Source organism: Thamnophis sirtalis, unplaced genomic scaffold (assembly GCF_051295495.1).
Source record: "Thamnophis sirtalis isolate CommonGarterSnake01/CBP01778 unplaced genomic scaffold, rThaSir2_p1.2 scaffold_16, whole genome shotgun sequence".
Taxonomy (NCBI): Eukaryota; Metazoa; Chordata; class Lepidosauria; order Squamata; family Natricidae; genus Thamnophis; species Thamnophis sirtalis.
This window is the reverse complement of record NW_028261396.1, coordinates 1,628,991-1,741,560: the sequence shown is the minus strand read 5'-3', so window position 1 is coordinate 1,741,560 and position 112,570 is coordinate 1,628,991. Positions and strand designations below refer to the sequence as shown.

Here is a 112,570-nt window from a genome sequence, read left to right as displayed (position 1 = left end):
AGCGGAAGAGAGATCCCTGTTTGGACAAAAGAGGTCCTCACCTTCGCTCTCCAAGACTGCCCCGGGCAGCCGCCTGCCCATCACCAATGCTCCCTTCCCTGGAGGAGGGGAACCCAGAGGCAGCCCAGGCTGCCAGGGGCTTTCTCAGGATGGGACAAAGGTGCCGCTCCCCTTCCCTGATTGGAGTGATCAGCTTCGTGGATGTCACTTTGGCCCTTCCTGCAGCCCCTTCAACCTTCACTGGGCAGGGAAAGATCCTTCCAAGCTGACCGGGCAGGGGACCCTCCCCCCCCCACTGCTTGGGTCCTCCTTTCTGTCTTCTAGGCCCTAGAATTACTTTATATATAGTCAATATAGGCACAGAGTTAATTTTTTTTAACATTTTCTAATGGTGGTGTGCCTCATGATTTTTTTCATGAAAAAAGTGTGCCTTTGCACAAAAAAGGTTGAAAAACACTGCTCTATGACTATCATTAAGTGTTGCAAACTTACGATTTGTGACAAGTGCATCTTTTCTTTTATGTACTCTGAGAGCATCTGCACCAAAGAAAAATTCCTTGTGTGTCCAATCACCACTTGGCCAATAAAGAATTCTATTAGCAATAGCAATAGCAGTTAGACTTATATACCGCTTCATAGGGCTTTCAGCCCTCTCTAAGCGGTTTACAGAGTCAGCATATTGCTCCCAACAACAATCCGGGTCCTCATTTTACCCACTTCAGAAGGATGGAAGGCTGAGTCAACCTTTGAGCCGGTGAGATTTGAACAGCCGAACTGCAGAACTGCAGTCAGCTGAAGTAGCCTGCAGTGCTGCATTTAACCACTGCGCCACCTCGGCTCTATTCTATTCTATTCTATTCTATTATCTGGAAAGCATCCTTTAGGGAAGACTGTTTTAATTTACCATGCAAGAAACTGAAAACACCATACTATACTTCAGTATCAAAACTCTTACAGTGCTCATTACTAACAGTCACAAAATACTATCACAAGGAAATACTGCCACCTAGTGACAAATAAACTAAATGCAGAATAGCTACCTTTCTACGTATGTGTGTGCGTGTGTGTGTGTGTTCTTTTACATATATTTTTTTTCTGTCCTAAAATTGTATTAAGCTGACTTAAAAAGTTTTCTTCGCAGACTCTGAGAAGTGTAACATTTAAGGAGCGGTTAATGTTTTAGCCTGGGATAAAATTAAGGACTAATTTGTTATTTTGTTGTTATTTTCTGAAAAAATAGAACCGTACTTTTCAATAGTTCCCAAGTTGAAATAAGTTTGTACAGGAAGGGAAAGAGGGAGGAATACATTTTAGCAGCATTGGTTTCCCTTGTATTTCCAAAGGCAATCTGAGGGACTGGGCCATGTTTCTTTTCCCAACCTTATACAGTTGTGGGAAGTTATCATCCAGTCCTCTCCCAGAAAAAAATGAAATATCCTAGGAAATATTGAAAAGGCAGAATATTTCTCTGGATGTGAAAAGAAAGAAACATGCTTTAAAAGAATAGTTGCCTGTAGCTTCCTGCCCATCCACACTTTGTCAATAGGCCATTGAGAAGGCCAGGCTAGCCCACTTTACATAATAAAGATTTCCCCACTGCAGCTGCAGGGGGAAGGGATATTACTCAACTCTCTACATGGCATCTGAGAACTCATCTATACCTGGATTCAAAACACAGTCTAGAGAGTAGCCCCCTGCGTGGCACCATGGGAGTCTGACAACCAATCAGAATACATTTCTTACACAGGAACAGGAAACAGAGAGGTGGGACTAAACAGGGTATAAAAAGCCTAGCAAGCCCCTCCCTCAGCCCTTATTTTCTTCTCCACCAACATTGAAGCATGTGATCACCTTTTCTGTTCAGGGCTCAAGCCATGTGGTCCTGTCCACCAATAAACCATCTTTCCAAGCAGCCTCCATGTCTCCAGTGTCTTCTTCTCCACTTGGAGCTAAACCCAGAAGGACATTTCTTTCAACACAGTTTCAAGACTAAGATATCTCAGGAATGGGTGTGCTGTAAAATTTAGTCCATATTCTTTAGGCTCTCAGTTTTGAGGTGATCCTAAGATGACCTGAAATCTGTGGTCTGGATAGTCATGGAAAACGCACTTTCCCTAGAATAGCATTCCCATTTTGGTATCCCTTCCCTTCTTCAAGAAAAAAACTTTTGATCTTCCTGTTATACCTTTTGAGGTCTTAGAAAAAGATCTTTTTCTCTAGAATGAATACTGTAAAATTGTATTAAGCTGACTTAACACGTTTCCTTCGCAGACTCTGAGAAGTGTAACATTTAAGGAGCAGTTAATGTTTTAGCCTGTGATAAAATTAAGGATTAACCTGAACTCATAGTACAATGGCCTTTTTTTTTCTCTCTAGAAGAAGAAAAAAATTGGCTGCTGTGCTATGACTTTGCAGTTTTCAGTGCTGGGTGAAATTATATTTTTAAGTCTCATGCATATACATATACATTTTTAATCTGGTTGTGTATATCTTTATGTGTACACTGTGTATATTAGCATATCCTCCTCCTCCTCCTCCTCCTCCTAACCATTGTCTATCCACTGCAAAATGAAGGCCTCTTCAACATGTATCCAACCCAGGGGTGGGTTTCAACCGGTTCGCGGCGGTCCCTGCGAACCGGTTGGTCGGCGAACCCGGAAGTAAGTAACTTCCGGGAACGGCGAAGGGCGTGCCCGCCCGCCCGCGGTCCTTACCCGGTTTTGACGAGTTCTCAGCTTCTACGCATGCGCAGGACGCATACAGCGCCTGCGCGATCCTCCAGGAGCAGCTGGAGCGTCGCGCAGATGCTAGTACGCATGCGTGCACCGCGCGCGTGCACAAGGACGCCACCGGCCCCGTTCCAACCGAACCGGTTGGAACGGAGCGAGAAACCCACCCCTGATCCAACCAATACAGTCCTGAGCTGCGTTTCTTTTGCCAGTTGGGCCCGCTGATGTTGTCGATCCATCTTATTTTAGATCTCTTTCTGGTTGCTTTTTATTAAGTGGAAATCATTCTATGACTGCCTTAGTCCAGCTGCCATCAGTTCTTCTTGCTGTATGACCAGCCCTTTTTCCATTTCAATTCTTTTACTCTGTTGATATATGTATATGAAATCCTCTCTGAAACAGCTGGAAAAGGTATGTGAGTGCGTCGGAGGGAGGGGGAGGAATTCAAACTTCATCCTCAAGGGTAGATCCCTCCCCAAGTGTAGTTTGATTGCATGCAGAACCACGTTGCCTTTTCAAACACACACACACACACCTGGATAAAAGTATATAAGCCCAGCTTCACTGATTGCAAGTTTGAAAAGGCAACGTGGCTCCACATGCAATCAAAGGCTCGGATCGGAAGGCAGCAGGGGAATGAGGGGCGTGGGTATGGAAAATATATCCAATCCAACTTCTGTGTTTGTGTTTGTTTGAGGTTGAGTGAGTGAGAGAGGGATCCAACTTCTCTCTCTGTGTGTGTCTGTTTGAGAGAGGGGGAGGGAGGGAGGGAGAGAGGGAGGAAGGAGGGGGAGGGGAAAAAAAGAATGAAGGAAAACTTCTTCGCAAAGGAGAAAAACAAATGCTGTCACTTTAAATTGGAACTGAGCATGCCTGGCTGTGGAATTCTGGGAGTTGAAGTCCACAAGTCTAAAAAAATTTGAAACCCCTGTGTCAGTGCCTCACCAGCCATAAACCTCACCGCACGTCACTGGTATATATACACACACATATTGATACACACACAGAGAGACACACACACACAAGCATTTTGTTGCATTTCTTCTTTTTGTAAGCTTCTTCTTATATTAGAAGAGGCAAATTATAGAGGCAAATTTTAAGCGAATGGGGTAGTTAAATGCCCTTGGAAACTCATCAGTTTCCGAGCAAGCTGAGTCCCTTCTATCATTACTCAGACATAACAGTTGCAGAACAAAACTATCTCCGGCCTATTGAGCTTTTAAATAATTCAGCATTCAGAATTCTTGAAACAAAGCCTAAATGGACTGTGTTTGTACAATATTAGGCTAAGGTATGTTTTAGTTTATGTAGCCATTTAATGAGCTATTTGGATTAGAAAATTTGTTCACAAAGTGAAAGGGACCATGAGAAAGTCAGGGCTAGGGAACATCCAATAGGAAAAAATAACAGAAAGTGAAGATGGGGAAAACTGGATTTAACAGAAGTACAAATAACATTGGGTCAAACTAAGGACGTTTTAAGACAGCCAGAGGGAGAGAGAAAAGGGAGTAGCACAATAGCAATAGCAGTTAGACTTATATACCGCTTCATAGGGCTTTCAGCCCTCTCTAAGGGGTTTACAGAGTCAGCATATCGCCCCCAACAACAATCCGGGTCCTTATTTCACCCACCTCGGAAGGATGGAAGGCTGAGTCAGCCTTGAGACGGTGAGATTTGAACCGCTGAACTACAGATAACAGTCAGCTGAAGTGGCCTGCAGTGCTGCATTTAACCACTGCACCATCTCAGCACAAGGGGAAGAAAAATTAATTGCCAGCAATGTGGCTTTTCTCCTTGACATTTTCGGTCGGATATAATTTTGGGAGTTGGTGAGGAATAATTGGAGCGGGTGGATCCTGCATAAGACGGTTTGGAAAAGAAAAGATGATTCTGCATGAAAACTTAGAGCCAAGGTGGCGCAGTGGTTAAATGCAGCACTGCAGGCTACTGCTAGATCAGCAGTTCAGCGGTTCAAATCTCACCGGCTCAGGGTTGACTCAGCCTTCCATCCTTCCGAGGTGGGTAAAATGAGGACCCAGATTGTTGGGGGCAATATGCTGACTCTCTGTAAACCGCTTAGAGAGGGCTGAAAGGCCTATGAAGCGGTATATAAGTCTACTGCTATTGCTAAAACTAAAGAAGAAGAGAGTTTATATATAGGTTTTCAGGATCTATCTCTGTCTTGATGCCAAGTTATAACATAGGTCTCAGCATGGCCAAGGCATTTTGCTGAAAAAGGGACAGAGGATGAATCAGAAAATTGCTGTGTCAAAAGATATAAATTATCTTCATACAAGAAGCATCGGCCAGTTTGCCCCGATGTGAAACTAGTGATTATGACTGGCCATCAGGGCCGGATTTAGATGAAAAGAGGCCCTAGGCTATTCCACTTATGAGGCCCTTTCACCTCCCATTTTTAAGTTTGTAAATTACACGAGAGACAATAAAATACATCATTGCTGTGATATATATCAATATATATATCAATATATATAGCTGGCCTCCCGACGGAGGGCGGCTCTGCTCTGCGGCAAAGGCAGCGAGGCCAGCCGCCTCCCCTGCTGCGCTCAGCTGCCCGGCTCGGCCCCCTCGCCCTCATCTGCCTGGCCGCTGGTGGGCTCCGCGTCGACGGGGCGGCTACTGGGAGCGGCCGCACCTCTCGCCCGACCGCCGGTGCCGGGAACGTGGGCGGGCTCCCCAACTGCCGCGGCGTTGGAACGATCTTAACCAATACATTTTTATGTTTGTTTATTAGTCATCTGCGTAGAATTTCTCCTTATTTTCGGTTCAGTGTTTTAGTGTTCACTGTTTTTAGAATAGTGTGATTTTAATTTTGCTAACAATTTGAATGTAGGCCCCTCTTGACCTTGAGGCCCTAGGCTGAAGCCTAGTTAGCCTAGAGGAAAATCCGGCCCTGCTGGCCATATGTACCATGGCAGCCATTTTGTGAGGAAACACAACCTTGGCAACTTGAAGATGTCTGGACTTCCACATTCCCATGGTTTATCTGTGTTTATTGCTGCCCAAGCTTGTCTGTGCCGGTTTGCTGCCAAGGACCTGTCTGTCTGTTAATTAAATGCCGTAACTTATCTTTGGCTCGGAGTGTGTGTTGGTGTGGGATGAAGGGGGTCAGAACACCCTCTAAATTGGAACACCCATACATTAGAACTTAAGGCTTATCCCTGTTGTCAAAGCAGGTTATGCTAAGAAATATAGGGTCGCTAGTAATCCTTGCCGGGAGTAATCTCGGAAATAATTTTGAGATGCCAATTAGTTGTTTCTGCATAATTATTAGATTGGAACTCCGTCCCTTTTTTAGAAACTGATGAAGTGGATGGAATGTCCATGGATCTGGGCTGCCAAGCTCCCGATAACCACTAGACACACAAAGTGGTTTTCCACTGCCACACACTGGTCATTTAGAATTTTTGCATTCCAAACCCAATAGTTTTAGTGAGCACAAGATTCATAAATATTAATCATTCGATGTTAATAAACGTATTAGTTATATTGTCCCAGGTTTTGCACACACAAGCACACTCTTCACACAGCAAGCTTAATCCAGTTTAATTAACTTAATCAACTGGAACACGAAAATGTGCTGAACTCTGATGAGGCGGGGCTGACGTGGCTACAACACGACATGCAATCTTGGGGCTCCAGGATGCTGTCGATATCTCTGTTGCTGGACGGTCCTTTTGGACATAAACCATCCCGAAGAGACGGTGATAGAGAAGGGCACATCCTGCTGATCTCAGGGAGTATATAGTAAATACTGTGGAAAGGAAGGATCACTTACAATCAAAATATGCCACTGTGCCTCCAGTTTCCACATTTTTGACAAGGGGGAAAAAGGATAATGACAGAAAAGGAACACACACACACACACACACACACACACACACACACACACATATATATATACCCGCAATTCTGATTATTCTTTTCATGGCCAACTAATGCTTTTAGTGGCATTGGGGGTCTTGGGTGGAGAGCTTCTGTGGGTCGAATTTATAGAATGACATCTATAACAGCTGCAACTACAAGGATAGGTTGGAAGTTCCTCATGCTCAGAGCCATTGTAACTTCAATGTGACTTCAAAGTTGCTGAACATGTGATATTGAACTACCTGTAGCAACATGAAGACGTCATTGAAAGAAAGCAGACTGGGTTTTTTTAAAAGGTGGGGATGTGAATTGAAGGCTTCTAGGAAAGGAATTTGTTTTTGCTCTTCAAATTCTACCCTGCCCAACACATCTGATTACACACATTGGTTAGATGATCAGTGTTAAGTAATATTACCCTTGAGATTACTTTCAAAAGCAATTTAAAAAAAAAAAAAGTTCCCAATGAGTATTATTTTTTTTGAAGTGTTAATATGTTGGACGGTTTTGTTATGGTTATTTTTAACTTGAAAAGTGAAATAAGTAGGACTGTCCTTCTAAGCCAGTTCTAATTGCCTTGCTCAATTCCTGGAAATTGCCTTTTTAAAGAATGCAGATGAGATTAGTAGAAACAGGAGAGGCCTTGTGGGGTCTCTTCTTAGTTGGAGATGATAGGCGTGGTAATTAACTCACGATCTGAGACTTTTGCAAACTCATTACTCCATGAAGGAATCCTTGGTGCTAAGAGCCGAGGTGGCGCAGTGGTTAGGGTGCAGTACTGCAGGCCACTTCAGCTGACTGTTATCTGCAGTTCAGCGGTTCAAATCTCACCGGCTCAAGGTCGACTCAGCCTTCCATCCTTCCGAGGTGGGTGAAATGAGGACCTAGACTGTGGGGGCAAGTTGCTGACTCAATTTGCTAAAAAAATCTGTAAACTGCTTAGAGAGGGCTGAAAGCCCTATGAAGCGGTATATAAGTCTAATAAATAAATAAATAAAAATAAATAAGCTTGAGTTGGTTTCTTGCAGAAGGTTCATTACCCAAACTAGGTAACATCATCAGTGCTAATCCATTAGTCATTAGCCCATAGGATAAAAATGCTTCTAATTCAGTGAAAGCACTTGGTTGTTAGTCCTCTAGCCCAGTGGTTCCCAAACTTGGCAACTTTAAGACTTGTGGACTTCAACTCCCAGAAGCAGAGCTGGCTGGAGAATTCTGGGGAGTCGAAGTCCACAAGTCTTAAAGTTGCCAAGTTTGGGAACCACTGCTCTAGCCCTTGAAAAATCTGAGCTTTGCTACAGTCCAAAGAGATTGAGATTTATTAGATTTATATGCCACCCTTCTCCCAAGGACTCAGGGCGGCGTACAACAATTAAAAGAAACACATAATATAAAAGTTAAAAAAAAATTACATGGAAAGGTGGAAGATGCAAGCCACGCACCTGTGATAATCACTATTTCAGCTAACAAGCATTTTTAAAAATATAATTAACCAAAGGATGTCTTGGGTACAAGGAGAAAAAAAACTTATCTGCCCTACAATAGCTTTGTGAAAGATAAGACAATTAAATTGCAAACAAAATTTTGTAAACTAGAGGTACTGCAGTTAAGAGCCTCTCAGATAAATATAAGTCCAAAAGAGGAAGATATACAGAAAAATGTTAATTTCTTTGTAAATAAATCCAAGTATTTTTCTAGTAGTGTGACATTTTGTGCCATTTTAGCATTTCTACAGCAATCAAAATTGTGAAAGCAAATGTTAAATCTTTGTGTGCTCAACCGTCCCTAATTTAGTAGAACAGTTAAAAACGGCAAAAGTAGTTTAGCCATAACTAATGGAGGGTATTTAAGAATTTTTCTATTCTACACCATGAGGATAGAACCACCTGTGATCCTCTAAATCAGTGGTAGTCAACCTGGTCCCTACCGCCCACTAGTGGGCATTCCAGCTTTCATGGTGGGCCAGAGGGGTTTGCTGTAATTCTGCTTTATAAATTTTATAAAGTAAAGTTACTTCCCTACTTTAGAAATCACCGTTACTGTGGAACTGGTGGGAGGTTAGAAAATGTCCCTACTAACAGAGATACAAAAGTGGGTGGTAGGTATAAAAAGGTTGACTACCCCTGCTCTAAATGTTACATCAGAACAAATCTTGTTGAATTCTGATGTTTAGGAACATTGGTTAGTAAGGGAAAAAAGCTATCTTTCTCACCTTTGTAATTCTTTTCCCTGTTATTTGTCAAAATTCATAAATCACTTCAGATGTAATTAATCACTTTCACTATTGAAAGACAGGCTTTCTATTCATATCAAAGCAAAGAAGAATTGGTGCTGCTGAACATCTCAAAGTTTAACAGAGACTATGAAAGTGCCCAATGATCTTCCTATTATCATTTTCAGGCCTTGAAATACTGTTAAGCCTTGGAATAAGACCTATAATGGAACTGCTATATCACATGAGAGACTCTTTATCTCTAGGATTTCCTGTGCCTTTCTAAAATCTAGAAGAGTTTCGCAAAAGAATAAGATAAAATAAATTACAGTATATGTGTAAGGATGTAATTTTCGGGTAACTGTTCTTGATAACTTAGCAGTTCCAGTTGTAATAGGAAAAGAGGAACTCACTTGGTAAAATTGGCATTAAGTAAACTTACATTAGCGTGAGAATGAAGAAAAGCTTATTTCAGAATCCCGTTATTATGGAGAGTTTATATCTTACCTTGGGAAGAGAAAAATAGCTAGGCCCTAAATTATTGAATTGTCCTAGAGGTAGGGCAGTTTTGAATAGCTAGTTCATAAACTACAGAGCCAATTGTAGTATTTAGATTTCATACAGTATATATAGCTCTTATTTTATACATGCATGGTTCTAAAACACTGAAAAATAAGATTATAAAGTTTTGTGACAAAGTTGCAATGTTTAGTTGTTGTTGCATCAGTGAAATATGAATGGAATTAGTAACCATGGGTAATTTCAATACTGAAGGGCTAGCCGCTAGAGTGTATATTAAATGCAAAGAAATGTAATCGCAAAACTCATAGCGAAGATAAAATATAAACCGTTTCTATATAGGAACTACACAGGGGTTCTTGCTGGATTGCATTCTGACACACATATACTTAGAAATCCTACTATGCTTAACGAAATGGGTTCCTAAGCAGCTGTATGTAGGAATGTACAACTCATCCAGGATATGTTTTGTGAAGATGATGCTTAAGGCAGATGTTCCATACTTTTAAAGCACAACTCCTGAAAAGATGCTGATTTGTGTATATTGTAGTTTTCAGCTTAATGCAACTTTAAAGCCGGCGTGCAGTACTTTCTATATAAATCCAGCAAAGGTGTGACAATTGAGGATCTTGACATCTACTCGGTCCAGTTCACAACCAAAAAGGAATTGCTGTTCTATTATTTTAATAGACTTTATTGAAAAACAATTAGGTCACAATAATATATGCAGACCATTCTGCCAAATATACAAGCTACAAATGCTTGCTTGACAGTCAAAGTTCAGTTTTAGTAGCATACTTGAGAAATGAATAGAAATCCATATAAAACAATATTCAGTTTCCATAGGAACACACAGATAAATGTGACCTCCCCTTCTACTTACCTATCTTGTTACATTTACACATACCCTAAAGCTTTCCAAACATTTAAAAATCCTAGGAAGAATTAAGTTAATGGTCCCCAATGTCCTATAAAAATTCATCCCTAAACTTGCACATTAGCTAACACTATCTATACGTTAATGCTTGCTGAAGTACAAGCTGCCGGATGGTGTTCAATTCCACATTCCCAGGCGCAAGAGAGTGGCAAAGGGACATCCTGGTCCTCTACTTCTGCTTGAAAACCTTGCTTCTTTATCCGCTCCATCAACTGCCTAAGATGGGGGGAGGGGAGGGAGAAAAACAAGAGTTCAGTACAAATCTAAAAAATCAGCATCAAATAAGACACAACAATTTTCTAAATATACAAATTAACCCTCAACAGCTATTTAAAGAATGAAAAAAAGGTGGCACAGATGCCTATTTTGGTAACATCAATCTACTTGCTCCACAAAAATTGAACAGTGAATCTTAAGTTAAGTATTGCTCTGCTCACGACACATTCAACTCTTCCAAGTAATTAGATTCTCTTCAGTTGAAAGGAGCTTTATTTTGCAAATCCTTGGTTTTTAAAAATTTAGTGTATGTGTGTGTTGTACAATTTTGCTACACAGAGGGAGGAAGACTGGTGAGACATCAGTTCTAAACAAAGGCACCATACCTTATAGAAAACCCAAACTATCTGTCCTCTTCAGCATTTTTTCCAAATCAAGTTTAGTCACAGCTCATTCAAATGAAATTAAGAGAGACTCTCATTGCACTTTCTAGAGAATGAAAAGCATAAACGGCAAGGGTACTAACCACGCTGTCCTTGACATTACATAGTGTATTGTTGGCCTCTGAAATCCATTGAAGGTAGAAGCGGCTGCCACAGTATAGGCTCCCATGTTTTCAAACAACATCCAATCCCCAACCTGAAGTTCTGGTAGGCCACAACGCTCAACGATACGATCAAGGCCATCACAAGTTGGTCCCCATATACTACAAGAGTAGACTCTCTCATCCAACTTAGATCTCTGAAAAAAGTTAAACACATAATCAATTTACATAAAGATCAGTGCAAGATAAAATGTTGAAAGAGAGGTACAGAAATCAAGGAATAATCAAATCAATTTATATTCAAATAGAATGTAAATCTCTTTGCAGACTTGCTCAGAAAACATTTTCTAGTCCTCATGGCAGATAACAAGATGGATTATATTAACCTCAATAATCAAGGAATGCCCAAGAACAGCCAGGCTCACTCCTCAAGCTGTCTTCTAAATGGTAAGAAGATTTCAAAGTAAGATTAAGGAAAACCAGCTGGTCAGAACCCAACTTTTTTAGGTTATTAGGCCAGTTGGGGGAAGTGTATAGACCATGCGGCATGCATAACTGTGGGTATATTCTAAAGGCTTCTCCATCCTACAACTAAATAATTGGTTGCCTTTTTCCTGCTATTTCTGTTTTTTCTACCCTAGGAAATATTTTAGGAATCAAGGAACTACAACACAATTTTGAGTAACTGTATTAGTTACTCAAATTTAGACATGAACCTCTTTGCTAACTTTAGTTGGGAATGTCATGTTATTTACTCATGTGTTCCTCTAATTAGTTGTCTTGGACTGTGATTAATGGAACTGGTTCCGGTTTTGATTCAATAAAATTTTCAAATTGTTCTACAGCTTTGTTGATTTCTGTGGTAATTATACTGAGGGATAAAAACCCTGAGGGAAAAAAGACAAAACATTAGTATGGATTTTGAATTTTGCTTTTCTTCCACTGCATCATGCTAAAATAAGAAATGTATACAGCAATTAGTTTTCCTAAGTGATTTCGCATTTTTCCTTTTCTGGAAAGGGGATAGATACATTGCTGAACAGAATCTGGAGTTACTAACACCTGTTGCCCAAAGCTATATTCCTATAGACATGTTATATAAATATGCATTATGTACCTTTTGCAAAACTGGCTTAACGTGTGCATGATCATACAAGATGCAATTAAATGATCCATATACTCCATCATTAACATAATACATAAGAGTTTTGTCGTTCAGTTCTTCTTCATCTATTTGGAGGAAAAAATGAACACTTTTATTACAGATAGAAGTTCCAATTCTGAACATTCTGCCATATTTTCATTTATTAAAAAACCTAAATCAAAGATGGTACTAAATCAATATTGTTAGCCTTTGCATGCAGATAGCCCTTGAATTATGGCCACAATTTAGCTAACAATTTATGTTGTTAAGCAAGACAGTTAAGTGAATTTTGACCCATTTACCACCTTTTTTGCCACAGTAGTTTAAGTTAGTATCAATGGTTCTTAAGTGAATCTGGCTTCCTCACTGATTTTGCTTGTTGGAAGATCACAAATGGTGATCGCATGATTCTGGGACACTGCGACTATCATAAATATGACCTACTTGCCAAGCATATGAATTTTGATCACAAAACTATGGGGACATTGCAAGGATCGTAAGTGTGAAAAATGGGCAAAAGTCACTTTGAATAGCAACTGAATGAATTGTTCTTAAGTCGAGAACTACCTCTACTTTTTTACATATGCAGTTTTATCATTCACACAGGGAAAAAAAGATAGGCCTGCATTAAGGACAATTGCAAAATATCGCAATTATTAAAAATGGAGGGAGGATGTAAGAAAACAAGTTAGGCCAACCCATCCCTCTACTTATCTGAGATATTTAAAAAGGTAGATAGGAAAAGGGTATCTGGATAGGTCATTTCTTGATTCACTCTGCAGGGGTTTTTTTTAAACTAGAAACAAGGAGATCTTTATAGAGGAAGGGGGCAGCAATACCAACATTTTAATGCAGCTATGTTTTCCTACACTTCTAGGGAAAATAATCCTAAATAATAGCAAAGGAAAAAGTTTCTTCAAGTGTGAAAGTTAACTTAGTTTTGTTAATGTGAATTCCACAACAAACGTAATCCAACTACAAACCAGAAATTGTGAAACATGAATTGCGTTGGAATGCACCCGATAGGCTGTAAATGACCCTGATTCCAATGCAGCAAAGAGTGAACTAATACCAGGTCTTTAATATAACGGATTGCTTTTCTCTCCTCCTGACTCCCCAGTTTCCGTGAAGTTTTTATTTCTTTCTGGCTTCTTGGCTATAACATTTCTAATTGTAAAATAAGAAATTTTAACTGGGATTTATTATTCCAGTTATAAAAAAAAATATCCAGGTTATTATTACATACCATCAGATCCAGTCTGTTCCTTTATTACACTCTTCTTCGCTATTATGTTAACAGCTAGTGTAAAAGCTGATGCAACATAGTATCTGCCTGGTTCAGCAATAATTTTCACCCCAGAATCAGGAGGAAAATACTTGTCCAAAGCTGGATTAATTACATTAGTTATCTTAAAAGTGAATCAGAGAGAGAAACAAATTATATATAATCAGTTCTAACATAAAAATATTTTTTTTCTGTATCTTTACATTTTAGCTAGCCTTTTCCATTAAACTTTTATTCCAAAAGATTGGAAAATAAGGATCAAATGACAGGATATATGGAAGAGATCTGAAACTTGTATACATTAAAAGAAATTTCCTTTTCTTTTTTAGGGAAAATGTAGACTAGGAAAATACTTCTGCATGTTTAGAACAGAGGTTGAAACAATAATAGTTCACATATCCATTTGTTCATGACTTTGTTTTAAAGCTTTCTCATATTCCGTACATTTCCAGATCCAGTTAGGTTTGTAATATGTTTTTGTGCATCTGTTTCAGCTATACATGTTCTTTCATGTTAGATTGCTCAGATAAACTTAAATGGGCAAATGGTCTTATCATTCTAATTCCTTAGATACACTAAAAGTCAGATTTCCACTCTGGTACATTAAGGGATCTGATTTAATCTATCCAATTCAAGGCTTCCAGTTTGATATTTAATAACAAAAATGTTATTGAACTTCATGTAGAAAATTCCCGAGAACACTTTTTTCATAAATGGCTATGCCATTGTTTTAAAATACAGGAATTCAAGATCATACAATAAAAATCCAGTATTTTATTTTTATCATAAAACAACTTGTTTTAGTTTTAAAGCTATGCTGTTAATACTGGATATGCTTGAAAGGAGAAGCAGAATCAAGATGGCTGCGTAACAGAATTATGAAAGTTTCTGTATGTATCAAAAGTAATAACTATGTGCATGCTACGAGGTTTAAAACAGTCATACCTCTTCAAACTTAAGCTTTACATCTTCAGAGCCAGGAAAGCCACCGCCAATATCAAGCAAATACATGTTGAAACCAAGTTCAGCCTAGAATACAGAAGTATTGATTTAATAACATTCCTACAATATCAATCAATTTTATTACCCTTGTCTATTAATGGTTACATAAATACCAGGACTTGCTAACTAAGCAATAATAATAAAATATTGCCTTAAACAAGAAATTTAGCTAATTCAAGTTATCAATCTAATCGATTCATAAAGAATACTAATTATATTTTAATATTTTGCATTCAACAATTGAGGTAGAAACTTCCCAAGAATTTTGTTAATGATCAAATAAATTAGACATATGCTTAGACTGTACTTACCCCCATATCAAAAACGCATCTTGCATCAGAAATCGCTTGCACAAAAGTCTCGGGATCTGTACAGCCACTTCCAACATGGAAACTTGAAGAAAAAATTGGGTAGAGTTTATTTTTAAAATGAAAGTAACTGAAATAGGTGCATTTTTCAAAAAAAAAATTTACTCACCTGACTCCAATAATATGTAAGTCAAGTTCTTTTGCTCGCTCAAGCAACAACCTGCTGTTTTTTAGTGTGGCTCCAAATTTAACACTCAGACGACAAACTGCTTTTGAGTCATCTGTTGCAATTCGCAAGACCAGCCTAAATAAGTTTAAAATTAATAAAGGAAAAAAAACCTTTTTAAAGAAAAAAATCTCTGAAGCATTTTAATAGCAAAGCCTTTTTGCCAAACAAGTTACACCATGTCTTTTTCTTTTCTCTAAAAACATTGTGTAAAACATTCCCCTCCAATTCACCAACTAGTAATTTTATCTCAGCTCTTTAATTATCTATAAAGACCAACAAACAGAAAACTATTTGCTTGCAAATATATCTTACTTTGCTTTGGGGTGGGCTCTTGCAATTTTCAACAGCTCAACTTCACTATCAAAAGTCATCATCTGTACACCATTATTTGCAGCATGCTTAATTTGAGAGACTTGCTTGCATGGATTTGCATATATTATACGTTCCGGGGGTACTCCAGCACTTTGGACCAGTTGTATTTCAGTCTAGAAGAGAATAAATAATTAATTTCACACACATATACATAAAACTTCAGATTCAATAAACCAAAGATCAACCATTTAAAGTTAGCCACTTACTTTACTGGCACAATCGAATCCTGCCCCAAGACTAGCCAGAGTCTTCACTATAGCAATGCTATCGTTGCATTTGACAGCATAGAATGGGAAAACCCTCGGAAGGGCTTTGTACCACCGCAAGTGTTTTTTCAGCACATCTCCAAGGTCAGCAATATAAAAAGCATCTTTATCATCCTAAGGACAAAGCCAAGATTCATAATCAAACATACAATTGCCAACTGTTGAACATTATGAATAGTTCCAGGCATTTTTAAAAAATGTTAATTAATATACTCACGGAAGAAGAAACTTCATTTATTTTTTGGTCTACAATATCCTTTGCAGTAAAGCCTTCATCAAGGAAACTAAAATTGAATTCTTCACCACTAAAGTTGTTCATCTTGTTCAATATTCAATTACACCACCAAATTTATTTTTAATTGGACAAACTGTAAACAAAAAAGATTATCTGAGTCAGCCAAGTGAAATAAAAACTACGAGAACTTGATGATACATTCTTTATAGTTCAACTAAGATGCAGTTTGACTCAACACCAGAATAATTAGATGTAAAAATAGAATGTCAGTCATAGTCTATTTGTGTTCATTACTCTGAAACACCATGAATATAGTCTAATAAGCACTAAGAGGAAAAGCTTGCTATAATTACTTCTAGTAACATACCAAATTACCAACACACAATAGCCAAAAACAAAATCATAACATGGAATTAATGTGACCAGTTCTGCGAACTAGCTGCATCATGACATTCTAAAACTGTTACAAATGCCTAGTTTTGTCATCTTCAAGCCTTAGCAGGATTGCAGAAGTTCAGATATCAGTGGCATATAAACCACAATCAAAAGTTACAAAATACTACTGAACTTTCTATATATAAATACAAAAATTAAGGTAACAGAGAATGTGGATGTATTTATATCAGTGGTAACCATAGATGGAATGTGATAGTCTGCAAGTTATCTTCATACTTTGAGCCAAATGAGTGCGAACTACTCTGAATATAGATATGTTCTGAACAAAACTCAGGTATTATAAAACTATTTATCAAATGCAGAATTCTTGAAATCCCAAAAGCTTACTGAGAAAATGGTGTTAGAAAATTTTCAAAATGTATTTTTGCTCTTCTTTGCATTGAACTAAAGCAGCTACATTTTTTAAACGCATAGTAATTTTCCAACTCTTCACCTATATCTTGAAACTATTTCTTGGCAATCAACAATATTAAAAGTCATTTTATTTTATTTTTTAAAAAGCAATTTGCAAACACCTCTCTACTGGCTGTATTTAATGTTGTTTTATTACAATGTTTCTTCATAAGTAATAATGTGTCTCCCTTAAATTGTACAACAGTGCAATCCTAAACAATACTGTGAGCAAGTGCACCATTATGGTGTCAAAATCCATACTGTAACAGTAAATTTCCACAACCAAACCCAGAATACACTGAGTGTGTTATTGTTCATCACAGAACCTCATGAACAGCAAATTCAGCTGAGCTTTCATCACAGTACATTAACATAAGAACATATGCTACTCCAATTATTAATAGAAGCACTGTCTTTTTTTATAAGCACATTCCTCTTGTAATCCTAAGGTACATTTATGTACCTAAATAAATTTATAGAATTTATTTAGGATGCCAAATAGTATCTTATATTTATGTGATTTTTTTCCCCCTTTGTGGCATGTTCAGCAAGTGCAGGGTCAACTTGTTTCACATCAACTGAGTGTTAGTCCATTGGTTGAAACAGGAACTGACCAACTTGTTGCTGGAACCTCATGTAGTGGGCTGAAACCAGTCCAAAGTTACCCAAGTCAGCTTTCATTCCTAAGGTGGGACTCACAGCTTTGGTGATGGGCCCCGAAATCACCCAGCTGGATCTCCTGGTTTCTAAACCCAGCAACCTTAAACCACTAGATCAAACTTGCTCTCACTGATAACTAAAGGCTCTAAATAAAAGCACCCCCCTATTTCCTAAACTAACACCTATTATTCAGATATGTCATTATTTTCCAGGAGTAAATACCTTCATAAGGCTGTACTGGGCTTAACCAACCTCATTTATATTTTTTTTTAAAAACATACCCCATCCATTATCTCTTTCCCACCAAGGAACTCAGCCTTGCAGTAAAAAAAAGGGCCAGTCCTCTGCCTTGAGGCCGGTGTCTGCCTAGCACCAACCATATGGTAGTTTCAGAGCCTTAGGATGACCAAGCAATCCCCCAACTCCACCCCAGCTTCTCATTACGTGGCACGACCGGACAACTCCAAAGGGGGAAAAAGGGGAGGATGGATAAGGAGGTCAAGAAAACGGCAGCGCTAAGAGCTGCAACATGCTTTCTTTTCTCTTTTTTTTGAGGAGGGTAAAAATGATAATAAATCGTCAGACAAATCTGGCAGCTGGATTCTAATAAGCGTCTTCTTGGGAGTCCTTCTATATTTGGAAAGCAGAAATCAAACGGTGGTTTTCGTTGCCTTCCCCCCCCCCCCCTTGTCTTTTGTGAGCCGCCCGGAGTCCTCCGGGAGTGGGTGGCATATAAGATAGATAGATTAGATCAGTGTTTCTCAACCTTGGCAACTTGAAGATGTCTGGACTTTAACTCCCAGAATTCCCCAGCCAGCATTCGCTGGCTGGGGAATTCTGGGAGTTGAAGTCCAGACATCTTCAAGTTGCCAAGGTTGAGAAACACTGGATTAGATATAGATAGATAGATAGATAGATAGATAGATAGATAGATAGATAGATAGATAGATAGATATAGATATAGATATAGATAGATATAGATAGATATAGATAGAGATATAGAGATATAGAGATATAGATAGATAGATAGATAGATAGATATAGATATAGATAGATATAGATATAGAGATAGAGATAGATAGAGATAGAGATATAGATAGATAGAGATATAGATAGATATAGATATAGATATAGAGATAGATAGATAGATAGATAGATAGATAGATAGATAGATAGATAGATAGATAGATAGAGATAGATAGAGATAGATAGAGATAGATAGATAGATAGAGATAGATAGATAAATAAATAAATTTCCAAGGCGCCCCTTGAAAAACCCACAACAGCTATGCAGGCAAACCAGCTGTTTTTTAAGTGACGTTTCTCCACGTTTCCTCCTCCCACCATTTCAACACTTTTCCAACCGCTTTACTGCAGTGAAATAGCAAAGGAGCCGCCGCAGTGCTTTTTAATTCTGGGGAGGTTTTTTTCCTTCCCGCCCCTCCAAATCTAGCGGGGAAATTAAGCTCGGGGGTCCCCCAGCCACCTCTCCCCTCCACCCCTCCGAGACCCAGGCACATTTCCCCCCCCCTTGAAACCTCCCTCCCCTTCCCCGGTTAGCCCCACTTGCCAAACCCCCGGCAATGGGGGGTCTTAAAAGAGGGAAAAGGTGGCGTGTTTAAAACAAAAATGGCTCCAATTAAATTAAAAAGCTAGCGGGGAAAAAAAATCCTCGATAACCGGTTATAATTATTTCGCCCTTGGAACCTGAAATGAATCTGCTCGGGGGAGAAATTATGGGGTGGGGGATTAATTCAAGGGCACCATAAGCGGCGAGGCCCACCCGCCTCCCTCCCTCTCTCCCTCCGGCGTGTAAATTATTTCCCCTTCGGATCCTTTCCCGTGCCGTCCGGTCTCCCAACCACTCGGCCATCTCCGCTTTTCCTTTCCGCCACCCCATCCACGTGGCCGCTTCTCCGCCCCGGCCTTCTTCTTTCCCCGCTTACCTCAGCGGTCCCGTTGCGGCGGCGGCAGCAGCCTATTTTTTACCCTGCGCGGCAGCTGGTGGAGGCCGAGCGGCTGAGTCTTCTTCCTTCAACGCCTTCAAAACGCCTCGCGGGGCTTGGGGCCCTGGATAAAGCCGGCGAGAAAGAGAGCCCCCCCCCCCGGTGCTGCTGCTGCCGCGCAGGTGGAGCGGCTGCTGCCGCCGAGAACGCTCCCCCAACGCCCCGCGCCTGACAAAGCCCGAGCAGCGCCGCAGAGCCTGTATTTATAGGCCCCGGCCTCGGTTGCCACGGCAACGCACCAGCTCAAACCAGCCCCGATCGGCTGCGACTGGGGGCCCGCCGCGTTCGCCAACCGCTATTATGACGTCGGGGGCAGAGGTGGCGAATATGGCGCGTGGCCCTGAGGGAGATTTCTTCTCCTCACTCACTCAAACTCAATTCACGCATTCACACGTTGTTGTTTTTATAACCCCAGAGAGAGAGAGAGCGCGCAAAAGAAAAAGGGCGCTCCCGGCCCGGATTAAAATCACCACACGTGCGGCCTTACTGACAGGATGTTTCGCCACGTCAAAAGCTTATCATATAAAAAAAACCCGAGAAAGGCCGTTTTTGGAGCTTCTGGTTTTCTTTCTTTTTTATTATTGAAGCAATCGCGTCCGTCTTTCCTTCAGCGAATTATATTATTTATTCCGACTTATAATATGGGTGACTCTGGGGGCCGCTTCCAATTAAAGCATATATACCCCCCCCCAACATCCCCTCAGACAGCCGTAACAAACCAAGGTTTTCTTTCTTTTTATTGAAGCAATCGCGTACCATCTTTCCCTCAGCGAATTATATTATTTATTCCGACTTATAATATTGGTGACTGGGGGCCGCTTCCAATTAAAGCATATATAACCCCCCCCACACACACATCCCCTCAGACAGCCGTACAAACCAAGGTTTTCTTTCTTTTTATTGAAGCAATCGCGTACCATCTTTCCCTCAGCGAATTATATTATTTATTCCGATTTATAATATTGGTGACTCTGGGGGCCGCTTCGAATTAAAGCATATATATAACCACCCCCCCCCATCCCCTCAGACCAGCCGTACAAACCAAAATGCAACAAGCTTAAAAATGACGGCCGGCTTTTGACACATTTGGTCTTTTAAATTCTTTTTAATATTTTTAAATTGTTTTTTTTTTAATGTAAGCCCCCTCTGAGTCCTTCGGGATTGGGCGGCATACACATTCATTTAACCTTAACGTGGTCAAACCTCGGCTGAAAACTAGGCAGCAAGTCCTCGTGGATGGGGAGCAGTTGCAGGCGTTTTAAGTGGATTCTGGTAAAAAGGCGAACGTTTCACCCCCTTCAAATATAAAGCCGATAGGCCGCTGTCTTTGGAGAGAAAATAAGAGAAAGCGGGCTTTAAATCCCCGCGTTCCCCGCTTCCATTCATATATTTCCCTGCTTTTGCCTCCACGTGGATGTTTCTGTCATTTCCAGTCAGAGAGTCAGAGAGTCAGAGCCAAAAAAAAGATCCTCAAGGCTGGATCTTTTTAAATTAATTCCCTCTCTCCCCCCTTCCCCGCCATTGAATCTTTTTTTTCAGCCACGCATTTCTCAAGTCATCCATTAATTTCAATTTTTTAAAAAGGCAGAGGAGGAAGTAAACGTGCAAATTAATACACAAATGTCCCTAGTTCAGACGAGCAGGGCAGTTCTGGGTTTAAAATCAGGGGCCCATAGGCTTAGAGCAGTGTTTCTCAACCTTGGCAACTTGAAGATGTCTGGACTTCAACTCCCAGAATTCCCCAGCCAGCGAACGCTGGCTGGGGAATTCTGGGAGTTGAAGTCCAGACATCTTCAAGTTGCCAAGGTTGAGAAACACTGGCTGGGGAATTCTGGGAGTTGAAGTCCAGACATCTTCCAAGTTGCCAAGGTTGAGAAACACTGGCTGGGGAATTCTGGGAGTTGAAGTCCAGACATCTTCAAGTTGCCAAGGTTGAGAAACACTGGGCTAGAGCAAATGCCTAAATTTATCAATCTTGAACTCTGTGCTGGTCTTCTTGGACCAAATCAAGGTTTGATTGATGCTTGTTGAATTCTCTTTTGACAGCCGGGAATCATTATTTTGGACTAAGCTTTCTTAAAGAAAAAAAAGAGACTCTGAAGCACACAGGGAAGTCACCTTTAAGGACACAGTTCCCTTGTTTTGCTGGTTGGGTAGTTTATTTATTTTTACTTGCTAAAATTTGTCTGGTGCCTAATGCATTATAGTATGCAATCGGAAGTGAGAGCCAAAAAGATCCTCAAGGCTGGATCTTTCGAAATCAATTTCCTCTCTCCTGCCCCACCCCATTGAATCTTTTTTTCAGCCATACATTTCTCAAGTCATCCATTAATTTCAAATTTTAAAAAGGCAGAGGAGGAAGTAAACATGCAAATTAATACTCAAATGTCCCGAGTTCAGACAAGTTTAAAATCAGGGGCCATAGGCTAGAGCAAATGCCTAAATTTATGGACCTTCATCGATCTTGAACTCTGTGCTGGTCTTGGAGCAAATCAAGGTTTGATTGATGCTTGTTGAATTCTTGTTTGACAGCTATTACACCTGCCCGGAATCATTATTTTGGACTAAGCTTTCTTAAAGAAAAAAAGACTCTGAAGCACACAGGAAGTCACCTTTAAGTACACAGTTCCCCTGTTTTGCTGGTTGGGTAGTTTATTTATTTTTACTTACTAAAATTTGTCTGGTGTCTAATACATTATAGTATGTAATACAGGAATAACAATCATAATTTTGACCGGCAGAAAATATTTTATGGGCAACTAAACTTTGATCACACCTTTCAAGTTGCTCAATGTAAACAAGCACCGGAAACAGCTCTCTAATCTGTTTGATTTTAATGACCTTAAAATATCAATAAAAAGAACCAGAATCTGATTTTTGGAGGTATAATTCTGTTGAAAAATACATTTCTTCTATTTATGTCAAAGCAAAGTAAAATTAGTGTGATTTGCAAGTGAGCCAAAAAAAAAGGTTGTTTCTGTAACATAGACTATCGAGGTGTCTAGGAGGCTTCCTGTTGATATAATTTCCTATGGCCTTGAAATAAGAACCTGTAATAAATTTTCTATGTCACACGGAGAACCTTTATCTTTATCCTCTTAAAGAGGGTAGAAGACTATATCCTAAAACAGAAGAGGTGAGAATCATCTATTTCAGGAGTGTGAAACTTGATTTCATTGAGGACTGGATCAGGATTGTGTTTGACCTTGGGGGGAGCAGGGTGGGGATGACCAGAGTGGGTATGACTAGCTCAACATCACTCATATCACTGGCCACTGTCTGCTGAGTGCTCTGCCAGCGAAAATGGGCTCTCAAGCTGTTTTCGGTTGCAATGGCCTCCTGCAAACCTCTACCAGCGAAAATGGGCTTACTCAAGCTGTTTTCGGTTGCAATGGCCTCCTGCAAACCTCTACCAGCGAAAATGGGCTTCCTCAAGCTGTTTTCGGTTGCAATGGCCTCCTGCAAACCTCTACCAGCGAAAATGGGCTCTCAAGCTGTTTTCGGTTGCAATGGTCTCCTGCAAACCTCTACCAGCGAAAATGGGCTTACTCAAGCTGTTTTCGGTTGCAATGGCCTCCTGCAAACTTCTGCCAGTGAAAATGGAGCTTGGAAGGGCTGTATGCAGGCGGATCCTTCGCTGTTTCCAGGATGGTCCCGCAAGCCAGTTCTAAGCACCCTGCGGGCCGGATCTGGGCTCTGGGTCTTGAGTTTGACACTCCTGATCTATTTGAACCTTCAAGAGGAATTACAGTGTAACTTCCCAACCTCTCTTTAAATTAGGGGTGTCCAGTCTTAGTTACATTAAAAATCTGTGGACTTCAATTCCTAGAATTCCCGAGCCAGCAATTCTGGGATTTTGAACTCAAGTCTTACAGTTGCCAAGTTTGGACACCCCTGATTTAAATAATACAATTCACTGCCTACCCTTTGCATCTTAGGATTCTTGTTCACGAGTTCTTTTTCTGCAGGGGAAAGAAAACTACTGGCGTAAATTGTGCTGCCCTGATTGCTAATCCCTGTATGGCTTCACGCACAAGGCCAACAAATGCTGCTGCTCTTACGGTTTCACAGAGGGACAAGCTAAGAGGAGCAATTGGTAGATTTCCTTGGCTGTGTTTCTACTCCCACCAAAATATGATCAGCTAATGGGAATAACCTCCATCAATTTACCCTCTCTGTTGCAGGATGGAGGCTTAGAGGAGAGGTAAGAAATGTGGTGTAAGGCAAGCAATGCGAAGACAATATCCCATATGGTTTTCCCCCATTACTGTGGAAGCTACGATCTGTGAAAATTTGCTTTATTCTCTCTGGCCATCCTTTCCCCTGCTTGAATGCCTCAACCTAGTACTGCTGTTTGGCCTATAGGAAGTGCTGTCCTGGTGGAGTTCAGACCTTCCAATAACCCCAGCAGGTACCTGGAGATGGTTTAAAATCAAGTAGGTTAGAGGCAGTGTAGATTCTCTCCCCAATCTCATGAATTGCTTCTATTTCTTTCAAGGCAGCATAAGAAAAGATCTGGACCAGGTAATGCTTATAAAGAATTCCACTTACAACTATCACTCTGCAAAACTGGATCTCAAACAGGGCATCCTTCTGGACCTGGGTACTTGAGAGACCGCCTGCTGCCAATTACCTCCTCTAGACCGATTAGATCCTACAGATTAGGCCTCCTCCGAATTCCATCCGCCGGCCAGTGTCGACTGGCGACTACTCGGAGGAGAGCCTTCTCGGTGGCTGCTCCGACCCTCTGGAACGAACTCCCCGTGGAGATCCGGACCCTCACCACCCTCCAGGCCTTCCGCAAAGCCCTTAAAACCTGGCTGTTCCGACAGGCCTGGCGCTAAAGAAATGTTGCCCCCGTCTCGAATGGTATGACTGCTGTGTGTTTTTAAATAATGTATTGTTGCGTGTCGCTTTAATTTTTGTCTGTATCCCCCTCCCTTGGTTGAGTTGTGAGCCGCCCTGAGTCCCCTTCCGGGGGGGGGGGGGGAAGGGCGGCATATAAATAAAATAAACATTCAAACATTCAAACTGTCTTCTCACTATCTATCCCTTGGATTCTTTTCTTTTGATCTGAACATTCCCTGATGTCCTCCCATTGTGTCAGTGATAACTTCAAGATAACTGTAGCCAAGACAGGAAACCCAAACCATGAGCATTAATACAACCTTTATGGCGACAGCAACTTGCAAGCAAAAAGCATTTCCTCCCTCCCTCCGCCTTTACATTCCAGAGAACCCCTTTCTGTGATGCTTTCTCTACTCCCGTTCCTTCTGTGGGACGAGATATCTCTTATCTGACTATTGCTCTGGTTGCGGCTCTTCCTCCTGTCTCTCAAGGTTCTTCTCATCGCCCATTACAATGTGACTGAAATACAGTAGAGATATCCCTGCAGTCAGAAGGACCAGGGTGCTTTCTCCGCTCCCTTGAGTGCAAGCTAATTGTATTTATTTTGCATATGCATTAGGTCACCCATCCCAATCAGGTAATTCTGGGTAGCTAACGAAACACAAACATAGAAATGTATTATTATTTAGTGTATGATGCGAACGCGATGAAGAGAAGAAAACATTTATACTGTACACGGTCCACGTAATTCTAAGTCAAACTTCTATGAGGGTATGGCAGGGGCCTCATAATTGGCTATACAATCCAGCTGTTCAGTTGATATCCAATTCAGCTGTCCTCTGGCATTACTGCATGCAGGTCTTCTAGGGAACCAGAGAACGCACAATGTGAGCAATCTTTACACAATGTGTTTAATACTTTGCATATCAGTCCCACAATCACAGCATGGGGAATCTTTGTATCCTGCGATACAGAGCAGAGCCATTTCTTCTAGTATCATACCTAATTCTGTCCAATTTCCACCAGGCGAAGCAAGGTAGGTCAAACCAGGTGGTTTGGTAGAGGGATCACTAATGGCCAGGCCACAAGAAGGTATCTTGGATGGTTCCACCACAAATCCGCGAAGCCCTTATCCGCGGAGACATAAGCGCGAAGGCTAATTCACGCCGTTCTAAGCGCTAAGGAAAAACGCGACCCTACCGCGATGACATAATCGCGGAGGGCAAATCCGCGCATTCCCAAGCACTCAGTACCCTAAACCTAACCCTAAACCTAACCCTAAACCTAACCCTAAAACAAACCCCTAAACCTAATCCTAACTCTTACCTTAATTGAAATTGGCTTTCTGCCGCGGCGCCGTTTTAAAGCGCCCTTATGTTGCTGCGCTGTTGTCGCGGCGGTGATGACGTGCGGTGATGACGTCGCGGCTTTAGCGACACGCTTATGTCTCCACGGATAAGGGCTTCGCGGTTTTGTCGTGCCACGATCTTGGACCATTCCTCTCTCCAGGCATTCTCAGGATTAAACTGGGTAGATGTTAAATGAATAGCTGTGCCAGAGATGATACGCATTGTCTGCTGGAGTTGGACATCGACCATTTGGGTGTTGGCATTGCCAGCCACACACTGGCACAATATTCAGCTGTGGAATAAACTAAAATCAAGGCAGTTGTTTGTAGAGTGTTAGCATCAGCACCCCAGGATGTTCCAGCCAGTCTATTCAGTAAATTGTTACAGCTTTTCAATTTCTCAGGAGTTGCCGGAAGATTAGTGATATGTCCAGTGTTATCCCCCAGGTATTTTGGAGAGTTATTACATTGTAATATACAGTCCCAGAAGGCTGGTAATTTATGTACCTACTGCGGAGGGGGGAATGTTATGTTTTTGTTAGGCTCGGTTGGAGGCAACAGTTTTTGAAGTAGTCATCCATCTTCCGGAGAGCTTGCGAGAAACATCCTTTTTGCATCACTGAAGCTGGCCCTTTGGACTGCGCGATTGATATCACTGGCATAAAGGAAGGTTCGAGAACGTTTCAAGCAGACCATGGATGCACAAGCTAAAAAGAGCACTGATTCTTGGGGGTAGCCCATTATTCAACTTATGATTACTTACTGCATCTGCTAGTATTGCATTCTGTGAAAACCTGAAATAATAGATTTTTAAAAAAATAATACAAACATTTAAACAGGGAAAATAAGCCGGTAAAAGACGCCAAGTAAAAATAACTTCTCACTAAATCCGTCAACGCAGAAAATAAGGTTCCACCACAAAACCGCGGTAGACTAAAGCGCGCTCGACGAAAGCGCGTACGTGACATCATCACAGCGCGACGAAAACAGCACGCTGTGAGCGGTAAACTTAAAATTAATGCGTAAATCTAAACCTAACCCCCCCAAACCTAACCCTAAACCTAACCCTAAGCCTAACCCTTAACCTAACCCTAAACCTAACCCTATACCTAACCCTTAACCTAACGCTAAACCTAACCCTATACCTAACCCTTAACCTAATGCTAAACCTAACGCTAACCCTTAACCTAACCCTAACCCTAAACCTAACCCTTACCTTTATGTGAATCGGCTTGCTTTAAAAGCGCTTTTTAAAGCGCCCTTTTTTCTCCGCGGTCGTATTTGTCACGCTGCTGATGACGTCACGTACGCGCTTTAATTGGGCGCGCTTTAGTCTACCGCGGTTTTGACGGGTCACGGAAAATAATACTAGCTTCTGTCCTTCGAGTCTGAGGGAAGAGCTAGATTGGTAAGGCCTTCTAGGAAGCCAACAACATGGACTTCAGGGAGGACGGTCTTCCACAGGTCAGGGGACAGAAGTGATATCTCCCACTAGGTCCCACAAGATGACATTATTTTGCAGAATGAGTTTGCCCCACACCCATACTGTTATGAGAAAAAGCAGAAACCGCTAAAAGGAGACAGCCTCTTTAAATATTCTGAGCCCATGCCACGAAGGACTTCGAAGACGATAACCAGGGCCTTGAAATGGACCTAGAAATCTTCTGGAGTCTATCGTGTAGCTCAGATAGCATAGCAGCTGCAGCTTACAAATCCTTTTCAAGGACAACCTCATGCAAATAAAACAGTCAAACAGGGAAGTGACTGAGGCATGAGTAATGAAGAACACGGTTTCTCAACCCAGGAACAAGTGCAACTTGCTCACAGATGGATGGATGCCACCTGTCATCTAAAACAGCCTAGGGTGACCCCAGATTTTGTACCAAGTCAGTACGAGGAGGGAGTGGTATCCTATCCAAAGTTAGCAATGTAAAGTCTCCGGATCTGTGGGGCCCATAAAAACCCATATCCCCTTAGCCTTGCTTGGTTGAGAGACAGAGCCTGTTCTTCCCCCATCCAGATTTGCACAGCCTCCCGGCGCCAGAATACAACCTGGGCAGAAAACAACGCGGTCCGCCCATGGTCAAGTTGTATATATAGAGCAGTGTTTTTCAACCTTGGCAACTTGAAGATGTCCGGACTTCAACTCCCAGAATTCCCCAGCCAGCATTCGCTGGCTGGGGAATTCTGGGAGTTGAAGTCCGGACATCTTCAAGTTGCCAAGGTTGAAAAACACTGATATAGAGTACCGATGACCCTTAACCTCATGCCAAGGCAGACTTTCACGGTGATCTTTGGGAAGGGACATTTTCCATTGCCCAGAAACAATTTGCTTTACCCTATGCAGAACCTGCCTCCCCAGCTTGAAGGCCATGACCCTGAACACTTTGGCAAGTTGATCACATCTTTGGGGCATGCCACTCAGTAGTGGGATTCAGGCGGTTCGCACCTATTCGGGAAAACCGGTTGGTAACTTTCTAAGCAGTTCGGAGAACCGGTTGTTGGAAGAAATCTTATTTTGTTTTCCCCCCCACTTTCCAGGGCTAATCCTGTAAGGAAGGCAGGAAGGAAACATTCTGGTGTTGTTTCTAGCCTCATCTTTATTGCCCTGCTTACAGAAACTGCCCCTCCGGTTAACCCTTAGTACCATTGTAACAGCTAAAGCGAAGTGCCCATCAACGTGAGTGACATTGAGTTGGCCACGCCCACCCAGTCACATGACCACTGAGCCCTGCCTATCCAGCTGGTCATTAGGGCAGAGAACCGGTGGTTAAATTATTTGAATCCCGCCACTGATACCACTACATAACTTGGAGTTATCTCCCAATAAATGGCCCTTCTTCCCCTTCTCTTTTGGATACGTGTGCAAAAACACAGAGCTTAAGCTGCCTCTCTTATACATGCATTTCTTTTATTGATTAAATACATATTTTGATATAATATGCACATGTAGGATTTTCCCACCAGCTTTCATTTTATAACTGCAGATTACGTAGAATTGTCCTTCCACCAAGAAGAAGATAAACTTTTTTTCCCATAACATTTTTTTTTCACAATGTCGTTTAAGTAAAGGTTTACCTCCCAATTAAAAATCTTAAATTTCTTTCCAAAGTGGGATTAACTACAAAGGAAAACCCGTGGCACGACAAAACCGCGCTGGTCAAAATCGCGGCGATAAAATCGCGGCGCTAAAGCCGCGACGTCATCACCACGCGTCATCACCGCCATGACAACAGAGCGGCAACATAAGGGCGCTTTAAAACGGCGCTGCGGCAGAAAGCCGACTTCATTTAAGGTAAGCGTTAGGATTAGGTTTAGGGGTTTGTTTTAGGGTTAGGTTTAGGGTTAGGTTTAGGGTTAGCGTTAGGGTTAGGGTTAGGAAAGCAGGAAAGAAGGAAGAGACACAAAAATAAGAATCAAGAAATTAGAGTAACCCAATGTGGGAAAATTTTTAAAGTTACAATTGAATGTTAGCAAACAACGTAATATTAATGGATGACTGTTAGAGAAGTATCACTTCTCTCCCCCCCCCTCTCTCTCACACACACACAAAACTGTGTTTTGGTTTTTTTTAGTTATAACTTTAAATGAAAATCTAAAATACACTTTTGTAAATATACTTGGGATATGCTTGGGAATGCGCGATTTTGCCCTCCGCGATTATGTCATCGCGATAGGGTCGCGTTTTTCCCTAGCCCTTAGAACAGCGCGATTTAGTCTTCGCGCTTATGTCTCCGCGCAGAAGGGCTTCGCGGATTTGTGGTGGAACCAGGAAAACCTATATTGTATTATTTATTGCCGTTGTTATTACTGAAATGAGCCGGATTTTTTTTTTAAAAAAAAAAGTCTGATTTCTTAAACAATTTAATAAGAACCTACTTTTGAAAGAGCGGTCCCACTTACGTTTAAATTAATTTTTGAATTTAAATTTAAATAATTTAATTACGCGGCTCTTTTCCTGGCTACAAAATAAAAGTAAGTAAAGTTAAAAACGTGCCGGTTACTTCTTTTTTTTATGACCCTAGGAAGTGAGCACAAATATAAATACAGCCCTTGTCTGTATATGTTTCAAATCTCGGTTAAGTACATCCAAGGTGTACAATTTAATTTCCCTCCATCAACATCCACCCAATGCTGACAGGTTAAATTGCTTTAACTTTGAAAAGTAGGTCAGTGGGTCAGCAGTGCAGCACCTGAGCTAAAAAATTAAAGGGAAAGTTGTAAATTAGCACAGGATGTGTTTTTTTCCCTTCCCACAGCAAGTTTCTCTGGAATATGCCCATGTATGTCAGTGCAAATATTCACTCCAGTACAACCTGCTTGGGCTGGGTCACGTGGCTAGAAATTCACTTTATACAGTCTAACCAGAGATCTGGGTTTTGGGTGGAGGTATCAGGCAAGGAGTTTGTGAAACAGGCCGGTCTCTCTTCAGTTAACACATCAAAGTTAGTTTTGTTAAAATGGGGCATTTAAGGGTTTGCTAATTCTGCACTCTTTGACTAAATTTGTATCATCGCATTATTACTGGAGCGTGACTTTCTCCTCGTGATGCGGTGAATTCTTAAGTAGATATAACATTAAAACCATTGGGGTAATTTTCTCCTACTTATGTCAGCAGCTTTAGGCAATTAGAGCATTATATTCCAAAAATTAGTTTTTCATACAACAATGTGGTTTCGGATTTTTGCAAACCCTCCCTTGTCTTGATATGAAACATTAGGGAGTGGTTAAAAGTAGTTATTTAGAAGGAGTTTATAAAAGGATACAAGTACGTTGTATATTTCGGATGATTTGTGTCCCAAGTTATTCATGGATATATATATATATATATATATATATATATATATATATATATATATATATATATATATATATATATATATATATATATATATATAGCTTACCAGGGGTTGTAAAAATCTAATAGATACCTTTCACCCTGGCTTCGCTGATAACGGATAAGAGCCTGTGGCCTAATGGCTAAGATGTCTGCCTAGTATGTAATATAGCCCAGGTTCAAATCCCAGTAAGGGGTATGGCTAGCTGATGAGAGCTAAATAGCTTGAAATAGATCTATACTAGTCTCCCTTCATTTATTTATCAGCACAAATAAAAAAACACAAATATAACAAAGGCAACAGTAAAAATATTGGGTTTCTGTCGTGATGGACTCTTGTGACGAGCCAATTGACAGATGATGGAAGCAGTTAGCTTCCTCCCATAATTGGGGCTTACCAGGGGTTGTAAAAATCTAATAGATACCTTTCACCCTGGCTTCGCTGATAACAGATAAGAGCCTGTGGCCTAATGGCTAAGATGTCTGCCTAGTATGTAATATAGCCCAGGTTCAAATCCCAGTAAGGGTATGGCTAGCTGATGAGAGCTAAATAGCTTGAAATAGATCTATACTAGTCTCCCTTTATTTATATTATTATATATATATCTGGTTGGCCTTATAATATTGTCTTCCAATATAAAGGTCATGAGGGTGCTTTTTTAATCACTTAATACTGTGGGAAGTTATCATCCAGCCCTCTCCCAGAAAAAATGAAATATCCTAGGAAATATTGAAAAGGCAGAATGTTTCTCTGGATGTGAAAAGAAGCATGTTTTAAAAGACAGAATAGTTGCCTGTAGCTTCCTTCCCACCCCCACTTTGTCAATAGGCCCATTAAGACTAGCCAGGCTAGCCCACTTTACATAATAAAGACTTCAGCAGCAGCTACAGCAGAAAGGCAGGATAATATTGGAACTTTATTCAACTGACCACAAGGCATCTGAGAACTCATCACAGCCTAGAGAGTAGCCCCCTGCATGGCCCCATGGGAGTCTGACAACCAATCAGAATACATTTCTTACACAGGAACAGGAAACAGAGAGGTGGGGCTAAACAGGGTATAAAAAGCCTAGCAAGCCCCTCCCTCAGCCCTTCTCTTCTTCTCCACCAACATCAAAGCATGCGATCACCTTTTCTGTCCAGGGCTCAAGCCATGTGGCCCTGTCCACCATTAAAACCATCTTTCCAAGCAGCCTCCATGTCTCCAGTGTCTTCTTCCCCACTTGGAGCTGAACCCAGAAGGACATTTATTTCAACACTACAATACTCCAGAAATGGATTAAATGTGTAGATTATTATGTGAAAAAACATAGTTGCCCTCAAGAGCAAAGGAGTGGATTACCAATTGAGAAGCAATTGTTGAAGGGCTTTCAAAACAGTGTTAAGATAAGAGGCCAACCTCAGAGCTTCTAAATGTCCTAGGACCATGACCTATGGCATGCAGAGCCACATGAGGTGTTGCCCTGTCAGCTCCAACACGCATGATTGAGCTGCCGGCTGATTTCTGCCTTCATTTTCGGCCATTTTTCACCCTCCAGAGCAGTGTTTCTCAACCTCAAGGTTTAGAAAAACGACACTGGGATATTTTCTACACCTTCTTCCAGGAGATATCAGACTTATAAAAATGAAGAGAAAACACCACAGTGGCACATAACATTGGCATAAGAAGGGGCGTCTCCCTTCTGCCCACTCTGAGGCCTCAGAATGATGGGAAATGCCCAACTTCTCCCATCTTATTTTAAACTCTGGAATTTGTTTACCATGAGATGTAGCAATAGCCTTGGCTAGTTTTTGAGGGCAATTAGATAAAGTCGTGGCAATGAGCCACGATGGGTTGCTGCATGTATATGCAGGATGTCTCTCCATAACACTTGCCGGGAAACATGCACAGGAGGGTGCTATTGTACCGGTGTCCTGGATATATGCTCCCCATCGGCATCTGGTTGGCTGCAGAAGGCTGGTTTAATACATCTTTGATCCGATTGACACTCTTACATTCCGTGAAATTGCATGGATTGGTCCTTTTTTTTTACTTTAGAGCAGTGGTTCCAGAGGTGGGTTCTTACCGGTTCACACCGGTTCGGTAGAACCGGTTCGTCAAATCTACCGAACCGGTTAGAAGAGGTTCCACCAGAAAGCAGGCCACACCTACAGAAGAGGTTCCAAAAATTTTTTGAAACCCACCACTCACACACACACACAGAGAGAGACTCACACAGAGAGAAAGAGAAAGAAAGGAAGAAAGAAATAAATAAAAAAAGAAAAAAAGAAAGAAAAAATGAGAGAGAGATGAAAGAAAAAAAGGAAAATGGGACAGAGAGAGAAAAGGAAGGAGAGAGAGAGAGAGAGAGAGAGAGAGAGAGAGAGAGAGAGAGAGAGAGAGAGAGAGCACATGGCCGGCAAGCCACTCCCACCAGGTCACATGGCTGGCAAGCCACTCCCACAAAGGAAGCCACACCCACAGAGTAGGTCCGAAAACCTTTTTTGGGGCCATGTCCCACCTAAGCATCTCTAAAATCCTGATTGCTCCCCCCTCCACTCCCTGTGACATATAATTCTTACTTTACTCAAAAAGTGAACTCTGCTCATGCAGAGGAAGCCGAAAAGGCCATTAGCTTGGTTTAAACAAGGTTCAAATTGCCCTAATTAAAAATCAAATCCCCCCCCCCCGCCCCGGTGGGGCCCACATTGGGAACCACTGCTTTAGAGTAAAATGAATATGAGGAGATAAGTACCAAATTTTCTTGGTTTATCCTGAGGATTTGAACTAGATCTTATCCATTATTTTTTCATCCAATCCAATGACCAACATTGCTAAAAATACTGTACCATTTTGCACCCATTCCTGGAAGCATTGGAATGGAGAGGTGACACCAGTGGTGGGTTTCAAAAAAAATTCGAACCTACTCTGTGGGTGTGGCCTCCTTTGTGGGAGTGGCTTGCCGGCCATGTGACCTGGTGGGAGTGGCTTGCTGGCCATGTGACCTGGTGGGAGTGGCTTGCTGGCCATGTGTTCTCTCCCTCTCTCTCTCTCTCTCTCTCTCTCTCTCTCTCTCTCTCTCTCTCCTTCCTTTTGTCTCTCTGTCCCTTTTTCCTTTTTTTCTTTCATCTCTCTCTCACTTTTTCTTTCTTTCTTTTTTATTTATTTATTTATTTATTTATTCCTTTCTTTCTCTTTCTCTCTCTGTGTGAGTCTGTCTGTCTGTCTGTCTGTGTGAGTGGTGGGTTTCAAATGTCTGTGTGTGTGTGTGTGTGTGTGTGTGTGTGTGTGTGAGAGAGAGAGAGAGAGAGAGAGAGTGGTGGGTTTCAAATGTCTGTCTGTGTGTGTGTGTGTGTGTGTGTGAGTGGTGGGTTTCAAATGTCTGTCTGTGTGTGTGTGTGTGTGTGTGAGAGAGAGAGAGAGAGAGAGAGAGAGTGGTGGGTTTCAAAAAATTTTGGAACCTCTTCTGTAGGTGTGGCCTGCTTTCCGGGTCCACTGGTGGAACCTCTTCTAACCAGTTCGGTAGATTTGACGAACCGGTTCTACTGAACTGGTGCGAACTGGTAGGAACCCACCTCTGGGTGACACTTTCATATAAAGGACTTTTAAAAACTGGAAGGTTAAAACCATTTTTCCCCATGTCCCTTCTAGGGAGCTGCCATTAGGACTAACAACCCTCATCCTTTATTCTTTATTGAGAAAAGCCCTCAGTTATGGAGAATTTGCTGAATGAATGCTGGTCACACTCTGATGGGTATTTTAATGCTGCTGGTCAGTATCATTTAAAGATATTATTTAAAAGTCTTTAAAGGTGCCCAAATTTTTTTTGCCACAGTTTGTCTTGGCTTAAGACCTGTGAATCCCGCAGGAAAAATAGAATAGAACTCTTTGAAATAAACAAAAGAACGAATGGAGAATCATCCAGTACTGGAAAAGCAAGAACACAAATCTTTAGTTAATTATAGTACTGGACATACTTAAGCTTCTTGTGAAAGGAATTAAATTTGGTTGGACTGAATCTGTAAAATACTAAGACTATGTCAGCACCTGATTGATACAGCATCTTTCTTTTTCCCCGGGGAGGAGCGGTAAATCATGGTTGTGACCTAGTTTGAGGCTGAAAACATTTCCATCATTTTGATTGTGACTTACTATGTTGTATAGTTGACCAGGGTAATCACCAGGAGTATATTCTGCCTACATGAGAACATTTAACAACATTATGGGATATTCCACTACTAAAACAACCCTTTCAATTATAGATAAAATGAGATTGTGCTGGTTTCCTAATAAATGTTCTACACCCTGTAATGAAAAATAAGAGATCTTCTCTAAGAGACTAACTTGATTTTGCATTTAATAACTGCAGCAAGACTTTTAGTGGTGCAATACTGGAAGAAGGAAGATTTGCCTACTATTCAAGAATGGACATTAAAAGTCACAAACCTAGCAGAGATGCCTAAAATATCAGCATATCTCAAGGACCACTCAAATAAGAGATATAAACTGGAGTGGAGAAGATGGGTTGACTATACTCAAAATAAATATGGGACTAAAAAATTCCAGATAGCTTATGACTGAAGAAGCAAGGGATGATATAATCTGTTTAGAGCTAGCCTAGCAAAGAGGAGTTAAAGCTCAAATGAAAGATGATACTTCTTTTTAAAGTTTATCTTAGAATATCTTTGTTAAAGATTTATACCCTGTATTGGTTCTGGGTTCTTCACTTTTTTGTTTAAAAAAAAACAAATGTCTTCTGCATACAGCTGAATATGCACTGATGATAAAGCAAAATTCTGATCCACAGAGGAGGCCAAGAACCTAAAATTATATCCACACATGGGGTTTTGTTCTCCGGCAAATGTGCTTTGAACATTGTTATTGAAGATGGGACTTCTTTGGGAAGGCTAGCATGGTGAAATCTCTGGTTTTTCAGAACATTTAAATGGACTTCTTGCTTTAACACGAACTTAATTCAGTCCTTAATTCCGTGAAAAGTTACGTTCTGCAAGTCATACAGAAAAAATTAAAAGGCGGTAGTGGGGGCTTCTAAGATAAAGTTGGAACATGAACAGAGAGATTACTATAACAACAGAATTTAACAGAATAAAGAAGGCTGACACTGCGGCCTTCTTTGCCAACCTATCCGCTGACATCTCCATAGTTTGGATCATAAAAGTTGCTTTTTTCTGTGTATTCTAGGCTCCTCTTTGATGTGCTGCAATTTATATTGTAAAACGGGCACCAAAAGCCACTAGTCTTATGGCAAACCGAAAACTGAAAATGAAGACTAGCAGCATCAGAATTCTATTTATTATATTCAAGATTTGCCATTTTTCTGCCTTGAAAAATGCAACCAAAAGAAGGAAGCATATATTCTGGGTTTTTTTTAAATTTAGATTCCCCCTTCCTGCTAGAGTTCTAGGCCAAAACTTTAACACATAACCCATAGTGGCTCTTTTACTACCTCTTGAAAGCATGGGTTTCAAGCAGAGAAAGTTAAAAAAACATCAACTGAATGGGATTTTAGCCCAATTGCACATTTCAATAGAGGAAATTTCATACAGATTTCTTTGGATATAGCCAACAAATCTAGTTAGCAATCTATGATTCAATAATTTAAATCAACCAGATCCACCTGTTCCGGGGGGAAAATATGTATGAATGTATACAACTCCTTCTGACGTTCTGTCCCAGGTGAAATAACTGAAATCCATACGCATTTAACAGGAACTGAAGTTATAGAGAGCACCATGTTAGCAAAAGTTATGTTTATAATGTTACACAATCTACTCAAAATATATAATTGAAAGCTTATTGCAGTATCAAACATGGATTGTATATTTAAATCTAGAGAACAAATCCAGTTTGGAAAGTGATCTGACTCATCCATTTATTAATTATAATAACATTTGCCTTACACATTTATGTGTAGCCTGTGCATATGATGAATTGATCTTCACCTTTGTAATGTTACGATGCAGCTGATTTGTTTATAGAATAAACATATGTTCCTTTATTAAAATGTCTAATTAATTTTCCTGATGTCCTTGTAGATTAGGGATTTAAACCAAACTCAGAACAATGGTAAATTTAAAGGTATATATATGCGTGAAAGGGGAAAGCATTTTGTTTTTAGGTTGAACAAAAAATAGTCCTACTTTCTGTGCAGTGGTGGGTTTCAAAAATTGTTCGAACCTACTCTGTGGGTGTGGCCTCCTTTGTGGGAGTGTCTTGCCGCCCATGTGACCGGATGGGAGTGGCTTGCCGCCCATGTGACCGGATCTGAAGATGCCGACGACACTTGTCAGAACCACCTTAAATTATCTCACACACAGCACTGGCATGCATAAGAATATGATGCAAACTTGTTTTTTAAAAGGCAACTTTGGTTTGCGTTAAAACAAGTTCAACACACGCAATGGTCTGATTGCACCACAAACGCAGTAGTCATCCTTACCTTTCACAGAGGCACTGAGTTTTATAAATAGGAGCATGATAGTGTAGAATAATCATATCCAAGGACCAGTGGTGGGTTTCAAAAAATGTTGGAACCTCTTCTGTAGGTGTGGCCTGCTTTCCGGGTCCACTGGTGGAACCTCTTCTAACCGGTTCGGTAGATTTGACGCACCGGTTCTACCGAATAGGTGCGAACTGGTAGGAACCCACCTCTGTTTCTGTGGCAAAGATGCATTCCAATGGAACAAAATTCAGGATACTTCCACGGTTTTCCTTTTGCTTGAACCAGCTCCTAAATGGCTTTTTGGAGAAAAATAAGGATTCAGAACAAGTCCTGCCTCGTTGTATTTTTTCCTTCATTAAATCCACTTATCAGAAAGTCTTTTTTTTACCCAAGGTAGGTAAAACACTTTAAATCAATTTAAATGTCCATGTTGTGATTGGGAAACATGTTTGTGTGTTATTACCCAAAGGGAAAAAAAATACTTTTACCCAATTTTGGACAATTTATCCAGATTTGGGAAACATTGTCTTTGAGGCACAAAAAATAGGGATGTTCCATGATGAATTTTTCTAACTATTCAAACTGCGGTTGGCCACAAAGTTTTTTTTTTCCAATTGAGAACCATAAATTTCAAAGAAAAGTATGAAAGTGAGATAGAAGTATGCTTTTTGCATCGTTAACTGCTGCATGAAGCTGACCAAGGAGAGAGGAACACAGTTGGATTCACCCATGATCAACAATACTTAAATCTAATCTCAAAAGGGGCTTGTTGTTGTTCTAAGGCAGTGTTTCTCAACCTTGGCGACTTTAAGTCCCGTGGACTTCAACTCCCAGAATCCCCCAGCCAGCGCAGCTGCGCTGGCTGGGGGATTCTGGGAGTTGAAGTCCACGGGACTTAAAGTCGCCAAGGTTGAGAAACACTGTTCTAAGGTCAAAATAGTTGAATGGAACTGAATGTTCCATTCTTAGAATATTTGTTGAGGTTAAAAATTAGCAATTGGTCTAGAAAATTGTGAAGCCATATACCAGGCCCAGCGCTATGAAGTATAAGGCTTCACCTCTCTTGGGTTTACAAGACATAGGATGAAAGGAGGTCATTGTCCAATTATGTCCTCCATCCTCCAGTCCTTAAAATCGAATATTGTCCAGCTTTTTAAGTATCTTGCTTGTTTTTAGCTGAACTATTTGTACAACAATAATCATTCAAACCTTTTGTATACTTACTATGACCCAGGCTACCTTTAGATTCTTCAAAATGATTGAGGACTCCAAAGAGTTTTGGTTTATATAACTTTTTATTCAAGAGTTAAAACACAAACTCACTAAAGAGCAAAAGTATTGCTATTGCAATACTTTTGCAACAAATCTTTATTTTCCAGAACATACATTTTCCAGAACATACATACAATCATTTTTAAGAATGTAAAGGTAGCGTGGGTCATAGTATACAAAAGGTTTGTATGATTATTGTTGTACAAAAAACAATTATTGTACAACAATTATTGTTGTACAATAAACTCGACAAGACCGAGTGGCTGTTGTGTTTTCCTCCCAATAATTTGGCCAATGTTCCATCACTCAGGCTGGGGGGTCAAATTTTACACCCCTCAGACAGGGTTCGCAACTTGGGAGTCCTCCTGGACCCACAGCTGACTTTTGACCATCATTTGTCAGCTGTGACCAGGGGGGCATTTGCCCAGATTTGCCTGGTGCGCCAGTTGCGGCCCTACCTGAATCGGGAGGCCCTCACAACAGTCACTCGAGCCCTTGTGATCTCTAGGCTGGAATACTGCAATGTGCTCTACAAGGGGCTGCCCTTGAAGAGCATCCGGCGACTTCAGCTAGTCCAGAATGCGGCCGCGCGAGTGATTGTGGCCGCACCGCGGTTCGCCCACATAACACCTATCCTCCACGAGCTGCGCTGGCTACCTGTTGATCTCCGGGTGCGCTTCAAGGTGCTACTTACCATCCATAAAGCCCTCCATGGTAGTGGATCTGAGTACTTGAGAGACCGCCTTCTGCCGATTACCTCCCTTCGACCCATCAGATTGCACAGATTAGGCCTCCTCCGAATTCCATCCGCCAGTCAGTGCCGACTGGCGACTACGCGGAGGAGAGCCTTCTCAGTAGCAGCTCCGACCCTTTGGAACGATCTCCCCGTGGAGATTCGTACCCTCACCAGCGTCCAGACCTTCCGCATAGCCCTTAAGATCTGGCTATCCCGTCAGGCCTGGGGATAAGATCCTAATCCGCCCCACCCGAATGTTGAATGAATGTTGTGTTTTACTGTTTTATTTTATTTTATTCACATATTTTATCTTTTGTCTTGCACTCCTTCCCACGAATTGTAAGCCGCCCTGAGTCCCCTCAGGGAAAAGGGCGGCCTATAAATGACAAATAAACTAAAACTAAACTAAACTAAACTAAAACTCACTAAAGAGCAAAAGTATTGCTGTTGAAAAATCAGTCCCCAACGAAGACTTTTCCCCTCAAAATGTTTTATTTCTTTTTATTCAAGTGTTAAAATACAAACGCCCTAAAGAGCAACTAAGAAAGAACAAAACTAAGCAAGACAAAAAAGACTAAATGCATTAAAAAGTACATGAAATATTGTCCAGCCTTAAAATCAAATATTGTCCAGCTTTTTAAGTCTCTTGCTTGTTTTTAGCTGAACTATTTGTACAACAATAATCATTCAAACCTTTTGTATACTATGACGCAGGCTACCTTTAATTCTTAAAAATGATTGAGGACTCCAAAGAGTTTTGGTTTATATAACTATTTATTCAAGAGTTAAAATACAAACTCCCTAAAGAGCAACTAAGAAAGAACAAAACTAAGCAAGACAAAAAAAACTAAATGCATTAAAAAGTACATGAAATATTGTCCAGCCTTAAAATCAAATATTGTCCAGATTTTTAAGTATCTTGCTTGTTTTTAACTGAACTATTTGCACAACAATAATCATTCAAACCTTTTGTATACTATGACGCAGGCTACCTTTACACGTGACCCGACAAAAGCGCGAACGTCAAAAGCACGCCGACAAAACCGCGGCGCTAAAACCGTGATGTCAAAAGCGCGCCGACAACAGCGCGCCGACAGAAGCACGATTTAAGTTAAGGTAAGGTTTAGGGTAAGGTTTAGGGTTAGGTTTAGGGTTATTTTTAGGGTTAGGTTACAGCGTGCTTCTGTCAGAACGCTGTTGTCGGCGTGCTTCAGCGCTCATTCATCAGCGCGGTTTTGTCACCGCGGTTTAGTCAGGCGCGCTTTTGTCGTTCGCGCATTTGTGGTGGAACCACCTTTACATTCTTAAAAATGATTGAGGACTCCAAAGAGTTTTGGTTTATATATGGAGTATAAGTATTGATATTTAGAAATTAAAACTGAGACATTTTAAAATATTTATTTATTTATTTATTTATTTATTTATTTATTTATTTATTTATTGACTTTAGCCCCCTTGAAAGGGTTTCAGGAACCCCCCCCCCAGGGATCACAAGACCACAGAATGAGAATATTTACATGGATTTATTTCCTCGTTCTAGCCACTGGCTTCAATCATGCACCATCATAGCTAAGATTACTGGAGTCTGCAGTTCCCAGGAATCATCCTGTGTGTCCTTTGATCAACCTGAATTTTTTCAATGAAGACTTGGAAGAGAGGCTGCTTAGCAGGGGTGGGTTTCTCGCCCCGTTCCAACCGGTTCGGTTGGAATGGGGCCGGCGGTGTCCTCGTGCACGCGCGCAGTGCACGCATGCGTACTAGCGTCTGTGCGATGCTCCAGCTGCTCCTGGAGGATCGCGCAGGTGCTGTATGCGTCCTGCGCCCTGTGTGGAAGCGCAGAACTCGTCAAAACCGGGTAAGAAACGCGGGCGGGTGGACACTTCGGAGTTCCCGGAAGTTACTTACTTCCGGGTTCACCGACCAACCAGTTCGCGAGGACCGCCGCGAACCACCTGAAACCCATCCCTGCTGCTTAGGCAAAGTAACTCTTCCTATTTAGTCTTGCAAGCTGAGAAATAACAAACTTCCAACTCTAATCCCATCCGATATATTAGTTCCCCTCTTTTGTCCTAGCCAGTTCCCAGTGCCTGCTAGGAGTGTAATCCTCATTAATCTTGGAGCTTCCTTTGCTGGTGGTTAGATTAAGCAAATCTGGAGGTGGAGAGGGAAAGAGAGGTTGCAGAGCTATAAAACATGACTAATGAAAGCAAATCCCTTTGTGGGTCAAATTATGGAGATGGAGAGGCCCTTAATGCTGCACGTAATTAATGGGGGAAATTACATGATATTGTTGATTAACTCCTGGCATCTCCTTTAATGTTCTTTGGTATCCATTCTGCCAATTCTGGATTAGCTAGCAAACAAAAATTTCAGAAAACAATGTATTTCTATTTGAAACCGGTCATCTGCCCTAATGACCAGCTGGGTAGGCGTGGCTTGGTGGTCTTGTGACTGGGTGGGTGTGGCCAACTCAATGTCACTCATGTCGATGGGCGCTTCAGCTTAGTTGTTACAATGGTAATAAGGGTTAACCGGAGAGGCAGTTTCTGTAATCAATAAAGATGAGGCTAGAAACAACAGCAGAATGTTTCCTTCCTGCCTTCCTTACAGGATTAGCCCTGTAAAGTGGGGAAAAAACAAAAGGAGATTTCTTCCAACAACCGGTTCTCCCAACTGCTTAGAAAGTTACCAACCGGTTCTCCCGAATAGGTGCGAACTGGCTGAATCCCACCACTGATTTCAACCTTAACCATTGCAGTCATTGTCTCTGTGGTCCATCCAGGATCAAATGTCCTTGAATGATTCTTAATAATAAAACTTTTCCTTAAAATTGTAACTATGCTAAGTCTTTTTTTCCCCAAAGTCACAGATTTCTGTTGTAGGTAACTCCATGGCATTCGCTACCTTCTATCCTTCCAACATTGGTGGCACAATGGTTAGACAGCAGTATTGCAGGCGAGGTATGCGCACATTGCCAAGAATTTGATTCCCTCAATCCTCACCAGGCTCAAGGTTGACTCAGCTTTCCATCCTTCTGAGGTCGGTAAAATGAAGACTCTGATTTTTGAGGGCAAAATGCTGACTTTGTAAACTTCTTGGAGAGGGCTGTAAAGCACTGTGGAACAGTATATAACTCTATGTGCTATTGTTATTGCTATTTCTTGTTCAAAAAGTCAATGCATTTTCTTAAGCAAGTCCAATTCATTGCTCCATTGTAGCATCTCTAATTTTTTTTATTTTTGATTCACAGGTCTTTCAACTTTCTCCACCAAGTAATTTTCCTGCGAAATTCCTTCTCCACCAATTCTGTCATCAGTAAATCAATTTCCAATCCATCTGATTGGAAATCTGATTCTGCTATTGCTGGGAAAATGCTGGGAGATATATAATTCAATTGTTATTGCTTCAATAAGCCCTATAAGCAATTTTTTGAAGAAAACTAATAGGTTAAAAAGCACTTCCCCCCTCCTAAGGGCTTCCAAGAAAGCTTTTAATGTCTTCATTTTCATTTTTAATGTAGTCCAAAAAACTTAGGGTATTCCTCTCAAGGAGAGCCTCTTCCACAGCAACCTGACCACAGGAGCGTTGAGATAATTTTTCCCACAGTAGAAAATGAATAGAGCCAAGGTGGCATAGTGGTTAGGGTGCAGTACTGCAGGCCAGCTGACTGTTATCTGCAGTTCAGCGGTTCTAATCTCACCGGCTCAAGGTTGACTCAGCCTTCCATCCTTCCGAGGTGGGTAAAATGAGGACCCAGACTGTGGGGGTGATATGCTGACTCTGTAAACCACTTAGAGAGGGCTGAAAGCCCTATGAAGCGGTATATAAGTCTAACTGCTATTGCTAATAGAGACAAAGGGAAATGTTCTTGTCTCTTTAAGAGAGAGAGAGAGAGAGAGAGAGAGAGAGAGAGAGAGAGAGAGAGAGAGAGAGAGAGAGAAATATTCAGAAATAAAATATAGTAAAACAGCCGCTTCTTGTAAAAGCAAGTGGAATACAAATTCCTTTCTGTAAACGTCCAGCGTAAATCAAAACACTCTCACTACCAAATAAGAAACCTGAATGCCAGGTATAAATAATTTGGATTAGAAGAGAGGAGACGTGATATAAACTAGCAAACAATTGGGGTTTTTTTCTCTTAACTATAATAACAAGAGCCGAGGTGGCTTAATGGTTAGGGTGCAGTACTGCAGGCCACTTCAGCTGACTGTGATCTGCAGTTCATCGGTTCTAATCTCACCAGCTCAAGGTTGACTCAGCCTTCCATCCTTCCGAGGTGGGTGAAATGAGGACCCAGACTGTGGGAGCAATATGCTGACTCTGTAAACCGCTTAGAGAGGGATGAAAGCCCTATGAAGCGGTATATAAGTCTAATAAATAAATAAATAAATAAATAAATACATACATACATACATACATACAAACATACATACATACATACATACATACATACATACATACATAAATAACAAGAAGGAAATGTTAATGTATATTTTTGGTAACTATTAACTAGAAATGTCAACATTTTTCAGATTGTCTTAGATTTTAAATGGTTATTTTGTTAACACTTATTAATAAATTTCTGTTCAGAGATGGTTATAAAGGTAAATCTCTATTGGGCCTGTGGAGAGGAGAGGTGAGAAAAATAGTAAATAATTTTTAGCTAACTACAATAACAATAAAGAAATGTTAATGGACAATATTTAATGATATATACAGATGTGTTGTACTGGTAAAAGTAAAACGGACAGAAGTGTTAATTTGTGAGTTCGGAGGGGGGAAGGAGAGGGAATGTTAGATATCCTTTTAATTGACTTTTTTTTTTAGAATATGGTATAAAGATGTAAAGCTATGGCAGATTCATTGAGACTGGGGGGGAAAAAATGCCAGTAGGTGGTTGTGTCCTTAAAACCCTAATTAAATGAAAATTGTGGTATAGTGATAGTAAAATATATAAACTCCATAATGTAAAACCCAAACTGAATGAAATATATGTAATGATTGTGGAAGAAACGCACGAAATATACCTGTAACCAATGGATACGCTTTCTACAAGGTGTAATGAAAGATTTTTTTTTCTTTTATGTTTCTCTTTCATAAAAACAATAAAAAAAGAAAACTTCATGCCATCAAGAGCCAAGGTGGCGCAGTGGTTAAATGCAGCACTGCAGGCTACTGCTAGATCAGCAGGTCAGCGGTTCAAATCTCACCGGCTCAGGGTTGACTCAGCCTTCCATCCTTCCGAGGTGGGTAAAATGAGGACCCAGATTGTTGGGGGTGATATGCTGACTCTGTAAACCGCTTAGAGAGGCCTGAAAGGCCTATGAAGCGGTATATAAGTCTACTGCTATTGCTATTGCTATTGCTATCATCTTCCATGAAGTGAAAATGGAAGTATTTCATTAATTCAGAAAAAAACAGTAAAAAAAAATTTTTTTTTAAATTATCATATTATATTGATTTTTACATTACATTGTAATCTAGCAAGGGGTAACAATTTTTTGTATGTCAAAATAATTCTAGTTTACCACCAAATTCTTGTCTAGCCTAATGCATACCCCTCCCTCCCTCCACCCTCCCCCCAACCCCCCTCCTCCTTCCCCCCCCCGACTTCCCAGAACCCGTACACGGTATGGATTTTTAACAAACACAGTCTAAAATCTATTGAGAAAAAAGAAATAAAGAAATTAATGACATTCTACATTGACCTTAGCTTCTTCTTGCTGAACCAACTTTAAACAATTTAAATCATTTCTGATCTTAAGCATAGGCTAACTGGAATTTCTTGGTCCCGTATTTATTTTGTATATAGTCAATCCATTTTTTTCCAGTCTCGTTTATATCTCTCACTTGACCTTGGCACATATTCTGCATGATGATTGGTGGTGAGTTTTCTTTTAGTTGGTGACATTCACATTTCAGCCATGGAAAAATATCACTCAGCACATGTACAGTGCTGTGTAGAAGCGATATGGGTACAGTATCGTTTATTCCAAGATTATTTCCTCCAGCTCCAGTAGCTGGGTGATTGATCCATAGTTCACAAAGGCATATTGGTCAACACTTAGGAGACATCCACAAACCCATTCAGGTCAAGATGACTACCTGCTTCTGACCTCTTGCTTTCATGAGCTTCAAAGGAAAGCCAAGAGAAGAGAAGAGAAAACGATAAATTAAACTCCCCAAAGGAGGAAGAGCCGAGGTGGCGCAGTGGTTAGGGTGCAGTACTGCAGGCCACTTCAGCTGACTGTTATCTGCAGTTCAGCGGTTCTAATCTCACCGGCTCAGGGTTGACTCAGCCTTCCAGGTGGGTGAAATGAGGACCCAGACTGTGGGGGCGATATGCTGACTCTGTAAACCGCTTAGAGAGGGCTGAAAGCCCTATGAAGCGGTATATAAGTCTAACTGCTATGGCTATGGCTAGGAAGAGATCCTAAGATTTGGCTCCGCTCCATTCTGTGCTGGCTTTGCGGTATAGGAAGTTATCACCCAGCCCTCTCCCAGAAAAAATGAAATATTGAAAAAGCAGAATATTTCTCTGGATGTGAAAAGAAAGAAACATGTTTTAAAAGACAGAATAGCTGCCTGCAGCTTCCTGCCCATCCCCACTTTGTCAATGGGCCCTTAAAGCCTGAGCTAGTCCACTTTACATAATAAAGAGTTTTCTCCTTCAGCTCGAGAGTGATGGGATTAAGGCATAACCCAACACGCCACATGGCATCTGAGAACTCAACCAAACTTGGATTCAAAACGCAGCCTAGAGAGTAGCCCCCTGCATGGCCCCATGGGAGTCTGACAACCAATCAGAATACATTTCTTACACAGGAACAGGAAACAGAGAGGTGGGACTGAACAGGTTATAAAAAGCCTAGCAAGCCCCTCCCTCAGCCCTTCTCTTCTTCTCCACCAACATTGAAGCAAGTGATCCCCTTTTCTGTCCAGGGCTCAAGCCATGCGGTCCTGTCCACCATTAAAACCATCTTTCCAAGCAGCCTCCATGTCTCCAGTGTCTTTTCCCCCACTTGGAGCCGAACCCAGAAGGATATTTCTTCCAACAGCAGCATTAATACAACTATCATGATTGCTCATTTCAAGGAAAATATTTTTCTAAGCATGAGATCAAAGGGAGGGGAAAAAAAGCAATTTGGGTCCCAACCGCAAGGAACCTTTGAACAAGTGAGTCGGGATTGTTTATGTTACCTAGAAATGTTGTGACAAAGAAAGTTCTTTTCATGGGGGCTTAGACACAATAGCGTAAATCAAGCATTAATCAGAAGTGGACAGCAAACTACTGTATATTTTTCAAGGGACTTTTACCGAGACTGGATTTTAGGTGAACCCAACGTAATTCTTGTTTTTAGTAGCATGAAGGCAGCCAGACAAAAGGCGCCACTGTATCTTTGTCCTAAAGCATAACCATGTTAAATATAAAAGGATAACTGAAACAATACGAAGCAGCTGATCCAACCCCTTGCAGGAGACACCTAGCGCCTCACAAGTTCGATTGGCTCTTTAGATTCTTGTACAAAGTAGCAATTGTGTTGTTGTTGTTGTTGTTTATAAAAAACCTGTATAAATCTATAGTTGCTTGAGAGATGTCTACAAAGCATGTCGGATGCAAAATTGCTGTATTTCTGTTAGGGCAATTCTTTCACCTCAGTGCCGCCTCTAGAAACAGAAACACTGAATATAAGCACCTGTTCTGACCCCCCTCGGCCCACACCAAAGCACTCCGAGCCAAAGATACTTTACGGAATTTATTAACAGACAGACAGGTCCTTGGCAGCATTAGTTAATGTGTTGACTTCTGCAAAAGGGGCGTGTGCACAAGCAGTCCTTTTATAGTCTGGAGAGGAGCCTAATTACCACCAGCTGAGTGCAATTACCTCCTGTAACTATGTAATTGTTCCTTACGCCTATTAGCTCTCCGGTGCCGGGCATCTAGGAACAACTCCCTTGGCTCCTCCCCACTGTTGACGTCTGGATCACACTCCCTTGTCTCCTCCCCACTGGTCCAAGGCTGAGGCGCCTCCTGGTGGCCAACCAGCCTCTCTGCGCCCTGCTCGGAGTCGGAACCTTGTCCAGGGTCCTCCACATCCTCCAGAGCCGACTCATAAGGCCCCTCGCTGTCGGAGTCTGGTGGCAGCTCCAACGGCTCCTGCTGGGCCACAACAAGCACCTATAAGGGATAGATTATATTGTAGGCATGGGTCCAATCAGGTGTTTCGTAACCTGAGCAATTTTAAGATATGTGGGCTTCAACTTTCCCAGCCAGCCTGCTGGGTGGGAAATTCTGGGAACTAAAGTTTATACATCTTAAAGTGAGTCAGGCTGAGAAAATTGGTATAACCCAAGAGTGTCAAACTCGATTTAATTGAGGGCTGCATTAGGGGGTAGTGTTTGACCTTGGAGGGCCAGGAGGCATGACCAGGGTGGGTGTGGCCAGCTCATCATGTGTCGATGGCACCTGTGGTGGCCTGAGCTGCAACCCTCTGCCAGCAAAAAGGGAGCTTGGGAGGGCCACCTGCAGCCAAGGTGGCGCAGTGGTTAAATGCAGCACTGCAGGCTACTGCTAGATCAGCAGGTCAGCGGTTCAAATCTCACCGGCTCAGGGTTGACTCAGCCTCCCATCCTTCCGAGGTGGGTAAAATGAGGACCCAGATTGTTGGGGGCAATATGCTGACTCTCTGTAAACCGCTTAGAGAGGCCTGAAAGGCCTATGAAGCGGTATATAAGTCTACTGCTATTGCTATTGCTATTGCTGCCAGTTCTAACCTCTTCTATAGAAGAGGTTCCAAAAATCTACAGTGCCATTTAGAACCAGCCCCTTCCCCACTCCCCTGTCTGCACATTATCAAGATGAAGAGCGAGAGGAGGAATTCTGGGAGTTGAAGTCCACAAGTCTTAAAGCTGTCAAGTTTGAACACCCCTGGGGTTTTTTTTTCTAAAGGGTTAGGGGTGCAAGGGTCTTGTAACTTGACAGCTTTAAGACTTGCGTGCTTCAAATGTCAGCATTTCTGAGCCAACATTTTGGTTGCTAAGCAAGAGCGTTGTTAAGTGAGTTTCACCACATTTTACAAGTTGGCCACGCCCACCCAGTCACATTGCCAGCAAGCCACTCCCACAAAGCAGGCGACACCTACAGAAGAGGTTCTAAAATTTTTTGAAACCCACTACTGCAAGGGCACCATTGGCTGCCCCCCTGCTGTTTGTAGGGCGGACTCACGGGCCAGATCAAAGCACCCTGTGGGCTGGATCTGAACCCAGGGCTTGAGTTGAACACCCTCGTATAACCCATCAGATTCTCACTTAACCCAACTCCCACTACTGAGATTGCTGTCCATCTCCCTTTCTTGCTTTCCGTGATACTCCTTATGAATCCAGTATCTCACTCTGTTTTTGGACACATTTCCCGGTTACTTATTACTCTACTTAAAAAATATTTTTTAAACAATATAAAATGCTTTTGGGACTCTTTAAATTTCTCAAAAAAAAAATACTTTGTAAAAGTTATAAAGAGCTTAGTAAACATATCTCTACTGTTTATATCCCAGCCTCAATAAGGCCACATTCAGAATAAAATGGTTTCTGAAAACCAGGGAATGTAAGATTTGCAACAGATAAATGCTTTTAAAAAGACATTGGCCAGAGATAGGTCACATCAGAAGTAGGGAAATATGGCTTTTTCATGACCTGTGGACTTCAATCAGTGGTGGGATTCAGCCAGTTCGCACCTATTCGGGAGAACCGGTTGGTAACCTTCTAAGCAGTTCGGAGAACCGGTTGTTGGAAGAAATATTTTGTTTTTCCCCACTTTACAGGGCCAATCCTGTAAGGAAGGCAGGAAGGAAACATTCTGGTGTTGGAATTTCTTAGTCCCATATTTATTTTGAGTATAGTCAATCCATCTTCAGTTTATATCTCTCGTTTGAGTGGCCCTTGAGATATGCTGACATTTTAGCCATCTCTGCTAGGTTTGTTACTTTTAATGTCCATTCTTGAATAGTAGGCAAATCTTCCTTCTTCCAGTATTGCGCCACCAAGAGTCTTGCTGTGGTTATTAAATGCAAAATCACGTTAGTCTCTATAACTGTACAATCAGTAATTATACCTAACAAAAATAACTGAGGGGGTAAACTTTATCCTTTTTTTAAGAACATTTTGCATAATCCACCATATTTTTATCCAGCAAGTTTATCATTTCCATTGCTCTCAATCAGCAGCTTGGAGAACCCATACACTCGAAAGACTGAAAAGCTGGAACATTTAAACGAGCATCAAATAAATGATAAATAATCCATCAATCAGTTGTATTGTTTGTGCCAATTGTTTTCTTGCCTTGTGTAGTGGCAAGGGTGTTCTGAATATACTGGCGTCTTAGTTTTGAAAATAATGTGATAAAATTGCTCCCTTTCAGTCCCTCTTTAAGCTTCACTGACTAAAGAAATGGTAAGTTTACTTTTCATGGGGCTTACTTGTATTATCTTCTGTTGGCGCATGCTTTTATTTCAGGATGGCTGATCAAAGAGGCCGGTTCTTTCTTTTCGCTGGATTTTGGCAAACAGAAATTAAATAGCCATCTCTCCAAAGCGCTTCGATTTGGATTCCTGCATTGAGCAGGGCTAGAGGGCCCAAGCAAGCCATTCTAACTCTTAAGATTCAGTGATTCAGTATGGGTTAAAAATTTTGGTTATACTATAGAGTTAGATTACTATACTATACTATCAGTGACGTGCAATCAGGGGAGGCAGGGGAGGCAGAGCCAAACCACTGTCATCATGAAAAGAAAAAAAAATGTAAAAGGCAAAAGGCAAGAGCTGAGGTCAGGCTGAGCTAGTTGCTCCCAGAGTCACCGTGGATGACTCTGCTTAGTGCTTAACTGTTTAAAAAAGCCTCTTTAAAGTGCCCTCTACAGGAGGAGGCAGAAGAACGACGTGCCTCATCTAGTCTGACTTTAGGCGTTTTATGATCACTCGAGCAGAGTTAAGCAAGGGTTAAAAGCCGAAAAATTCCTGACGTAGGTGAGGCACGTCGTTCTCCTGACTCCTCCTATAGAGGGCGCTTTTTAAGAGGCTTTTTTAAACAGTTAAGCAGAGTCATCCACGGTGAGGCAGCAACTAGCTCAGCCTAACCTCAGCTCTCGCCTTTTTCCTTTTACATTTTTTTTTCTTTTCATGATGACAGTGGTTTGGCTCTGCCTCCCCTGCCTCCCCTGACTACCTTGAGCCGGTGAGATTTGAACAGCCGAACTGCAGAACTGCAGTCAGCTGAAGTAGCCTGCAGTGCTGCATTTAACCACTGCACCACCTCGGCTCTTAGGAGTTGGGATGCCTAATTTCCGCCTACAGGCTTACAGTTCCTCCAGTGAATGCTACACCTCGGTCCATTTTCATTGACGTAGAAAGAGTCTTCCCTTTGGACCATCTATTTTTCTTTAAAATAAGGCCCAACGTGGGAGGGAAATTGAAGGAGACACATCTGCAGGAAGTATGAATCAGGGAAGACACTTAACATTTGGCACACTTCTCGGAAAGGATGATGGCTATTTGGGGGGGGGAGCGGTGCAAATGCATTTCTTTTCAGCGAGGAGGCTACTTATCAGTTCATCAGGGACTGCACTTCCTGCCCTCTTTCAAGATGTTTGGAAGGGCCCCAGGAAGATAACTCGCTGGCCTGCCATGTTTTGATTCCCATCACTTTGTCACAGACATTTCGTAACCATGGCTAGCTTCATTGAGCTAGAACTGCATTATATCACACACCTGCCAGGGTGGGAATTAGAACAGTGTTTTTCAAACTGGACGACTTTAAGAGGTGTGGACTTCATCTCCCAGAATTCCCCAGCCAAATGACTAGACACCTTAAATGTCTATAGAGATTCTCAGTCATCCAGGTTATCGTTGTCCCAAAGCGTGACCCGACAAAAGCGCGAACGTCATAAGCGCGTCGACAACACCGCGGCGCTAAAACCGCGATGTCAAAAGTGCGCTGACAACAGCGCGCCGACAACAGCGCACCGACAGAAGCGCGATTTAATTTAAGGTAAGGTTTCGGGTTAGGTTTCGGGTTAGATTTATGGTTAGGTTTAGGGTTAGGTTTGGGGTTAGGTTTCGGGTTAAGTTTAGGGTTAGGGTTAGGTTTAGGGTTAGGGTTAGGGTTAGGTTAAGGGTTAGGGTTAGGGTTAGGTTTAGGGTTAGGTTTAGGGTTCCGTTACAGCGCGCTTCTGTCGGTGCGCTTTTGTCGGCGCGCTTTAGGGCTAATTAGTCGCTCATTCGTCACGCGGTTTTGTCACCGCGCTTTAGTCACCGCGGTTTAGTCAGGCGCGCTTTTGTTGTGCGCGCATTTGTGGCGGAACCGTCCCAAAGGTGCTTTTTTCAAAAGGCAACTGGATTTCGGTTTCCCTTGAAGAAGTTTCACTTCTCATCCAAGAAGCTTCTTCAGTTCAGAACTCCTTTCTTTGGAGGAACTGAAAATGCATTATTTATTCTTGTTTTCAGCCAACATGAAGCCAGGGTCTTTCCTGCTTTGCAGGAGACATTTCTACTTTTTATTTTTTTTCCTGAGGAAGGAAATTAAGAAGATGGAAATTCTGGATTCTAAGCTGTGATGTTATGGCAAAACTCTTCTCTTTTTGTTTATGAGCTAACTATGAAGCACACTACTTTGTATGGGTAAATGGCAGCTGTAAACAGTGTGACTTCACTGGAAGGTCACAGCAAGAATTACGGTGACGGTGCACCTGCCTTTTAAATGTGTTTGCTGTGTGTGATTTTTTTCTTCTTGGAAATGAAGGATTTCTTCTCCCAAGGGATGTTGATATGCTGTCTTTGACGTCTGCGACTAAAAAGCTGTTGGATTATTTTCATCTAATTTCCATGTATTTTGGTGTGCTGAAAACAAATAAAATATTGAAAAAACTCCTAGACGTCATGATTTGCCACAACATGCAAAATTGTCTTCAAATGTATCATTTTTTTAAATTTTTTGTTATTTTTTATATTACGGGTTTTTAACCAAATTTAAAATCCAAATTACTATTATTTAATTCACATAAGTGCATTTAAGATATAAAATGCCAAAAAAAAACCTTAAAGGGTTTGTCCGAGTTATGTAAAAAAAAATATAGCACTGTAAATCTGATGGTCAGCAATATATACATAATAGCAATAGCAGTTAGACTTATATACCGCTTCAAAGAGCTTTCAGCCCTCTCTAAGTGGTTTACAGAGTCAGCCTATTGCCCCCAACAACAATCCGGGTCCTCATTTTACCCACCTCGGAAGGATGGAAGGCTGAGTCAACCCTGAGCCAGTGAGATTTGAACAGCCGAACTGCAGAACTGCAGTCAGCTGAAATAGCCTGCAGTGCTGCATTTAACCACTGTGCCACCTCGGCTCTAAGCAAGTTTTAAGTCTGTGCTTCTAGTGATAGAAGGGCTTAATCTTTCCTGAAGAATCCAGTGGGAGGGAGACACAGGGCAGATAGCAGCATCTCCAGTCAGTGCAGGGGCCGTGGGCAGCACTGTGACTTCTCGTATACAGAGACAGACCTGCTCTCTCCTGCATGCCACACTTGTGCACGAATCATCATCAGGTTCTTGGTTCTAGGCTGTTCACACTTTTTCATCGCAATTCATGTTAGCTCATCATTCTTCAACCGTTATGTTATGGCTCTGCGAAAGTATTAATTCGCCAGACAGTTTCTGTTTCATCTGTAGTGAATATACAGTGTTGAAGCAACAGCAGAATATTACAGACTTTGTGTAAAAAGTATACTTTGCATACTTTGGACTAAAAATTGGAGATCAAGATAAAGTTTGGGCGCCTCATAAAGTGTACAAACGATGTGTTGAGGACCTCCGAAACTGGTTTCAAGAGTAAGAAAAAATCTTTCCATTATGGGATTCCTATGGTAGGGCGAGAGCAAAAGAACCATAGTGATGACTGTTACTTTTGTTCATGCGATGTGAAAGGGTTTAATTCCAAATGGAAGCATTCCATTTCATGCCCCAATCTTCACTCAGCAATTCTTCCCATCCCCCATGGCACAGATATACCAGTACCCAAGCCCCCTGCTACCTTGGAAGAGATACCTAGCTCCGATGAAGGTGAAGTCATACCTGAACCAGTTGACGAATCAAGTTCTGACTTTGAAGATGATACAAGACCAAAATTGTTTTCTCAGGAGGAGATGAATGATTTGGTAAGACACTTGAATCTTCCCAAAGATGCCGCTGAGTTACTCGGATCAAGGCTGAAAAGCAGGAATTTATTGTTGCCAGGAGTGTCATCTTCATGGTTTAGACATTGTGAAAAGGAGTTCATTCCTTACTTCGCATAGGAAGACAAGTTGATTTATTGCATCGATGTTGAAGGTCCGATGGGTCAATTTAAAATCCAATATGATTCAGAGCAATGGCGTCTTTTTATAGATTCTTCAAAAAGGAGTCTCAAACCAGTTTTACTCCACAATGGTTTTTACGCTTCCATACTTATAGGTCATTCAATACACTTGAAGGAAACCTACGAGAAATTGGAATTGGTTCTTCGTAAACTTAAATATGAAGACCATGGTTGGCAAGTGTGTGGAGACTTGAAGGTCCTGTGCATGCTGCTGGATATACCAAAAACCCTTGTTTTCTGTGTCTATGGGACAGTCGAGGCCGACAAAATCACTGGACCCAGAAGAGTTGGCAGCTGAGTGTGCTAACAGTCGGTGAAAAAAATGTCCTCTGAGAAACTTGGGTACCTTCCCATAAAGTTTTTCTACCAGCTCTCCACATAAAATTGGGATTGATGAAGCAGTTCGTAAAATCACTTCCAAGAGATGGAGAATCCTTCAAATACTTGGTCACCAAGTTTCCACGCCTGTCGGAGGCAAAATTGAAGGAAGGTGTGTTCGTCGGACCACAAATTAGAAGGCTTATAGTTGATCAAAGGTTTGTCAATACCATGACGGATCTTCAAAAAGAAGGGTGGATTGCATTTAAAGAAGTTGTACAGAAGTCGTTTCTCATCCAGAGAAATATTCTGCCTTTTCAATATTTCCTAGCATATTTCATTTTTCTGGGAGAGGGCTGGGTGATAACTTCCTACAGAACTGAACCCAGAAGGACATTTCTTCCCATAGTGGAAAGCAAGAAAGCACAACAGCACTGTGGCTCCCCTCCAGTTGAGGATTTGACAGTGTTCCTGATTCATCTGGTCATGGAGCCGCTATCCATAGGAAACAAATAGGGCCCAAACTAATGCTCAGTGTGCCCATTGATAGCTGTCTCACATGGTCCTTGAAGCATCACATTCACATGCTAACAGCCCAAAGGTCTTCCTCTGGGTGGCAGAATCTCTGTGACCAATTTGTCAGAACTCAAGATTAAAGCATGTAATAGGTGCAAATCCACGCCATGGGATAATTGGAGAAGGGGGGAAAAAAGTCAGCTTGAGGCAAGTTTGCAAATTACAGGGAAAGCAAAGTTGTGTGTCTCCTCGAATCAAGATCTGAAGCACATGACCTGGGAGTTATGGGGGAGACATGTCTTCATAAAGCACTAAGTATCCATCAACGCGCACAAAACGAGAAACCATAACATTACATAATGACTCCTGTATGATCGGAGTAGAGAGAAAACAAATACTTTGGAAACATAGTGGCTTCAAAAAAAAAATGAAACCCAACTCTATTGCCAGATTTTTGCGGTTATTCGGTGGATATACCCATCCATAAATTTTTAAAAAATGAATAAAAATAGGTTCTCATTACTTTATTTACTTATTTATTTGTCTTGTATGCCGCCCACTCCTGGAGGACTCCGGGCGGCTCACAAAAGACAAGGGAAAGGGGGAAAACAAGACAAAGACAACATATTAAAACAAAACCAACATTCACAATTTCCGTGGAGGTAGATGCTTCTCAGCTCCCCCCAGCCTGGTGGAACAGCCAGGACTTGGTGGCTTTGCGGAAGGCCGGGAGGGTAGTAAGGGTCCGGATCTCAACAGGGAGCTCGTTCCAGAGGGCCGGAGCTGCAACAGAGAAGGCCCTCCCCCGGGGAGTCGCCAGCCGACATTGGCTGGCAGATGGAATCCGGAGGAGACCCAACCTGTGTGATCTAATTGGTCTGAGAGAGGTAATCAGCAGGAGGCGGTCTCTCAGGTACCCAGGTCCGATGCCATGTAGGGCTTTATAGGTAGCGACCAGCACCTTGAAGCGGATTCGGAGACTAATAGGTAGCCAGTGCAGCTCGCGGAGGATAGGTGTTATTTTTAATTTAAACATATGTTTGAATAGAAAAGGAAATATTCTCTAGTTTCCATCACAAGTATAGACATCCGTGTGACTGATTTGAACGAAGCACTGGAAAAATTCCTTGTTCACTATATTGGAATTAATACTATATTAAGCTTCTGCTGCAATGCTTACACAGTTTTGTGAAAAAGGATTTGTCTGGTTTTAGGTTTTTCCAACTCTTTCCATTCTTATTTTTGTTTACCGTATATACTCAAGTATAAGCCGAGTTTTTCAGCCCACTTTTTGGGCTGAAAAAAGCCGCCTCGGCTTATACTCCAGTCAGTGAAAAATTTGCCCGAAATGGAGGAGAAAAAGGGGCGGGGCCATGCCGCTGGGTGACACTCGTGAATGGCCCAGCGCCCCTGTGAGTTTCCCCTCCCTCTGTGTCAGTTTGCCGCGCAGCGCGCACCGCACCATCCCCCCTCCTCACGTTCTAATGTAATGCAGGGCTGTCTTACGATTCCCCTTCCTCCCCCTCCTGCCGCTCTGCAACGATGTCCCACCTCCTCCTTGTTATGGCAAGCAGCCACATAGCGATGTCCCACCTCCTCTGGTACAGTGATCCAATGATAGGAATCACTGTGCCGTGTGTCATAGGAGGCGGGACATCATCATCACAGCGGGACATCAGCATCATGAGGTGAGTGAAGTATTTCATTGAATACACCGGTATTGTGTGATAATAATTTGTTATCCAGAGCAATTTTTTACAATGGCTACTGTATATTTAATGGGCAATGGCAGGCTGTCTAATGTGTTATCCACTTACAGAGCTAGTTTACTGTTTTTCTTTGAAATAAATATTCAAAAACATTATTGGTATCTATTTTTATTTTTGAAATTTACCGGTAGCTGCTGCATTTCCCACCCTAGGCTTATACTCGAGTCAATAACTTTTCCAGTTTTTTGTGGTAAAATTAGGTGCCTCGGCTTATATTCGGGTCGGCCTATACTCGAGTATATACGATATTTTTTTTGCCACTAAGTATTATCAGATCTTCTTGCGGGCTCTAATAATATAGAAAGGAAATCTGGGTGAACGAATATTAGCCACATTTGGTGATTGGTTTGTTTATCTCATCAGCACATTCAAGATGTGATATGTCAGTATGAAAAAAGGGAATGCTCCCTTTCAGTAATTGGTTGCGTGGCCTTCAGATTCAGTAACTGCGGCCAAATTCTTCCTGCAGGAATTTTATAGCCTTTTCCACCCTGGCAGCTGCTTCAGCTTATAGCATAAGTGTCAGCCTCTGCTTTGCTGCTGCTTCGGCTGCCATTGAAACGGGGAGGGGGGGCATGGTATTTGGGAGGGGACTACTAATTGTGCTGGAGGAAGATTCTGGAGTTTCTGCTGCCTGTCTTACTGCGCATGCGGTGGAGGTTTCCCGTCAAGGCCAACGGCACCGACATTCCATCTTGGTGATGCCTTTCGAAGTTATCTCGCACCTGACACTTGGGAGAATTATGATTGTAACTGGGATGCCAAGGGGTGGGGAATGGGTTATTCTATATATCATTTGCTTTCGCGCCTAAATAATCAGTCTTCGCTTTGCTACGCTTCTGATCATTTATAATTAGTAAAAGTACACTTGATTTCTATCAATGGAGTCTTGTGGTTTTCTTTCCCGATTATCCAATGAAGGAGTGCTGACAGTAAGTATGAGCTGCTCATTTCTAGTCCTAGAAGGTAAAGGCAGATTTGGACATTAAGTGTGAAACCTACTGGGTCAGGCTGGACAGCCTCTTAGAGCCCCTTTACTTCTATATTAAAGCCACATAGGCAGAGTTGCAGCTTGCAAAAGAACAGGAAGCCAGTGCCTAACCACAAGATGTCCCTATGTCAAAAGCCTATGTCAAAAGTCCAAGGTTCAATTAAAGTTCGTTAATGACACGTATTCCATAAACAAAAGGAGAAGTAAGACCCCCATCTCCTCCTCGTAACTTATAAAGCCCTTCATGGTATTGGACCTGGGTACTTGAGAGACCGCCTGCTGCCAATTACCTCCCAAAGACCCGTTAGATCACACAGGGTCGGCCTCCTCCGGGTTCCGTCCACCAGCCAATGCCAACCTTGGCCACTTGAAGATGTCCGGACTTCAACTCCCAGAATTCCCCAGCCAGCATTCGCTGGCTGGGGAATTCTGGGAGTTGAAATCCAGACATCTTCAAGTGGCCAAGGTTGAGAAACACTGCTTTAATGGAAGGTTGACAAGAAATTCTGTAAAGGAAATTCTGTAAAAGGAATGGGGTCTCTTGTCCCTGTCAGCCCGATTCATTCTTTTAAAAACTGAACCGTGAAATTTGGTGTGATTAAAGACGGAAAGAGTTCAAAAACGGAACTGCCGACTCCAATGCTTCCCTACAAGAGACTGGTCCATCGATGCAAAATGAGGGTAGAGCATTTATTTTATTTATTTAGCATATGGCGTTGCCCAGATCTTCTCATAGTGATGCGTTTTAAGCCAGGAGATCACATTGATTGTCTGGCTGCCATTGCGGAAGAATTATCCGGCTCTATGTCGTTGTCCAGGAGACGTCCCAGTTTAGGATTCCTACATTCTTCAGGGGGGCATTTTCCTTGTCTCCGGAGTCCGAGAGGAGTGCAGACTCACATAGATACAACTTTCTACTCCAATCTCCTGAATTCAGTACAGATGTCTGTTACGGCCACTGCTGGTAGGGGTGCGGTGGGGTGGGGTGAATCTAGAAGCCATTGTTGTCCACTTTCCCTACCTTGGTGATAAAGCAAAAATAATCAGGCTAGAATTGAGTTTCCACCGGTCCCTACCCTTGAAGAAGAGAATTAAGTGAGATATAAGCATTTGGATTTGGATTTATTTCATTTATATGCTGCCCTTTTCCCCGAAGGGGACTCAGGGCGGCTCACAATTCAAATCAGGGAAAGGGAGTACGGACAGGAAATAAAAAAGACAAAACATAACAATATATAATTTAAAAACACACAACAGTCATACCATTCGAGACGGGGGCAGCAGCTCTTTAGCCCCAGGCCTGTCGGAATAGCCAGGTTTTAAGGGCTTTGCGGAAGGCCTGGAGGGTGGTGAGGGTTCGAATCTCCACGGGGAGCTCGTTCCAGAGGGTCGGAGCAGCCACAGAGAAGGCTCTCCTCCGGGTAGTTGCCAGTCGGCATTGGCCGGCGGATGGGATTCGGAGGAGGCCTAATCTGTGGGATCTAATCGGTCTAGTGGAGGTAATTGGCAGCAGGCGGTCTCTCAAGTACCCAGGTCCAATACCATGAAGGGCTTTATAAGTGACGACTAGCGCCTTGAAGCATATCCAAAGACCAATAGGCAGCCAGTGCAGCTCGCGGAGGATAGGTGTAACGTGGGTGTACCGAGGTGCACCCACAATCGCTCGCGCGGCTGCATTCTGGACAAGCTGAAGTCTCCGAATGCTCTTCAAGGGCTGCCCCATGTAGAGCATGTTGCAGTAGTCATTGCATGTGGCTTATTCACTAAACATTACTAGATGTCTAAAGATTCTCAGTCATCCAGGTCATGGTTGTCCCAAAGGTGCTTTTTCAAGAGGCAATTAAGACTAGAGCCGAGGTGGCGCAGTGGTTAGAGTGCAGCAATGCAGGCTACTTCAGCTGACTGCAGTTCAGCAGTTCGGCTGTTCAAATCTCACCGGCTCAGGGTTGACTCAGCCTTCCATCCTTCCCAGGTGGGTAAAATGAGGACCCGGATTGTTGTTGGGGGCAATATGCTGACTCTGTAAACCGCTTAGAGAGGGCTGAAAGCCCTATGAAGCGGTATATAAGTCTAACTGCTATTGCTATTCAGAAAGGCCTCTTGAAAAAGCACCTTAGGGATAAACATTACTAGAAAAGAAATCCAGTAGGTGGATTTCAGGAAATTCTACTTTTATGCTGCTGTCTCTTTCTAATATGAAGCCACTAACGGGAGATACTAACTTTCTTTAAGTTTATTTTAGAATATATTTGTTAAAGATTTATACCCTGTATTGGTTCTGGGAAGTCGGGGGGGGGGGGGGGAAGGTTGGGGGGTGGGGTTTTTTGGGGGGGGAGGGCAGGGGGGGGAGGTAAACATTTGTAAAAGTTTTTTTTTCTAAAATTTTCAATTAAAAAAAAGAATTAGAGCCATTTGAAGTATCACAATACTATACATATTTATTCATGTTCACATAGAATGTATACCTATCAGCCACCACGCACAAGGGTTATACAATAACCAGCTGCTTTCTCTTCAGAAGCATTTCAGTAATACGTCTGGTGCAAACAGGACATCCATGATGCTTTTCCCACAACATAATTGGGCTTTGGATCATCTTCTTTCTGTCACAGTGGAGAACAATCCACTATTAAAACAAATTTCTGAGTCCCCAAAAGGAAAGAAGCCAAAAGTTCTCCATCAATGGAAGCGCCGCCTGTTTCCCGGTTTGCTTTTGAGATGGCCAGCGGATCGTCGGAGTTTTCTCCTCTCTTCGTGATGGAGTTTCTCTGCTTCTTGCTGCTTTTTATGGTGCTCAGACTGGAAAAAAAAAACAATTACAAAACTCACTTAAAGACAACACGGTAGTTTATATCCAATGGAGTCTATTCTAATAGATATCTTTTAGCGTGACCCGACAAACGCCCGCAGGACAAAAGCGCGCCGATGAAACCGCGGTGAGAAAACCGCGATGTCATAAACACGCCCACAACGCACCGACAAAACCACGCCCACAAAAACGCGATTTAAGTTAAGGTTAGGTTAGGGTTAGGTTTAGGATTATTAGGTTGTTATTAGTTGTTTGTTGAAGGCGCGCTGTTGTCGGCGCGCTTCTGCGCTCATTCGCCGGCGCGATTTCGACCTCGCGGTTTTCTCACCGCGGTTTCGTCGGCACGCTTTTGTCGAGTGCGCATATGTCGGTCAACCATCTTTTAGTGGAAGGAAGAGACAAAATGGTGCCCTTCTCCTTCCACTTGTATCTTTTCTCTTCTCCATCTTCACTTATGTGTTGGGAGACGTATGGAGAAAGGGGAAAGACACCAAAAGCTTTGGGGATGTGAGTTCAATCATTAAATTTGCAAGTAACTTCATTATTCCCAGAAAAGAGATATGAAGAAATAGTATAAAACGTGCCAAAATAAAAACAAATTTAGTGAAAAGTTTATTAAGGAACATAAATAAGTGGCTAACTTTTTTTTTTTAATCTGCTCATAATGCTAAGTTTAGATCAGGTCTGTCAAACTTGCAGCCCATGGGGCGGATCCGTCATGTGCTGGCTACGCCCCTGCCTGGTTCAGCAAAGGGGGGGGGGGAGTCCTAATATGCCACATGACACTGCTGTGATGATGTGAAATTGACACCCCTGGTTTAGATACTAAATGGTTCCCCCCTCCGCCCCCCCCTAATGGTTTGGTCCATTATTGGGGGTGGGGGAGGGGAACAGAGCTGTTCTAGAGGTAGACCAAAGTGCAGTTTGTCCAGGCAGGAATACAGGTGTGGCTGGGGGAGAAAATATGAAAATCTCAAAGAAAAATGTGAAAACCACTTTTGGTTCAACTTCTGCAGCAGCCAGCAGAAGCATAATGTTGTCACAACACAATCAGACCAAGATTTAGTCCCCCTCCCACAGCTAGTGGCAGCAAATTGAAATGTGCAAAGCCAAAGGGGTGTGGCCAAACTGACCCAGCATAGACAATTTGGAAACAGTCGTCCGCCTGCAGTGCGCAAGAGTGAAGCAGTCTCATCCAAAGGACCACTTAGTACTTCTGCTGCGTGACCCGACAAATAAGCGCCCGACAAAAGCGCGCTGACAAAACTGCAGCGCTAAAACCGCGACGTCATCAACGCGCCAACAGCGCACCGACAGAAGCATGATTTAAGTTAAGGTAAGGGTTAGGGTCAGGTTTAGGGTCAGGTTTAGGGTTAGGTTTAGGGTTAGGTTTAGAGCGCACTTCTGTCGGCGCGCTGTTGTCGGCGCGCTTCAGCGCTCATTCGTCACCGCGGTTTGGTCGGGCGCGCTTTTGTCGGGCGCCCTTTTGTCGGTGAACCCTTCTGCTGCACTGATTTTAATAGTTCTAAATTTAGGATTGATGTTTACCTTTTTTAACTTAAAAGTAACTTGTTTACTTCCTACAGTGGTATCCTGTACACTAAGTGCACCAACTCTCTCTTCAAGTTGCAAGCGATCTCCAAGTGACTTTCTGCAAAAAAGAGAGAGAGAAAGAGAGAGAGAGGATAAACTCAGCATCTACTTTCGTGATCAGCATATCATCTTCCACAGAAATTGCTCTGAGAGCAAATGAAACAGAAATGAAGAAGAGATGGAGGGAGGAACCCAATTAGTTAAAAGTATCTTGAGAAAACATCAAATGATCTTTAGATTAGGATAGGCCAGTGGGCTGACTGGCTACTAGACTATGGATCCTATAACATATAAGACCATATCCAGATTGAAGGGTCCAGGAGACTGGCACAATGATGCCAACTTGGCCTTGTGCCTCCCTATGCACAGCCCCTCATTTCTAAAAAGTCAATTGTAGTTGCATCTCCTTTTCTAATTGGTATGCAAACGAATGAATGAATTAAGAGAAACCTCTTCATTATTTATTTTATTTATTTAATTTATTTATTTATTTGTCTTGTATGCCGCCCACTCCCAAAGGACTCTGGGCGGCTCACAATAGACAAGGGAAGGGGAAATATCTAGAAAAAGGCAACACTTTAAAAAAATGCAACATTCACAGTTTCCGTGGGGCTGGATGTTTCACAAGGCCCCCGGCCTGCTGGAGCAGCCAGGACTTGGTGGCTTTGCGGAAGGCCGGGAGGGTAGTAAGGGTCTGGATCTCCACGGGGAGATCGTTCCAGAGGGCTGGAGCTGCAACAGAGAAGGCTCTCCCCCGGGGAGTCGCCAGCCGACATTGGCTGGCGGATGGAATCCGGAGGAGACCTAACCTGTGAGATCTAATCGGTCTATGGGAGGTAATCGGCAGGAGGCGGTCTCTCTCTGCACTATGAAATCAACTGCCTTCAGCAGAAATCCGAAATCATCACATCTTAAATCATGAACAATGGGGAAAAAAAATGAGGACAAATCACTAGAATGGAATAAAATCACGGGTCTTACTTCATTAACTTTTGCTTCTGGGCAGTGTCTTGGAAACTTCTAAATTCTTCCCCAGCTTTAATCTCAAAAAACTTTGGTTCCAGGACTGTTTTCTGATCCTCCTTGAACCTTTCCTGGCGTTTCACTTTTTCCTCTTGGCGTAGAAGGCTGCGCTGTTTCCTGACCTCTTCAACCCATCCTTTTTCATCATCTGAGGACTCCGAACTTTCTGCATCACTTGGCTTTCCTTCTGGCTCTTCCTCTTCTTCCTGAAGACAAAAATAGTCAGTTAAAAAAAGAGGGAAAAGAATTAATGTTCCTTAAATGAACCATTTACCTAATTAGGAGTACGTGACACCTCCCAGATGCACTGTTTGGAAAGGACTTCAACACGAGACTGGGCAAGATATTTTCAAGAGAATGCCTAATTGCCATCGCCAATGATGTACTTCACCTTTTTAATCTACAATTCTCCCTGAATTATTAAAGTCTCCCCCACCCCTCAAAAGGACAAAATGTATCCAGTATCAGTTAAATTTAATATTCCTATTGTTGAAAAAAGACAAAAAGACTGCTAGGAAGCAAAAGCATGTGCTACATGTGTCCTCCAGCGGCTCAATTTAAGAAGCAAACATCTGAAATTAGGACGCAACCTACCAGGGAGCAGAGAAGGGAAAAATGGAAGAGATCCACCCCTTGAATTTATAATAGCAATAGCACTTAGACTTATGTAGGTTGAAGGTTGAAGGCTTATTTTATTTATATGCCGCCCTATTCCCTGAGGGACTCAGGGCGGCTCACAAACCCAATGGGAGGGGGGTAAACATGAAGGAAATACAACAGAGAAGGTACAAGGGAATTTAAAAGACAATCAACAGTCACATGGTTCGAGAGGGGAAGGGAACTCATCAACCCCAGGCCTGCCGGCACAGCCAGGTTTTAACGGCTTTGCGGAAGGCCTGAAGAGAGGTGAGGGTCCGAATCTCTGCGGGGAGCTCGTTCCAAAGGGCCGGAGCAGCCACAGAGAAGGCCCTCCCCCGGGTAGTAGCCAGATGACATTGGCCAGTAGATGGAACCCGGAGGAGGCCTAATCTGTGGGATCTAATGGGCCTATGGGAGGTAATTGGCAGCAGGCGGTCTCTCAAGTACCCAGGTCCAATACCGCTTCACAGTGCTTTACAGCCCTCTCTAAGCAGTTTACAAAGTCAGCCTATTGCCCCTAACAATTTTGGGTCCTCATTTTACCGACCTCAGAAGAAAGGAAGGCTGAGTCAACCTTGAGGCTGGTGGGATTTGAACTGTCAAATTGCAGTCAGCCAGCAGTCAGCAGAACTAGACTGCAGTACTGCCCTCTAACCACTGCGCCACCGTGGCTCATAATAATTCAGCAAAACAACAACTTTTCCAAAGATAAACAGTGGCAAGAGAAGACCAGGATAAAAAGATTGTTCTTAAAAAACACAGAAATTTGCATGAGTTGGGGAATCTGATGTACACGGGAGGGAAAACCATTCCACAGGCATACGTGCTATCAAGTGAGTAACCTTGTCTCCATCACATCTCCCAGGATCAATCTGCAAAATTGTGACGTAGGGAACACGGTCTCATCCAAAGGCTGTAGGTGCCTGATGTATCTGGAGATGCTTTTTAAGATAGCCTGCTACTGAACTTGGTGGCAAAGTGCCAGCCAATTCCAATCTTTTAGCAGAGGGATGATTGCTTCGCGGTGAGGCACTCTAGATCAGTGGTAGTCAACCTGGTCCCTACCGCCCACTAGTGGGCGTTCCAGCTTTCATGGTGGGCGGTAGGGGTTTTGTCCGATACTGAAGCACTTTCCTTTTTTAAAATTTAATTGACTTTTTTTAAAAAAAAATCATAGTATTATTTAAAAAGATCACACAGGTTGGGCCTCCTCCGGGTGCCGTCGACTGGACAATGCCGGTTGGCGGCTCCCCGAGGGAGGGCCTTCTCTGTAGCTGCACCGGCCTTGTGGAACGAACTACCTGCTGAGATCTGGACCCTCACCACCCTCCCGGCCTTCCGTAAAGCAACCAAGACCTGGCTGTTCCGGCAGGCCTGGGGCTGTTGATTATTCCAGGAATCGTATCTCCATTTTTAAAAAAAAAAAACCAAACACCTACTGGAGAACACTAGAAAAATCTCAAATTCTCAGATTTTACCTCTCCCAAAGCTTCTTGGTATTCTAACATCTTTAACTTCTTCTTCCTTTTCTCACTCATTTTGGAAACAAGTGGATTAAGCAGCCTAAATTCTTCGCTCTTCTCGTCCACCTGGAAATCAGGATTCTCAAACATGACTTTGAAGCGGTCATCTCTAAGGATGTTAGGCATTTTCTGGAAGAAAAATGAAAATGGAAGTTGAGAAATGGTTCCCTTGCTTAACGTTTTCCAACTTTTATCTGTTAAAACGCATTTAGATCTCTAGAGACTTTTTGCAGAGCAAGAAGCAGCTTTGTGGGGCAGGGGGGGGAGAAATCTCCAATGAGTTATCTATTTGTACTCTTTATTTAACATCCTGCTAAGCGAACTTTTTTCTGCCTTTTAATAGTTTGCTTGGGGGGGGGAGACTATAATTCCTCTTCATATATTCGCTATCGGATGAGTTTTTGTTTTGTTTTTCTTTTACTGTGAGTTGTCTTGAGGGCCATTTGTGGTGGAAAGGGTGGCTGTAAGTTAAACAAAGCATAACAAATGCAATTTGCAGGTTTGCGGAGAGGAAGAAGGAAGCTGCCAGACAGAATGTTTTATGTGTTTTTTTCCCCAAATTCTTCACCAGTCCTTGAAATGTCCACATTACTTACCTAATATTATGCTGACTTCGGCTTATTTATCTTACTTTGGGTTTATTTTTATTTCATTTGTTTACTTATTTAACTGATTTTAATGTACCTATTTGCACTTGCACATAATTCAAGATAAAAGGTTATTTTAAGATCGCAGTGACAGAAGGGATGGGGGATTGCTGCATTGAATGTTATGAGTGACAGTCCTCAACAGAATCCTTTGGGGGATGGAATATATAGACATTTTCTGTAATAACTCCATTGTTTGGAGAACATCTTTCTGAGGAGATCCACGCATCCTTTACTCAAAATTGCAAAACAGCTGGTGTTTGGTATGTAAGTGTGGTTCTTCTAATATCATAAGGAGTCACACTTTTAATTCCGTATAGAGTGATTTCCTTGATAGTGTGGTTTTATTGCCAGCTTTTGAAAAATAGCATAGGTAAAGATTCCCCTCGCACATATGTGCTAGTCGTTCCCGACTCTGGGGGGCAGGGGGGGGCGGTGCTCATCTCTGTTTCAAAGCCAAAGAACCAGCGCTGTCTGAAGATGTCTCCGTGGTCATGTGGCCAGCAGGACTAAAAACCAAAGGCGCACGGAACGCTATTACCTTCCCACCAAAGGTGGTTCCCCTATTTTTTTACTTGCATTTTTACATGCTTTTGAACTGCTAGGTTGGCAGAAGCTGGGACAAGTCACGGGAGCTCACTCCATTTCACGGCGCTAGGGATTCGAATCGCCGAACTGCCAACCTTTCTGATCGACAAGCTCAGTGTCTTAGCCACTGAGCCACCGCGTCCCTCGAAAATAGCATATATACACATCAATTGTGTCTTGTACTACTCACAACAGCCGCTGCCAGCTTGACCAGGGTTTGAGATTCCCACACCTTTACCTTAAGTCAATTTTGTTAGAAAATCTGAAGCCCAGCCTGTTCGTCAAGGTATTCGGGATTTAAATAGGTTTAAGGTTCAATGTCTCATTTACTAATTAAAAGGCAGTTTCACCTTTAGAGTGAACTATAATTTTAATTAAGATTACAATGTTCTGACAAAGCTATTTAATCACTATTTGCATTTTAGGAGTTAGGAAAAGGTCATTTCAGCCTGGCTGCTGGAAAAATACTAGCACCTGGGAACTAGCCATGTCCAACAACTTGTTTGGACAGCTGGCCAGAAAGGAAAATTCTTTTGAGCCACTAAAATTGCTCTAAAGTATGCATTAAGTGCAACTAACAAGAATATTACTAATACAAATTGCTTTGTGGTCTAACAGGAATCAGAAGTTGCTGGAATGAAATAAAAACAACTTCAACGTAAAGGCCAATTTAAAGAAACTAAGAGGCAGGAGCACAGTATTCTGCTCCAATAATAACATTACTCCCACTCGCTATTTATTGCGTAGATGATTAACTTTTAGTTCAGATCACCTAAAAGACCTTTAGCTTTACTATTTACTAAGCATTAGCCTTACTATTAATATTACTTTACTATTACTACATCACTGCTAATTTCAATGTAACGTTTCTAGACATGGATGTGCCTAGTTCACTCTCATTTATGATCCTAACACAATGTATTTTGATTAACAGAAAAGAAAAAGAGAACCAGGTCATCCTCTGAAGAGGAGAATATGTAAACACAACAACGGTTAGAGTGGATGGAGGGAGGAGTAGAAGGAAAGATAGGAAGGAGAGGAGAAAGGAGAGGAATAGGAGAAAGGGAAAGGCAGAGGAAGAATGGGAGGGAATGTAAGAGTAGGAAAGAGGGGAGGAATGGGAAGAAGAGGGGAAGGGTAAAGGGGAGGAAGGGGAAGGAGAGAAGGGAAAGGAGAGGAGGAAGGAAGGAAGGAGAGAAGAAAGAGAAGAAAGGGGGGTAGGAAGGAGGGAGGGAAGCAAGGAGGGAAGCAAGGAGGGAAGGAAGGAGGGAAGGAAGGAGAGAAGGAGAGAAGAAAGGAGGGAAGGAAGGAGGGAAGGAAGGAGGGAATGTAGGAGAGAAGGAAGGGGGGAAGGAAGGAGGAAAGGAAGGGGGAAAGGAAGGAGAGAAGGAGAAAAGAAAGGAGGGAAGGAAGGAGGGAAGGAGAGAAGGAGGGAGGGAAGGAAGGGGAGTAGGAGAGAAGAAACGAGGGAAGGAAAGAGGGAGGGAGGGAAGAAGTAGGACCGTTGTAAGATAAGATGGATCTATGGGATGATAAAAAAGCAATCTTCAAGTATATTGTCAACAGTAGGGAAAAATTGTTATAAATACATATTATTAATAACAGTTATGAGATCATATAATTGTGAATGTATATATGAAATTGATAAAAAAAAGAATTCAATTTAGCAAGTAAAGCTCTTTTAGTTCAAGTCATCTAAATACCATTTCCTGTCATGTTCCCCAAGGATTTAGGGGTGATATCAGTCTTAATCCTGTCAGCAGAGGGCCAATAACTGGAGATAACAGGGTAAGCCAAAAAGAGGAATTTCAAAGTTTCTGGTCTCCCATTAACTTATACCTCTCCATCACCCCACATATATTCAGATTCTGGCATTTTTGAAAGAACCCTTCTGGTCAATTTCACTTCGCAGAACTAATATAACAGAAACTAAGGAAGGGCAACTGTCAGCCTCTGCTTTGCTGTTGCTTCGGCTGCCATGAAACGGGGAGGGAGGAGGGCATGGTATTTGGGAGGGGTTACTCATTGTGCTGGAGGAAGGTTCTGGAGTTCACCGGCTGATCGGACTACGCATGCGTGGGAGTTTCCCGCCAGGACTAACGGCACCAACATTCCATCTTCGTGATGCCTTTTGAAGTTATCTCGCACCTGACACTTGGGAGAATTATGACTGGACTGGAACTGTGATGCCAAGGGGTGGGGAATGGGCTATTCTATATATCAATCACTTTCGTGCCTAAATAATCAGACTTCGCTTCGCTATGCCTTTAATCATTTTTAATTAGTAAAAGTACACTTGATTTCCACACATGGAGTCTCGTGGTCTTTCTTTCCTAATTATTTAATGGAGAGGTGCTGACAGCAACCTACCTTCTGTTTCTTCTTCCGAGCATTTTGTAGTTCCTCTTCCCCCTCCTCAATCAGCTTCAGTGCAAGTTCTTTATTAACTTTGGGAAGTTTCTAGTGAATAAAAACAAGCATGGAATCTCTTAAGCACGGAACCTGGCACCTTCAATGTATTTGCTGATTTAATACATGAATCACAGTAGACAGACAGTAATTGTGTGGGATATATAGAATGATTTGGAATACGTTAAAATTATATATTTAAGTGAAAAGCCAGCTCTAGTTGCCTCTTCACAGATTTCTTGGATAATTCAAGGAATTCCAAATTGTTCCAGGGGTTTCAATAGAAAACATCAGTGATACAGCAGGGGTTGCACAGGTAAACCCACCAGTGGCTGGCCAGGTTAGGTGGTCTTAATAGAATGGACCTTATAAATTCATTTTAGTTTGGCTTTTCATTCTAGTGCCCTGGAGCCCCAAAGTTGACTTTTAGCTGCAGTGAACTTTTCTCTCCAACTTCCTCATAAGTATTACAAATAGGGCTGAACTGTGTGGCAAGACCCTGTAAAGAGGGGGCACAGGAAGCCAGACGTGGGTGAGAGATAGAACAGAGGTAAAAGCTGCCGACAGCTTAAGACGAAATAGGAACTTCTCTTTTTTTATATTTCTCCTATGTCCTTTGCTGTAACATTCCAAATGAACTTCTGCTTTTCGAAATGTCATGCTTGTCTCGTGTATGGAGACGCCTTGAGAATGCACCGTGTGGAACACGGCATAAAAGTAGGATCCTGGGCAGAGCCCAGGCAGTTCAGATTTGGGTGGGTGAGCACGCTGAACTCGATGCATCCAATAAACCTGTTTCTCTTCCTTCGTGGTCTCAAGTCCTGGTCTTTCGTAAGAAGATTACAAACCTCCATCTGCTGCAACATCAGGAATCGCTTGAGATAGCCAAGGACTTCTGATTTTACCAATAGCTTAAGGAAGAGCAGGCTCACACTTGTTTTCACAACAGAGCAATGCATGATTTGGAAAGAAGTCAAAAAGAAAGACTTCAAACTTTGCTACTGATTTGAGGAATACACTTTTAAAAATTAAGGAGACTCTTAAGGAAACTCAAAAGTGCAGATCGATGGACCACTGGATCTTTTTAGTTTCCTATATCTCTGTTTCATCAAGCAGTGGCATCTTTTTCATATTCATATTACAACCACTGACATTTTGCCGAGCTAGCACAAAGTAAAATTCAGGATGTTGACTTATCACTTGGTTCAAACATCATTTCTCATCGGGAAACCCTCATCTACATAGGGGCTAACTTAATTCCCCCATCAAGAACGGCCTTTTTTCAGAATCCTAAAAAGGGGGAAGAAGAACAGGGATTCCTGCCGATAGTCAAGTCAATGCCAGTTATGCCCTTTGAGGTGTGTTTATGCCTAGCAAAGGGAAGAGCTCTGTAGTAGATGAAGTCGCTCTCCTTTCCTTTCAGATGTAAGAACTCTAAGTAAAGGTAAAGATTCCCACGCACATATGTGCTAGCTGTTCCCGACTCTAGGGGGCAGTGTTTACCTCTGTTTCAAAGCCAAAGAGCCATTGCCATCCGAAGACGTCTCTGTGGTCATGTGGCCAGCATGAATAAATGCCGAAGGCGCATGGAACGGTGTTACCTTCCCACCAAATGTGGTCCCTATTTTTCTACTTGCATTTTTACATGCCTTCGAACTGCTAGGTTGGCAGAAGCTGGGACAAGTAACCGAAGCTCACTCCGTTACCTGGTGCTAGGGATTCGAACCGTTGAACTGCCGACCTTTTGTGATCAACAAGCGCAGCGTCTCCGTGGTCATGTGGCCAGCATGAATAAATGCCGAAGGCGCATGGAACGGTGTTACCTTCCCACCAAATGTGGTCCCTATTTTTCTACTTGCATTTTTACATGCTTTTGAACTGCTAGGTTGGCAGAAGCTGGGACAAATAACTGGAGCCCACTCCGTTACCTGGTGCTAGGGATTCGAACCGTTGAACTGCCGACATTTTCTGATCAACAAGCGCAGTGTCTTAGCCACTGAGCCACCGTGTCCCATAAGAACTCTAAAACACCCCAAATGTACTGCTTATCTCTCTCTCTTTCATTCTGTCTCTTTGATGAGCCTATCCTGAATGAACCAAACTTCACCTTTACCTTTAGCTGCACCCTTTGTGCCCGTGTTTCTTCTATTTTCTGTCTAATTTTCTCCCTTCTGTATTCCTCATAGGCGAAAGGATTTACCATCGTTTTAATCTGCAGGCACAAGGGAGGAGAAAAAAAGGAAGAAATCATAAATCATTGCATAATTTTTCCCCCCCATTTGATTTAACATTCTTATTTGCTGGATTTATAGTCAGGATTGCTACCAAGAATGAGAGTTAAACTAAAAAAAAAAAAAAATCAGGCCATGTACTAATTAAACGTTGCTGAAAGATGGCAACGAAATGAAACTCACGGCAGCCAACTAATTAAAAGTCATCGTGTCCATTCAACGAAAAGCCTGCCTGAAAAATGGTGCTGTATAAGAAAGGGAGCTAGCCCAACTTTTTTGGCCAAGCCCACATACCTTATGATACAATCGTATGTCCATGAAGAAGCCATGCATGTACGCGCGAAGGAGGGGTGATCCTATAAGATGAGCAAGCCCTGAAGACAAAATAGACGTTGTGGGGGGAGGAGAGAGGGAGTTACATATATTGAACATGACCTTAATATAACACAAATTTTAAAAGAAAAAAAATTTCAGGATACTTTACCCAAAAAAAACACAGTTTGCATATATCATTTATATAGAGAAAAAAGTGAAGAGTTGGTCTGGAAACATTACCAGAATGTGTCATCCCCCAAAGAGAATCATATATTTCATTTTTCATTTTCCCTTTATTTGTATGCCGCCCTTGTCCCTGGGGGGACTCAGGGCGGCTCACAGTTCAAAAAAAAGGGGGGGGGGAAGACAAACAATTTCTAACATAAAGATAATACATCATTATTAAAAACACAACAGTCACACAATTCGAGTGGGGTTAGAATCTTAACCCCAGGCCAGCCGGGACAGCCAGATCTTTAGGGCGGCACGGAAGGACTGGAGGGTGGTGAGGGTCCGAATCTCCACGGGGAGTTCGTTCCAGAGGGTCGGAGCAGCCACCGAGAAGGCTCTCCTCCGGGTAGTTGCCAGTCTACACTGGCTGGATGATGGAATATATGTTTTCAAATGACAAATGCATGAAGTATCCATGGCAAAAAAAAGGAATCTTGTGGTGCTAAAATTTCTACAGACCAGGGGTAGTCAACCTTTTTATACCTACCGCCCACTTTTGTATCTCTGTTAGTAGTAAAATTTTCTAACCGCCCACCGGTTCCACAGTAAATGGTGATTTATAAAGTAGGGAAGTAACTTTACTTTATAAAATTTATAAAGCAGAGCTACAGCAAACCCCTACCGCCCACCATGAAAGCTGGAACTCTCGCTAGTAGGCGGAAGGGACCAGGTTGACTACCACTGCTATAGACTTTTGATTCCAAGTCACCATCACAAACTCCCTGTAAAATCTAAGATAACCATTTTATGTCTACCATATTTTTTGGACAATAAGATACACCGGTGTATAAGACCCACCAAGATTTCGAAAAGGTAAGTAAGAAGAAAAAAGTTTTTGTCTTCCATGGCCCCCCAGGAACACTCTGCAGGCTTCAGCAGGGATGGGGAAAGGCAAAAATACCACCATTTTGGTGAAAAACACCCCATTTTTTGGCCATTTTTCACCAAAACGGGGGCATTTTTCCCTTCCCCCAGCTCTGTTAAGCCTTTAGAATGCTCCTGAGGGTGGGGTAAGATAAAAACACCCCCATTTGGTGAAAAACTGCCCTTTTTTTACCCTTTTTGAAATGAGTTCGGGAGGCCAAAAATGGCTGTATTTGGTGTATAAGACGCACCGACATTTCCACGCTCCTTTAGTGGGGGGGAGGTGAATCTTATACTCTGAAAAATACGGTAGCTATAAATCTTAAGAAATGACAATTTTAAGTATTCCTGAAGGAACAAGGAACATGTAGATTTAAAAGAAAAACTTAGGTTTAATGTAAATCAAGGTTGATTTTTTTTTAAAAAAAAAAAGAATTTATATGCTTAACTGGTTTCTCCTAGGTAAAATATATTGATATAGCGTTTTAACAGTTTAAATTAAACAAGTTTAATTTTCCTCAATTACTAATAAGGAATGGAGTCTCAAGCAGCTTTTAAATTAAGGTCTTTAGCAGGAGAATCATTTCTTCAAAAATGCTAATTAAATGTCTATTTTTTTCCCCATAATAATGTAAAGTATTGAAATTGGGGAAATTAGTGGTTTGAATCAACCAATATAGACCATTCTTTAAACTTGGATCAAGGTAGAAATCAACGTTCTCAATTTGGAGTAGGAAAATAAGGAAACCAAAACAGGAATCCTCCACCGTTAGGGACAGGAATGCAAACACATTTTATCTTGGAATACTGTATATTGTAGCCACTAAGGTTCATATAAGTAAAGAGAATATCTGAGGTCATACTCAAAGGAAAGAGGCAAGATAAAATAAATCACGTCTACAGCAGAAGTACTTTACCAAGGTTTTCAAGATCTCTTCTCGTTACAAATTTATAGTCATCATAAACTGTGGTCTCCGGGTTCTCCTCCAGCTCTTCTGTCAGGTTATCAAGAAACGAACACCACTTTGGAGCAGGACCTAAAACCTGCAGATGTAATGAAGTCAGATACAACGGGAAATTGTTTTGTGAAAACCCCGTGACCCATACACACACACACACCCTCCCCAAGAGCTCTCAAAATGATTGGTTCCATTTCCTCCCAAATGTGGGTGGCTCATCCCTTTTCCACTGTTGATATCCATCTCTCTTCTGCTAACGTGAGCACACAGGCACACCTCGTGAACCAAGATTAAGTGAGTAAACTTCAGTATGTACAAAGGATTATTGCACATTGAAAGATCTCTCTCTCTCTCTCTCTCTCCTCCCCAGAGGAACGGAAAAAAGGAAATAAATGGCACCTACAGAATGGAACTTTAGATGCCCCATTTCCTTTTCGAATCTATCTATGACAATTACACAGGGGGGAAAAGTAAACAAGCTATTTCCAAAGAGAACAGCTGCCATCTAAGCCCCTCCGGAGCAAAATATATTCCAGGGATGATGGGCCTACATGCTCTTCACATAATGACTCTTGTCACTGTAACTGACATCATGTCAACCTTATCTACCGCCTACACAACTCTGCTCAAGATGGGAAAAATATTTGTACAGGTCAATAAAAATGATCTTAATACGCGTTCACTAGCAGGATACTCCTAAATCAGTTCCACCACAAAATCGCGGAGGACAAAATCGCGCTCGACGAAAGCGCGCATTTGACGTCATCACAGCGCGACGAAAACATCGCGCTGTGATCGAAAAATGTAAAAATAAAGCTAAAACCTTCCCCTAACCCCCCCAAACCTAACCCTAAACCTAACCCTAAACCTAACCCTTAACCTAACCCTAAATCTAACCCTAAACCTAACCGTTAACGTAACGAAAAACCTAATGCTAACCCTTAACCTAACGCTAAACCTAACGCTAACGCTCTAAACCTGACCCTAACCCTTAACCTAACCCTTACCTTTATGTGAATCGGCTTGCTTTAATTTTAATTTTATTTCAATTTTTAATTTTTTTCGTCGCGCTGTGATGACGTCACATGCGTGCTTTCGTCGAGCGCGATTTTGTCCTCCGCGCTTTTGACGGGTCACGCCTAAATCAGTGTTTCTCAACCTTGGCAACTTAAAGATGTCCGGACTTCAACTCCCAGAATTCCCCAGCCAGCGAATGCTGGCTGGGGAATTCTGGGAGTTGAAGTCCGGACATCTTCAAGTTGCCAAGGTTGAGAAACACTGTCCTAAGTACTTCTTTGGATTTGTTAGTATAAGTTTAATTTGTCAATACACACATGAAAAGTTAAGGCGGGGGGAGGACTCTACAAATTATTAATGATAAGTCTTGAATTTAAAAAAATGCTGTGTACAGAAACATTCAACATTGTGTTATCAAGTGCATAAATGGCCCATGGCAGTTGCTTTGGCAAGAAACCTAGTGAAGCATAATTTTTCCTGATAAAATATTTCTGCGGGATGGAGATTTGGGTTCCAATTTCAGTTTATTAGTTTTGTATGCCGCCCACTCCCGGAGAACTCCGGGCGGCTTACAGTAAAAAGGGAGGGGGGATAAATAAGACAATACAACAGTTTAAAAAATTACACCAACATTCATAATTGAAGTGGGGCCGGATACTTCAACAGCCCCAGGCCTGCCGGAACAGCCAGGTCTTAGTAGCTTTACGGAAGGCCGGGAGGGTAGTAAGGGTCCGGATCTCAGCGGGGAGATCGTTCCGGAGGGCCGGAGCTGCAACAGAGAAGGCCCTCCCACAGGGGGGTCGCCAGCCGACACTGGCTGGCAGATGGAATCCGGAGGAGGCCTAGTCTGTGCGATCGAATCGGTCTTTGGGAGGTAATCGGCAGGAGGCGGTCTCTCAGGTAACCAGGTCCGATGCCATGTAGGGCTTTAAAAGTAACGACTAGCACCTTGAAGCGTGTCCGGAGACCAATGGGCAGCCAGTGCAGCTCGCGGAGGATAGGTCCAACATCCAATAAAGATGTTACTTCGTGTTACTATTAAATGTAGTTTTCCAGCTATTTTTTTTCCCCTCCTGTTCCTCCACATTTCAAGACTCGTGACTTGAAAAGCGTAATTATAATTTCCCTCAAACACCCAGAGAAAACATTCTTTCAGAATGAGCCACTCAATTTTCAACTTGTAGTTGTGATCGTCCAAACTTCTGACAGCTTCCCCATTAACCTACTTTCCAGCTCACTGAGAAGAAGGCTGTTAACTTGTTCACTTTCCTCTCCGTATAATTATGCCATGCTTTGTCACAGAGGCTTTCTGTCCTCCCTCACTAGATACACCCAAGGATGATCATCGCTACCGTTCATTTTAACCCTTTAATCTAGACAAACGGAACCCTAGCGGTCTCTAAGGTTCCCTTCCGCTATTTCTCCCTTGTTGCTCTTGAGCGCTTTCCCTATCGTGTGTGTGTGTGTGTGTGTGTGTGTGTGTGTGTGTGTGTGTGTGTGTGTGTGTGTGTGTCAGAACAAATATATCTGCTCTTGCCACCAACAAGAGCCGAAGTGGCGCAGTGGTTAGGTTGCAGTACTGCAGGCCACTTCAGCTGACTGTTATCTGCAGTTCAGTGGTTCTAATCTCACCTGAGATTAGAGGTTGACTCAGCCTTCCATCCTTCCGAGGTGGGTGAAATGAGGACCCAGATTGTGGGGGCGATATGCTGACTCTGTAAACCGCTTAGAGAGGACTGAAAGCCCTATGAAGTGGTATATAAGTCTAACTGCTATTGCTAAATCTTCCTTAAAAAAAATAACACGAGGACACTTTTCCCCAACAATAGCTACACCATCATCTACTCTTTCTTCATTAAGGCTGGCTAAATATGAGAGAAGAGCTTACGCAGGATCAACCTGAGTGCAGACTGCAGTATTGCCAGGTTAAGTTCACCATCGCATGTTGGCTTTCCACCATTTTATCTGCAAGCAAAGACAGAAAGCGGAGGATGCTATTTTATCTACGCGCACCGAGTCCCTGGAACAGCTTCAGGTAAGCGATATTCTGTTAAAATGGCACCCAGGAAAGAGAGAGTTCCAACTCCTCCTCACCACAACATGCTCTGATCCTTCTGCCTTCCTTCACTTTTTAAAAGCATGCATGTTAAAAGACAAGCCGCACTTGGATAACGTTTACGGTAAGAAGAGCGGTGGCGCAGTGATTGGAGTGCAGTACTGCAGGCTGCTTCAGCTGACTGCTAGCTGCAGTTCAGCAGTTCAAATCTCACTGGCTCCAGGTTGACTCAGCCTTCCATCCTTCCGAAGTGAGGACCCAGATTGTTGGGGGCAATAGGCTGACGCTATAAACCCCCTAGAGAGGGCTGTAAAAGCACTGTGAGGCGGTATATAAGTCCAAGTGCTATTACTGATGACACTGCCAGAGCAACCCCAACCTGGTGCCCAGCCGTCATTCCATGTTTCTCTTCTTCTCCTCTATGAAATCAGAAGCAAAGAAGGGAAGGTGTTGTGACTCAGCAGAAGTTTGCTGTGAGTTGAGTCGGGATGCAAGATTAACAATGCAGCTGGGGCTCGTTAGTGTCGTCTTCTGGTGATAAAAGGACGGATGGTGCCACGCCCTGGTTGCAGGAGTCAACGTTCATCATTCATCGGTCGTAGTTTGTTTGTGAGAGACACTTGGAGAAGTGATTTGCTTTCTGTAACCCTGATTCAAGGAGACACTTGGAGAAGTGAATTGCTTTGTAAGAGTTTTGTTTTGCATTCTGTTATCTTCTTGTCAGAGACTTTATTTATGTTTATTTTGGGCTCGCACTCAGCGTGAGCCGAGGACTGATAAAGTTATTTCCTTTTAAGTCTGTCTGACTGTCGTCTTTGAACGAGCGGAGAAGGGGGGACAGAACAGGAAGGGCTCCTGGATTTTAAACAGCTGAAGAAAAGAGAGTTTTAGCACTGACTAAAATTATCTGTTCTACACAACGATGAAAGGACCTCTATTCTTCTTCATGACTGACCATCCTTTTTGGTCCCTGCTTCTGCATCCTTTTCTTCAAAAAGAAATTCAAAGGAAAGAAGGGAAACAAAAGGAAATAACGCTTTTGCTTTTCTTTTAGGTCAACAGAGCTCTGAAGGTGAATTCCATTGCTGGCTTTTACACCCCACCAAGTGGACTATCGTAGCAGCTTTCTCCAACCACTTGTGGTCACACGCACACCATGCTGAGAGTTGCACTGCAATGCCCTGGGAAGGCTGCACTGCAAAGCCAACAGAAAGCCAGAGGGCCATAATGAAACTCAGTCTAGAATTGCAGTGTGGAGACCATGAGCACAATCTTTAAAATATTGCATCCTACGGATCTTCCCACGGACAAGCAATTTTTCCCCATGGATGTCCTTCTGCAAGGTGTTGCCCGAACGAAGTATGATCTGCATTATTATTATATTTCTGTGCTAATGTTATCTGTTAACCAGCCGAGGGATTTCTTTTTTTTTTAAATGAAAATTTTTTTGGGGAAAAAAAGGCTTTTACAAATTTTACCTCCCCTCCCCCTCCCCTCCCCACCCTAACCCACCCCCCCCCCCACAACCTTCCCCCCCACAACTTCTCAGAACCAATACAGGGTATAAATCTTTAACAAAGATGTTCTAAAATAAACTTAAAGAAAGTTAGTATCATCTTTCATTTGAGCTTTAACTCCTCTTTTGTTAGGCTAACTCTGAACAGATTATATCGTTCCTCGCTTTTTCAGTCATAAACTATCTGGAATTTCTTAGTCCCGTATTTATTTTGAATATAGTCAATCCATCTTCTCCACTCCAGTCTATATCTCTCGTTTGAGTGGTCCTTGAGATATGCTGATATTTTAGCCATCTCTGCTAGGTTTGTGACTTTTAATGTCCATCCTTGAATAGTAGGCAAATCTTCCTTCTTCCAGTATTGCGCCACCAACAGTCTTGCTGCCGTTATTAAATGCAAAGTCAAGTTAGTCTCTATAACAGTTAGCCCAGGGATTTCTAACATCATCAACAATCCAGACCAATTCAGCATTGTGCTCTATGTGTCATCCTTCGACATTCCACAGTCTTGTTTTGATTTCTTTCCTCTCAGGCATTGTTAATCACTACGAGGATTGAGGATATACTTGCTTAATCTTGTGAGCAAGTTGCCCCAAGAGAAAGAACCCACAAGAACTCTAAAACAACATGAAAGCTCTGCCAGAAATAGTTTTCACTTGTTTCCTTCTTGCTGTGCCCCGTTTTTTAATTATTATTATCTCTCTTCCCTTTAGGTGGCCAAAGATAGCTCTGTGACTCCTTGAGTAACCCTGTGGCAAGATCAGGCTTATCCCTTATTCTGAACCTTGTCTCGTTTCTAGGCCAGAAATTTAATACAGTTTGGGTCATCTGCATTGTAAGAGTTTGAGTCATCTGCATTGTAAGAGGGAACAAATGGCCAGGTTGTTCAAACGTACAGTGGGTGAAAGAAATTACGTGGAAATTTAGAACACTCATAACCTGACAATGCTGTGACCTACAACGTGATGTGAGTTTCACCTAAGCCTCCTTAAGAGATCAAGAGTGTCTGGTTAAAATAAACAATGAAAGAAGTTAATGACGTCAAAAGCTTTTAGTGAGCACACTGGGCCAACGTTGTTGGGGGGAAAAAAACACACACCTGGTGCCACCTCTTTTGGCAATGATAGCTTCAATCTAATGTCTCCTACACCTACTGATGATCAATCCTTGGTCTCCGGACACGCTTCAAGGTGCTAGTCGTCACTTATAAAGCCCTTCATGGTATTGGACCTGGGTACTTGAGAGACCGCCTGCTGCCAATTACCTCCTCTAGACCGATTAGATCCCACAGATTAGGCCTCCTCCGAATTCCATCTGCTGGCCAGTGCCGACTGGCGACTACTCGGAGGAGAGCCTTCTCTGTGGCTGCTCCGACCCTCTGGAACGAGCTCCCCGTGGAGATTCGAACCCTCACCACCCTCCAGACCTTCCGCAAAGCCCTCAAAACCTGGCTATTCTGACAGGCCTGGGGCTAAAAAGCTTCTACCCCCTTCTCGAATGGTATGACTCTTGTGTGTTTTAAATTATGTATTGTTGCGCGTTGTTTTAATTTTTGTCTGTATCCCCCTCCCTTAGTTGAGTTGTGAGCCGCCCTGAGTCCCCTTCGGGGGGAAAGGGCGGCATATAAATAAAATAAACAACAAACAACAAACAAACAATCCTTAACATAAGCTTCGAGGTATTTTGGTTCACTCTTCTTTATATAAACTGCTTCAACTCAACCCAACTCAGATTATGACACATTTCAGCTGGGTTCTGGGGCCAGGACTGTGACTTGATCATTCCAAAATGTAGCTCCATTTACTCTCTTAAGAGAGACGATTATCTCAGGGCTTCACATACTTTTCTACTAAGGCAGTAAATATCAGTCGATACAATCAAATAAAGGAGTATATCATTTGGGCTGGTTTGTTTAAGCAGAATTTCTTTTCTATTAATTGGATTTAGAGGAAGTGGGCCAGGGTACTGTTGGATTACAGACAAATCTAAAGATTCGAACACGTTCCAAAATCATCCTGCTGCACATTTCTCCACGATAGCCAGTTATCAGAGAACGGAGGGGAAAGTCAGTAGAATCTAATTATGATAGAGGAGGAGATCAGGATTGTTTCCAGGATGAGAACAGCCAAACAAAACACACATTGCTTCTCCATCTTCTGGTCAAACAAAATCTTGTGTTAAGTAAACTCAAAAGTGATCTTTATTATTTGACGGGCAGACGAGTCCATCAATTTGGGGAAAGCGTCTTCTCCTAGATTTTCCAAGCTTTGGAAGGAGGCATTGTATTAGCAATAGCAATAGCAGTTAGACTTATATACCGCTTCATAGGGCTTTCAGCCCTCTCTAAGCGGTTTACAGAGTTAGCATATTGCCCCCAACAACAATCTGGGTCCTCATTTCACCCACCTCGGAAGGATGGAAGGCTGAGTCAACCCTGAGCCGGTGAGATTTGAACAGTCGAACTGCTGAACTGCAGTCAGCTGAAGTAGCCTGCAGTGCTGCATTTAACCACTGCGCCACCTCGTATTGAAGGAGTACACCAGTTTTTCCTAAAAGTTTGAATGCAAAAGCAGTTGCCTTATAATTTCCAAATATCCTTCCGGTTCCTAAGTCTACAATGACTTTGTAAAATAGCAGAAATGGTCTACTTAAAGGGCCTTCTGGCCAAACAATGATATGTCACTAAATTAGACTTCATATTCGTAAGAGAAAGGAGCTATCATGAAAGCATCCTTTGGTTATACAACAATTAATATCTGCCCTTCTCACTAAGTATAATTACCAGATGCCCTTTATAGCTTCTAAAATATAGAGGTGCAGGTATAATTCCATCAGCTCAAGAACTTTTCATGACACAGTGAGTACTATACTCCTCGTAGTGAGTAGGGTCAGGTTCTCTTTTGTTCTTTCCAACTCTAGGACCATAAAATAGCAAGTCTATTTTTTTTTTTTTTGGCTCCCCTGTTCCAATACAGCTAAGATTTTTCTGACCAGAGGGATTCCATTTAAACCAAACGTGATAGGAATTCCAAAGCTGCATTGCACTTAATAGCATTTAGCAATAATTCAAATTCAAATTAGCAATAGCAGTAGCAGTTAGACTTATATACCGCTTCATAGGGCTTTCAGCCCTCTCTAAGCGGTTTACAGAGTCAGCATATCGCCCCCAACAACAATCCGGGTCCTCATTTTACCCACCTCGGAAGGATGGAAGGCTGAGTCAACCTTGAGCTGGTGAGATTTGAACAGCCGAACTGCAGAACTGCAGTCAGCTGAAGTAGCCTGCAGTGCTGCATTTAACCACTGCGCCACCTCGGCTCATAAATTTAATGAATTTATATGCCGCCCAATCCCGAAGGACTCCGGGCGGCTTACAGAATACAACTCTAAAAAGGATAAAGATTAAAAATAGGGAAAAGAAACAGATTAAAAAAGAAACACGTCATGCACTCAATCTAGGGGGGGGGGGGCTGGACCTCATTCGTGAGGTCAACAGCCCCAGGCCTGCCGGAATAGCCAGGTTTTAGTGGCCTTTCGGAAGGCCGAGAGAGTGGGAAGGGTCCGGATCTCTGGGGGTGGGTCGTTCCATAGGGTCGGAGCAGCTACAGAGAAGGCCCTCCCCCGAGTAGCCGCCAGCCGGCATTGTCCGGTCGACGGCACCCGGAGAAGGCCCATCCTGTGAGATCTTATCGGCCATTGGGAGGTATGTGGCAGAAGACGGTCTCGCAGATATCCGGGTCCTAGGCCTAGCACTTAAGACTTATATACCATTTCACAGTGCTTTTACAGCTGCCTCTAAGCGGTTTACATAGTCAACCTATTGCCCCCAACAATCTGGGTCCTCATTTTACCCACCACGGAAGGATGGAAGGCTGAGTCAACCTTGAGCCTGGTGAGATTTGAACTGCCGAACTGCGGCTAGCAGTCAGCTGAAGGAGCCTGCAGTACTGCACTCTACCCACTGCGCCACCTCTAACTACTAAAGTGGTGTCTGCTTTCACTTCTCCGCAGAGCTCCCTATTCTATTTCAGGATAAAAATTCACATTTAAAATAAGGATGCTACAACAGATGGGGCAGGATGAAGAACTGAAGAATTGAACACATTTTTATTTCAAATGAAATAATAGAAAACACACGTCAAGCCCGGAGTCCTTCGGGAGTGGGCGGCATACAAAACTAACTAATAAACAACAAGCCAAGTTTTGGTGTGAACCTTCTTGTATTACTAATGATGCGGTCTTCTCTCTGCACAGGCAATATTCATCAACTGAAGCTTTATCTAATAATATAAATACCACATCTTCTTCATGCCCAGTTTCCAACCTATTCAAATGGCGTGTCAGATTTGAGAAGTAAATCGTATCACTCCTATTTCTACCCCCCTCCTCAAAATTTTAAAGCGTGCGTGCAAAATCCGAGATCACTGACCAGAAATCCCAAAAGTGGGTGTGGTGCGGTTCATGACTCCCCCACTTCCTTCCCCAAAGCCTTCTCTCCTGGCGTGGTTCTCCTGCCCACACTCTCTATTTTCCCCATAACCGTTTCCCCTATGGGCGGGGTGGGGTCCTGGCACCCATTGTGCTGAAGGCCCACATGCAGCCCTCAATAGCCTTGATACCCATCTCTAGACTCCCTCCCCATCCTGCCAATCAACATTAACTTTCTATGAGTTGGAAGTGGGGAAATTCCTAATTCAACGAAGAATAATCACGTTAACTGGTCAGTATAATTTAGTAAAATAATTCAATTAAATCACACTTATGTTTCCCTCACTGTACTTTTTTAGTCCAGCCTATGTTGTGAAGTACAACCCACAACATGCTACCTAAAGCATTTCCCTTTGCAGAACATTTTATGCTCTCAGAAATGCTCCCCCCCCTCCTATCCAGACCCACCTTGGTCCACAATCTACAACCGTTCTTTAACTGAAGTATCTGACTTTCACATCTGCTTATCCAGCTGCTTATCAGGCCCATGGGGTCTCCCCCCACACCCGACACAGAGATCCAAATGTGTTAAAAGATTCTACAGGATGGCCACAAAATTACTTCCTGAGAGTCGCACATGGGATGGTTTCCGCACCCATGCCCACACACGCGCATTTCCTTTGAGGCAACATGTTATGATGGGAAGTAGAGGATTTCCTTTGTTGTGAATAAGCCCAACGTGCTACTTTTTAGGTTGTAAGTACTTATCCAAAAACAGATAGGAAGCCCACGTTTCCTGTTTTGTGGAGACTCAACAATTGTCTGGCAGATTGTACTTAAAAAAAAAATATTGGCAGATGAATCACAGTATTTCACTACATTATCAAAAGACCATCCAGGAAAGAGAAGATCAGTTTGCTAGGGAAACAGTTAATGCAGGGTGTGTAATCCACAAATAAACCAACAAGTGTGTTCTTTTCGAATCTATTTTTTAAATTTTATTCAGTGCTACTTCTACAGTTATAACACCACATTGGTATCTGATGATCAACTATTTTTCATTTCACTGTGACAGCATAAGAAAGTCTCATCGACAAGCTTTGTCCAGTGTTCCACATATAAGAAGTGGAAATCCAAGGGAAATTACCAGTTAATTTCATGTGATTGTAGCAAGTTTTGCAAATAATCTGTGCTATAAACAAGTCTAAGAAAAGACGCAGAACTAGAATGCAACAGGAGAAAGTTAAAGCACAGAATTCTCTTTTATAGCATCACAAGCTTCTCTGCCCCGTCAAATAAATGCTTTATTTAGTATTCAAGCACAATTCCGTGGCAATTTTTCCCCATATAGCCTGGAGGGGATCTGAGTTATTATCCTAATATCTAAGGATGATATTAGATCCTAGCCACATTCTATTTATGAAAAAGCAATGTATTCAAGCAATGCATTCATGGGAACAGGTTGCTTCTAATGACAGCTTGCTCCCAACACCCTTATCAAAAGTATATGAGGCCCATCTGAACAGAATTTGGAACATGTATTGGGTAGAAGAGATGAGAGTGAAATTCCTTTGATATAAGTGATGGTCCTCTTAGGTAATGCTACACATAATCTAAAATCCACCTGGACCTTTCTTCAGCCTTATTGGCTGTCTTAATTCAAAATGCGGAGGCAAAATCATTTTCTTTTATTTACTTAAATTTATTAAGGCAGCCTGGATTAAAACACAAGAATAAAAATAGGACAACCTATTCATCCCTTATATTAACCCCAGGCCTGGGAACAAAGCGGGTTTTAGTGACTTTCTGGAACTCAGGATAAGGGGCACCTTTTGTAACTCGGGGTTGGGTGGGGAGGATATTATTCCAAAAGGATAGGGGCAGCAACAGAAGAGACACACTTCCTTTGACACTATGACAATCTTTAATGCAGGAGATCTGGAGCACATCAGAGGTGGGTTCCTACCAGTTCGCACCTATTCGGTAGAACCGGTTCGTCAAATCTACCGAACCGGTTAGAAGAGGTTCCACCAGTGGACCCGGAAAGCAGGCCACACCTACAGAAGAGGCTCCAAAGTTTTTTGAAACCCACCCCTGGTCCTTGGATATGATTATTCTACACTATCATGCTCTCATATTTATAAAACTCAGTGCCTCTGTGAAAGTTAAGGAAGACTACTGCGTTTGTGGTGCAATCAGAACATTGCGTGTGTTGAAGTTGTTTTAACGCAAACCAAAGATGCCTTTAAAAAACAAGTTTACATCCTATTCTTATGCACGCCAGTGCTGTGTGTGAGGTGATTTAAGGTGGTTCTGACAAGTGTCGTCGGCATCTTCATATCCGGGCACATGGGCGGCAAGCCACTCCCATCCGGTCACATGGGTAGCAAGCCACTCCCACAAAGGAGGCCACACCCACAGAGTAGGTTCCAACAATTTTTGAAACCCACCACTGGAGCACATCCAGTCTTCTGAAAATATTGGATGACAGAAACAATTTAAGAGAGGTGGTCCCTCAGATAACCAACCCCCAAAATGATTTGATAGTGGTATCACCAGATCACCGTGAAAAGTGGGATGTCAAACAGAAACAAATCAACTATTTCCCCACAGGATCCAATAAGATATCATCAATCTCCCAGTCTAAGTGCAGCTTCGGGATCTTCTAGTGATTTCCCCTTGCAGTACAAACTAAATACCACCTTGCTTAGATGGAGGTATACTGCCATCTTGAAAAGACAACTTCAATGAAATAAAGAAAATTCTGTAACTTCAACGGGACGGGAATAAAAAGCAGGCATGAAAAACTACTGCTGTTTCTTTTTTCAATAGCACTGTAACTCATGCATTGAAATACGTACAGTAACCCTTGTAATTGAATTAAAAACAAAGGTTCCCCTAGCACATATGTGCTAGTTGTTCCCGACTCTAGGGGGCGGTGCTCATCTCCGTTTCAAAGCCAAAGAGCCAGCGCTGTCCGAAGACGTCTCCGTGGTTATGTGGCTGGCATGACTAAACGCCGAAGGTGCACAAAACGCTGTTACCTTCCCACTAAAGATGGTCCCTATTTTTCTACTTGCATTTTTACATGCTTTCGAACTGCTAGGTTGGCAGAAGCTGGGACAAGTAACGGGAGCTCACTCCATTACACAGCGCTAGGGATTTGAATCGCCGAACTGCCAACCTTTCTGATCGACAAGCTCTGTGGCTCTTAGCCACTGAGCCACCGCGTCCCTCGAAAATAACATATATACACATCAATTGTGTCTTGTACTACTCACAACAGCCGCTGCCAGCTTGACCAGGGTTTGAGATTCCCACACCTTTACCTTCAGTCAATTTTGTTAGAAAATCTGAAGCCCAGCCTGTTCGTCAAGGTACTCGGGATTTAAATAGGTTTAGGGTTCAATGTCTCATTTACTAATTAAAAGGCAGTTTCACCTTTAGAGTGAACTATAATTTTAATTAAGATTACAATGTTCTGACAAAGCTAGGGAAGCTGGGACGAGTAACGGGAGCTCACTCCATTACGCAGCGCTAGGATTCAAACCACCGAACTGCCAACCTTTCTGATCAACTTAGCCACTGAACCACCACATCCCTTCTAAATACAAAGAGTACAGGTCTATTCTATCATGCCCCGAGACAAAATCGCAACCATCACTTTAGAAACTCTTGTTACTTACTGGAATGTAGTAGATGTTCATTTTAGGGGCTTCATTGGCTGTGAACAGCATTCCTGTGAATCCAAAAAAAATAATTAAGATTGTTGATTTCAAATGCAGAACTTTTCCTCCATTTTAAAATTTGAGGAGCTTGACCTAAGATTATTGGTGGGAATAAAGCTGAAATATCATACAGTCCAAAGTCATTTTCAAAAAGAAATTAAGAGGTCCACTGATATAGCAGCAACTCTAATTCAGACAGAATAATGTTTAACAAAAAAAGCAACCAGAACTAATTGCCTTTTCTCCCATCTTTCAACATCTACTTTGCACTTAATTAAATACACTTGCAGATTAATTAAGAGAAAAACGTAACTCAGACCAACACTGATATTTGGCAAAGAAGAAATTGTTGTATAATATTGATAGTATTGGAGAAGGAGGCAACATCTTGTTTAACTTTAAGTGTCAGCAATGTCCATTATTTTTTATCTGGGATATTATACCGAGAACCAGATTCTAACAACCAAGAAACTTAGAATAAATCTGGATTTTTGCATTATCCCGTATAAGTTAATTTCTAACAATAGTAAGAGATATGTTCTAATTCATATCTCTAGCTTAATCCTTGAACATGGGGAAGGAAGTGTCATCCTTTAACCAGATGGGATTAAGACAATATTTACAGGAATTAAGGTTTTTGTTTTTTTAAATATCCAACATTTCTTTTCATATTTCTACCCTCCTTACTCCTGGACAAGAAAGTTAATAATATAAAATGAGACCACTAATCGAACTACAGCGATTGCAAAGAATTTTCAAACATGACCATCGACAATAACTGCTATACTTTGCAGCAAAAATCCATAGCTTCCTGTAAACACTCAAATTAAACTCTGCCAATCCCATCAAATGGTATCAACTTCCTGCAGAGTTACAGATTTAGTGTGACAAATCGGCAGGATCCTGGCTCCCGTGAAAATCAACATGTATACAACTGTGTGCAGCTTCCAGCAGGAAGCCAAGATTGTCTGAGTGACTTTGGAGGGGAGGGGGTGAGATGGGGGGGGGCTTAACTAGGAGGACTTTCAGAACATATGAATGGCGCTCAAGGGATACTCTATTTAAAGCAGGCAGGCCTTGTATTTTTGTTTTCCCATTCAAAAGATAACAGGCACCAAATAAAGATGCTTCCCCTCCCCTTTTGACATCAAAAAGAATATAATGGGCTCCTTGATTAATTCAGTAGGAAAAATCGCAATATAAACTTAAATTCAGAACAATTCATTAAGCAGGGATGAATGTGTACTCATGCCGTGAAGGGACCTTTTCTATATGACAGTGGAAGAATACTTCCAGAGAAGCACTATAAAGATATGACATTATAAAAGACTTTTACAGTTAGATACCCATCAAACTGCAAGCTTCAAACTTTTGGTGATACTTGTAATTAATTGGGAAGGCATCGTGCTCAAACAATTAAAAAAAAATCCTGTCTGCTTTGAATAATCACATTAGTAAAAGAGAATCTATGGAGACATTGTTAAGACATCATAGACATTCCACAGTGAAATTCTGTAATGGGGGAATAAAATGACCCAGTTCTAACATGACAATATTTTCAATGAGAGATGAAGATTTTGGAATTTTTTTTTATAGCAGATTTTTTTTACTATTTTTCCCTTCTGCAACACCTTACAGACATTACATCAACATTGTTATGTCATCATACCTGTACATGTATATAATATTTCACTTCTATATCTACACACTTTATACACAGTTCTCTCTCTCTCTCTCTCTTCTCCATATATATATATATATATATATGTATGTATGTATGTATGTATGTATGTATGTATGTATGTTATATTTATGCTGATAAATAAATAAAGGGAGACTAGTATAGATCTATTTCAAGCTATTTAGCTCTCATCAGCTAGTCATACCCATGTTGGGAATCGAACCTGTGCTCTATTGCCTCTTAGGCAGATGTGTTAACTATTGAGCTACAGAGCTGGACTCCTTATCAGCCAGCCAGGGTGAGAGGTATATATTTAAAGTCACAACCCCTGGTATGCCCAAATATGAGAGGAAGGTCACACTTCCACTCTCTGTCATATATATATGACAGAGACAATATATATATATTGTTTTTTGGCTTAATTAATTTTATTCCTGTTCTGCAGCCATTTGTACCAATTGTTCCAAATTTCATAATATTCCGACTCTTCTTTATCTTTTAATTTCAGTCTTAATTTGTCCATCTCTGCACAATGCAAAGTTTTTTTTAATCACTAATTCATCCGAGGGGGTATTATTTTGTTTCCAGCATTGGGCAAATGCTATTCTAGCTGTAGTTAGCAGATGTGTTAATATGTACTTAATTTTCTTTGTATATTTCCCTTTGATTATTCCCAGTAGAAAGATTTCGGGTTTGTATTTTATCTGTTCTCCTGTAATTTCTTGCAGCCATTTCCAAATTTTTGTCCAATATTTTTGTGTTTCCGGGCAGATCCACCATATGTGATAATAAGTCCCTTGTACTTTTTTACACTTCCAGCAGGTCGGCTTCATGTTTGGGTACATTTTAGCCAATCTTGTTGGTGATAAATGCCAATGATAAAACATTTTGTATATATTTTCTTTAAGTGCTGCTGATCGTGTTAGTTTATAATTTGTGTTCCAAATTCTTTCCCAATCCACTAGATCTATGTTGTAACCAAAGTTTTTGGCCCAGGCTATCATGCAGCCTTTAACTTTTTCGTCTTCTAATGTTACTCCTAATAAATATTTGTAAATTTTCGTTATGAAGATTTCGGAATTTTGATTTTTAGGAAATCACAACCTGTTCTCTATCCAATCCTCATGGAGGATTTAATATACAGTAGAGTGCTTCTCTTCCCAGTTCCTGAGTCTCTTTGAGAGTGGGCGGCATACAAATTAAATCAATCAATCAATCAATCTCGCCCTTGGCATCAATAAGGTGGGTGGACTTCAACTCCCAGAATTCTTCAGCCAGCATGCCTGGCTGGGGTATTCTGAGAGTTGAAATTCACATATTTTAAAATGGCTAAGGGGAGAAGCATGATAGCCTGTGAGAGCGAAAGAACTCTATTGCTGTTGAAAACTCTTAAGAATTTTGAAACGGCCAACAGATGATTCAGTTGTTAAATACTGTCAGAGGAAAAGTGAAAAAGGTCACCTCCTTCCAAATTCTGAAGACATGATCTAACATTGGGCTGCCAGGAAAGATGATTTTGTACTTTACCTGAATTGGGGTACAGGCAAACATCATTAATATTATGTTCAGGTTCTATAGAGGTGAATATTTTCCCCTGAAAAATAAAGTCACATAATTCTTAATAAAAGCACACAAAGGAAGTAAGGCATTTCATACTACAGAAAGAGGATTCTTTGGACAGTGAGATAGATGGCATATAAATTCAACAAATAAATTATTCAGACAATAAATCTTATTATCTGCAGAAACACTATTATTGCCTTCATGTTGCTAATATTAATCTGGAAGTGTCTGCAATTAAATAGAACAATTTCGTTCCTATTTCAAGAAGGGATTGGTTCAAAATTTTGAATTCTACTATGTTATGGAGAGCCATATCTCCGTCCGTCCGTTGGTAATTGAACATGCAAAGAACATCTAGCAGCAAATTTCCATGTCCAAATTACGTTTCCTTTTAATAAACAACATGCACCAAATTGTAAGACTAGTCAAATTGTCAAATGGTACAGTCCAGTCCAATTCTAGTGATTTAAATGGCTATCATCAATAGCAATAGCAATAGCAGTTAGACATATACCGCTTTCAGCCCTCTCTAAGCGGTTTAGAGTCAGCATATCGCCCCCAAGAATCCGGGTCCTCATTTCACCCACCTCGGAAGGATGGAAGGCTGAGTCAACCTTGAGCCGGTGAGATTAGAACCGCCGAACTGCAGATAACAGTCAGCTGAAGTGGCCTGCAGTACTGCACCCTAACCACTGCGCCACCTCGGCTCCTTCTTCAGAAAAAGGAAGGATTTCTTAGCTCTGGCTAAACTAGACTCATCTTTATTGATTGCCAACAGGCTCTTCTCTATAGCACATAGCTCTTCACTTCCACAATGTGTCTTCTAGTATTTCCAATTCAGGGGATAATCCATAATTGAGGCACAAAGTCCTCTTTCTTTGTGCTGGTAATCATGATGCTCGTGATTGTAGCAAGCTCCATTTTTTTTCCCTGTATATACTTTTTTATTTTCCATTTTCATAACATACAATCACGTGTATACTATTACATAGCCAATATCCTATTGTATTAAGTAGTAATTACATCAGTTCCTCTTGTCATCAACGCTCAGAAAGATAAAAACCCATTATTGGCTCTTCTGCTCTCCATACACCTCTTTCTTCTACCTCTCTACCTCCTTTCTTCCCTCCATCATCCTTTCCTACTCTACTTCCCCTTCCTTTCTCCTTCTCCTCTCTCTTCATTCCACTCCTCCTTATCCTCCTCATCCCCCTTATCCTCTCTCCTATCCCTCCCTTCCCATCTTTCTTCTCTCCTCTGTTTCCCACTCTTCCTCTCATTGGTGTATTTCCGCTTCTGAGCAAACTCCATTCTATGTTGATGGTATTTATGCTTCCATATCAATATACTTAACATATCTTAGTTTTAAAGAAAAAATAAGAGAAGACAGTCTACATGTGCAATCATATTACATGAAAATCTAACACCCCTCATCAAGCCTAATATACATCCCTCCCTCCCACCCTCCAGCTCCATTTGAAGGCAGATTCTGTAGCCATTTAGGTACTCCACATTCCTTGGCAGCCAATTCCACTTACTTCCAAAGAATTTGGAGGTCAATCAGACAATTGTATTGAAGGTATGAAGAAAGCAAATAATGACTACACAGAAAGGAAATTACTCTCCTGGTATTTTTTCTGGTGATGGATTGCAAAAACAAGAAGCTGGCCAACATTTTGAGGACATGGATGTTGAAGATTTTAACGCGACAAACACACCAGCAAGTCTCATACACTGGAGACATCTTCCTTCCGTAAGTGTTAATTAAGCAAGAGTACTGCAAGCAAACATTTGCCAATCCAGAATTCCCATCTTGCCTGCTGGGAACAGCCATTTCCCTACACTTTTCATCCAGTGTGTATGAACATAGTTCTTCTGGGCCTTCAAAGAAAAGTATTTTTCTCCCTTTCCAGGGGAAGTATGGGGATTTTCCAGTCCACTGTAATATTTTCCGCAACCTATTCCAACATTTTCATGTAGAGGAAAAAGATGTTTGGCCACAACCAGATTTAATTTAGAAGTGAGTGTATGTGTAGAGGTATGAAAGAGGAAAAGAAGGCCCACCGCTTTGAAGAGAGCATTGTATTAATGACCGCAAGTTGTTTGAGGAAGCCTCAGCCCCTTTCCTCTCTACCATAAAAACAACTCCCTCAGCCCCCGAGACAAGTGAAATGTTAAATTCTTTTTGTTCCACCACACGCTGGGATCAGAACACTGGGATAATATTGTGTAAAGTCAGAGCTATGGCAAAAGAGATTTGTGGTATGCCGGGAAAAAGGAGTCCACATTTCTGGTTCTTTCACAGAGGGTCCCTTTATATGGATATATCTTCCTAAGCTGGTAGCCTTCAAATATGGGCTTCCTTGATTACGGGGCACGACAAAACCGCGCTCGTCAAAATCGTGGTGATAAAATCACGGCGCTAAAGCCGCGACGTCATCACCGCCGCGACAACAGCGCGGCAACAGAAGGGCGCTTTAAAACAGCGCCACGCAGAAAGCGGATTTAAATTAAGGTAAGGGTTAGGATTAGGTTTAGGGGTTTGTTTTAGGGTTAGGGTTAGGTTTAGGGCTAGGTTTAGGTTTAGGATTAGGTTTAGGGTTAGGTTTAGGATTAGGTTTAGGGCTAGGTTTAGGGCTAGGTTTAGGTTTAGGATTAGGTTTAGGGTTAGGTTTAGGGTTAGGTTTAGCGTTAAGTTTAGGGTTAGGTTTAGGGTACTGAGTGCTTGGGAATGCGCGAATTTGCCCTCCGCGATTATGTCACCGCGGTAGGGTTGCGTTTTTCCTTAGCGCTTAGAACAGCGCGAATTAGTCTTCATGCTTATGTCTCCGCGGATAAGGGCTTCGCGGATTTGTGGTGGAACCCCTTGATTAATATCAATCAAATTTACCCTGTGCGGTGGAGTCACAGGATTCTTGGCAGCTCACAAAATGTGCGATATAAATGTACGATATAAAAAACATGAAATAATTAAAACTCAGCGACAACATATGGCATCAGACCCTCCAAACGCTTCAAGAAAAACTGGGCCTTCAGCTTTTTTCAGAAGGCAGACAATGTCAGAAATAGAGAAAACTCCAATGAAAGGGCTCCAAGCCAAGGTGGCGCAGTGGTTAAATGCAGCACTGCAGGCTACTGCTAGATCAGCAGGTCAGCGGTTCAAATCTCACCGGCTCAGGGTTGACTCAGCCTTCCATCCTTCCGAGGTGGGTAAAATGAGGACCCAGATTGTTGGGGGCAATATGCTGACTCTCTGTAAACCGCTTAGAGAGGCCTGAAAGGCCTATGAAGCGGTATATAAGTCTACTGCTATTACCGTATTTGTTTGGAGTATAAGATGCACTTTTTCCCCTCAAAAAAGAGGGTGAAAATTTTCAGTGAATACAGCATTTCTGGCCTCTCGAAACCCTGCCCCCTTTGAAAATGGCCATGCCGTAGCCTTTAGGAGGCTTCCAGACTGCTCCTGGGGAGTGCCAAATTTCAAGTCTGTATGCTTTACGGTTCTGGAGATTTCGTGATGAGTGAGTGATATTTGGCTTTGATATATATATATAGATTTGAATACTGGGAAACATGCTTTGGTGTCTCAGCGGTTGATGTTTGTCTATTATTCTGTCAACAGAAGGGTCATTCTGGACATCTGTGACAGCAGAGAGTTGGGGAGGAGAGGTGCCCTATGGTTGGCCAATGAGCAGGAAGACTAGAAGGAGAGATGATCAGTGGTTGTATCATTCCCACACCTGACCTTGTAGAATTAGAAGGGCAATACGAAATATGGCTTATCCCACAAATTAAAGCATTTGGGGATTGTAGCAATACCTATAGGATTCAGTTTTTGCAAAATCCAAGACATGCAAACACTTTTTTTTTTTTTGAAGAACTGAAGCACTTCTACTTAACTAAACAGAGTTACCATAATGATAGCAATAGCAGTTATACTTATATACCGCTTCATAGGGCTTTCAGCCCTCTCTAAGCGGTTTACAGAGTCAGCATATTGCCCCCAACAACAATCCGAGTCCTCATTTTACCCACCTCGGAAGGATGGAAGGCTGAGTCAACCTTGAGCCGGTGAGATTTCAACCGCTGAACGGCTGAACTAGCAGTCAGCTTAAGTGGCCTGCAGTACTGCACTCTACCCACTGCGCCACCTCAGCTCTTGATTAATACAGGTACATGATTTACCCGGCACACTAAATACAAATCAATAAAACTCAATTCTTATCTCGAGTGGGGCACTGACGAAAGTCAACACACTATTTATGGTTTAGCTATAACAGTAGAAAGTAGGTGGTGCTCGGAGAGAAGACATGAATCATTATCCTTACCGTGTCCTGGTTCCATAGCTTTATAATTCGTGAGTCAGCAGAGATAATCAGATCCAATGCATTGTGGAACTGGATTGATTTGATTGGTAGACCGTATTGGTGATCCTTCATTATTAATGGATTACTCGACCGAAGATCATAAAGTAAGACCTGGTATCCAGAAAAGGTAGGTCATTTTTTTAATGGTCAGGTATTGTTTAATACAGGTACAAATCTAAGGTATCATTTATATTTTCAAATTGAGAAAAATAAAAAAAGGTATTTCAGTCGTCACCTCAAGACTGGATTACTGTAACGCGCTCTACATGGGGCTGCCCTTGAAGAGTGTTCGAAGACTTCAGTTAGTCCAGAATGCAGCCGCGCGAGCGATAGTGGGTGTACCCAGGTTACACCTGTCCTCCGCGAGCTGCACTGGCTTCCCATTGGTCTCCGGACTCGCTTCAAGGTGCTAGTCGTTACTTTTAAAGCCCTACATGGTATCGGACCTGGCTACCTGAGAGACCGCCTCCTGCCATTTACCTCCCAGAGACCTATAAGATCACACAGACTAGGCCTCCTCCGGATTCCATCTGCCGGTCAATGTCGGCTGGCAACTCCCCGGGGGAGGGCCTTCTCTGTAGCTGCTCCGGCCCTATGGAACGATCTCCCCGTTGAGATCCGGACCCTTACTACTCTTCCGGCCTTCCGCAAAGCGATTAAGACCTGGCTGTTCCGACAGGCCTGGGGCTGTTGATTTATCCAGCCCCATTCTAATCTATATGAATGTTGTGAAATTTTAATGTCTGTTTTTTAATTTTTATATCTTCCCCCTTCCTGCCTTTATCTGTAAGCCGCCCTGAGTCTCTCGAGAGTGGGCGGCATACAAATCCTAATAAACAGTAAACAGTACTGAGTATTCTAAAAATCCACCCCATGGACTTTTAAGTAACAAAATCTCTTAAAATAATTCATAGTATTGGTCTGCAAATCAAGCAGCATTAAGCATTATTTAATTTAGCATAACATACTTTTATTAAAACGCTATGGAGCAGAACAGCTGCTGCAGACTAGCTCAACCCTCATCCACTGTAGGCTTGACAAATCTCTATTTATACGTTGCAAAACACAGGAATGTGTGGTCCCGGTGTATCATCCAGCCATTCGTTTCGTTGGGCTGCAGTAAACTCATTATATTCAAGAGCAGTGTTTTATTTAAACCTGTAAAACTTTAGAGGTGCTATCACAATAAACATATGCACAATAATCCTATGGCCTATGAATTATACTAATAATTATAATTAGACTACCATTCAGTCTGGTTTTGTTTGATTGCTTGAAGTTGTTTTTACAGGAAAGCATCATAAGAAGCTCTTTATCAATAACCCAACTTAACGTGCAACACATCAACGGATCTTTCTGAAGTACCCACAAGTATCTTGGACTTAAGACTTGAATTAAGCAATCAGAATTAAGATATTTCCCAGCACCACATTCTCTTCACAAGCTCACCTTATCGAATTAACATTCATACATTCATTCGTTTTATATGCCACAGGCCTCTCTCTGCAAAGTGACTGGGTGGCTTAGAATTAAAATCATACATATTAAAATCATTAGGTACAAGGGCTAAACAACAAAAGGCAAGAACGATGAAGGTGGCATCTTCCCTAAGTCCATCAGCCACCCTCCCCATAGAGCAGCCCTGTCAGAACCCCAAACCACCAAAGCCAGATTTCAATGTCCTTCGAGAACAGTGATGGCAAACTTTTTTGGCACTCAGTGCCGAAAAGGGAGCGGGCCTACGGGCAGCACCACGTGCTGAAAAGGGAACTCCTGCTTGTCTGCAGCCAGAAAAAGGAGCTGCCGTAGGAGGCATGCACGCACCGGAAAATGACCTTCCAGTTTCTCAATAGCAATTAGACTTATATACCGCTTCATAGGGCTTTCAGCCCTCTCTAAGTGGTTTACAGAGTCAGCATATCACCCCCACAGTCTGGGTCCTCATTTCACCCACCTCGGAAGGATGGAAGGCTGAGTCAACCCTGAGCTGGTGAGATTTGAACCGCTGAACTGCTGATATCAGTCAGCTGAAGTGGCCTGCAGTACTGCACTCTACCCACTGTGCCACCTTGGCTCTTCTGGCGCACACCTGCGCGCTGGCAAGCAGGTCTTCCAGTTACTGCCATCCATGCGCACACACTGATCAGCTGACGAGCACACCAGAAAAGGGAAGACCAGCTCTTCCAGTTTCCGTCACTGCTACACACATAAAGGCCAGCTGATCGTCACGTGCGCATGCAAACCCGGAAGAGGAATGGGCAATGCCACATTTGCCAGGTGACGTGGCTCCGCGTGTGCCACTTTGGGCACCCGTGCCGTAGGTTCGCCATCACGGTTCTGGAAGGCCAAACAGGTGGGAGAACAGTCAGCAAGAAAGTTTGCATGACAGCCCTTGAGGATTGCAAGAAGGAGGTGTCCAGCATACCTGCCCTGTAGACGTTCCGACAGCCATCTTCAAGCTTCCGTCAAACTTCAGGGCGGAAACAGCAGGCAGGCCCCCTACCCTGGGAAAATCCAAATACATTTCATTCAGATGCAGTAAAGGTCGTCATAATCTTAACCAGTGGTGGGATTCAAATAATTTACCAATCAGTTCACTGCCCTAATGATCAGCAAGGGTAGGCGGGACTCGGTGGTCATGTGATCATGTGGGTGTGGCCAAGTTAATGTCACTCAGGTCGATGGGGAACTTCGCCTTAGTTGTTACAATGGTAATAAGGGTTAATTGGAGAGACAGTTTCTGTAAGCAGGGCTATAAAGATTAGGCTAGAAACAACACCAGAATGTTTCCTTCCTGCCTTCCTTACAGGATTAGCCCTGTAAAAGTGGGAAAAAACAAAATATTTCTTCCAAAAACCGGTTCTCCGAACTGCTTAGAAGGATACCAACCGGTTCTCCCGAATATGTGCAAACTGTTTGAATCCCACCACTGATCTGAACTCAGGCTGATCACCCCAAATCTGCACCTGACAGCATATTATTTTTGTTAGAAATATGACACTGGAGATATATTTAAAAAGAGTTATCAAGAAATGCCCATACTCTTGATCGGCAGTCACGCTGTTTAAAGCACAATCCAGTACTCCAACTCGATTTCTCACTCTAGGATCCCAGCATTCTACCTTTCCCTGAGAAAACACAAAGAAAAATGCCACTCAGTATTCTGCTGTCAGACCTGCAATTATATTCCTTTTAGAATTTTGGCCCGCCACACTTTCTCTTATTTCATTATGCTGTTTCATCAGTATAGTTGATGGGAGGGGGGAGTAGAAAGGAGTAGGATTGTGGAATGTATTGTTGTCATTCTTTCCTAGAAGACCAAGGTCATCTTTTGTCTCCGCACTTTTACACCTGACCGGAAGCAGCTGGGTGGAGACGCCAGCGTAGAAGAAGATTGGACCATGTGATGGATTGTGGGTCTGGGGACAGGATCATGAACTTTTAACTGGGTGGGATTCTGATGTCATTTCCAGAATTGGGATTAACACAGATGTGCTAAGATGTCTGCTTTATTAAATTGGAACTTTAAGGATCGTTTTGCCTTGGACTCTGATTTAATTCTACATGATACTTGGAACGCTGACATCTGCTTTGTACAGAAATCACTGAATTACTATTCAAGGGGTCCTTGGAGTAATGAACATTTATTCCTCCAGTTTAAATATTTTGCTGCATTCAAATTTGACATGATTTCCCCCAATTCTGAACAACTCAGGAGATTCCAAAGGCAGAATAATACAGAGTTTCTGTAGAACCTCAGCCAGTTGAATTATTTGCAGTACCTCAGCTCTATTAGGGAATAAGGGACCATAAAAACCAGTTAGTATAAACTGTGAATTTCTGGTTGGGCATTTAATTGGTGAAATTGTTTGATCACTCCAAGTTGAAGCTGGATAGAACCCCATAAGAGGATAGAGGCAATATCTAGCATCATAAGTATTCTTTGAATTCTAACCACAATTAGGAATATAATTCATTTCTAAGCAAGACAGTTGTTAAATAAGTCTAGCCCTATTTTCTGACCTTTTCTGCCAATCACTGCAGTTGTTAAGTGAATCAGGTGGTCACTAAGCAAATCCAGCTCCCACCCCCAATGTTGCTTGTTGGAAGCCTTCTGGGGAGGTTGCAAATGGTGATCAAATGACACCAACATACTGCAACCATCGTAAATACAATGCTGGTTTGCTAAACACCCAAATTTTGATCACACGGCTGTAAGGAATGCTACAATAGCCATAAGCACAAGAACTGTAGTTGTAAGTCACCTTTTTTCAGTGCCGCTATAAATTTGAGCAGCTGCTACATGAATGGTTGTAAGTAGAGGACTTCTTGTATTACACAGGAGGTATTTTGAGCTTCTGGAAGTGGAAGAGGGTTTTTGATTATGGCAACTGACAAATGCAGACCCTGCCTGGCATGGCTGTTCACAATGGCCGGCTGAATAAGGATAAGCAGCTGAATCTAAGCGGTGGTCAACACTTCCTTGAGGAAAGCCAGATTTTAATGTCCTTCTAGAACAGTGATTTGTATTTGTATTTGTATTTGATTATTTGTATGCCGCCCTTCTCCGGGAGGATTCAGGGCAGCGAACAATTCAAGGGGGGAAAAAAGGGGAACATAAAAAGACAAAATACAAATAATAAAAGTAGACAACAGTCACACAACCATACCAGTCGAGAGGGGAGGGGAACTCATTAACCCCAGGTTTTGACGGCTTTTCGGAAGGCCTGGAGAGAGGTGAGGGTCCGAATCCCTGCGGGGAGTTCATTCCAGAGGGCCGGAGCTGCCACAGAGAAGGCCGTCCCCCGGGTAGTAGCCAGGTGGCATTGGCTGGTAGATGGCATCCAGAGGAGGCCAACCCTGTGAGATCTAATGGGTCTGTGGGAGGTAATTGATGGCAAACCTTTTTGGCACTCAGTGCTGAAAAGGGAGCAGGCCCACGGGCGGCACCAAGTGCTGAAAAGGGAGCTCGTGCTTGTCTGCAGCCAGAAAGAGGCTGCAGACAGGGGGGGCATGCACGCGCCGGAAAGTGATCTTCCAGTTTCTGGCGCACACATGCGCGCTGGCCAGCAAGTCTTCCAGTTACGGCCATGCATGCGCAGACGCTGATCGGCTGGTGAGCACACATGTTCACGACAGAAAATGGAAGACCAGCTCTTCCAGTTTCCGTCACTGCTACACACATAAAGGCCAGCTGATCGTCACGTGCGCATGCGTGCCAAAAACCCGGAAGAGGAATGGGTAAACGCCATGTGTGCCAGGTGACATGGCTCCGCGTGCCACTTTGCTCAAAATACCTCCTATGTAATACAAGAAGTCCTCTACTTACAACCATTCATGTAGCAGAAAGGAAGGTTCCAACAGCCATGAAACGGGCTGGTCTATTGGACTCCTCAAGAGGACCGCCTAGGATCCAACATTAATGGATAACCATTATTCAAACTTGTTCTAGAGAAGAACGTTGTACAAGCAGTTGGTCAATAATTAGAAAGGTCTAGAAGATGCAGATTATCTGGATTCCTGGCAGTGTGGATTCAGGCCTACTCAAGAATAAACCTTCTTGAATTTAATAGAACTATGCCTATCGACTCTTAGATAAAAGAACAGATAAAGGGATATAGAATTAAACTTCAAATAACTGTTAATTATTATTTAACTTTTTTCTAGTCAAGTGCCGCAAGCCAAAACATATCAAACAAAAGAACTGCCAGAAATATCTTTTCCAGGATACATTTTTCCATTTCTCAGTAACCTTTTCTTATTTCCAAAAGCCCATGTCCTCTGTTCAGTATTAAATATCATGTATAGAGATTCCCCTGCTATCATTCTCCATTAAAAATTTAGAGATGATTTTTAAAAACAATATATTTCTAGAAAGTTTATTTTTTCTTTACATCTTCTACTATCTCCCATTTTTGTGTGAATGATGCTGTTCTGACCAAAAATTTTAACCCTGTCCGGAGAATGAGCACACTCTTAACTTTAAACTTGCTTACCTCAATTGTCCCACTGGCAAATAAACCATGTACAGGATTTATGTCGCATACATGATTCTCTCTAGAAAACAAACGAAATAGGTATTTAATACAGACAGGGAATAAAATCTTCAAGGATCGTATTTGTTGGAAACATTAAAACCAATCAAAATATATAGAAAGCCAAAATTGTTAGGACAAATTGAATTCAGTGGCTTGCATTCGAATTACTGTATTTTATTTCTGAGGTAAAATATGAATAGTAATATAAATACAAAACCAGAAATTATCACAGAAGAAACAATCAAAGATTTGCTTTTCCCATAAAGTATCTCAAATAGAAATGTCTTAATTCATAAAAGTCATCCTGGCCCAATCTGCAGGCGATTTAAACGGTTCACCGACAAAACCGCGAAGCCCTTATCCGCGCTGACATAAGCGCGGAGAGCAAATCCACGCCGTCCGAAGCGCTAAGGAAAAAGGCGACCCTAGCGCGACGACATAACCGCGGAGGGCAAATCCGCGCCTTCCGAAGCACTCAGCACCCTAACCCTAACCCTAAACCAAACCCCTAAACCTAATCCTAACCCTTACCTTAATTTAAATCGGCTTTCTGCCACCGCGCTGTTTTATAGAGCCCTTAAACTAAACCCCTAAACCTAATCCTAAGCCTTACCTTAATTTAAATCGGCTTTCTGCCGCCGCGCTGTTTTAAAGAGCCCTTTTGTCGCCACACTGTTGTCGCCGCGGTGATGACGTCGCGGCTTTAGCGATGCGGTTTTATCGCCGCTATTTTGACGAGCGCGGTTTTGTCAGGCCACGGATTTAAACAAATGCTTTATAACCTGGATACAAACCAGGGGGATGTGTATATTTTTAAGGTAATTCCTCTCGGGGAGGAGCAAACCCTCAGCACTCAATTATTATTCCCAGTTCAAATGTAATAAGAAGCTATGTTAGCACAGTGAAACAAGGCTTATTTTACAACCTGTGGCAGGAAAATACCAAAGCTAAAAAGAAAGTGAGGGCTGCAGGCAGAAAGATTCCTTCTGCTTTTGCTGGACTATTCAGCTGATTTTAGAATTAGTATAGTGAGCAAATGCTGATCATGAATAATGTTCAACATTTACATTGTAGATATATAGTGGTAAGTATGCATATGCAGAGACACAAAGACACAAGACACACACAGACACATATAAACACCAACACCAGATTGTTTAGAAATTAGCTTGGGATCCATCTATGGTGTTTTCCCAGACAGATCTTATATAGTTTGGCTCCATCTACTGGAAAAAGTTTATTAGATTAAAAAGCAGAAGATATACTTACGAAGCATCTGTTTGTAGAGAATTCAAATACCTTCCTTGTTCCAGATTTAGCCTGTATATTTGAGAACTGTAATAAGAAAGATAACACACTCACTTCGCTTTTGATTCCTGAGTCTTATAAAGAAAGAGGGGGAAAAATCATGCAGGCAAGAAAGGATGGTTTAAAAACAGCTCTGCTAAAGTTAAAGAAGACGACTACAGTGGAATGAAGAGCCAGTGAGCAGACTCCTCTCACCCAAAGAACCATTAAGACAACTTGCTCATAGCTACTCTGAAATTCTTCCCCAGACTCTCTACAGTAAACAGAGTTACTGGTACAGATGTACAGATCTCTCTGGACAAGAAGAGAACTTGAGATAGCCCTCAAGTGCTCCACACAGCTGTTCATCATAAGAAGACAGCAAGTTTATGGTAGGTTCTTGGAGACAAGGGCTCAACCATCCTGCTCAAACCACAATCCACAACTTTAAGGACACTGGGTCTGCGTACTTCCTTTTCTAGTAATTTTTGGCAGTTGCTTGTGAATTGTTTTTTAGGTGTCAGGAACATCTAGATCAGTGTTTCTCAACCTTGGCAACTTTTAAGTCCTGTGGACTTCAACTCCCAGAATCCCCCAGCCAGCACAGCTGTGATGGCTGGGGGATTCTGGGAGTTGAAGTCCACAGGACTTAAAAGTTGCCAAGGTTGAGAAACACTGATCTAGATTGACAAATCTGAAAACACTGGGTGAGTGACAAAAATCCGCACAAATTACTTATGTAATTTTTTTAAAGAAAAACGACATGGACCTGTTTATGAAGTTAAGGGGAGATTGGTTTGCCTTGAAGGGGAGTTTAAAATAATACATAATAAATATAAATATATAATTGTAAATATAAACATATATAGATATACTGTATAATAAAGGTTTTTAGGCATTGCTATTTGAGAGTCAAAACCTAAATCCTGTCACCCAAAGAACCAGTAGCTCATAGCTACTCTGAAATTCTGCCCCAGACTCTCTACAGTGTGCAGAAGTACTGGTAGATTTACACATTTCTCAGCAAATATCAATGGGGGGAAATGTAACTTCAGTGTGAATTCTGAATATAATTCCACTTTCTCCTTTTTTATAACAAGTCAGGAAAAAATTGATCTATTGTATGGAAAGAATGTAGGCCTGGCCTTGGTAAAAGGGGAGGAGTGAGCACTCTATTAAGGAGGGATTCTCAAGAATGATTACTTAATTTTGAGGAACAAAAAAGCATGAAAAAGTAACTCAAGATTTTCTAATTCTCTCATACAAGAGTAAGAAATATTTCGGCAATCTCAACAGTGCCTGTTTCTTGACCTTGCCAATCTCAAAGACTGACAATTCTTACATTTCTGTGGAAAGGACTGGATTATGTTTCAAAGTTGTTATTAAACATCAAAAAAAGCTTTTTAAAATGTCATTTAATCTTCCAAGATTTTGAGTTATGATTTTTGCCGTTCTTTTACAAAACTTTTAAAAATGAATTTAGATCAGAGGTGGGTTGCTAATTTTTTTACTACTGGTTTGGGCGCGCTCCCTCACGCATGACGCTTCTGGTGGGCGGAGCCCCCCACCGCTGCTACTATTGGTTCGCCCGATCGAGGCCGAACGGGCAGCAACCCACCTCTGATTTAGATTCTCGGTTATTCATGAGATTGAAATGTGCCACAAATATATTTAGAAAACTATTTGATTTCTGAAAAGTACTGCAACAATTGTGCTTGTTGCTTATATAGAAATGCTTATTAAATAATTTCATCACTTTACTCAGGGAGAGAAAGAAAATGAATTTTTAAGAAAAAAAAACACAACTATTTCCCATATTTAAAAATAACAGTAGAATTTAATAATTGAATTGAAACACCAGAAATACCTCGCTCCTACAAAGTATAAGTCACAGGATGGATAATGATAGGAGAAATCTCTTCCAAATTTTGGTATTCTTGTCCTGTAATAACGACCATGTTGGGAATGAAATTCCACATATCTGTCGTTGTGCAAGAAAACGATCTGAAAAACACAAGGCACAAAACTGCATTGGAGAGGAGGATTACGTCTCCCAAGTGATATTCTTACAAAGCATCATTGAAACAAAACAAAGCAGTTGTTTAAAACAAAGAATTTGTCATTCCAAAAACTGTTACTGGGGAGTCAACTGGAAGTTCTCCAGCTGGATAGACGTTTGGGGGGGGGTGAGCTCTCAAGAGCCTCACATGAACCCTGTCTGACAAACCTATTCCGAGATCCTTTTGGATCCGAACCCCCCCTGGAGGAGGGGTGAAGAAGGGACAGCATCTCATCAGACTCAGGAGGAGGCAACAGGTCCCTCGCAACTCAGAGATTTGTCCTCTGAATCGGAGCAATAGCAGTTAGACTTATCTACCGCTTCATAGGGCTTTCAGCCCTCTCTAAGCGGTTTACAGAGTCAGCATATCGCCCCCACAGTCTGGGTCCTCATTTCACCCAACTCGGAAGGATGGAAGGCTGAGTTAACCTTGAGCAGGTGAGATTAGAACCACTGAACTGCAGATAACAGTCAGCTGAAGTGGCCTGCAGTACTGCACCCTAACCACTGCGCCACCTCGGCTCAAGAGACAAGTAGGTGCAGTGATTGGAACCGGAAGCCCTTGAGTTCCAGTCCCACCTTGGGCACAAAGCCAATATGGTTGACTTCGAGCCACTCCCTCTCCCTCAACCCTGGGAAAGGGACAAAGACAAACCACATCTGAAAAACCTTGCTAAGAAAACTGGAGAGACCTCTCCAGGCAGACTCCAAGAATAGGACTAGGACGTAATTGAGCAAAAGAAGAGAAAAGGTTCAAACAACAAACTAAGCCATAATATTTTTTTTTTAACTGTAGTCCCAAGTTTACTATTTACACATATAATTTAAAAATTAAAAGTTGACATACCTTTGAGTAATCATCTGATAAAATATCAAACGTGACCACTGGGGAGATGAAAAGATTACAAATAGCAGTCAATCATATGTAGCAACTATTCCACTTCATGCATTACCCCCCTTTCTCAAAACTTACCGTATTTTTGGGAGTATAAGACGCATCGGAGTATAAGACATACCAAGATTTTGAAGAGGCAAATTTAAAAGAAGTTTTTGCACTCTGCAGACCTCCCCAAAATAGCCCGGGTTTTTTTTTCCAAAAGAAAGGACATGAATAGCCTTTAGGAGGCTTGTAGAGGGCTCCGGGAGGGGGGGGGGATGAACAAAAAATGGCCTGTTTTTTGTGAAAACTGGCCCGTTTTTTTGTCAAAAAAAGGACATGCATAGCCTTTAGGAGGCTTATAGAGTGCTTGGAGGGTGGTGGAATTGAGCAAAATATGTCCCGTTTTTCGCTCATTCCTACCCTCCCAAGAACCCAGGAGCTACCTAAGGCCATGCATGGCCATTTTGGTGAAGGGGTGAGGTTTCAGTGTACAAGACGCACCCAGATTTTCAGCCTCTTTTTTGAGGGAAAAAGGTGTGTCTTATAGTCTGAAAAATACGGTAATTACATTATCTGCCAAACACTCTCTGATCTTACAGCCAGATCTTCAGATGCCAGAGCTGGACCAGGCATGGCCATTATAGCTCTCCACTTGTCTTCTCAACCAAACTTTTCTCCCTTGGGCTTTTGATCCATTGTACTGTTGCATCTTGAACCAAGAACCTCCACAAAGAGAACAGCAACTTGTGTTTCAGTCCAGGCTCTTACAATTGTAAACAGGTTTCAACCCCTCCCCTTAGGATCAAGGGCCCAAGAGAAGCAATGGCAAGATTTATTTACGTATGACACTTGCCTGATTCTCTTTCATCCCTCCAAAGTTACTTTGCCAGCTCTCTATAGGCTGCCTGCTTTAGAATCAGTTTTATGTAAGCCAAGAGGGAGCACCAGTGCACTGATCCTGGATGAGCAATAAATGATTGCAAATCTATATATTGTTTAATATCCTGCCCAGAACAGATCAGTATCAGCTGTTACAGAATGTTCTATCTTCTAAGTGTTATACTAGCAGATAATCCACAAAAAAACCCCAAGAGATCATTCCCTCTAGAGCAGGAGTCTCCAACCTTGGCAACTTTAAGACTTGTGGACTTCAACTCCCAGAATTCAACTCTGAGAGTTGAAGTCCACAAGTCTTAAAAGCTACTGAGATTAGAAACCCCTGCTCTAGAATGAAGAGGAGGATCCATGTTCAGCAAGTTTTCTCTTCCAATGATAATTTGTTTAAAATCAGGAATCGTTCAATGTACTACCCAAAATGGAGTGAAATTTTAAAAGATTCCAGCTTGCCTCAGTCATATATTTTTCAAGAATGAAAACAATTCAATTTTCTTTGATATATTTTCCAAAAGAACAAAAATAGCATACATTGAAACTGTGTTACAACTTCATTCTTGAAGTTCTATTCCCTTGGCATTGTGGCCAAGATGTTAGCTAAGCCTAATTGCTATGAATGTTTAGTTATGTGCTATGGTTAAGTTTTGAAGTTTAATTTATTCTATATTATACTGTATTGTATTGGTCTTATTTTGCTCTATATTGGGTTTTTCATGTATTAGCTTTCCAGAGTATTGTTAGGCTAAAATGGATTATCTTATAAATTGCACATATAAACAGTACAATTATTACATTAATAAGAAAAAATCAGATCACTTAAGGTGCAGCCCAGTGGTGGGTTTCAAAAATTGTTCGAACCTACTCTGTGGGTGTGTCCTCCTTTGTGGGAGTGGCTTGCTGCCCATGTGACCGGATGGGAGTGGCTTGCCGCCTATGTGACCGGATATGAAGATGCCGACGACACTTGTCAGAACCACCTTAAATTACCTCTCACACAGCACTGGCATGCATAAGAATAGGATGTCAACTTGTTTTTTAAAAGGCATCTTTGGTTTGCGTTAAAACAACTTCAACACACGCAATGTTCTGATTGCACCACAAACGCAGTAGTCATCCTTACCTTTCACAGAGGCTCTGAGTTTTATAAATATGAGCATGATAGTGTAGAATAATCATATCCAAGGACCAGTGGTGGGTTTCAATAAATGTTGGAACCTCTTCTGTAGGTGTGGCCTGCTTTCCGGGTCCACTGGTGGAACCTCTTCTAACCGGCTCGGTAGATTTGACGAACCGGTTCTACCGAATAGGTGCAAACTGGTAGGAACCCACCTCTGGTGCAGCCCCTATCTGTTGCCCAATAAAAAATCTTCGCAGACCAGAGGTATACTTATTTTCAAATAAACATGACTGATTTACACTTTGAGATGTTTTTTTTTACTTTGTGCCTAATTTATCTATACTGATTTCCATCATAATTAAGATTACTAACCTTCAGCATCCAAGCATCTTTCAAATTTCATGGACAACTGATAGGTATCAAAACAACGGACCCTTGGCTTGTATGTGCCTGTTAAAAAAAATATTTAAAATCAAAGTGAAAAGAAAGATTCAAAGGTTGCTTTTCTCTAAGAGATTTTGATCTAGAAATTAATGGTTAGGCAAAACAAAAATAGCCTGAAATTTTGTTCTTAGTGAAATTCAATAATGAAAATGGTCCTAGTTTATACGATATAAGTTCATGTTTCATATGCAAATGCATTTTCTTGAAGGCTAAATATGTACATTTATGCATGTGTATAGCTGTTCATAAAAACTGCTACCCATGGTTTCCATAATAGCCATTGTAACAGTGCCCATATTGTCTAAGTGTGTCCTTGAGACCAACAAGTTTGAAAACCTACAGCCCTTTTCTAATTTCAATATTACATCAAAAATGATACTGTAATATTAAAGAATTGAAAGTTTAATGCATTATATAATGATCTCTAATCACATTATCTTTTTAACACTCCCAAATACACTATATTTTACTATCCTAATCTTTGCAAGATTTAGTGCCAGAAGACACTATATTAGATTTGTGTGTCATCCAGAATCCAACCCAGTGTTCCACAGTCACAATTTGACTTTGAAGGTTTATTAACTGGACCTGGTTTTACCCAAACTTACCTGTTGCCATTACGTACTGCCCATCCTGGGACACCTTGATCTTGGTGCTAACAGCAGGCATGTCAAAATCTTGAATGAGTTCAATTCTTCTCTGAATATCTTTAAAATATGAAACAAAATTTGAAGAAAGTATAGTAAACGCATCAGTATCGTAGGACATTAATGGCAACAGCACTAATTAACATTGCCCCCTTGTATACTATGGTATTTTGTGTTCTGCTATTTTGTGTTCTGCTATTTAAAACAATTAACGTTGCTCCTTTTGTGCTCCTAAGCATTTAATCAAACATAGTTAAGTTCAGAATATTCTGTTCTGGACTAACACAACATGCCAACTTCCAAAACAAGACTAACTAGAATTGAAAAAGGAAGAAGTCATAAAGGAAATTAGAATTACATTCCTACCAGCCACTTATGCACTAAGATCTCACTTGCTGACCATGAAAAAAAAAAAACTTTCTAATCTAGATGCTGTATAGCAATAGCAGTAGACTTATCTACCGCTTCATAGGGCTTTCAGCCCTCTCTAAGCGGTTTACAGAGAGTCAGCATATTGCCCCCAACAATCTGGGTCCTCATTTTACCCACCTCGGAAGGATGGAAGGCTGAGTCACCCCTGAGCCGGTGAGATTTGAACCGCTGAACTGCTGATCTAGCAGTAGCCTGCAGTGCTTCATTTAACCACTGCGCCACCTTGGCTCGTATAAATGTTCATAGCAACCATTCAAACAACCAATTAAATTTCTGTGTTGTTGTTTTTTAAAAAAAATACTTTCCCAGTTTAAACTTTAGAGCCAAGGTGGTGCAGTGGTTAAATGCAGCACTGCAGGCTACTGCTAGATCAGCAGTTCAGCAGTTCAAATCTCACCGGCTCAGGGTTGACTCAGCCTTCCATCCTTCCGAGGTGGGTAAAATGAGGACCCAGATTGTTGGGGGTGATATGCTGACTCTCTGTAAACCGCTTAGAGAGGCCTGAAAGGCCTATGAAGCGGTATATAAGTCTACTACTATTGCTAAACACAGACAAGCAAACACAAAGAGACAGAAGGGAATGTTCTTCCTTTGAACATTAATGAAATACAGAAGCTATGGTTGATAGGAACCTGTCTTCAGCTTGGTATCATGAAACAATTTGTGGGAATCAGAAATAATATTAACATGCATGAATGAACATAACAACTCTTTTTAGAATACAATAAGGACAACTCACCAACATTTTTCTTTTGCAGTGCTCTTTTTTTTCTATCAGAAAGCCACTATTAAAAAAAACACACAAACATGTGATTTGTGGAAAAGTCTAAAGAAAGGTTGTTCGAGAAAGCCAGCTAATATTTTTTTTAAACTTTTTATAAACAGTTGAAACAGTGAAATTTTCATTACTACTGTGCAGATGATTTCAACGTAATTCACTGCAATCCCTAAAAGGTAAAGGTTCCCCTCGCATATATGTGCTGGTCGTTCCTGACTCTAGGGGGCAGTGCTCATCTCCGTTTCAAAGCCAAAGAGCCAACGCTGTCCAAAGACGTCTCCGTGGTCATGTGGCCGGCATGACTAAATGCCAAAGGTGCACACAACGCTGTTCCCTTCCCACCAAAGGTGGTTCCTATTTTTCTACTTGCATTTTGCTTGCTTTCAAACTGCTAGGTTGGCAGAAGCTGGGCTGTTTTTCGGAGGTTTGCAGAGTGCAAAAAGGGGTTTTTTTTTCCTTTTGGAAAGCTCTTTAAATGATGAGAATTACATTGATCAAGTGCTGTGCCAGCAGAAACAAAAGTCTTAAGGTTTGTCAGCGATTTCCTTCTCCAGCACATGGATAAATACACCTGGAGACATCTACCTACTTACCTACCCTCTCTCTCTCTCCCTCTAATGCGTTTTTCTCTCTCTCTATCCCTCTATCTACCTATCTATCTACTGTATTTCTCTGTCCCTCTATCTATCTACACACTCTCTCTCCTTACCTATCTACTGTATTTCTTTCTCTCTCTCTCTATTCCTTTATCTACCTACCTACCTACTCTCTTCCTCTCCCTCCCTACCTCTCTACTGTATTTCTCTCTCCGTCTATCTATCTATCTATCTATCTATCTATCTATCTATCTATCTATCTATCTATCTATCTATCTACCTACCTACCTACCTACCCTCTCTCTCTCCCCCTCCCTACTGTATTTCTCCCTCTCTTCGTCTATCTATCTATCTATCTATCTATCTACCTACCTACCTACCTACTCTCCCTCCCTACCTCTCTACTGTATTTCTCTCTCTCTCCGTCCATCCATCCATCCATCCACCCACCCACCCACCCACCCACCTACACTCTCTCTCCCTACCTATCTACTGTATTTCTTTCTCTCTCTCTCTCTCTTCATCTACCTACCTACCTACCTACCCACCCACCCTCTCCCTACCTACCTCTCTACTGTATTTCTCTCTCTCTCCCTCTATCTACCTACCTACCTACTCTCTCTCTCTCTCTACCTACCTACTCTCTCTCTCTCTCTCTCTCTCTACCTACCTACCTACTCTCTCTCTCTCTCTCTCTACCTACCTACCTTCCTTCTCTCTCTCTCTCTCTCTCTCTCTACCTACCTACCTACCTACCTACCTACTCTCTCTCCCTACCTACCTACTGTATTTCTCTCTCTCTCTATTCCTCTATCTCCCTCCCTCCCTACTCACTGTTAGGAAATTTCTCCTTAATTCCATCTGGCTTGTCTCCTTTATTAGATTCCATCCATTCTTTCTTGTCCTGCCACTCTGGTGCTTTGGAGAATAATTTGACACCCTCCCCCTTCCTCCTCTTTGTGGCAGCCCCTCAAATACTGGAATGTCACCCCCCCCCCCAATCCTTCTTCTCTCTAGCCATAGCCATCCTCTTTAATTGCTCTTCTCTGAACCTTTTCCCGAATCTCAGCATCTTCTTTTTTGGTAGTACGGTGACCAAAAGTGGTTGCAGTATTCCAGGTGGGAATCGTTTGCTAGAAGCATTAGCCGGAAATACTCTTTCCCCTGCAGCGACCGGCTTTTTCGACGCGTATTAATAGGGGGAGCGAAGGGGGCGCGCGCTCTGCCAGGCCACGCAGCGCGCGGGGGACAGGGCGAAGGGCGGCGTGGGGTGGGGTGGGTGGGCCGGCGCCCCCGCGTTCTCACCTCCGGAAGGCTCCGGCCGGCGCTGAGGCTGTAGATCTTCACTTCGTTGAGGTTGGAGACCTGCATGTCGCCCTCCTTCCCGAACGAGGCTCCCGGGCTTCACTTCCGGGAGCGGGAGGGAACTCTTCCGGCCATAGAGTGCGCGGAAAGCCGCTCGAAAGGCGGCGGGTGGGGGTGACGTCACGGGCGGCGACGTGACGTCGACGGTCTCCTTCGATTCTGCGCTTCGTCCTTGGGGGGGGGGGGTGGGCTTTTTTTTTCTTTCTTTCTTCCTCTCTTTCTTCCTTTGCCCCAAAAAAGGGGAGGATGGAAAGGAAAGGTTGCCATCAACTCTGAAGTTGGTTATTATGGGTTTATATGTACATGTATACACGTGTATAGATGTTCATAAAAACTGCTATCCATGGTTTCCATAATAGCCATTGTAACAGTGCCCATATTGTCTTAAGTGTGTCCTTGAGACCAACAAGTTTGAAAACCTACAACCCTTTTCTAATTTCAATAAAATGATACTGTAATATTAAACAATTGAAAGTTTAATGCATTATATAATGATCTCTAATCACGTTATCTTTTTAACACTCCCAAATACACTATGTTTTACTATCCTAATCTTTGCGAGATTTAGTGCCAGAAGACACTATATTAGATTTGTGTGTCATCCAGAATCCAACCCAGTGTTCCATAGTCACAATTTGACTTTGAAGGTTTATTAACTGGACCTGGTTTTACCCAAACTTACCTGTTGCCATTACGTACTGCCCATTGTGGGAAGTTATCACCCAGCCCTCTCCCAGAAAAATGAAATATCCTAGGAAATATTGAAAAGGCAGAGTATTTCTCTGGATGTGAAAAGAAACATGTTTCAAAAGACAGAATAGTTGCCTGTAGCTTTCTGCCCATCCCCAGCTAATGGGCCATTAAGATGGCCAGGCTAGCCCACTTTACATAATAAAGACTTCTCCTCACTGCAGCTGCAGGGGGAAGAGATATTACTCAACTCTCCACATGGCATCTGAGAACTCATCTATACCTGGATTCAAAACAGCCTAGAGAGTAGCCCCCTGCATGGCACCATGGGAGTCTGACAACCAATCAGAATATATTTCTTACACAGGAACCGGAAACAGAGAGGAGGGACTAAACAGGGTATAAAAAGCCTAGCAAGCCCCTCCTTCAGCCCTTCTCTTCTTCTCCACCAACATTGAAGCATGTGATCCCCTTTTCTGTTCAGGGCTCAAGCCATGTGGCTCTGTCCAACAATAAACCATCTTTCCAAGCAGCCTCCATGTCTCCAGTGTCTTTTTCCCCACTTGGAGCTGAACCCAGAAGGACATTTCTTTCATCACTAAAAGGCGTGAAAGACCATGTCTGAAAAATAAAGATGGGTGTTTAACTCTGACAGCATTCATCTGTCATTTCGACTAGCCAGCTGCAAATGACAAGATTTGAAGTCTACCTTTACAATCGTAATCAAAGAAACTTCTACAATAAGACCATAACAGCAGCATCTAGGGTAGTTTTGTAATATTTGTAAGTATATAAAGTTAATTCTCGACTTACGACAACAATTGGCCCCAGAATTTCTGTTGCTAAGCAAAGCAGTAGTTAAGTGAATTGTGGCTTTATTTTACAACCTTTTTTGCCACAGTTGCTAAGCGAATCACTACCCTTAAGGGAATCATGTTATCATTAAGTGAATCTGACTTACCCCTATTGACTTTGCTTGTTGGAAGCCGGGCAAATGGGATCACATGCCCCTGGAACAGTGCTACTGTCATAAATTCATGCAGGTTGCCGAGGACCCAAATTTTGATCACCTGAGCATGAGGATGCTGCAAAGGTCGTTAGTATGAAAACCAGTCATAAATCCCTTTTCTCTGTGGCTGTCAAACAATCAATAAACAAATTGTTGTAAGTCAATAGGTACTTCTATCTTTGAAATTGACTGAGATCAAGAGGCCCCTGGTTCAAATCCGGGTGCCCCCTCCAGGGTGAGATTGTGCTGATGCCACATACTATCATATATGGTGGACTTGTAAAAAGGTTGAAGCATTTTGGGTAAAAATATGGTGGATTATGCAAAATGTTCTTAAAAAGAGGATAAAGTTCACCCCTCAGTTATTTTTGTTAGATATAACTACTGATTGTACAGTTACAGAGACTAACCTGATTTTGCATTTAAGAACCGCAGCAAGACAGTTGGTGGCGCAATACTGGAAGAAGGAAGATTTGCCTCCTATTCAAGAATGGACATTAAAAGTAGCAAACTTAGCAGAGATGGCTAAAATATCAGCATATCTCAAGGATCATTCAGATGAGAGATATAAACTGGAGTGGAGAAGATGGATTGACTATACTCAAAATAAATACGGGACTAAGAAATTCCAGATAGCTTATGACTGAGGCAACAAGGAATGACATAATCTGTTTAGAGCTAGCCTAGCAAAGAGGAGTTAAAGCTCAATTGATAGAGGATATTAATTTTTTACTTTTAAGTTTATTTTAGAATATTTTTGTTAAAAATTTATACCCTGTATTGGTGCTGGGAAGTCACGGGGGGGGGGGGGAAGGTTGGGAGGGGGGGTTGGGTGGGGAGGGTAGGGGGAGGGAGGTAAACATTTGTAAAAGATTTTTTTTTTCAAAATTTTCAATTAAAAAAAAAGAAATTGACTGACATCTATTAAAAGTTTTGGAAGAATATACTGTAACCATATTTGTTGGCTGCTAGGGATGCCTTTCTGGAAAGCCATTTGGGGATAGGAGGGGCTACCATTGAGATGATGCCCAGAGCAAAATTCTGAAATGAAATTAGGGGGCATGTGGAAGAAATAGAGATAGAAAGAGGAGTTTCTCCAGGTACAGTGAACCCAAGCTACAAAGAGGTTGATGGGTTAAAATCAGCATTAGAATTGTGACCATAAATGAAATGGGAACCAATGAAAATCATATTAAACTGGCCAATTCTGTTGGCACTATCCTATTACAATCCGTTTCCTTGTTGCAATGAGTATGCAAGTTTCTCAGT

General features: G+C 42.0%; 2 protein-coding genes across 3 annotated transcripts; both read right to left on the bottom strand.

Moving 5' to 3' along the window:
- Positions 1-10,018: 10,018 nt before the first annotated feature.
- ODC1 (ornithine decarboxylase 1) lies at positions 10,019-16,035 on the bottom strand. The gene is made up of 10 exons (XM_014075395.2): positions 15,866-16,035; positions 15,589-15,762; positions 15,323-15,495; positions 14,951-15,085; positions 14,785-14,866; positions 14,417-14,500; positions 13,433-13,595; positions 12,160-12,272; positions 11,025-11,239; positions 10,019-10,498 (listed from the first exon to the last, which is right to left on the bottom strand). The coding sequence occupies exons 1-10, from the start codon at positions 15,965-15,967 to the stop codon at positions 10,357-10,359; spliced, it is 1,383 nt and encodes a 460-aa protein (XP_013930870.2). The 5' UTR covers positions 15,968-16,035; the 3' UTR covers positions 10,019-10,356.
- Positions 16,036-57,883: 41,848 nt separating this feature from the next.
- NOL10 (nucleolar protein 10) lies at positions 57,884-109,650 on the bottom strand. Of its 2 annotated transcripts, XR_015695197.1 has the most exons (22): positions 109,543-109,650; positions 107,603-107,648; positions 106,393-106,491; positions 105,713-105,790; positions 103,297-103,334; positions 102,258-102,394; positions 100,373-100,438; positions 99,062-99,122; positions 96,108-96,193; positions 95,491-95,569; positions 93,027-93,176; positions 88,663-88,729; positions 85,413-85,465; positions 72,668-72,794; positions 70,635-70,714; positions 70,223-70,321; positions 68,071-68,160; positions 64,421-64,594; positions 62,262-62,509; positions 61,236-61,338; positions 59,344-59,677; positions 57,884-57,899 (listed from the first exon to the last, which is right to left on the bottom strand). XR_015695197.1 is itself a non-coding variant. In XM_087702732.1 (21 exons), exons 1-21 carry the CDS (start codon positions 109,606-109,608, stop codon positions 59,558-59,560), a joined length of 2,067 nt encoding a protein of 688 aa, XP_087558858.1. In that variant the 5' UTR covers positions 109,609-109,650; the 3' UTR covers positions 59,297-59,557. The 2 variants fall into 2 exon arrangements, 1 of the variants encoding a protein (XP_087558858.1); XM_087702732.1 differs by lacking the exon at positions 57,884-57,899 and having other exon boundaries at positions 59,297-59,677.
- Positions 109,651-112,570: the final 2,920 nt, after the last annotated feature.

Excerpts from the sequence above, each read along its gene's own strand:
- ODC1 (XM_014075395.2), bottom strand. The coding sequence starts at position 15,967 with ATGAACAACTTTAGTGGTGAAGAATTCAATTTTAGTTTCCTTGATGAA. Across the intron at positions 15,086-15,322 it reads AGAGCCCACCCCAAAGCAAA|GCTGGTCTTGCGAATTGCAA; the intron begins GTAAGATATATT and ends AAACTTATTTAG. Across the intron at positions 12,273-13,432 it reads GGAACAGACTGGATCTGATG|ATGAAGAAGAACTGAACGAC; the intron begins GTATGTAATAAT and ends TCCTCCAAATAG.
- NOL10 (XM_087702732.1), bottom strand. The coding sequence starts at position 109,608 with ATGCAGGTCTCCAACCTCAACGAAGTGAAGATCTACAGCCTCAGCGCC. Across the intron at positions 106,492-107,602 it reads ACTGCAAAAGAAAAATGTTG|ATATTCAGAGAAGAATTGAA; the intron begins GTGAGTTGTCCT and ends CATATTTTAAAG. Across the intron at positions 64,595-68,070 it reads CTCGGAAGAAGAAACAGAAG|AAAATGCCTAACATCCTTAG; the intron begins GTAGGTTGCTGT and ends TTTTTCTTCCAG.